This window comes from Nycticebus coucang, chromosome 1, assembly GCF_027406575.1.
Source record: "Nycticebus coucang isolate mNycCou1 chromosome 1, mNycCou1.pri, whole genome shotgun sequence".
Taxonomy (NCBI): domain Eukaryota; kingdom Metazoa; phylum Chordata; class Mammalia; order Primates; family Lorisidae; genus Nycticebus; species Nycticebus coucang.
This window is the reverse complement of record NC_069780.1, coordinates 124,783,144-124,927,322: the sequence shown is the minus strand read 5'-3', so window position 1 is coordinate 124,927,322 and position 144,179 is coordinate 124,783,144. Positions and strand designations below refer to the sequence as shown.

General features: G+C 38.1%; 1 protein-coding gene and 1 non-coding gene across 3 annotated transcripts; both read right to left on the bottom strand.

Annotated features, from left to right (window-relative positions):
• Positions 1-31,561: 31,561 nt before the first annotated feature.
• Positions 31,562-110,261, bottom strand: HAPLN1 (hyaluronan and proteoglycan link protein 1). Of its 2 annotated transcripts, none has more exons than XM_053587090.1 (5): positions 109,848-110,261; positions 62,107-62,232; positions 43,315-43,686; positions 35,371-35,673; positions 31,562-33,410 (listed from the first exon to the last, which is right to left on the bottom strand). In XM_053587090.1, the coding sequence occupies exons 2-5, from the start codon at positions 62,204-62,206 to the stop codon at positions 33,121-33,123; spliced, it is 1,065 nt and encodes a 354-aa protein (XP_053443065.1). In that variant the 5' UTR covers positions 62,207-62,232; positions 109,848-110,261; the 3' UTR covers positions 31,562-33,120. The 2 variants fall into 2 exon arrangements, with proteins under 2 accessions (XP_053443065.1, XP_053443074.1); XM_053587099.1 differs by lacking the exon at positions 109,848-110,261 and adding an exon at positions 62,835-62,961.
• On the bottom strand, positions 73,093-73,199 carry LOC128592200 (U6 spliceosomal RNA). Its single transcript, XR_008381800.1, has one exon. It is a non-coding gene; the product is annotated as a U6 spliceosomal RNA (small nuclear RNA).
• Positions 110,262-144,179: the final 33,918 nt, after the last annotated feature.

Sequence of the window (144,179 nt, the reverse complement as noted above, 5' to 3'; positions counted from 1 at the left end):
CCTGAGGAATGGGGCGCCCTCCGGTGTTTTCTCCGGAGTTGGTGCAACCCGGGCAGAGCCCAGCTGACCGCCGCAGGTTCCTTCTCTGACTAAGAGGTTGCGATGCGGCTGTGACACCACTAGATGTCGCACGTGGGGAACGTTCTTCACAGTCCCGCGGCTTCTGCAAGAAGAGGCGGTGACACGCTCTAGTCCCTCTTCTGGTGGAGCGACCACCAAGGTCACACCAGTGGTTTGTCCACTTAGCAAGAGCCCAAAAAGGTTACACGTCTTCTCCGCTGATAATTGTTTGAAAAGATCCACATTCAATTCAGTCAATGCAGGAAAAGGGGGGAGATGAAATAATGTTATTGAGGCAAAAGATGTAGAATCTCTACCAGGGATTTTCTTTTTTTTTTCTTTCTTTTTTTTTTTATTGCTAGGGATTCATTGAGGGTACAATAAGCCAGGTTACACTGATTGCATTTGTTAGGTAAAGTCCCTCTTGCAATCATGTCTTGCCCCCAGAAGGTGTGGCACACACCAAGGCCCCACCCCCGCCCTCCTTCCTTCTCTCTGCTTTTCCTTCCCCCCCATGACCTTAATTGTCATTAATTGTCCTCATATCAAAATTGAGTACATAGGATTCATGCTTCTCCATTCTTGTGATGTTTTACTACCAGGGATTTTCTATATGATTTTGATGACTGGTTCCCATCCTGATCTGACAGTGACAATCTGTGACCGTGTTTTTAGATAATATTCAACAAAAAATTACTCCCAGCTACTACATACAAGGTACCACACTAGGACCCAGGAAAGTAGTGGCAAACAAAACAATAGTTCTTGTCATCAGAGAGGGATTAGTGGAGGTAAACAAAGAAATCTGGTCTTTGCAAAGTCAGAAACACAAGGACGAGTAGAGAGTGTTCCTGTAGCTAAAGATATTTACCTTAAGGAACTGGCCTTTTAAAATTATGTCTATCTTGTATCAGCAGGTGAGAGTTTTTCTTTTAATATTGTTTTTGGAAAAACAAAAGTTGGGGGCTCTACTTTGGTGTTCTGCTATAGTTTCTGGAAAATGTTCTGGTCTTTAAAGTCGCATGGTCTGAAAACCCCTGTGTCTAACATCCCTAAATGTCTGTGCACAGAGCCCAAGATGCCCCCGGTAGAGACTATCCTCATGACAGCCACTTCTCCCCACTGCTGCTGGAGAAGCCATCCAAGAAAGCAGAAACAAAAGACACCCTCCAGATAAATAGAAGCTGAAAATAAATAGAATCATAAATTAGGTAATAAATAGCACTAAATCTTTTCCTAGGGAAACAATTTTACTAAAGTACTCATTTTTGCCAGAAGATTATTGATATATACTAAGTTTGGGTAGCTAAGATTGCTTTACAACTTACGCTTTTTTTTTTTTTTTTTTGTAGAGACAGAGTCTCACGGTACCCTCGGGTAGAGTGCCGTGGCGTCACACGGCTCACAGCAACCTCTAACTCTTGGGCTTACGCGATTCTCCTGCCTCAGCCTCCCGAGCAGCTGGGACTACAGGTGCCCGCCACAACACCCGGCTATTTTTCTGTTGCAGTTTGGCCAGGGCTAGGGTTTGAACCCACCACCCTCGGCATATGGGGCCGGCACCCTACTCACTGAGCCACAGGCGCCGCCCACAACAACTTACACTTTTATCTAGTGCATAGAGTCCCATGTGGAATTTAACTTATCCATGATTCTTTAGGAAAATGGTCTGGAATAGAGGCGCAGAAAAGGAGAATTCTCCACCTAAAATAACTGACCACACCAAGTTAACATGAGATTCTCTCTTCATATTTTATTCCATTCAGCTCCAATCATTCAAAAACCTTTTGCAAAAGGATGTTGTTTAATGTCAGCGAGAACCCCCAAAATGATAAAATGATATGTACATGTGCAGAACTAAATATGCCCAAATTAGTGTATGTATGATAGCAAGAGCCCTCAAATAGAGAGCTTGCTGCTTTTACTGGGAACAAATGCCAAAGAAGTCAAAAATACAGACAAGTAAGGGGCAATGTAAGGGGAAATGGGGCAAAGGGGAAAGGCGCTGGGCTGTCCAGGGTTGCTACTCCAGATAAGCTGTACTTCATGCTAATCACCCCTTTGGTACCTAAACGTGAGAAGAACTAGATGGGGGAAAGTCCTCCCCTTGACTAGAGGATTCTGAAGGAGGCAGGGCTGGCAAGGCGGTGGTGCATGGATTCCTTGGATACCACGTGCAGCGCGATGTACCCAGACAGGTGACCACAACTACAGAGCGGTTTCTCTAAGACCAGAGATACATGTGACCAACAAAAACAGCCCTTCAGGGAAGGCTTGCCAGGAGTGTCCAGAGGATGGCCTTTAGCTGTCATCCCCGTGGGAAAGTGGACTATGCCGCAGGTGTTGCTAACTTGCCTAATGCCCTTCCTGGGCCAGCCCACTTCCAACGAGTGACTGTCATGTAACACCACAGTCATTTCATCACATTTCAGCTATCCAAACTCCAGAAATCCCCCAGAGATCAGCTGAGGCTGTGCTATAATTTGAAAGCTTTTGTCTCCCCCAGATTTATAGGTCAAAACTTAATTCTCAACATAATAGTATTAAGGGTTGGGAGGTGATTAGGTCCTGAGGGATCCACCATCACAAATAGCACCCTCGTGAAAGAGGCCAAGCACAGCTTGTTTGACCTTTTTCCATGTGAGGGCAAGAGAGGGAGGTGCCATCTATGAAGCAGTGAGCACTCATTAAGCATCAAATCTGCTGGCTCCTTGAACTTGGACTTCACAGCCTCCAGAATTATAAGCAACACGTTTCTGTTGTTTATAAATTACCCAGTTAAGATATTTTGCTATAACAGCCCAAATGGACAAATGCAGGTTATGTATAAACCCTACATCACATCTCAACTTCCCCTCTGCTAATCCTGCCTGTCATCGTTGTCATTCCCTAGTCAACATTCTGCATGCTAACCTCAGCCCTGGAGTCAGCCTCTTGGAGAACTTAACCTGCATCAGGATGCATGGAAACACAGATACTTATGAGTAACATTCAAGAAGTTTCCCTTCTCCACTTGGAGCAACACTGGGTGTTCCCAAGAGTGAGAAAATATTAATAATCGACTTGACTTACTACATTCAGTACTCACCTGTAGTCCCAGCTGCATGTGAGGTTGAGGCAGTAAGATCACTGCAGCCTAGGGGTTTGAGACCAACCTGGGCAACACAGAAACACCCCCCCATCTCTAAAACAACCAGCCACGCAACAAAAGAATAGCAATGATACTTTTTAACTGGTGTGACTGGAGGAAAAAATACTGGTTACAAGTGGAAATGAAATAGCATTAGTACCATAAAACAATGGATTAAAAAATCCAGTATATATTTTATTATCAGATAATATATATTTTTTTACTACATTATAATTCCAGATACATTTCAGTACAGTATAAAATATATTTTTATGAGATTATAATTTCAGGTAACTGGGTTAACTCTAAGTTCTTTTTGAAATCCAGTTTAAACACCTTTGGTCCTATTATTTTGTCTGTAACTTTCTCAAAAAAAGTCAATCTCTTCTTCTGTTCATAGAGCACTTGATACTAGTGTCATTCAAAGGGGATGGGAGATGGACAGATGAGTCATGGGAAAGAGCCATCTGCCCTGGGAGCAGGCAACAGCAGTGTATATTGCCTGTGAAGAAATGAAAAACAATAATGAAATTGACTAAAAAGGCAGCCTGCTTTTGATGATCACCATGTATTTGCAATTCTAATCTATGTCAGTAACAAAATGCTCCTTCCTCTCATGAGAAGTCTTTCCCCTTCCCACCTCCATCCCACCTTCTTATACCATGACTCCATTTACACCCCAATTATGGCACCAATCGCCTTATGTTATACTATATACTCCCAGACTACGAGTTCTTCAGGTCAAACTTAAGTATGGCTGACCTTTGCCTCCTCCTCTTCATCTCTGCCTAATCTCTGTTATAGCTCCTGACCCACAGTAGGCACCAAAAATACTTAGTTGAAAAATAAAGAATATTAATTCCATTCTTCATCTACATGTGGGAGTAGCAGGTTAGCACAGAAATATGAATCATAACGTCTTCCAAACTTAAAGTTCTGCCAATGTTCCAAATCAACATCATTATGATCCTCTCAAACTCAATTCTCTTTTAGTTCTCCACACAGTTTTTAAATCAAAACTCTGCTTTTTCCTAATAGGGTTCAGGACACATCATCCTAAAATTTGACTGTAGAAGACCAAAATATGCCACCCCACGTATGCCCCTTTAGTATAAGGATATTTTGAGCTGGTTATTTTGAGAACCTGCTGACGCAGTAGCTCTGAAAAGTTATACTTTTGTAAGAGAAATTCGTGTTTCTAAAGGAAATTTCCATTTCTAAGACCATCTCTTGCACCAGGAAGGAAAGATGACTGAGTCATCAGAGACTTTTAATCAATGAAGAAGGCATCAACTTACATCTGCTCAACAAATCTGTCCTGAAGTACCTGGTGCAAGGAGGAAGTGGGGGGAGCATCAGTCTGTGCTCAGCCTGCCAAAGGGGCCAGGGCAGAGGATGCCTCCGACAGAGAAAGGAGCTTTCTAGAGCAGTTAAGGTGAGTGAGGACCAGAGCAGCGAGAGACTGGGAAGAAAATGATAGGGGAGTAATGAGATTTTAAGAAGTATTGCTCAAATGAAGGATCTGAGTTACTTTGAAATTTCTTTTGGTTGCTGTACAATGTTTTCTTTGTCTACCATAGTGTTAGTAAAAAAATCACTTTATACTCCAGACTCCGTGTCTCATGTTATATAGCTGAACAGTTTAAAGTTTGCAATTGCCTTCCATGCCAGTGAGCGTCCATGGAAGGCATCCAATCGCCTTTGCGTTCATCAAAGTTAACACTTTTCTTAATGTCCATTTTTTCATCTGCAAACTCATGGCACTGTCTCACAGAATGGCTGTGAGGAAGGGTTACATGAAATCATTTATGTACAAAGCCCTGCACTCAACCTTTGGCACAACGGGAGTACTAAATAAATGATAATGTGTCATTATGTTCATGTTGCTTGATGGTGAAAATCAAGCACAATCCTTGGAAGTCTCAAGGAAAAAAATTGTGTCCTGACAAACTAGATGGGACCAAAAACAAACCAAATTACAGTGACTAGCATCAAAGCATTCTACCCCTTTGTCATCTGCAGACACAGCATATTTTTATTTCTAACTGCTAACATGTCCAATTCCCCCTAAATAATAGTTTCCTATGTTTAGCTTTTCCTGTAAGTTTAACATCTTCCTTCATTTCATTTGCTTAAGCTCCCTATCTCCCCGCCCCGTATTCCATCTTGTGTACTTGCTTCTATTCAATCTTCCTTCTATGAAAAGGATTTAAAGATTGCAAACCTCCTCCAGGCCGATGCCTCTTTTCCCCCTGTGCCTTACCCTACACCGTAGACATTTCTCTATAGAACAACTTGCTCATAAAGATCTCAGCTCTCTCACTTCCAGCGTGAAAAGGGCAGAGCCCCTTAATCAGCTGAACTTTTCTGTTTCATAAGGAAATGATAACAGTAACAACGAAACCACACTACCTCAACAGCGAGTTACAATTATAAACCAGACACAACTTAGAATAAAATTCAGATCAATAGGCAAAACACTGGGACAAAAATGCTCTGAGCCACAGCGGTCCAAGGGGACACCATCTCTTTCCTCTTACTTTCTCTTAAAGCCTGTTCTTTGCTTGTTATGTTGCAGGGTTCTGTCCTCTTACTATTTCAGAGGTACAATGTTTTAAATCTATGGCTGAGGTTAGTGTGTGTGTGTGTGTGTGTTCATGTGCACAAGCAGACATGTTTTCTGGTGGAAGATCCTATTTATCAGTAAAATCCCCAAGGCCCCTCCCAAGTTCAGCACCCTTTGTGGGACTCCCATGCTTCACCTGCACTCTCAATTCCATTGACGACTGTTTTCTTTCTGCATCTCTCGTTGCACTGATGTTATGTTTACACACTGACAGTCCTATATAAGCATTTTTTACTTCAAAGCAAAAATATTTCTTCTTTCTTCACCACTGTCCGTGAGCATGACCTTGCAGCAGAAGACTTGCATCATAGGCATCACAAGGCAAATGGGGGTTTCAAACACTGCAGGTGTGGACGATGCAGGAGAGAGGTTGGCAGGAGTTTACAATGTGATAGAAAGGTGGATGTGTTCAAAACCAGCAGCTACAATAGCAGCCATGAAGAGGCAAACCTGGGAAAAGCCATCGGAACCATAGATGAGCTGGTTCTGCACCTGTCTGGGAAAGTTAGGATAAACCTTTTGAAATAAGTGACCTTCTAATGTGTCCTGAGATGCCTTGGGAATATTTTAGAGGACAGGTGGGGAAGAGCATTCTTGGCAGAACTAGGAACAATAATTAGTTTGGGACAAATGTCTATGTAGAAGGGTAAGCTGCAGTCAAGACGATGATGCCAGTCGAAGGACTTGGGATTTCACATCAAGTCATATATGTGTCTGTATGGGTGTGTGCACACCCGTGTACACATCCTGACATATAGGCCTATCCAGAGAAAATGTGCTTCAGGTAGACATCTCCTCAGTCGCCAAGAAGTTTCAAGGTTGTGTGAGAGGGGATGGCCGATATTGGGCAGAAACAGACCTTTCGGAGGAGTCCAGCATCTGAGAATTAGAAATGCAGGTCCGGGTGTAAGTTAGAGATGATGGATTTTCCTTGAGACCTAAGAAAGGACTTGAATCTGTCAGCGGGGAGAAAAGCCAAGCTTGTTAATACATCATTCAGTTGTATGAACATTTTAAAGGCATTGTGAATATAGATCCTTAAGCACCTCTTAGTTATTATTTAAACTGGGCTCTTTCTGACAATTTTATCAGGGAGATTCCTGGGTTTTGCATAGAACATACCTGGATTAGGTCATGGAATTACATTCCTAATGTGACCCTATTATTTACAGGTAAAGGTTCAAATGCAAAATGACTATTTTGAAAAGGTAACTCACATAATTCCTTTGCATGTTAACAAATAACATGGTAGTAGACACTATTCTGAGCACGTCTTTCGTGCCTTGGCAAACAGGACTATATGTTATTTTCCCTGATAAACACAGAACTATGGCAGAGGGTATAGGCCAAAAAACGTTAAGATTAAACATTGTGAAGTTGTTTGTACATTACAGCACTCCGTGAAAGAGCCAGATGTGTGTCCTGTGCCTAGGGCTTCTTAGAGGCAGTTTAGCTGTCAAATAAAGTTACTAAATAGGCTTTTAATTTACTGGATATCTCAGAACCCGTGGATAATGTTGCAGGTATCTGAAAATCGGCTAATGGAACAAGCTAAATTTGGCTGTCACTGATAAAGGGGCCGTATTCGAACCATTGCTTTAGTTTGTAGAAGTAAAGCAATTTTAAGGAGGTGCTGAGAAAATAAAATCGAGTCACATTTAGTGGGAAGAGTAAGTAGGAGAAGATTTTTCTTCTGAAAATGGGTTTTGCGTAGGCCCTTTTTCCATGATGAAGATAAAACCTTTCTTTAGAAGCTGCTGTTTTATTGGGTATGTTTTCTTTCTCTTTTTCCCCACCAAGTAATATCTATGAGTTATGTTTCAGGATGACACAATTCTTGTTTCTTCCATCATTACCTTGGAGATTTTTGTGGAAGCCTGTGGCTGATGCAGAGGCTTAAATCAAAAAACCTCGGAGTCTTGCCAGCTGGAGCACAAGGGATCATGTTTTACAGGATATCACAGACTTATTAGAAATGGAGGCTTCTTTAAGGAGGGGTGTGATGTGCACATAATTTAAAGGGCTCTGTTTGGGTTATGTTTAGGATCTGAAATAAATCCAAGCTTCTAAAATATTGAAAAAACAAGAAACAGAGGATTGTCAGGGGTCATCTACCTGGACGTTGCTTTCCTCCTACCAAAGTCTACAGTAGTCTGCAGAAATTGTGACCAGTAGAGTCCCAGGGAGAAAAACCTTCCAGGAATCCCCAGGAGCTGCATTTGCAGGTGAGAATCAGCAGAGTGAACCTCTTAGAGTCTGAACTTTGCAGGGCTCCAGAAATTCTAGCTATGAACTTCTCCCAGAAAGGCTGAATTGTGTGAATAATGCCCAAAAGATATTTCTTGCTTGTTGATACATAGGGCCTAACACAGGGTGTGACACATTCGGTGCAGGCCAGTGTGGGATGCAGAAGAGGAGACGCAGGTTACATAGGCTTTAAAGTCCCAGCGGAGGAAAACCCGAGCAGAGCCCTCTCCAAGTCTGTCTCCTTGAGAACAGGGATATTTTCAATGTCCAAGTATGGAGGATTTCAATAGATTTAGGTAGATCAATGTATATGCTGCTTGAATTGAAGTAATTATCATTGCCACTTGCAGTAGAATTTCTATTAAAGAGGAAAATGCCTCTATTTAGGGAAATAATTTGTGAAATGGCTTGGGGTTAAAGATGAGAGCTTGGAGACACTTGACCAGAGAAATGGCATAGTGGTTGTGCATTAGGAATAAACAGGGATTTGGAGGGAAGAGAATCAAAAGCAGAGAGGCAAAGGCCTGGTTGTACTACACAGATGGCAATGATGGCTCAGAACAGGATTCCTAAGGTTCATTGTTAAGTTTTGTTGCCATACTTTGAATGTCCTTCTAACTTGTAAAGACTGTCGACTCGGTCTTTTGTGTACCCCAAGAATTTGTGTAATTGCTAAGATGACACTTTCTTAGGCCTTAGCAGCCATATGCAAAACAACAAAAGATAACCATTATGTGAATGTGCTCTGTGTGGTGGCTCATGCTTATAATCCTAGTACGCTGAGAGACTTGAGATGGGAGGATTGTTTAAGGCCAGGAGTTCAAGACCAGCCTGAGAGAGAGCAAGACCCCCAATCTCTACCCCAAACCAAAAAATTAGCAGGGTAAAGTGGAGGATGCCTGGAGTCCCAGCTACTCTGGAGGCTGAGACAAGATGATCACTTGAGCCCATGAGTTTGAGATTGCAGTAAGCTGAAGGACGCCACTGCCCTCTTCTCAGGGCAACAGAGTGAGCCTCTGGTCTCCAACAAACAAACGAAAAAGCTATGTAAGCCTTCTGATATCTGGTCTTTATCTCTGTAAGTACAGTTTTATGATTTTAAAATGTTAATCAGAATGTTGTGCAAATATGTATATTTATCTTTGATATCTAGGCCCTTTGTAGGATTAAAGAATGATATTTAGAAATTTTTTGCAACTGTGCTTTTTATTTTCATTTTTGCTAATCTACTTGAAATCCTGTCTGGACTACGTAAAAGATAATTTTATGTGGTGATAGTTTAAAGTATCTTGATCCTATCTTGTATACAGAAGGTTATGATTGCTACTTAACAGAGAATTTATTAGTCCAATTCCCCATCTTATCATAACCACTTAGTTTGAACACTGGTGCTCCACTTGGATTTCTTAATCTTTACACATCCCTGACATAGACTTCGTTAGTTAAAAACATTTCATCCATGAATTTCATCAGTTAGCAATTTAATTCTCTACAAAGGTTTTTCTTGTTTAAATAGGGAATCACAACTTATGCTTTTATCTAGGGATTACTCATCTGGAAATATAGTTATTTTAAATTGTGGATAAACCTAATCATGTAAAATTATAGGATATTATACATTTCAAAATTATACCCCTAAGAAAATTTTATATGAGCAAAACTATTGTCCTGTATGTTAGAAGAATCTTACTGGCTTGTTCAGAAATGTTTTTCTCCTAAAGATAAAGACTCTGTCAGTGTTTCTTTAAAAGGCCCAGTCAGGCAGTTGCCATGTAGCATCCAAAAAGCCTAAACACTTTTTACATAAAGATGATGTAAGTCTAATAAATAAAAATTACCCAAATAGTCACATTTTAAAAAGCAATTACATCAAGGAGACTATGTCTCCAGAAAACATCATCTTGTTAAATACCATTTTTTAAATTCTCTCTTCTTGAATTTCCTGAGTATGTCTTGTTTTATTACCCCTCGTCTTACGCCTTCAGTATTTCACTCTCTAGCAGCAGACCTGTGTTACCATGAGGTTGTTGTCAATACCAAGGTTTTAGATTTAAGTTTATAATTTCAGGAAACATCCCTACTCTCAACACTTTTAAAGAAAATATATATGTGAGAAAAATGAAATACCTCTTCAGTGTTCATAGGGAAATGATTTACCTAAATGAGTTTATTTCTTTAAGGTGGTTATCATTCTATGAAGCTGACTGTGGCATTGTATAGTTTTAGATTTTCTTTGGAGAGACTATATAGAATGAAAAGAGAACTGTTAAAATGTGGAGTTTTATATTGTCATGGGTAATGTGCTTCTTGAAAATCTTAAGAATCTATTTGACCTATAAAAGGAATTATGAAGGTAAATTAACCCTGTGGATGTTTCAAAAATCCTCATTTGTGTTTCTGATGGGCCGTGATGGCACAGACATTCCCCTTTGATGCTGCTGCAGTGATGGTGTGGAATTCCTCCCAGGACAGATGGCAATATAGGGCCAGCCACTTCTGAGGGCTCAGTGGGGCTGTGAAGGAAAAACAATCATAAACCAGGCTTTTTAAATTTTGGCTTATGGCATGGTCAGAGGATCATGATTAAAATGATTTTTTATCTTTGATAACCACAGGGCTTCCAATAGCTAAAATAAGACTGGGGGGTTGCTGCTGATTAGAGAGATTGAATTCACAGCTTCACTGAGTCACTTCTGTGGCAGAGAAGGAGCAAAACAGCGAGGACTGGAAAGGAGCCTTCACATCAGCTTGGATGGTGCTGAATGTCCCAAACCTGATTTTCATGGGCTTCCTCTGCCAGCTGCAGCAAGCACTGGCGTTTTTGACTGATAAAGCTGGCCTTGCTTACCTACAATAACCTTGTCTGAGATGGTTATACTGCAATAGGGGTGCTGACATTTTCCACAGCCTACCCTATTATTTCCAAATGATGGAGTGCAGGAAACTCTACTCCCAAATAGGGCACTTTGGCATATCTAGTCTTTTAAGCTGAAGGAAACAGAAAACTACTGATGCAGAAATGTCTCCTGGACCTTCTCCTACAGCAACTACACCATTGTAGTTGGTATAGATCGCCCCCTCTCTCCTGACAGGTGTCCTGCATTATTCCCCAAGGGAAGGAATGTTACCCGCACAGGCCAAGAAGAACCTGGACCAACAGGTCTTGCTAGGCTCCCTTCTCTAGGTCATACTGTTTTTTGTTTAATCATACTTCTGTATGAATTCCCATTCTTTATCAAAGCTATGCCTACATAGACAGTTTTCCCTAGGTCTTTGAGTATTTGTTTTTGAAGCCTTCTGTGTCATATAAAACTTTGAATGAATTTGTTATATGCTTCCCTTGTTAATCTGTCTTTTATTATAGGAATTTCAGCCACAGACCTTGCAACTGTGAGAAAGTTATTACATTTTCTCCCTTACACAAGTCTACAAGTAGGGTCATGGCCCAGAAAGACCCAGGGGACAAACGCAAAATGTGACCTGAGAGGAAAATGGTGATAAAAAAGATTTGCAAGATTTTGACAATTTATATTATCAAGAAAACAAGGGGGAGATATTCATTAGGATGGTTCATTAGGATGGTTATTATTTATAAAAAAAAACCAACAGAAAACAAAAGTGCAGAAACTGGAATCCTTATGCACTATTTGTTGTGTGACTGGGACATGAATGAACAGCGGCTTTGCCGTGGGTGTAAACTCACTCCTGTAATTATTAAGTCAAGAAACGGACTACACGAGATGAGATGGCATGTAGCGAAGATCTTTATTTAGGGGTTTGATTTTATACCTTTCTAGTCATGTACACACTTAATCTATTATCTATTAGTTTTACCATTACCTCAATTTACCTATCTGAAATCAACTAAAAAGGAAATATCCTGTTACCACATCAACACAATCACTTTTGTAGTAAACATCTTCTTCTAGACACTGACTAATCTCTGGGCAGGTGTGTAAACAAAATCATAAAGAAGAAAGTAAACAAGGGGAACAGAGTTAATGGAAGAATATCTTCAAGCGTTCACTCAGTTTACTCAGTATGAAGGAATGACTGTGTCTTTTCCTCAGGGCAGAGTACCTATAGACCTCTGACAATATGTTCTTAACATACAAGTCAACCCTCTGGCCCATTATCTCTGAGGAAGGGTGGCATGCCCTTTGATCTCAGGCTTCACGGGGTGTATAGCTTCAAAGAAATGGCTTAAGGAATTTACAACTCCAAGAAAACCAACTCTGCATATAGCCCAGGGGGGTCCAGGTCCCTTAAACCACTGGAAGAAAAGCAAGTAATTTTAAACTCACACTGAGTTCACTTTGTGTGCTTGATGTAGGATATGTTTATTTCTAAATATTATCCTACACTGTTGGTAGACATGTAAAATGGTATGGATGCTGTAGAAAACCGTGTGGCAGGTCTTCAAAAAGACTGAAAATAGAATTATCATATTACCTAGAAATTCCCACTTCTTGATATATACCCCAAAGAATTGAAAGCAGAGCCTCAAAATGGTGTTTGTACATGTTTATGGGAGCATTATTCATAATAGCTAAATGTGGAGGCAACCTAAGTGTCCACCAATAGGTGAATGAATAAGGGAAATAGGAGATATCCGTACAGTGGAATGGTATTCAGCCCTAAGAAAGAAGGAAGTTCTGCCGTGTTCTAGAGCTAAATGAACCCGAATGACATTATGCTAAGTGAGATAAGCTAGTGCTGTGGTTTCAGTGTTTGTTCTATCCAAAACTCTAGCACCAGAAGCTTAATCATCAATGCAATAGTGTTGGGGGGTGAGGCCTACATGTTGGGAGGTTTAGGTCATGGAGGCAGAGCCCTTGTGGACTAATGGCCACAATTAAAGGGTGTTTCGGAGTAGGTGTGCCCTTTCTGTTTTTCTGCTATGTGAGGAATGGCATTCCTCCCTCTGGAGGATGCAAGCTCAAGGTGCCATCTTTAAAGTGGAGACCAGGCCCTCACCAGTCACCAAACCTGCTGGAACCTTAATATTGAACTTCTCAGCCTCCAGTACAGGGTGAAATAAATTTGTATTCCTGAAAAATTATCCCATCTCTGGTATTCTGTTATAGCAGCAAAAGATAGACTAAGACAGCTAGTCAACAAAAAGATAAACACTATATGACTCAATTTATATGAGGTACTTAGAGTCATCAAAATTATAAAGACAGAAAATAGAATAGTGGTTGCCCAGTTCTGGAGGGAGAGGGAAAGGAGAATCATTGCTTGATGGGTATCAATTTTCGGTTTTACGGGATGAAAGAGTTCTGGAGGTAGATGGTGGTGATGGTTTTACAACATTATGAATATATTTAATGCCACTGAACTGTGCATTTAAAATGGTTAATATGGTAATTACCCATAACATGTATTTTGCTACAAAAAAAAAAAAACTAAAGGAAAAAAGGTCTTGTATGTGTGTTTCCATTTATACAGCATCCTCTATAATGCAAAGTTATAGAGAGATTAGTGGTTGTGAGAAGTTGGGGGTAGTGTTGGGGAAAGACTATAAAAGGTTAATAGTTGTGTATCTTGATTGTGGCGATCTTTACACAAATCTACACATAGAACAAAATAATATGGAACTGTGCACACAGGTTGTACTGATGTCAAATTCAAAATTTCACATTGTATTATGCCTTTATGAGGCGTAAACATTGGGAGAAACCAGTGAAGGGATACATGAAGCCTCTCAGTGCTGTGTTTATGGCCTTCTGTAGTTTATGTTTGAAACTTGCTATCCATAATTACTTCAAAATTAAAATTTAAGGAAGAAAAACCAAAAGATGAGTGTGAGAATTATAAAATGGCTCTAAACCAGGCCATGATCTTAAAGGAAGGTGTCTATTCTCCCTGATGTCAGAATGCTGGCTGCTGGAAACTCACATCTGAGCTCCTCATTAGCTGCTGGAAACTCACAACTCAGTTCCTTATTAGGAGTTTATCTCTGCAGGAGGGACTTCTTGGAGCATCCTGCACCGCAGGGCTGGTCAGTTTAGGGACACAAAGACATTGTCACCTTCCCCTTAATTCAGAACAACCCTGACATTCATCCCAGCCCTAGTATCCCTGTGCAATTGGCTGAAGCCTCTGGTGAAAATGCCAGACTTCTCGTTCTGCTCAATTTCACTTCTATTTCTCTCTCATAAATGTTATTCCTATGAGCACAGCTCTATATATTTCCTGCATACAAATCTACACCTTAGAGTTGGTTTCCAAGGGAAATAGACCTAAGACAGTTGGTGCCAGGAGTGATCCACAGAAGCAGACCTTGGAGCTGAATCAATTGCTACTGGCAGCAGTAAGGACCTCTTCACTGCTCAGAGGTAGAATGGATACCTACTGTGCAATTGTAATTGTTAAGATTTTCAATGCTGGTGAATTGTGATGGATTTTGGTGAAGGAAATGTACTGGGGGAGTAAAATATCTTGGGTACTTTAGATTCTGGGAGTATAATAATTATAAGGACTATGGAAAGAGATGGCTGTTGCTAGGGGCCATTGATGAATTAGAAAAGAGAGGAACACTAAGGGTGACTATCACTGATTAAAGGTAGCCTGTGACATTCAGGAGGTATTCCTGCAAGTATATAAAGAAATTTTCACCTTCTGTTACCAGAAGGCAGAAAAAGCTAAGACTTGATTATAAGGGTAAAGCTTCAGAGAAGCGACCCAGCAAGTCTGCATATCAAAGCATAGGCTGCCACAGGGTAATGATGGAGTCTTGAGAGTAGAGTTTGATTGATTGATAAACTTTAAAGCTCTGAGCCTTCTGTGCTTATAGAAGTGGCCTTCTCCCTGTGAGAGCTCAGTGCTTTGACTTTTTCCCCAGATGATACAGAGACCTCTGCCTTGCAAGTTAACAGGCCCCCCACTTAGGATATACCTCCATCTCTGTTACTGGAAATCAGATCAATTGCTAGAGTGTAGTCATAGCATAACCTGACCAGGAAAGGGCTGTGTCTGCTAAAGGAGGAGGGACGGTGTGGTGAAGAAGCTATGGGATTTAGCCAACAGGTATCTGTAGGAGTTGGGTGATAATGAATTGGACTGGATTCTGAGGATGCTGGAGCAGGATGTGCAGCTGGGTTAGAGACAGGTTTTCAATATGACAGCAGCACTCCCCGGTAAGATTCAACACACTAACGAGAACCGGGAAGATAGTACCTACACTCTCTGAAGACAGCTCTTAAAAGCTTTGAAAAAGTAATGGCCACACGAAGTAAAATCGCAATGTTAGAACTGCTAAGGCAAGTGGTGGAAAAGATGGGATCAAAGGCTTGGAGTGGGCGTGCTATGTAGACATACTTTATAAGGGCAGAGTGCTCAAGTGGAAACTCTAGCTAGGAAAGATCTAGGGATAGTGATTTTTACCATATTTCCATTTAATTCATCTATTTAGCTTGTGAAGCTCATAGATAACTTTTGTTAAATAGCAGTACGTTATTATCAACTTAATAAAATAAGTGACAACAGATGTGGCTCATGTTCCAAATATACTTCCTTTACTGGAATAAATCAGCAGAACCCCACACCTCATAAGCACTTACCAAATTAAATTAGCAATCCTTTCTCTCAACTTCTTTTAATAGGAGCTTGCCAGAGTTGTTTGCTTTCTTTTGACAAAGACTGTATGTCTTCATTGCTTTACATCAGGCCTACATTGAATAGTCTGGGTTTGTGTCATATTTCAGTCCACAGAGATGCGGATCGCATCCTCCTAACACAGGGCATCAGTCTAGGACTCATTGGTATTGACGATGAGCCAGAGAGTGATGGATATCCAAGACCCTTTGGTAAGAAATGTACATCGCAGAGGGGGAAAAATGATTATACAAAAGTTCAGAGACTTGCCACTACAATGGAGTTTCAGTGGCCTGGGGGATGGAAAGATAGTATGTCCAAAGCAATGCGTGAGTTCTTAGACCTTGAACTCATTATTAAGAAAATGACACAGTGTCGGGAAGCAACATATCCCACATTTGGGTGCATTACTTCAATTCGTTTAATGAGAAATACATTAAACTGTCAACTTTTAGAGTCCTGGTAGAGAATGAACACATAACTAAGGGGCATATCAGGGTGACCTGAGATGCTGTTTATGAATTGGGTGTTTCTGATTCAGCAAACCACAGAGTTGGATCAAGCCATCATTAAATGAAAGGGGTATGTTGGGAATTGGGCTTAGACAGGTCCTGAAGTCATGAAGAAGTTAGATCAGTAGATGGCTCAGCCAGCTGGTCACACTCCTGCCTAAGCCAATACTTGTGACAAATTTACTAAGGAACAAAATATTTAAATCTATTCGGTAGATGATGTGCCAGCACAGAAATGGACAGCTATTGTGTCACAGTCCCATTCAAGAGTGGCCCTCAAAACAAAGTAGGAAAGTGAGATTTTTCAGTGGGCAAAAATTCAAGCCACATAGCTATCTTGTGTTTCTTTTGCCTGGAAGGTGATATGACCAGAAATATGAACAAACCTTGCTTTATGACAGTGACTACAAATATGTCTTGGTGGTCAGGGGCTATATAGCCCCCTGTTTTCTGGGAAATAGTCATATGGATGAAGTGGTTAATTGAAATCTCACCAAAGTAGACTCATTGCAATGAAGGGTCTTAAGAATCAGGTGAGAAAGATGACCTGTTTTATTTGATGTTTTAACTTCTTTCCTCTGTTACTCTCGTGCAGTGGTTCTCAACCTTCCTAATGCTGTGACCCTTTAATACAGTTCCTCGTGTTGTGGTGACCCCTAACCATAACATTATTTCCATTGCTAGTTCATAACTGTAATTTTGCTGCTGAATCATAATGTAAATATCTGATATGCAGGATGTATTTTCATTGTTACAAAGGGGTCGCGACCCACAGGTTGAGAACCACTGCTCTAGTACCAAATCGATGTCATGGAGACCAGAATGGAGACAGTGCATGGGTTCAGCAACACGGCCTTTCTCTCACTAATCCTGCCTGGTGGATATCTCTGTGAATGTAAATCTGCCAAGAGGGGAGACACGTACTGAACCCTCTTAACAGCCACATACTACTGTGGGGGGCAGGAACCCGTCTGCTTTTAGATGTCCCTGACCCTCCACCCCGCCAATGATATGTGACTATTTAAGAGACCTTAATCTGACAGAACCAGCTAGCCATCTGGTTCCATTATAGAGGGGGAGCAACTTGTGCTCCCTGGAATAGATATTTGGATTGGATCAAGTTTATGTACTCCTCAGACTTGCTCTTCCATACCTATCTCACTGTGTGCTCAATGAAAGACTCTGGGCATCCCTCCCATTGCCTCACTTCAACTCCCGCTTGCTTTCTTACCCTTTTTTGGATGGGGGAAAAGGAAGAAACTCTTTTTCCCACCTTGTCCAAACTAAAATGAAGCCACATGGGATCTGGCTCCTCAGTGGCTTCCCTGGACTGGGTGGTGCTCCGGGAAGCGTGGGGGGTTAATGCCACATATGGTTACGTTTAACCAGTACTATAGAAGAATGGAAAGGAACTGCAGGACGATGAGTACCCTTGTTTGCATGATGCTGGTGGGAGCGTGTTGTTGAAGCTACTTGTTGTTTAGAAGCTTAAATATAGGGAGAAGAGTATACATGTATGTTGAGTAATACAAAGGAAGGGCTATTTTGGCTATGATTGTAATCTTCATCTGTGTTGTAGAGCAGCAAAAGTTTTATAAAAAGTGCATTACCAAGGCTTCCTCACCATGATGTTTTGCTGTATAATTTAGGTTTCCCTGGAGAGATTCAAAAGATGGAAGTATAGGGTAAGTCATTTTTCTTCTTTTCTTTTTCTTTTCTTTCTTTTTTTTTTTTTTTTTTTGAGACAGTGTCTTACCCTATCACCCTCAGTAGAGTGCTATGGCATCACAGCTCACAGCAACCTCCAACTCCTGGGCTTAGGCTAGTCTCTTGCCTCAGCCTCCCAAGCAGCTGAGATTACCCACACCTGCCACAATGCCCGGCTATTTTTTTGTTGCAGTTTGGCTGGGACTGGGTTTGAACCCACCACCTTCGGTATATGGGGCTGGCGCCCTACCCAGTGAGGCACACGTGCCATCCCAGAGTAAATCATTTTTCTAATTTTTTTTTTTTTAAGACAGAATCTCACTCTGTCACCCAGGCTAGGGTGCTGTGGCATCATAGCTCACAGCAGCCTCAAATTCTTGGGCTCAAGCAATCTCCTTGCCCCTGTAGTAGCTAGGACTACAGGTAACCCCCACAACTTAGCTAATTTTAGTAGAAATGAGATCTCGCTTTTGCTCAAGTTAGTCTTGAACTCCCGAGCTCAAGTAATGCACTGCCTCAGCCTCCTGGAGTGCTAGGATTACAGTGTGTAATCCTCTGTGCCAGCCGTTTTTCTGATTCTTTCTTTGACTATTTCTATTGCCAAAGACCATTTGGAGACATCGAAATTTTGCAGTTCTACAGCTTCTAATCACTGATTTTCATGAATACTGAGAGACAGTAGCAGTTGATGACAGTGGTTTTCTGTTTGCTGTATCAGTGTTATAGCAGTGTCCTAATGTCCTTAGCATTTAGCATATAGTAGGAACTTAAAAATGCTTATTGAATTGAGTTATATTGGATTGAATTTATAACTAAAACCAAACCAGATTTGAGCTCTATTCCATAAATATCAGGGTGAGCATCATTTGCAACCAATAACTGTATCCATCTTCCCTTGTTGGTGTTTAGTAAATATGCTTTTGTTGTTGTTTTTATTGAGACAGAGGCTCACTATGTCGCCCTGGGTAGAGTGCTGTGGCATTACAGCTCACAGCAACTTCAAACTGTTGGGTGTAAGTGATTCTCTTGCCTCAGCCTCCCTAGTAGCTGGCCCGGGCTGGGTTTGAACCCACCAGTCCTGGTGCATGTGGCCAGCACCCTAACCACTTAGCTACGGGCACTCAGCCGCTTTTATTGTTTTTTAACTACATGTATACTCTGAAAGTGTAAACCAGGAACTGTGTGCTCCCTCATAATTCCAATACTGGAAAGCTCCCCTCCACCCCACCCACTCCAGCCCTGAGAAGGGTTTTCCCCCTCTCCTGAAAGACACATGTCTCCTTTGTTCCAGACAGGTGAGGCAGGGGGTAGGCAGAGTCTTACAGTACAGACCACGGCGGGTGGGTGAATGCTAGTGGTCTGTCTAGGGCACCGATTCTGGCTGACTCAGCACCACACCGCTCCTGCCACTTACTGTCCTGCTTGAGAGACTTTCTGCTTCTCTGCCATGTACTCTTCTGCCCGGTGGCCGTCCCCTCTCTCTCCTCTCACCCAGCTCATTATTTTTCTAGGTATGGGGAGTGGTGACTCTTTGTTGCAAGCAAGAGTCTGAATCTTTCAGCCTCCTGTTTGCCTGGGGCTGTTGAGTTGCTGAGTATCTTAGATTCACTTTTTAGGCTATAACATGGTGGTGACTTGTATCTGCCCTTGAGCGCTTGGGAGAAAGAGGAAGCCCTCGGGATGTGAGTGGACAAATTCATTTATTGTTTGAAAGGAATGATACAAACTGATATTGTGTATCATCACACCACATTATGAACCTCTATATTGTCTGTTGTTGGTAAGTTGGCAGAAAATACTTTGAGAATTGCTGAAATACGTAGCATTGCTTGGCTCGATCAATTGGAAAACATTTCAGTCAAATGTTTCATACACCTGGATGTTGATCTGCTTCTAAAATTCGTGGCTCTCACAATACATTGGTTCTTTTGGGAAAGGTTACATGCATTTTCACTCATAAAACAACCATTTATTTAGCATGCTAGAGACAACTTGTGGACCTAAAAATTTATCTTATGACCCCAATATCTTTCCATATTTACCAAGACAGACTCACACAAAATCACCCAATAAAACCTCGGTAAGCATCAATAACATTTTCTCTTTATACAAGTTACCTTCCACTGAAGGATACCTGAAGAGGAGAAACTCAATTATTTTGAGATTAAAAAGTTAGATTAGGTAGAAGTCTGCATATTTGCCAGCCATCTGGTTCAGTCACAAACTCTCCAGGGATTCTGAACATATTTGCAACTGAAAGGAATTTGAACTTGAACGACTTTTGAATTGCCACATTAAATGTGTTAACCCAAACTAGGCATAGATACTTAGAAAGACTAATGATTTTTTTTTATTAAATCATAACTGTATACATTAATGCATTTATGAGGTACAATGTGCTGATTTTATATACAATTTGGAATGCTTACATCAAACTGGTTAACTTAGCCTTCACCTCACTTACTTAGGGTGAAGGAGGGAAGAGGAGGGGGAAGGGAGAGGAGGGGAGAGGTTGGCTGGAGGGAGGGTAAACGGTGGGACCACACCTATGGTGCATATTGCAAGGGTACATGTCAAATCTATTAAGTGTAGAGTACAAATGTCTAATGACTAATAAATTTTGAACCTCATGTTATGTATATTTTTTCCTTCAGAGATAACTAAACAGATGCAAATATTTGTTAGCAATTAAATAAAAATGCTTTTCCCCAAGTTAAACCCTACCTGTAAAGCATATTTTAAATTAATTCCAAAAGTGTTCTGCTCTGTGTTTAGCTAGAAAAAAAACAAAATTAAAAAAAAAATCTGTTGTAAAGTTATCTTTCTTATTTACCAGTGTGCAGGGAAACTTTATCAGTGATAAGTTCTTATGTAAATTAAACTCTTATAAAGGAAGCCCAACATATTTTATAGATAAATCTGGAGCCGATATATTACAAACCTAATTTACGTTTGTGAAATTATTTTCATGATCACATCAGACACACCTCTTCAGCTATCAAGCTATAGCTTCATTGAGGGTCTACTGAGAGCCATACAGATGAGGTGTGTGAGGCTGCAGTTGCTGAGGAAGTAGAGACCTATGTAAGGTGTTTGATCTCAAAAAACTTGCAGGGTTTCTATGTTAGAGATGCATGCATCAGAACACAAGTGATTAAATTTTGTATCAGAATGCAGGTTGGCCTTGTCTGGCAAATGCCAATTTTAGATCTATAAAAGTCATTAGTAAGAACCGTCCCATCCTCATTAATGATCAAAACTGTGTTTATCTTTAGGAGGGCTACCATCTATACCAGGGGGCCTCAGACTTTTTAAACAGGGGGCCAGTTCACTGTCCCTCAGTGAAGGGCCGGATTATAGTTTAAAAAAAAAACTATGAACAAATTCCTATGCACACTGCACATATCATATTTTGAAGAAAAAAACAAAACGGGAACAAATACAATCATACTGCCTCATGTGGCCTGCGGGCCGCAGTTTGAGGACCCCTGGCCTCACACTATATTCCAGGATTTTCATTTAAAGATATCTCTAGATATTCAAGCATGCAATGGACAATGTTGAGGCATTGACTCTAAGTTGCAATCCTAGAGGGATGATCTTAGGTCAATGAGGATTTGCTAAGCCTGGGAAAAATATTTTCCATTTAAATGACACTGGTCTTTTAAGGACCTTCAACTAATCTAGCCCATGCAAAAAATTTCCAGATGGACATGTATGACATGAAATTTACAGTATATTTGGTTTTGTAACTCAATATATGTTTGTAGAATATGTACTTGTGAAGAATTTTAGTAGTCTTTTCTGAAAAATACATCATCAGGGACAGAATCATTGTGTCTAGTAGAAATATGAGCACAACGTAGAATGCCTCAAATTTTGACTCTTAAGAACTGTTTGGGTTCAGAGTTGATCACCATATTGAAGAAGGCATATGTTGCACTGGGCAGAGCATGGTATATAGTAAACTGTATACTGTTAAGTAACAGTAGTCATTATAAGCTTCCAGGCTCGGGCTGAGTAAAATGTTGCTATTTAATATACTGTGATTACGAAGGAGACAACAAATAATGAAGGTGATGATGAAAGTGATCATGATGATGATAATAACAATAATTTATAATGAATATAACATTTATTGAACACTTACCAAGTGCCAGGCACTCTTAGAAACACTTATACACCTTAACACATTTGATCGGCAAGTAATCTTAACACAAGCAATAAATGTTGAGATGAGCTAGCTTTTCTCTGAATCTCTGACGCTCATAAAAGGATTTCAGATAAGTAAGAGATTAAAGTTAGCCACACCATTCAGGCATTTCCTGGAAAAGATCAAGCTTGATGGAGTTCCAGAAGTGCAGCTTGTTTCGGACGGAGGGTGCTCTGGTGGGCATGAGGCAGGAGCTTGGTTGTGTTCACCTTGTAGCAGATGGAACAAAGCTTCCCTGAAGCTTCTTTAGTTCTTTCCTACCTGATTTGATTACCACCTTGTAATAAAAAACTCAGACAGTTCTCCAAAATCCTACCTTGGGGATGTAAGGAAATGGGTGTGGCGTTCTGAGTTGATTCAATGAGGAGAGGATAAGTACCGGCAAAGAGCAGCCAGAAGAGTGAGGGAAATGAAGGATCCTGAAAGCTAAGAAAGTTCCTCCACATGGTAAAGAATTACTTTATCCCAAATACTCATGGCACTTTTTGAGAAACATTGAAAATGATTCAGACCCTCACCATGTGACATCCAGGGTGGCTTTCCAGGGGCAGAACAGGAATAGAGAGTGATGTAGTGGGGGAGGGTTTAGGGAATCAAATCTGAATATGGTTCCTCAATTTTTTGGAAATTGTTAGGCTCCAATGAGAATGTATTCATATTGTGGCACAGTTCTTAAATAATTATTATATGATGCATCTGTGCTGTGGAAGACTTTGGAGATAGACAGCATAAAGATAACCAACATGAATACATGTATTGATGCATTTTCTTCCAGGCATATTAATTAATTGATTGCACATCGTTGAGATCATAAAGACAACACGTGTTTTTAATCGCCAGTTTTGTTTACTTCCATGTAAGAGGAAATAACTCATCACTGCATACTTGTACATTTTGGAGTTGTCAAGGCTTGTCTATATACAGAGTTATTAAATATTTACACCTCTTTAAATATTTAAAGGAATAAGCTTTAATTACATTTTCACTGTTTTATTTACCTTTGCCTTCTTTCAAACAAGATTGGGCATCTTTATGATTTGTATTTCATGTCAGAACTGACTGGTGAAGTAATACTGTAGCTCAGAATATGGTATGTCCCTTTCAGACCGTCTGCTGTCCTCCTGTCCCATTCCCCCCATTCTCCCCTGAAGCAAGTCATAGAAACCAGAACTTCTCCTTCCCAAAGCAATCCATAAAACCTAGAAATGTCATTTTCTCCCTCCTCTTATGAAGATCCTCATTCCAGAGGGCTCCTGCTTCATCCCCAGGGGGAGGGAATGCTACACGGAAAGGCCAAGAAGAACCCAGGCCTTGCTGAGCGCCTTCCCCTCCAGTGTATTACCAATAGAACATACCTTTTTGTCGAATCACATTTTTACACTGTTGTTCATTCTTTATCAAACCTAAGCATAAAGACAGTTTTCCCTGGGTCTACGGTTCCCATGCCATGTAAAACTTTGATTAAGTAAGTTTGCTAGCTCTTCTCTTGTTAATCTGTCTTTTCTCATAGGAATGTTGGCCATGATCCTTATGATGGGTGAGAAAGAGTAAGATGTGGCATTTCTGCAGGCCAATTATCACAGAGATACCATTACTCCACCCACTTTTTATCTAGAGCAGCGGTTCTCAACCTGTGGATCGTGACCCACAGGAACTGTATTAAGGGTTTGTAGCATTAGGAAGGTTGAGAACCACTGAAGAGCATTTGGGAGCACTTTCTAGGCACTGTTAGGCTGCATGCTAGCCCACGTGTTTCCAAGTTTCCAAAGTACATCCTGAACGCTGCTCTTCTACCAGACCTTAAAAACTTTGATGTCTGAACTTTTTTCCCAAACCCTAAAAATTAAGTCAGTTCTCATTGCATTTGTCAAACTTCACCAGTTTTCTATATACTTTTGGTGAAAATTAAGTGTTGTTATATTACTGGTGCCTTTCTAACCAATATTTATGCTTTTGATCTGATGAGATAATTTATTATCATCCTTTCCTTTAGAATTTAGACTTACTCTTCCCAGTGGAGAAGGTTAAAAAATAGAACTTTATATATGCTTTTTTTGCAGAAAGTATGTTGGTAGGAAGCCTTCGTGTCTTTAGTCACTTGCCTTTTCTTTGTGTGCTTTAAAGCTGAGTGAAAGCTGCAGAAATACCACGTCTTATTAGTGTAGAAGCAGAGAGGGGTGGATCCTCTTTCTCACCCATCATAAGGATCATGGCCAACATTTCTTGACAAAAGACAGATTAACAGATCCTAGTCCACTGGTGTCAATGCTGGGCTGTGCCTCTCTGCTTTCTGGGAGAGCCACAGAATTAACGAATCTAGAGCATGGCTGAAGGGGTTCTTACACTACCCTTCTTTCTGAAATAGTATGATATTTCAAGCTTGTTTATAAGATCTGACAATTAAGTTCACAAATTTGCCACCATGTGCTTATGTTAGCAGCACTGTATAAATAACTCAGGAAGGCATCATGATCTTGGTATGTCCGTGTCTCACAATGTGTCCATGTTGATGTGTGGTGTAGTCTGGCTGAATGGCTTTCATTATTGTTGCATGTTTTTATGTGCTGTCATAAGAATATCTGAGCTTGAATGAGAGCAAGGAACAAACATTTTTAAATGTCTTGTTAACCTTGGTGAGTGTGGAAATCAGGGACATGTTAGTCCAAGTTTATGGGGATAATACCATGAAGACAAAGGCAATATAAAAATGGATTAAATGTTTTTCTGAGGGGAGAGAAAGTGAAACTGATGAAGAGAGTTCAGGGTGGCTGGTAGTGAGTAGAACTGACAAAAACTTTGCAAAAATTCATTAAAGTGTGTGTCAAAATCATTGGCAGAGTGTGAGAAGCATAGAAAGACCAAGTATATATATCAATAGAGAAACAGGAAAATCTTAACTAAAAATATTAGCCAACACCTATGGCTCTTGCATCACAACCATGTACCATCTCACACAGCACTCTCTTGTGAGGGAGTTTTTAGCCAGTAAACAAGTAACTGTATGGGAACACCCTCCCTAGTCACCTGATCTGGCCCCCAATTACTTTTTTCTTTACTCAAAGATAAAGGAACTATTGAAAGGAGGATGTTTTGATGACATTCAGAACATCAAGGGTAATACAACAACAGCTTTGATGGCCATTCCAAAAAACAAAGAGTTCCAAAATTTCTTTGAAGGGAGGACTAGGCACTGTTGTCACTGATTGGCTTCCCAGCGGGAGTGCTTAGAATATAACTGTAGCAATGAGGTATGTAGCACTTTTTCTAGGATGAGTCCACAAACTTAATTGTCAGACTTTGTATTATTGAATTTCATTGTTTCCATTATTCACCTAGATCAGATTGAATTACAGCAGACTCAAATAGCTATATCATACTCACAGGCTAATTTAACTAACACCTGCTAAGTTAATTAATCAATTCCAGAAAACCCAATATGTATAAAACTATGACATTAAGAAAACTAATAAATGATGTTCCTGATTGCCCTGTGGGTATGAAAATCTAATTTTTATCAAAAATAAGTGTCACATCGTGGCAAATATAATATCGTAAAACAAAATTTAAATGTCTCTTTCCCTCTGGCTACTTGGCTTATGAGTTACAAACAATTTTTATTTTTTAAGTGCTAATCTGAATTTTTCAATATTTTTACTATAAATATATATTAATTTATGATGAGAAAATACTATTAGTATTATGATCCTCTTTGTCATATGAGAAAATTGATGCTTTTTAAATTTGACTTGTAAATATATGCTTAGGTTATACTAATAAAGTGCTTGTTTTGTGCCAGGAAACTTCTCCATGGTTTTACAGGAGGTTAAGGGTGGTACAGTGGTTAAGAAGGCAATTCCTTGAACTTTCTACTTGACTTAAATCTTCACTTAGTTATTTGTAAGAAACGTGTGATCTTGGGCAAGCCATTTAGCCTACCTGAGCTTTCATTTTCTGATTTTAAAAATGAAGATAATAATGCCTATACCACAGGATGTCAAATGAATTACAATAAATTGTATATGTAAAATACATGGCACAATGTGGTATACTGTATTAGCTATTACTAAAATATATTAACTCATTCAAATTTTATAACCTCATAAGCCACACATTAATGATATTATTAATATTAATATTAATATCCCTACTTTTTTTTTGAGACAGATTCTCAAGTTGTCACCCTGGGTAGAGTGCCATGGCGTCACAGCTCACTGCAACCTCAAACTCTTAGGCTTAAGTGATTCTCTTGCCTCAGCCTCCCCAGTAGCTGGGACTATAGGCGCCTGCCAAATGCCTGGCTATTTTTTGGTTGTAGTTGTCATTGTTGTTTGGCAGGCCCAGGCTGGATTCGAACCTGCCAGCTCCAGTGTACATGGCTAGCGTCCTAGTGGCTTGAGCTACAGGCGCCAAGCCATATCCCTACTTTCAGATGGAGAAACCAAAGCTCAAAAAATGTTAAATGATTTACCCAGAATCACTATGGTTCTTTTGATCTGGTATCTGTGCTCTGAATTACTCTATTAAATTGTTTCTTCAGATTACAAACAGCCCAGTAACATTCACACGATGGGTGAATTACCGGTATGTAATAAGGAATGCATGATTTGAGTTTGTGTGATGCCATGAAATAAATATGATTTTGGAAAACAATAGTACTTATCTATTTTAAAATATTCAATTAGAGTTTTAAGAAGTAGATAGTTGTCTCTGGCACTTGGTAAACTAATTTAGTCAAATTATCTATGCTTACTGAGGACAAGGTACAATTCTTTCTCCTCTCTCTCTCTCTCTCTCTTTCTCTTTTTCTCCCCATTCCACCTGTCTAATCCTCTACGTAGCTAGCAATGTGTTGGCTTTTGTCTTTTTGTCTGAGTGCCCATATGTATAATGCAAAGCTTGCATCAGATACAGTCTTTTTCCTGATATATAATTGAAATCTCAGAAGCTACTGACTTCAACGTGGAGTTCAAATTCTCATCCCTAAAATATTTTACAGAATTTTTGCTATAGCCCTTACATTTCAGTGCTTTAGATGGGAAAATGTTTGATATCAGAATAATACATAAATGGTTTAAAATATTTTTAAAGCAGGGTTAATAATACAGAAGACATACGTAAGTTATTTGGTATATATTTGCTAATGTAATGGGAACTATAATAATATTACTAGAAGAGAAGGAGAAAATCAGAGGCATTAAATATCTATGCTTGAAGAATATTCTAAGTTCAATCAAATTCAAACTAATTATACAATTTTTTTTTGCAGTTTTTGGCCGGAACTGGGTTTGAACCCGCCACCTCTGGCATACGGTGCCAGTGCCCTACTCCTTTGAGCCACAGGTGCCACCCTACTAATTATACAGTTTTTTAAAAAATTATTTTAAATTGTGATATACAAATACCAACTTAATCATATGCTCCCTGGAATGGCTTTGATGTCCTTTCAAATAAGTTAAGATCAGTGATTCTCAACCCCAGCCACATATTAGAATCACTAGGGTGGGGTGGGGGTTAAAAATTCTGAAGTCCATCTTGCCTCGTTGACCATAATCTGTTGGGGAGTGGACTCAAGTTTCAGTATTTTTTTATAGCTCTCCAGATGATTTCAGTATACAGACCACTCTGACAGTTTACTGAATATTCATGCACATTGAACTAAAGGCTGGCTTTTGAAAATCCCTCTTTTTATTAGAAGAGCAGAATTCACTTCTCAGTCACTTGAAGCTTGGCTTTCATCACAGGAGCAAACCATCTTCCCATGGAGTAAGGATGTTCAATTTGGCAGAACTCAAGCACAGGAAGAACCACACAGGACATTATTTATCTTTTCTCTGGACTTGCACAATCACTGTATGAGAATATGTTTATTTATTAGAATAATAAGTGAGTGGCTCTGTTTTTAAATTCACATGCAAGATTCTCAGCATCCTCAAAGAAGGACCTTTCATGGTCTTTGCAATCTCAAACTCACTTTTTATCTTTCTCTGCTCTCTGAACGTATATGAGTTTTGGCAGGCAGAAGTTTCATTGACTGAAATCAAAGTGAGAATCATTTTTAACCCCTGCCCATCCCCCAAACTTGAGATATTTCAAGCAGGATGAAGAGCTGGAAGTTGGGCCCCTTCCTTTGAAAGAAAAATGCAGGGATACACTATTCTTAGAACTTACATTTGTTGATAAAACTAATAGCTTTATTGTTGTGTAACAGAGAATCTGAGCTTTCTTTCCACCCTGGGAGTATTTTCTTGAATAAATAGAGCTTAGGCTGTTGTCAGACACCAACTAAATGAAAGAGCCAGCCTTTAATAGCTGAGGAAGGAGACACTGGGAGACCCCTGTAGAAGAGAGACTCACAAAGGTAAACTGAGATGGAAAACGGGTTGATTTCATGAAAGACATGGAATTGCACCCTGGGGTGACTCAAGTTTTCAGAGGATGAGTGGCAATGGAGGTGACAGAACTTGACTGGCCTGAAAGAAATATAGAAAAGAAATGAATAAGTTTTGTTTGCTTCTTAGTGCGGGAGAAACAAAAGTGTGCAGTGAATTTTCTCCCTAAGATTGAGGCCTGTAGCCTGCTGTTAGCTTCCTGAATATACCACTAACTGGAAGCAAAGACTGCAGAGCCATATTAAGACGTGCCTCTAAATAATCCTAAGTGGGGGTGGGGGGTTGGGGGACAAGGAACTGAGACAGGAAAGGAAATACTCTTTTCCTACTCTTTGGTGTCAGTTTTTTTTCTCAATTCCTTGTCTTCTTCATGCTCCCACTAATCCTTCATTTTGTTATTCTCCTTACATATTTGACCATCTTGGACAGTGTCCATAATGTACAAGAATAGTTTTGGTATTAAGCCTTATTATGTGATTAGGGAACTAAGGACATCACATCTGAGTAGTTTACTTGTTTTTATTTAAGTATTATAAAACTCCATTATAAGACCTCACAATATTAGTAGCAAGCAGGTTTTATATGTGAACTGGCTGCAATATATGGAAATTGTTGGCAAAGTGACAATGAGATCTTTCATCTATGTGAGAACTTAAAAGCTAAAAGTAGATCATTTAATTTTATATGATCCTTGGACTTTTTTCTTCTCTAAGCTTACTCACTGTATTCCAAAAAAGTATAGGAAACATGTTGAAGTCTACCATTTCGTCTGAATGGCAATGCCTCACACTCATTTAAGTGTGTTTCCAGTGAAGTCATTGCACCAGCAATAGATATTTTCACCTAAGAATTCATTTCCATATACCAGGAAAATCCAGAATCCATCTAGTTTTCATGGTGAAAATTCAAGGTAGGGATGGAAATATTGGAAAATGTGTTCCTTATTGTTGGGACATAAAGCACTACAAAGAAGGACTTTACTACCAAAATGAAAACTTTTCTTTTAATTCAGTATTCATAATTAAGTTATAAAGCATTTCAAGTATATTAATCTAATCAACAATGTCACAGATTTCTGGGATCATTAACCTGGTGAGCAAAATAAATTATGCTATAAATTGTATACAATGAGAAAAAAAGTCAATAGATTTTGGGACAGGACTATTGCTGATTTGGTGACACCATAGATATACTTTTCTTTTTTCTTTTTTAACTTTGCAAAAAACACTAGAAAATGGGAATTGCTATATGTTTACAAAATGAACTTAAATATATCAGAACAAGGATGGATTAAATGCCTTTTTTTTTTGAAATAATGTATTTACAGAGTTTGACAGAAAGCAAAATAGCTAAGATTTTATAACTCAGAAGACTCAAAAGATACTGCAGTAACACAAAATTGATTTTTAATATTTGTTTACCAGTTCATTATATCTTACAGAAAATGAAAACATTTTTTTGTGTGTGTGATATACATTGGTTCTTCTCAAATTTATACTTGGTATCTATTAAATGCCTTTAACTACTGATTTTCTTTTAATCAGGTGGTTTAATGACTTGTATTTTTCCTATCTTTTACTGTATACCCATTGCTGCTGTGGCAGTAGTGAGCTATCATGATTAACTTCTCAAGAAAACCATGTCATTTATCCATTGATCTACCTTATGCTAAAACTGATAAGTGATTCCCTTTACTCAACTCCTCCTTAGTGGTCAGCTAGTCCATGAGACCACCTATTCTTTGGAGTACTAAAGCCAAGAAACCCAGTATGGCTGCCAGCAACCAAATTGGAATCTCCTTTGAGTCTACTTCTAATTGCCAAAATAATAAGCGACTATAATATTGCATAAAATAACACTTTAACAGGTTCCGGCCCCCTTTTCGTGAGAGAAAGTTTAAATTTACAAATATCATATTTGGCTAAAAATTACTGTGATAAAATATGGCAGCAATCATTCAAAAATGGCATCCAGTGTTAATGGGACCAACTTGTTTTCACTTCTGTTTTTATATGAATTGCTTCTTTTTGTTTCAATTTTAGTGAAATTTGCAGATATACTTTGTGTTAATTATGAACAAAATAATGGAAACAAATTTTCCTAGTTCAGCCGCCCATCTCATCCCTCTGATACTCTTGGAATCCAAGTCTAAAGAGCAACTTCTGAATTGGCCAGTATTGTACCAACGTTCTGCCAGGCTTGTACTAGAATAACCTTTTCTTTTTTTCAGATATTCTCAGTGAGATATATTAGGAAATGAAATAGGAAAATAGACATTTGGCGGGAAAAACAGCAAAATGAGAACATTAAAAAGACTCATTCAAGTAGAAGTCTAAAGGGCATGGAAATTCTGATCCTTTGGGCAAAATTTGAAGATAAAAATTCTGCTCAGCAGTGTTCACTATGTTAAGATTTTTGTTTTTGTTTTATACAAGAATGGCAAGATGGTGTGCAATTGGTATAGATTTTAATTGGCTAACAGTCACTCCAGAGATTTTAATCAGCACCAATTCCTCTGCTAATAAGTATTTAAAAGTTAAGATATGCTACTATACTTAACATTATAAAGGTAGAGTTCTGCAATAGTAACCGAAAATTATATGCCTGCTTCAAAAGAAATTTGTTCTCGCTTATATTTCCAACAAATTTCTTATAGCATAGATAATAATACTTCAAGTATGAACTTTCTCCAGCGAGCTAGCCCCCATATTTCAGGTGTTAGAGTTGTTACTTTGGAGATAGTCCCTTCTTTAAATAATATAATAGTCTTATCCTAGGCCATTCAGGTATCTTTAATTTAGAAGGGTGATTTCTATTTATACCAACAGTGTTTAAGTTTAAACTCGCAATCTCTTTGGATTTATAGTTTTGTACAACTTGCATATCCAACCTAACTTAAAAATGTGCATGCATACATTGTCATCTTTTAATATTAAAGCATCTGAACATTTTCAGGTATTTTTTGATGACAGAAACGATCTACGTTTATTTACATTTTCTCTAGATAGCATATGAATATGGTTATGTTTTCACGGACTTCCACTTGTTCTATACCTTCCACACACATAACTCTACATTTATAGAGTAAATTTATTAGCATTATTACAGAGCTTTAAATGCAACCACAATCAATTCAGGAAACAGATTTATTTACTCATGTTCATGGAAGGAAAATCTACATAAAAACATTCTTGAAAGCATACCAGCTATGTCATACTTGGATTCTTACACTAAATCCCATTTATTAGAACTCATTTGTGAAACAATGGGAAACCCTGAAATGTAATTTGAATACAAATGTTGGTCCCTGTGGGGTCTCAGCAATCATAAAAATATAGGAAAACAGAACTTTATTTAAGATCGGAGCTGCTAATGTGGAAAGTTGTTGTTTGAAGCTGGACTTAACCTTTCTTTTAAAGGCCAGAAGATTTTAGTGTAAACTCTTTGATGACAACTTCAGCATTTCCTTTAAGCCTAATGATGACCAGCAAGGAAAGGGACATTATTGACCACATTGTCTATTTGGGAGAACGTTTAGACCTCCATGGTTGACCTTTCCCCCCAAACACAGGCACCAGTTGGACTTTCTGGTGGATATACAAATAGGAATAATAAGAATTTGGAAAGTTGGGTCTTTGTTCCTTGGCGAGGCAAGTATATAGTTATTCATTGCTTTTATGATGTAATTTTTTCACATAATGTAATAAAAAAGAAATATTAAATAAAGTTATTTTTGTAGGACAATAACATTTTATAGGCTAACATAAATCAAGCTGCTAAATTTTACCATTTATCTGTCCAGCAGTTCATGTATATAACTGCCCTGAGTAGATGCTAAATGCTGCTTAGCAAATGGCCCTTAGAATTTAAATATAACTCAGTAAAGCTACTCAAAAGATAAAACAATCCTTCCTAGATGTATGTAATTTTAATTATAACATGGTAGAAGGTTTTCCTTGGTTAAATATTACCTGCTTAGTCTCATACTTCATATAAATGGAATTATGAAGGAGTTAGAACTGTGCTTGTTACTATGCACTGAAATCCATACGAATTTTTTTGTTTTGTTTTTGGTCAAAAAGGCAGAATTTTAAAGAGTAAAATAGTCTGTTTAGTGCAGGCTTGAGATACGAACTTTTAGAAAAGTATAGATTGTTCCCTTGTGAAACTGAGTTTTGTATAACTTCTCAGTTCATGTAAAGAAGCCTGTATTTCAAATCGTGTGTTGTAACTGGTTCATGGTAGTGCATTTCAAAATTGTACAAATGTGTAAAATTTGTGCTTGTGAGAGCCGCTGCTCTGAGTAGCTTTACTTGCCTTCCCTTAACCCTAGCCGTTCTCAACCTATTGCATGCCCGCTCGTGGAAGGATACTCTGTTGGGAGGATATAGCTTCAACAGTTTAGCTCTAAAGCTTTCTTATGTAAAGCTTCCCTTAAAATTATATTAATTTATAATATATATTGAATGATAGCTTTACAAAAACAAATTAATGAATTGGTCTTTATGAAAATGACTCTTTACAGTAAGTAAAAAAGGGTTATCACAGTTTTGGTAGCTTGCGTGAGTTCATACTGACAACAAAAACCTTTCACATGTTCTTGGTGACTTTAAAGCCGACGCGCTCTAGGGGCCCCCTCAGTTGTATGCTCGGAAGCAGTAGACGCCGTACAGCTTATGCTTTTTATCTGGGAACCCCACGAAGCGCACTGCGGCCTCGGTGAGGCTGCAGCGTCTCCTCGGCCTGGAGATGGGGTAGCGGACACTGCCGTCTGCCAACCAGCCCGCGTCGCAGCGGTCATAGCCCAGAAGTTTCCAGGCAGCAAAGATCTGGCCCACTTTCGCGATCTGAGCACCATCCTTGAGGCAAGCCTGCACCGCTTCGTCGTAGGTCAGTTTGGTGGGGTGGATCAGATAGTAAAAACGCCCTGGGGAGAGAGGGAGACAGGGTCAGAGGGAGAGGGAGGAAGGCCAAAACCAAAGGCTTCCTCCATGCGGGGAACCTGAGCGAGGCTGGGGAGTGTTTGGAGCGCAGCATCGTCTATGAAATGTGCAGCCCCTAGGTCGCTCTCTGCTAAATTAGTTTTTCCCCTGGCCCCTTAATATGTGTTCAGACATGCCCTTTAAAGCTTTAGAAAGAAAAAGGAAGTGACAGATGCAGTTTCTGTTAGTTAATTAGTGACTAAAAGAGCCCTTCTGTGGCCCTAGAGCAGACAGAATTCCATGTTAAAAGCAAGAGCTATTTAAATTCTAACTGTGGCAAGCCTGGACCCCAGCAGCAAGTTTCTGGAGAAGCAAAATTTGAATGTGAAAGGATCAAAAAAACGTTCCTGACAGAAAAGTCCATTAAAAAAAAAAATCAAAAGCCTTCAAGTCCTTTTCATTACAGGTATCAATAAGACATTATTCTCACTCAAAGACAACTGTACGGAGATGCATAAAATACAGGAAGTCACTTGCTGCAAATAACACGCACTCCGCGTGGGAACCTAGTCCGGGTTGCTCACTAGCAAAGATGATGGATTTGGGTTTTCTTTTCACTGTCCGTCTGTCGGAGCCCTGACACCATTTCTTGGTTTTGTAAGAAGATAAGTTAGTCTCAACCATTTACTGAGTGGTGCTATTTACTGAGGTTACTTTAATATGTATTAGACATGAATAAAATACGACTTCCACCAACTGAATATTTTCTCAGTCATTCTAGTTTTAGTTTTAATCAGACTCTCCTCTTATCTGACTGGATTGTGATGTGATGCCTCCTGCCTCTCATTAAACACCTATTATTGATCAGAAATGAATGCTTGCCAGTTCTTTTTAGACTGAAATGGGATTTAGAGAAAGGGTAGAAGCCTTTGGAACATTCACTAGAACGTTAGTTCTATCTTCTATACCAGGGGTCAGCAAACTATAACACACAAGTCAAATTTGGCCTGCTGCCTGTTTTTGTAAATAAAGGTTTACTGGAACACGGCCATGTCCATCTGTTGAGTGCTGTGTGTGGCTGCTTGAGCTACAGCATGGAAAGCTATGTTGAGTAGTTGCAAAAGGTAGAGTATGACCAGCAATGACCAAAATACTTACTATCTAGTCCTTTATATAAGAAGAAAATTTGCTGACCTCTGATCTCTTTCTATTTTCCCCAAAGGATGTTACCAGCAACCTCAAATATAAAAATGATAAGGCCGCAGCTTGCTTCACTGGCATGTGACCTGTGCACTCACAATGGTCCCCACACTTAGAAGGACACCATGTGTGGTTCAATGCTCTGCTATCATTGTCTTACAATTCTTTATATTTTTGCAGTTTTGGCCAGGGCTGGGCTTGAACCCACCACCCCCAGTATACGGGGCCAGCGCCCTACTCTTTGAGCCACAGGCATTGCCCCAATTCTTTATGTTTTTAAACAAGAAGTCCCACATTTTTATTCTGTCCTGGTTGCCACAAATTATGTAGCTCTAATTAATTTTTGTTGTTCCCTTCCCCCTTTGTATGTAGTAATTGAGAGAGGGAGAGTGTGGGTAATGCTGAAACCACCCTTACTTAAACTGAGAGAGCCATATTTCATGGAGGGCAACAGTGGCAGCAGCGTCTTTGGCAATAACAGATAAACCTCATACCGCATGACAGTTTTATCTATGTCATAATAAAAATCAGATGCCATAAAATCTAAGAATACTGGAAATAGCGTTTTCGGTTGAATTTTATGGATATTTAAAAAAATGACATTCAAAGACTTTTCATAGCTTTCTAAACTAGAGCAATACTTCAAGGTTTTTTCATTTTTTTTATCTATTTAAGTAGATAAGATTAAAAGCCAAGTGTAGTTATCCTACGTAGTACAGATTGGTCTCTGGGATAGAAAGGAAAGCAGTACAGTTAGTATCTTACCATTGAAGTTGGACGTAAAACAGAAAACATCGTATCTGCTTTTATCTTTATCCCAAAACCCGTAGTTCCTGACGCCAGGCACTGTGTTCTGGCCCCCACAGGGCTCTCTGGGCTTGGTGATGGGATACTGCACAGAGCCGTCGCTGAGCCAGCCAGCGTTGCACCAGTCCAGCCCGCCCCGCCAGGCATCGTACAGCTGATCGAAGGAGGCTATCACAGCGTCCTGGTCCAGACAGGCCTGTTGGGCCTCATGAAAATTGAGATTGTAGCGCCCCAGTCGTGGAAAGTAAGGGAATACCACACCTGTCCAAAGGAGAAGGCAAGGGCTCACTAATGGTAGGAAAAGTAACAACTCAGAATCAATCCCACCTGGCATGAAAAACAATAGAATATCTCAGATGATGGAGCCGTCTGGTCAACCAGCAACAGTTACTCATGCTCCCTTTCCCTTTAAAACAGCCTCTCCATTCTGAGTAACTCACAATTAGCTATTTGGTTTGATAGCTTCAGTGACTTACCTCTTTTGTCAAGAACTCAACCCAAGCCATGAAATTCTCCTTTCTGAAGAGATCTGTCCCAGTTTCCAAATAGCCCTGAGAACTCACCTTCCACTACCAACCCTAGGAAAGATTACAGCTGAGCCCTTTTCCCCTAGGGGAAAGTCAGTATGCAAGACTAAGGGTTGGTGGAGGACGTGGAAATCGTACTGAATGCTGAGAGTGGTGGGGAACGCAAGGCTTAAAGAAAGGTATTCTTTCAAACTTTGCAATTTATTTAGTAATTTTTTTAAAATTAGTAATCAGTTTTATATAGTCTTTTAAAGAAACCTTTGGAGGTATAAAGGAACATGTTAACCAAAGATTCAAATGTATATGTATACTTCATCCTTTTACATGCTCCTAATAACTTGCAGATAAGTGACTTCCATTTAGGTAGCTTCTTAAGGGTAGGGAAACTCCTTTGAATAGCTGACAAAAACTTAAACACATTTCATATTAATAAGACAATTCTGTACAGGGAGGCATGCCTTTATAAAAAGCATCCTGGCTTTCTTATTTGTTTTAACTCTTAATGTAGCCCTTAATCTTATTCCCCCCCCTTTACATAAAACAGCACTCCTAAAACAGCGGCTTTCATTGAAAAAGTCCATTATCATTTTCAACATCCATATTTGTACACTGCAAACTGAAACTAAGTTTTTTAAAAAAAAATATCAGAAATACAAAGAATGAACTTTCCTAAACTTGTCCCATAAAAGGTAGAATAGCATCTGCAGATTGACTAATTAATGCTCAAGAATTACTGCAATACATCCAAGATTTTTATTGTTTATCTAAGTAGATAAGATTAAAAGCCAAGTGTAGTGTTATCCTACATAATTCTTCAAAACTTTGAAGAACTGAAGAAAAAGCAGAGTAGGCAGCTGCTGATTGACTTATTAATGCTCAAGAATTGAAGTTAAATATTTTAGAAGATAAAAATCCCTTAGCAAATGTAAACAGGGTGACTTGGCATTTGACTTTATCTGGGAAGGTATAATGGCTTTCCCAAAGCGTTTCTTTGACCCAAAGATCCTTGAGTCAAAGAATTATGAGAGGTGATAGAGCTGTCTCTATATTCTGCACAATTTCTTTATAGGGTGAGGATTACCAGATAAGGGAGCAAAGTTGCATTATTTCCTGAACTTTAAGAAGTACCACTGTGTCACAGTATCTCCCCTATGTTATTAAAAGATAATTAATGTAGAATGAATATTCAGAACTTTCCTTGAATGTTTGGTATAGTTAGAAATAATTAGAGTTTTAGCTTGTGGAAGGCAATTAGTGTTTTGCTGACACTAATTGGGTGGGTTACAGCACATGTGCTATTTTATGAGACTGTAGAGCCTGTTCAAGATGATACGCAATTCACTAACTGCATAACCCCAGTACACAGGAAATATTTTCTTTCATAAATTGTCCTAGAAGACTCTCCAAGGAGAAATGTCAATAGTCTTAAATCAAGCCATGTCCACCGAAGGCCTCTATAGGACATGTTTGTCCCTCTAGGGCAGTCCAGCTGGCACTGTCCACAAAAGGCAGAGATCCAAGAAGGCTTCCTGATCTCATTCTGCCTTCTCAGGTTCTTGGCTGAGGGATCTATAAGCTGAATTAGAGCCAAAACAAAGGAGAAAAAGACTCTCTTGGTCGCCACCAACTCCTGTGGTGAAGGGGAGGAAAGCCTGGAGATGGTTCTATCTAAGGAGGGCTTTGCCTGGGCACTGAGCTAGGAATTCAGGGAGTGCTGGGAAATAGCTACCATAATGCTCCCCTCTCTCCTGTCTTTATCCTCTTTTCTCAGCAGCCCTAGGAATGCTGATGAAAGGGAAAATATTCAGTTTACCAATCAAGATTCTTTCAGCAGCTAGATCTTGAGTAAGGATAAATCTCAAAGTTATCTCAAGAGAGAAAGAAGCCACTTTGGTTGACTTCCATTTCCCGCAGGGCTCAAGATGGTAACAGGAGAGAATGTTGGATATTTTAATTGTTAATAATTTTAGAGATCTGGAAAGGCTTTCAGGTTTAAATTCACTGTAGTGTATTTTGGTGGACTCTTACAAGCATTAGGAAAAAATTTTCTTTAGTAATTTGTCCTTGATTAACTGTTGGAATATGATTGATTGAGTTCTAAATCCAGTACATTTTTATTTGACATTTAACAGAATGAAATTATATGGAATTTAACGTAATTTAATTCAGTCATTTCTGAAAGTCAAAGTGAAATCTTACATTAAAATGTTAGTATTTTATAATCATAACTATACATGGTCAATTTACTGTTGTGTTAACTCAAAAGACCTACCAGATTTTAATTAATGTTTGATGGTGGTAGAAAGAACACACTCCAAGTAAATCAAAGTCAACTTCTACACCTTCCTCAAAGTTTTAAAAGTTTCATTGTATTGTACACATTTCAATAATCAGATGTTTTTTATAAGCAGGGACATTTTTGAAACTACATGTTTATTAGTATTTTATTTCTTTCCTTATTAAACTTCTAGCTAGTTAAGATTTCAACATCCAATTGCAGAAGGCTTTTTGGCTCTCTGGAAAAACTTGCAGTTCTCACAGATGAATAATGGAGGAAATGGTTGCTTTCATTCAGTGTTGTAAAAATAAGAAAAGTTAAACTATTATGGGTGGGAAAGAAGGATGTTTGATTATTTTCCAAGGAAGATCTGATTCATTTATCCTTTATACACATATGTCAAAATATAACCAAAGGCTCTTCACTTTTCCCTGAAAGGCTGGTTTGTATTATCACACAGGCAATTAATAAGGACGATACGTCACATAGAAAAGAATAATACTAAATGATGTGAGGACTTTAGTTCATTGAAATATGCTTGAAGGACACATTCTTTAAGATTTATAATTACACAGCCCAATTCATCTAAGTTGTAGGCAAATATCAATTTGTTAAACATATGAAGAATTTTCATATCCTGGGACATGTACATATAAAAGTTAATGTAAGTTTCAATAACTACACAAAGTAAATACTTTTAATGATAAAAAGGGAAAGACCATATAGTAGAAACAATTTAATCTTTCTCAGGGCATCTCCTAATGCCTATCAGTGCTATGTATATCTCTGAAATTGTCTATTTCTGAAAGTTCTTGGACTGTATTTTTATGTATTAGGTCCCATGTTAACCCATGGAAAACTAATAGAGTGGAAGGTTGGAAGCACATTTTTCCCATCATTATTTGAGTATTTATTGATTGCTGAGATGAATTCTGTCCCCCAAACTTTGTACTGAGCTTCTAGTGACACCCTCTTGTTTTATTTGTATAAAGCTTCTTTCTTGTTGGGGGCTATTTCTAGCAATGTGGGCAACTGGCATTGATCAGAGGGCTTTACCTAATTCATGATTTTGTATGAAAATATCATATTTCCATAATTAATTCCAACTCACATGGAAGTCAATCTTTATAAGGATTTATGTATTTTTTTTTTTTTTTATCAACACTATTATGTTCTTTGGTCACAACTAAGAGCCAGGCTCTGTTGTGCTTGGTACTCTAAGGTGCAGGACTGCGTGTGACCTCTTCCTGTAAAGAATCCACAGTGTGACAGAATATATGGTTTGAATTCAAGACAGAATAAAAGCTTACATTATAAAGAGAAACCACATAATTTAAGTTTCATGAAGGAGCATTTTTTTTAATTGGTAGAATTCTTTGGTGAAATAGCATTTATTTGGTATTAAGGACAATGTGCAATTTTATTTGGAAAAGGCAATTCAATCATGACATCTAAAATAATAAGCTCTCCTGGCCTTTCTGATGCATATCAGAAGACTAATGGGGAGCTTGAGTGAAACTAATCTGACTGGTAGGTGGTAGTTGTAAGAAAGTAACTGACATTGGGTGGCACCTGTGGCACTATATGCCAGAGGTGATGGGTTCAAACCCGGCCCTGGCCAAAAACTGCAAAAATAACAAGTAACTGATATTGAAAAAGGTCAGAAACTGGAACAAGAGCTAATCAATGAAAACCACAAGGTGTGTCTTTTACCATAGATTTGAAATTCTTATGTGATGCACCTTGATTGTCTAGGTCAGACTATGTGAAAATTATCCTCAGGTTATCAATCAAATTTTGTTTTTATGGCTTTCATTTTATTCTTGTGGGTATCTTAATTTGTTTTGGCCATTTTATTTTAAAATAAAAATCTTTACCTTATGCTGATATTTAGATAAAATAATACCTTGTCTGAGTTTTTCTTAAATTATTATTCAGTGATATTTGGAGTAAATAAAGCAAGATAAAATATGGCTGTGTTATGACAGTTTTTGAAGGTAGATGTTGGCATATGAGATTCATTATGCTAGTCCTTCTATTTTTTCTGAACGTTTGAAATTAGCTACAATAAAAATTAAAAAAGATTTGATCCCACCCTCTCAGCAAGCTGAGACTGAAACAAGGCAGCTGGAATGCCAATGCTTCCTGAGGTTTTTGCTTCCAGGAATTTCTCTCTCTAATCTATGATGCTCTTTCTCTGGCTTTTTCATGCTCTCTCCCCTTTGAGGAGAGAGGTCCATGAAAGCTCCAAATCACGTGTCTCTTCCTTAAGAGCATTTTCAGTGCCCGTCCCTACTGCATGCACACTCTTATATTTCCAAGTTGCGATGCTTTGTAAATTAGGTACCGAGCAGAGCACTGACTTTGTTCTCAGTACCTGACAGCCCGCATGTAGATCATGATTAGCAGAAGGAAACAAGAAAAGTTTTGCAAACATCAAATATCTACAAAACAAATTGTGAGTAGAGTTATAATAGAATTCTGTATAAGGTACTGTGACCTTGTACAGGTCAGACAGAACATCATGGTAGGAGTGCAGAGAGAATTTAACAGCTACCATGAGCACACTGATTCATGCAGTATGATCAGAGGACAGTTTCTAAGAAATTTCCCCAATAACTTTGGGGCCTTTAAGAGTCTTCTGAAGCCTGAAGATGATAAAGCCTGCTGCCTTTTAAAAGCTCTTTTCTCCCAGCAGGGAATTTTCTCCTTCTTGCAAATCTCCAGACCACAGTGTGTCAGAACATAGGCTTCATCTAATGCCTTGGTATCAAATCCCAGCTCTAGCTCTTAGAAGAGCTGGCTGGCCATGTTATCTTAAAAAAGATGTTTTCCCTAAGCCTCATCTATAAATGGGGATTACTGACAATGAGCAAAATAAGTAGTGCATAGGATTATAGGAATTTGTTTGTACCCACTCATTTTACTGAATTTTGCCTTAAGTCATGAAATTATCTTAGAATCTTTAATGAACTGTAAGATTGTGAAATGAAAAAATTTCTTTGTATCTCATGGACCCAAACAACATCTGTAAAAATATTTATCAATTAAATTGGTTTCTTGGACCACATTTATTGGCTCCTATGCTTATGTGTTATATGGTAGGGAAGTGTTCTCAAAGCATGGAGAATTTGGAGATTTGGGTTGGTGCAGTGCCTAGGAAAAAAAAATTCTTTTCTTATAGTTCTCCTACAGAATGTCTAATTGTGTCTTGGAGAAAGTCTTAGTTTGACCCTAGAATGCATTATCCTCCAACATGGGCTAAGTTTTCTTTCGAACAATGAGAAAACAGGCTTTGTGCTCAAAACCATTACCAAGCAGTGGTATCCAGCTAGAATTTAGAAATATCTTATTTTCATTGTATTTATTTTTATGACTTCCTCAACTTCTGGCAAGTTATACTGGTATCTATTTACTTAAAATTTCATTTTTAAAAAATAAATATAGGGAGACAGTAGATACTAGTTGTAAATTACTTAAGTTTAGAAGCTATTGTGGCATATAATATTGGGGTTTAGAAGAAAAATTAACAATACATAATAATTTAAACTCTTATTTTCTAAATGAGGAAACCAAAGTACCACAAGGATAAGTGACCTGCCCCAGACACAAAACTGATGTGGCCTCTTGGCACTACAGCTCAAGGTAGTAGCCTTTGTAAAGGTTCTCAACTAACACTTGATGACAGACTGTCTTCTCTAAACCAACTACTGCTTCCATCCTGAATAAGGCCAATGTTCATGGATATTAATGTGAATCAATAAGAATGGAAAGTACAAGATTTCCTATAATTAGGAGCCCAGAACTACCACTGTGAGACAAGGAAAGGTCACAGAAGTGCACTTTACAACATTGTGTGATTTATTAGATATAAAATGTAACTAAATTTTCATATGTGTGATGGGATTCTATATGATTTGGAAGGTCAACTATTCAGTGATATGCTAGTGGACAGATATTTTTCCAAGACCACAAATCTCCCCAAGCTTGTAGCAAGAAAACTATAAAACATGTATAGTTTTATGTACATAAGGAAGGAAAGTATTCTGTCAATGCTGCCAAAATTCATCCTTCAGTGTAAAGTAATGCCGAAATTTATGAGAAATAAAGTGTTTTGAGATACACGAGAAACTAAAGGGCAGAGGGGCGGCCAGGATGCAAGGTCACTTTTTACTGTACAGCTTGGCATCCGTGTACCTGTTCATTTTTGAAGCTACTGAATGTTTCACATATTTAAGAATTAAAATCCCTGGGCAGCGCCTGTGGCTCAGTGAGCAGGGCGCCGGCCCCATATACCGAGGGTGGCGGGTTCAAACCCAGCCCTGGCCAAACTGCAACAAAAAAATAGCCGGGCGTTGTGGTGGGCGCCTATAGTCCCAGCTACTCGGGAGGCTGAGGCAGGAGAATCGCCTAAGCCCAGGAGTTGGAGGTTGCTGTGAGCTGTGTGATGCCTCGGCACTCTACCAAGGGCAATAAAGTGAAACTCTGTCTCTACAAAAAAAAAAAAAAAAAAAAAGAATTAAAATCCCACCCTCCTCCAAAAACATTCCTTGACCTTTTGCTATTTATTGTCTGTGCAACTCTGGACTACCAAAAATTTTACTTTCTTATAAGAATATTCAAATAAAACTAGGGATTATTTTTTGCTAAATTAAGATTTTGCAGCCATTTTACAGAATATAATTACACATATATTAGACAGCAGATGTCCCTTACAAAACTTGCCATTATTTTGAAACTAAGATAATTTTAGAAGCATAATAAAAATGTCTACAATCATCTGAAATTCTCAATAATCCTATAAAGGAATTTAAATTTTGAATAGCACAAGGCAGTTTGTGAAAGTTGTTAATTCAGTTCCACTGCACGTTTCTCTTAGTTGCAAATAGCTTCAGTTTGTGCATAAGCATTGTGCACGCACTTCAAGTATGAAAGCTCGAATCACAGGCAGTCTGCAAATACAAAAGCATAGGAAAACGTGCTAGAAATGGACTCTGGTTTCTCACTTCATTACTATGGTAACCGCTAGACATTGCTCCTCGTGAAAGAAAAGATTAATTACTGCTTCTATGTTTAACATGATTTATAGATACTTACCTTGTAAGTCTAATGCTACCACAGCGGTATCATCTTCTAGTCCTTCAATCACCTCACACTTGTATCGCCCATAATCTTCCAGGGTGAGGTCTGTGATGACCAGAGAAGCATCATTGTCACTGCCTCCCTTCAGAAACACTCTACCCTGGTAGCCTCCATAGGTTTTCTTGTGGTATCCCATGGAAACGAAAACATCCACTTCCTTGAGGTAATCCGAAGTGAGCTTGGTCCACTTAATTCGAATTTTGTGGATTCCTGAGCCAAATGCTGTAGGGTCTCGATAAAATTTACATGGCAGTGTAACATTGCCACCTCGGTGTGAGAATACCTTGGATTGTTCTGCTTCCACGAGTAAACGGGGGCCATTTTCTGCTGTTAAAGAAAGAAAAAGAAAAAATAACCATTAGTACGCTTTCAGGAATTTTTTATAAAGTGAAATATGCTGCGTATATGGGACATCTGACAGAGACTGGCTCTGTGAGATTAGCTTCTTGACACAATCTCATTTGACGATAGAAAGGCACTCTAGTAACTAGAAGGCATCTATAAAGTGGCTATGTCTTTTGAACCCAAACAAAATAATGTGTATTATAATCAGTAAGAGATATTCGATCTAAGACTCCACACTCATCTGAAGTGGAGTGCTTTCATAATACACTCACTCACTGTTTCCATTTTTATTCTACATTTCAAATATCAAAAGCACAGAAACAAGACCAAGAGAAGGGAGGGAGTTCCATGCCTATTTCATCAAAGTTAACCAAAAAACTTCAAGGTAAGTTAAGCCCCTGCCAGCTTTCTAATACACAGAGTTTGTATTATATTTATAGGCCAACTACTATACATTGTGCTGTTCTGGCTGCAAAACTCAGAACATCCTCCTAGTCCCGGCTTCCACTCATTACACATCTGTGTTATGCTAGTCTGGAGCGTTTCAAACGACATGTGTTTCATTCGCCCACAAAGTCTAGACACCAGAAACCTTTGTTAGCCAACACTTCTGACAAACTCTGGAAGATTTTGAAATATATTCCCCAGAAGTTGAATGAAAAAGCATATATAAAATTATATTCTGACCAATCACTAAGTGTTTGCTTCTTCATTCCCTTAAATATTCTTCTACTCCCTCTCCATTTGCTTTCTGCAGTGTCTTCTTTTACAGTTATCTTATTGCTTCCACCTTTCCTTTGCTTGCCCTTTGATTTCCCTCCTCCCACCTCCAGGGACTTTATTGCCTTCCAAAGAGCACCTCATTATTCCAAGCCTGCCAAGTCATCAGGGCTGCCGTTTTCTAGATACCAGCTGTTATTCGCCGATCTTGGCTTTCTCCGGGTTTCCCCCTGGTTAGTGTGTTGTGCTTTTGACCTTGATACTATCTTTTGAGGATGTACAAGATTTGAAAATAAGAAAGCTATTGCTCCTGGACACATATACCTTCTTGTCACTATACAGCTTTTAAAAGCTGCTGAAGTTGTCTTTCATGAAGGTCTGCAGCCCTCTTGCTTTAGGCATAATGTATTGAATAATCCTTGGCCGTGAACCATTTAAGATGTACAGATCACCAGGAAAAGTACCCACTCATCTTGAGACAGATCTCAAAACTTAGTTATTTAATGGTACACATAGGATTCTGATTTTATAAATAGAAAGTATCCCCAAAATAGACACCACATTTCTGTTTTTATCATATAGCAATCAGAAATAGTATTTTTAAATGAGTATACCATTGCATTTATAAAGGATCCCCAATCCTCAAAAAAACTGTGAAGTTTAACAAAGCCATTAATGCCCCCACTTTGAACAGTTAATGATTGGACAGGGTAATGGTGTCATTTAATATTTAACTGAAAAAAAATCACCAACTGAGATCATTAAGCATTTTCTTTATATTCCATTCATTATCTTCTTATTTAGGACCATAGACTCTCAAGAGATAAATCTATCCAAATCTATGTATAATTTTCCCCCTACAATACTAATGGCTGCATCTAAATTCTACCTAAATATCTCTCATTTCTTCTCTCAGGGAGGAGGAAAATGTGCTGTTTGCTGTTTGCTGAGGGACATAGGGAGTTTTTCCTACCCAGTATTTATAGTGGGACACTGGGTTTTCTCATGCTTGACACAAATTGAGATATGACACATGGGTACAAGAGGTTTCAGTTTCATCATTTTTTTCATATTATTTAGTTTAAAGTTAATATTAATGACCAAAGGCACTGCGATAGAAGATATTATGGTAGTTAGGAGCAAGGATTTTAATGTGGTACAGACCTTGGTGTAACCTCTCCTCCTCCATTTAGTAGCTCTGTAGCCTTGGGCAAGTTGTTCAACCTCTAAGCCCCAATTTCCTTCTATATGAATTTGGATAGCAATACCTACCATATAAAATTAACCTGTGATACATACAATGCTTAGAACAGTGGCTGACTAATAGTAACCGTGCACTACGAGTTAACCATTCCTACTGCCTAGATTATACATATCTTTCTGTCCAGTATTGACCAAAATCTTAGCGTATACTAAGCTTCCACAGTTTCATTCACTAATAAAAATTTTTGTTTGTTTCTTGAGATAAGGTCTCACTCCGTCATCCTGGTTAGAGAGCAGTGTTGTCATCATAGCTCACAACAAACTCAAAATCCTGGGCTCAAACAAACCTCCTCCCTCAGCTTCCCAAATAGTTGGGACTATAGGTACCTGCCACCACACCCAGATAATTTTTCTATTTTTTTGTAGAGGTGGGGTCTTGCTCTTGCTCAGGCTGGTCTTGAACTCCTGGCCTCAAGTGATCCTCCCACCTCTGCATTCCAGAGTGCTAGGATCACAGATATGAACATGTAAGGTTTTGAACCATGTGGGAGTGAAAAATAGATGCATAAAATGCCCCCTGTGTTGTATAGGAGACTCAGAAATCTGTGCAGTGTATTCATAACTGTTCCAGGATGAATACACGGTCTAAATATTATGTAAGTTTTATGCCATTAGAAGAATTAAAGCAAAGATCAAAACTCTTATATGAGGTACTGAGACTTCTCATCTTTTTCTGTGGTTAACTATAAACATACTTATAGTACTTTAGAAGTGTAGGCTTCTGATTTTGTTTTTGTTTTGTTCCCACTCCAGCAGATGACTTATATGGTATAAGATTGAAAAATGAGCAGATACTCCGAATCCACTGATTTCACAAAAATAACTTTTCCAACAAGCCTTTCATGTAAAATTCTAGCATTCCTATTTCTTATAGCAGGCAGAGGGGATGCTCAGGTGGTAGATGACAGAAGTCCCTGGATGAGATTCAAACAACCTGGGAAAGATGTGTGACACGTTAACCCCTAGCATGGCCCTGAGAATAGTCACTGCTGGCTAGCTTTGAGAAGCTCTCCACTGCAGATTACAGGGCACAGGCACTGCTGGAGGGTGTGGCCACATTGCTGGAGGGAGTGGCCTGCCGCAGAACAGGTGAGATCAGAGAAATCGGCATTCCAGGGAGTCAGAAGCTCTGGCCTCTCTGGCAGGCTCTCCTGTAACTTTACCTAACTCTTACAAGCCCATCTCATGAGAACACTGAGCTTTAGGTTCTTATCCGGCTCTGTGTCACAGGTTGTCATCACAAACATTAGCTAGTAAAAACTCTAAGTTGGGCAGAGGAAAGGAAAGGGACAAAGACAGTAGAAAAGGGAACCACCAGCACTGATTATAAACTTCTGCCCACTCGCCTAGACAGTCTTGAATCTGATCACTGCCTTTAAAATCCTGGATCAGTCTGAAAGTAACCCTTTCCAATCCAGCCTTTCTGCCACCTGCATACTCCACAGCTCTTATTTATTTTGGATGGGAAAGAACTTGGTGGATTACTTGTAATTATTCCACAGTTTGAAAAGAGAAAAGCATAAATACGAAGTCACCTGATGATTTTAGTATCTATTTTAGGTTACATAAAATAATTAAAGTGTTTTTGTTTATTTTTTGTCTGACATAGAATTGGAAAGGATTAATGCTTAAATTAAATCTGTTTGACCAATAGAGTAAATTCATTGCATAGCAATTAAACTGCAAAAGATAAAAATAAACCTTGATCATTTGGCTAAATATTGCTTGTTTTCCTTTTTTGAAAAATATAAAGGAACAAATAAAACGAGGCAGCATTTAAGTGTTCATTTTCCCTTTTCCAGTTTCTGTTAATGTGAAAGTTACACATAGACCCTCAAATATGCTATTGAAGACCTTAATGATTGTGTCCTTCAATGAGGCTGTTTGTTGAAAATATTGGTTAACTAAGGATACTGAAGATGTCCAGTGGTGGACTGAATTTTTTAAGAGTGCAATTTGTAAGCACACAAATTTCCCATTTATGTTACTGAGAGTCAATGTCAGGGACTGCATTTTTTAAGAGTGCGATTTATAAGTACACAAATTTCCCATTTCTATTAGTGAGGGTCAATGTCAGTGACTTGAAAGCCCAGAGCCGTCTCCAGGGGAAACAGCAGGGCCTGGTGAGAACACTAATGGGAACGTGAGGAACCACTGGGGCTCATTATTATTTTACAAAATCTGCTGTGAAATCTGGAGGACATCATTTGGTTTCACCAAATAACTAAAGCAAAGGCATGACCAAATATCTGATCTTTGTAGTTGCTATGAAATTTAGGTGGTATTTTTTAGGACAAAAACAATTGCAGAAAAATAATTTAGAAATATGGTACTACACCATTACCAATTGTTCTCAGTTGTATTAAAAGTGTTGATTTTCTTTTCTTGGTAGTGAATACCCAAAGAAATACAAGTGCCAAGGAAAAGGAGAAGAGGTTAAGAACCAAAGCATTTCTATCTAAACTGAGCCGTGGATTGTGCAAGATGCCCAGTCCTGATGTTGTAGAGATGTAGAGATGAAGCATGCTCCAGATTTTGGGGTTTTCTTTACCAATTGGAAGAAAAAAATTAGGGAGCCTATTTCAGATGGCTAACTAAGATGCTAAGAAGGATATTCAAAATATATCCCTCCAAGAAAAACTCTACCGGCACCATTTTAATGTGGTAAAATATATATTTAAAAACTTGCCATTTTAACTATATTTAAATGCACGATTCAGTGCCATTAATTGCTTTCACCATGTTGTACAATCATTACCACTATTTATTTCTAAAACTTTCTTTTTTTATTTTTTTGAGACAGAGTCTCACTATGTCACCCTTGGTAGAGTGGCATGGTGTCACAGCTCACAGCAACTTGGGCTTAAGCGATTCTCTTGCCTCAGCCTCCCAAGCAGCTGGGATTACAGGTGCCCTCCACAACACCCAGCTATTTTTGTTGTTGTTGTTGCAGTTGTTATTGTTGTTTAGCTGGTCTGGGCTGGGTTCGAACCCACCAGTCTAGGTGTATGTGGCCGATGCCTTAACTACTGTGCTACAGGCTCTGAACCTCTAAAATGTGTTTGTCACCCCAAAGAGAAAGCTCATTTCTCTCTGACATCCTAAACCCGTAGACAGAGCCTCAATTGTCAACTCCATGATGCTGAGTCATTTGGAGAAAAAATACACAAGGTTTTACAAATACTTCCTTATTTCATGACATTTGTTAACACTTTGGTAGACTGGGATGTGTAAGACTAACACTTTGGAAGCTGTTATTTTCCTTAGGGTAGCCAAAGCCTGCAGGAGGATGAGCAGCTAGGATGGATTTGTATCCTTGTCACTGTACTTACCATAGTTCATTTAAAAAAATCACTTTTTTCTTGTTTACAATGTTTCTCCAGCATCAATAAAGTACCCAGCATACTGGGTCTATTACTGAAACACACTAGTGCTACATAGCACCTGTGCTTAGCTATAACAGTAGGTATGGATCCCTGAGCTATAACAGTAGACATGGATCCCTGAGCTATAACAGTAGACATGGATCCCTGAGCTATAACAGTAGACATGGGTCCCTGAGCTATAACAGTAGACATGGGTCCCTGAGGTATAACAGTAGACTTCGGTCCCCGAGCTATAACAGTAGACATGGGTCCCTGAGCTATAATAGTAGACATGGGTCCTTCAGCTATAACAGTAGACCTGAGTCCCTGAGCTATAACAGTAGACTTGGGTCCCTGAGCTATAACAGTAGACATAGGTCCCTGAGCTATAATAGTAGACCTGGGTCCCTAAGCTATAATGGTAAACTTGGGTCCTTGAGCTATAACAGTATACTTGGGTCCCTGAGCTATAATGGTGGACCTGGGTCCTTGAGCTATAATAGTAGACATGGGTCCCTGATCTATAATAGTTGACTTGGGTCCCTGAGCTTTAACAGTAGACCTGGGTCCTTGAACTATAACGGTAGACATGGGTCCCTGAGCTATAATGGTAGACTTGGGTCCCTGAGCTATAACAGTAGACATGGTTCCCTGAGGTATAATGGCAGACATGTTCAGGGGATACCTATAGCTTCATGGAGCCACCTCATGCCCATTTTCAGCAGAGAGGCTCAGCTTAAAAGATTTATACAGCAAAAGTTTATCTTAGATATCCTTGTGGGGGATAGGGGGAAGAATTCCACTGTCCCTGAAAAAAAAATTCTAAAAATATTTTCCTAGATAAACCTATGTCCTCCAAAATAGTGATAGAATGTATTCTAACTTTTCACTATGAAACTTGGATATGACAATAACATGGTACCCATTCGTGATCACCATTATCCAAAATGATACTAAATTTAGGTATGAGGCAGGATCAGTTTTGCTCTATAGGAAGGGAAGAAAATAGATTAAGTGAACACCTAAGAGGGTGCTTCATAGCACATCCCATCAGATCACGCAGATCTCAACAGGAAGAACACGTGCCCTTTGAATAACCATAAAAACACAATTCTAAGCAATTTGGTTTAGCTGCAGGTTTGACAGGAAAGAGCAAGACACAAAGACTATGCAGTGGTTAAAGAGAAGATGGCCTCGGCAGGGGTGGGAAGTGGGCTGGACGGGAGGACTGTGCTCTAGTCACCTGTGAAACCAACAAGCAAGATCACAAATGATGAAAAATAGCACCGATCTCTTTAGATCAAAGAATGATCGTCACTTACCCCATTTCCAGCACTGGGTTTTACCTTTAGAATTCAAAATCGTATCTTAAACAACAGTATCTTTAAGGAAAAGGGAAAATGAGGCAAAACTTGCATGTATTAAATAACATTTAATACATTAAATGTTAAAGATAACATTTTTATTAACAGCAGTAGGTCTACTGAGAAAATATGATCCTTCATTAAACAATATATTACAATCGTGGCTACCAGCTTCTTGTATTATATTTCCAGAGAGATTCTAGAGTAAGTTTTTTTTTTTATTTGTTAGTTAAATCCTATTACTTGTAAATTTATTTTAATACTATTCTTATTTAGTATGTGCATAGGTGATACATTCATGTGATTCAAAAATTTTAAAATATGTAAGTGTACACAGTGAAACTTTCTCCAGGCATTCCTCCATCTCAGCTTCTGACAGGCTATCAGGCTTCTTGGTTTCTTGTGAATCTTTTCAAGTAGTTTATGCTGACTACACAAACCTCTAATTTCTCACAAATGGAAAGAAGCACACATACACTTATGTATCTTCAGGTCAAAATATGAACTACAGATGAAAGCAAGAATGGGGCAGAGAAAAGTTCAAGATGATCTCAAACTCATATCAAGTAGGTGAGGGTGCAGGGCAAGAGTGAGATCATTTTCTATGAACCTGTCAGGAATGCCCTTCTGGAGGTTCAAGATTCTTTGCATGCAAGAATAGCTGGGGAAGCAAACTAATGCTTTCTCTCTGGCAGGTTCAAAGCAATCAGCCTTCTAAAAGGACAGGAAAGGCTGGATGGGGACAGAGAAGATCAGTAGGGATTGTGGATAGGGAAGCACCTGGAAAGTTTCTCATGCAATCTGACTAGACACATCAGAATCATGACCAAACAATGGGTTCTTCTGACTCCAGGTGAGAAGTTTCAGGAACAATTAGATTGATTCTAGTCTAAAGAAAACAAAATAATTATAAATGGTTAAAGGTGAGGGACTTCTTAATTTTTTTCTACATTATATTTTCTGCTCAATGTAATGTGTAAGAACAATGAGAGACAAATATCCAAATTGTATATTCTACTTTAATATTGTCTTTAATATGTATAACTATTTTCATAAAGTGTTTTCATTTTAGATGTGTAATATCTAAAGCTCAGGGATCCATGTCTGCCATTAAAGCTCAGGGACCCATGTCAACAATTATAGTTCAAGGACTTATGTTTACTGCTATAGCTCAGGGACCCATGTCTACCATGATAGCTCAGGGACTCATGTCTACCATTATAGCTCAGTGACCACGTCTATCATTACAGCTCAGGGATCCACATCTACTGTTATAGCTCAGGGATCCACGTCTGTTGTTATAGCTCAGGGACTCAGGTCTACTGTTATAGCTCAGGGACCCAGGTCTACTGTTATAGCTCAGGGACCCAGATCTACTGTTATAGCTCAGGGACCCAGATCTACTGTTATAGCTCAGGGACCCATGCCTGCCATTGCTGTGAGCTATGATGCCAGGGCCCTCTACCCAGGGTGACAGAGTGAGATTCTGTCTCAAATAAATAAATAAATAAATAAATAAATAAATAAATAAATAAATATTTGTCCATGTTCTATAAGATTTATGAATAAAGAGCTAGCATTTAATTCTTATTATTTTAGACTTAGAAAAAAATCACTGGTTATCATAGTTATAGAGAGGTTAAGGAACATGCAAAAAGAAAATGTGTATGTTTTACTATTACTTTGAATGACATTCTTAATATAAACACGTTTTCCAGGATTTTAATTGTAATAAAGGTTTGTTTCAAAGGATACAGAGAAACCAAAGCATTGGCATGAATCGTACTTCTTCCTTTGGCTGTAATTATCCACATACTCCTTAATTATTGGAAATGTGCCTTGATGTGGTACAGCAATAAAGCTCAAATCTACACATCTCCACTCAGACCACTTCCATATTGTGGTGAAGTGTAAGGTCAAGTAATTTGTAATTTTCATAAAGGACACTGTTGGTTTTATAGACTGATAAGGCTAATGTGTTCACTTAGTGTAAAAGACATCAAGATAATACCATCACAGGGTCAATCCTAGAGGCAAAAAGGAAGGAAGAGGGACATTTCACTCTAGCTACATGGGTCAGGTATTAACTCTAGTGCTGAAACAAAACAAAGGGTAAGTCCCCAGTCCAAGAGAGCTCCTTAGGTATGAGAATAAGAGAGAGTGGAAGGGACTGTCCCCATTGCAGGGAACGCATAGCCTATTCTAAAGTGGAAGCAGATGCATGTTTTTACCAATGCTGTCCCATGAGATTACAGGTTAAAAAATAGCAGATTGTTGAATTTTTCAACAGTGGCTGAAAATGCTCATTTTAATGCAAAAAAGAAATCCCACCTCTAAATGCCTGAATCTAATCTAAAGGTTTTTAAAAAATATATGAGAAAAGTTTGCACCCAGTAGTAATCAGGTTGAGATTCTGCAAAGTGAACATGTGGCCTTGCATTGTCCTTTGTCCCACCTATTGGTGCTGAGGGTCTTCAAAATTTAGACGAGGGCCATCTCCTGTTCTTTCTGCACGCCTGCCTCCCAAGTGAACTCATCTAGTCCCCTTGGTATAAGTACCACTTATGTGTTAATGATTCCAAAATGTTTTCATATTGTACTTTTTACTGAGCACAAAACTAGTAGATCTATCTATCTGCAGAATACCACATGAGGAACTTGAGCCCTCCATCCCTCACCCAAGCCTGCTCTCCCAGTCTTCTTCAAATTGGTTTATGCATCCATCATCCATCCTTTGGATCATGCCAAGGATGTTTGAAGTGCCGTTCCCTTTAGTTCCTACATCCAGTCTATCTGTAAGGGCTCGTATTTCTACCTCCATTTTTTATTCAACTTGGTTTATCTCCATCCATGTCCGCTGCTACCATCCGGTCTATGCTGCCATGATTTCTCACCTGAACTACATCAAGACCCTTTTAAGGGACAGCCTTGCTTTTACTCTTGGCCCACCACAAGCCATTTTTCACATGGTCTTTTATAAATGTACGTATTTTGTCACCCCTTGCTAAAGCCCTTTAACCATTTTCAAATGATTTTATAGAAAAATCTGAACCCTGTACTCTGGACAGCACATAGAGCACTGCAGTCTGGCTCCTGCCTACTGGTCTCCAATCTCATCTTAAACCACAGCCTCTCCACCGCTAGGCTGTAGATCCTTCTGCTTCTTTCTGGTTGGGAAACATCTTGCATATTCCCATGTCAGAGAATTTGAGTTTTCTTCACTTTCTACTTGGAATGCCTTGATGACGATTTTTGATGTGACCATCCCCGCTCATTATTCAGGTCTCGGTTTGATCTTTCTACCTAAAGAGCCCTTCCTTTTGTCTCCCTTATAAAGTGGAGTTCATCCCAGTACCCTGGGTGCGCTCTCTCTTTCTCTCATCCTTGATTCTCTTAAAAAACACATTTATTATTTATATGTGTGTTTGTTTTTATTTATTTATTCAATTATATATGTGGGCCACATAATTAATAGTCACAAGGAAAAATGCCTGGAGTTCAAGAATCTTAATTTTGGAGCACACTTTGAATTTAATATATTGTGGGCAGTCTATAAAAAGCTGTTATGCATCTTTTAAAATGAAGTATTCTGTTTACATGGAAACATCTAAACGAAGCATTAACCATCTAATCAGTTTTTTTGTACTTTAAATTAATTAAGGCCCTTTGTTAATGACTATGTGATAAAAGACAAAGCAAAATGCGGATGGAAAAATAATCATATGCAGATTCTTAGAGGTTTTAAAACCTGTCAGCATAATTTATGATACCTTTCAAGAGAAAATAAGAAGCAATTATTCATAACCCACACAATACTGGGGAAGAAAACTGGAAAATTGAAAACTTTAAAAGTTTACAATTTACCTCTCTAGGCTGAAAAAAGCAAAAAGCAGGAACGAAAAGCCTAGTATGAAAGTGTTCCTTATTTTTTTCTAGCAACCTTATTAGGCTAGATGATTACAAAACTATTCTGAACAAATATAGTCGTATAACAACAAAATAAATATATATACTGCATATTGTAATATATAGTACATAAATTACGTATACATATTTTTAACTTACATTTCTTTTCTTTTACATGTTCTTTTTTACCCCTCAGTAACTCTTAGTCAAATAATCAAACATAATTTCCAATGCTTGCCAGGCACAAGCCAAATCAAGCAGGCAAAGCAAATACCATTCATTACAAATAGAATCATCTAGAAGGAGAAATCTCCTCACTTTAAGGGTGTGTTTTCAGAGTTATTTTTAATTTTAAACTTTCAATTACTTTTTACAAACAAAAACAAACATGTTTTTTCCTAAACCCTTCATCTAATCTACGCACGTGACTGTAGTAAATTGCTTCTTGCCCTAACACACCTTGTTAGTTTTGCTCATGATGAATTTATGGCCGCCTTTTAAAAAATCCATAATGTCTATTTCCCTTTTGAATGGACAGTGTTTAACGTATTTTGTTCAACACACTCCATCGCAGTACAATCCTTAAACACTAAAAACATACTACTCAGAGGTTAGACATGCAGAGAATCATCACTGACGAACAATGAAGTCAAGTAACCCACTTGTTTAATTAAACCAAGGTCAAAACAGTACCTTTCTTACCGACTGTTTAATACTCATTCCTGAGGACAGACACATGTAATGCTGTTACATTGTGGCAATACAAAATGCACTAAATATTTTTGAAGTAATTTTATAGAACTATTCGATTACTTATGTTTACAATATCTTCATTTTATAATAAGAATATTCCTGTAACAAAGATTTCATTTTTCTCTAGATATGATTTCTTTGACAACATTTTTTTGTGTGAGAGTTTCACTCTGTCATCCTGAGTAGAGTGCCATGGTGTCATAGCTCACAGCAACCTCAAACTTTTGGACTCAAGTTATCCTGTTGGCTCAGACTCCTGAGTATCTGGGAATACAGGCATCCACCACAATGCCCGGGTAGGTTTTTTTATTTTTAATTTTAGAAACAGGGTCTTGCTCTTGCTCAGGATGGTCTCAAACTCTTGAGCTCAAGCAATCCACTTGCCTCAGCTTCTCAGCATGCTAGGATTACAGGTGTGAGCCACCACGCCTGGCCGGTTTAATAACAACTTCAGAGAACATTTTAATTTCTTAGCATTTTAGTAGATTTTGTATTCCAAAAGATGCTCCTAAATTGGTCATTTTCCACTTGACATTTCAAATAAAGAGCTGAACCAATCACGAAATTTAAATCTATTCTTTCTTGATCTTTGAGAAAATCAGAGAAACAACATTTTTCAAACTACTTCGACATTAAGCCATTAAGCTGTAGGGCAGTGCTTTAGCTGAGTCAACATTGGTTCTTGCATAGTGAAACCAAAGGGACAGGCTTCACTGTGTAATAAGGTTTTCTTAATATGTGAGAGTTTCTAAATAATCATTGGTTTAGCATACAGTTTACAGATTTTAGTACCAAGGATGGAAAAAAGAAAGCCATGGTGATACACTATAAATTTGCTGCTATCAATACTTGAAAAGATTCCTAAATATAGGCTCTTACACCTAAAAATATAACACTGCATTGTTATAATAGACACTTTATAGAATAACAGAATTCAGCAATCTAGATTACCCAGTATTAAGTTTAGAAATAGTCTCAAGATGTACTTAACTTTACTATGTGATAGAAATTTTAATAGGTATGGTACAAAGTTCTAAATAGTAAGCTCCTTTTGTCTGGTTGCTAATTATTCTTTTTTATGTATTTTTCACCTTTATTTACACATATTTTATTATTTCTTTTATGGTTGTTGCCCTGATGATAATATTGGGAAGCTCAATGAAGGGAGAGTCTGTCTTTCCATAAAGAATAACCCAATGTTTTGCACAAAGGAGGCCAATGTTAAAAAAAAAAAAAAATGCCTCAGTCATATTCCCAAAAGGACACAAGGCAAAGAAGACTGGGAAACAGGATAGCAATTATACATCTTAACAGAAGCAAAGATGGCATAAAGACCTATATTTCTGTTATCGTATCGATAGCTCTGTATTCATAGTAATGGCTGTGCCTCTAAGCTTGATGAAGCCAGGGACCATATGTTTTGTTCAAAATTGAATTCCCAATATCTTTACATAAATGCTCAACATATTTGTTGAACGAATGAGTCTTCTAAGAGTATATATGTATATGGGCAGTACATGAGTCTTTTAACTTCTGTTAAAATATATACATGTTTGTTCTTTTCTTTGGTTCTCATTTATTATATTAATATGGTCATAAGTTTCATGAAATGGCAAGCCTGTGTTTAATGCAGTAAGTTCTTATTATCATTTTTGACTTGATGCCCTATAGTAAACTGATTAGAAATCTTAGAATTAGTCATCAGATATTGATGGTGTGCTAATTTCTACAGTCCCATGATGGTCAGGAAGTCTGCTGCATTCTGACTCTGGTGGCTTCTCCTAGACTAGATGCTGCATGGAGGGGGGCGCCCCGCACGTGACCAAACTAAACTCGGTATCCAAACTCACAATTCTCTCACTAGTCTGTTTCTTCTCATTACATAAATTGAAAAAAATTTTCCTGACATTTAGAAAGACTGAACTAGACATTGATTAGGCAAAACAATTGGATTTTGGTTTTGGTTTTATTCAATAAACATGTGTCAATCACCTACTATGTGCCAAGTACTGGTGTAGGTGACTAGGACACCTCAGACAAGGATTCCTGCCTTGGTGGAGCTGTCCATAGTCTAGCAGCAGAAATGGGTGACAAACAATTGCACAAAAATAAGTAGAGATACAGCCAGTATTATAGAGAAAAGAAAAAGAAGGATGAGAGAGATTGGACCGCCAGACGGGAGAAGGATACAGTAGTCAGGATGACTTCATTAAAAAGGTAAGAAATGAGCCTGGATTTGAAGAAGGGGAGAAGATTAGCCAAGCAAACTTCCCCCCACCCCAATCATTCAGGTAGCTGGGACACGCCAAGTCAATGCTCTGGGTCTTGATTCCTCCTTTGTACATTGGGAGTTTGGTCTAGACGACCTATACTAGTATCTGCTTAAGTTCCTAAATTCTGTGAACAATGACTTAGTTTATGCCAACATTATGCAATGAAAATAATCATCTAGTTAATCTTCATTATGCCCACACAAAATACGTGCTGCTAAAGGCCATATGTCACAGCATTTAATGATAGTGGTAATTTGGGAGTATCTCGTTATACTCATTCATTTGTTCACCCTCTTATTCGACAAACATTTATTAAGCACCTTCTATATGCCAGGCAGTACTGTATAGTTGGAGTTACAAAGCTGACAGATATTCTGATAAGGGAGGGACCGATGTTAAAGCTCTGTGAAAAATGAGCTCAGATTTGAAGAAGTGAAGGTGCATCTTTGACGCATGTAGCGAGGAGACAGTGGGGCTGAGTGGGAAGGGTCCGCCTCTCCCAGAGGTTCTGGATACACAATTTTTCTACTTAAAGATGAACTTCTGGTAATTCATTGTTAAAAATAATCTAATTGTTTTATCTTTTGAGAAAGGCAAATACGATCTTTACTTCTTTAATAGAAAGGAATAATTTTCATTTCTGAGATTTCCTCTTAATACTCTTCACAAAAATATAGAGTAGTTTATCTGTGTTCACGCAGTAAGTATATTAAGAGAAAATATTATTTCTGTTTGGAAAGCTTCAGTTTCTACAAGAAAAGTAAAAGTGAATCAATAATGTTTAATATTAGTGGGGAAATTTTAAGTTGTGAAATTAAGGAAGGTGAGGAAGGTAACGGATAAAATATTTACTTCATTAGAACTGTGATGATATCATTCTGAATGATATCATTCTGTTAACAAATGTACTCTGAAAAGCATAAACATTTTATACCAGCATTTATTGTCCCTTTTAAGTTTAAAAGTCAGTTTTCCATAACATAACACACACGATGATAACAACTTTCAGGATAACTATTGGGAGCTTACTGTGTGCCAGCCACTACACGAAGCACTTTTCATGTATTACCTCATGTCATTCTCACAAAACTCTATGAAATAAACAGAATTAGGTCAGATTTTACAGATGAGGCAACTGAGATTTAGCAAGATCAAACTTTCCAAGATCAAAGTTGTATCTTGTATTAGGGAAAAGACCCAAACTTGTCATCTTAAGACTTATGCTTGAACACCAGATGCAGGAAACACCAACTCCATGACCTTGATAAGGCTGAGAGGTTACAGTTCAGTAAAACCAGTTTGCTGTTTACATTATGGGCAAACGGTCATAAAATTTCTCTGCTATCTGTCACGTCTTCTTAAAAGTTGTATTTTAAAATGTGTACTTGTCATCTCTGAGATTGTACTGGCAATTGAGAGTTTATGTCAAGAGTTTCTGGGCTGGATCCAAATACATATTTTATATCTTATTCTTTTGTATGATTTGTTACTTCCTAATGACCTCAAGTTTCAAAGCATTTAAAGTTATTTGGCTAGGTACATCATGACCTGAGGAATATGGCCCCTTAGTTGAAATTATTATAGAGATGATATTAATAGTAGTATCTCTTTCAGCAGAAGTATTTGATAAAATTACTATTCCCTCTGTTGAGGACAGCATATGATATGCAAGTTAATTTCTTTATTGCATATTTTAGTAGACTTTGTGAACAAGTAAAGTTTGCTTTCCAGTGTGACCAAACTTATTCTTCTTAGGAAAGTATCTCAAGAATGGAAGAAAAAGTATCCAATGTACTCAACCGTACTATGAAACTAATTTATAGGTTTCATATGAAAGCTATAATCCAATTATAAATTAAGAATATGGGAAAAGAGGAAAGGGAGGGGAGGGGAGGGGAGAGGATGGATGGAGGGAGGGTAATTGGTGGGACCACACCTACAGTGTATCTTACAAGGGTACAGGTGAAACTTAATAAATGTAGAATATAAATGTCTTAACATAATAACTAATAAAATGCCAGGAAGGCTATGCTAACCAGTTTGATGAAAATATTTCAAATTGTATATAAAACCAGTGTATGGTGCCCCAGGATTGCATTAATGTACACAGATATGATTTAATTAAAAAAATTAACCTTTTTTAATTTAATTAAAGGAAATGAAATAATACACGTGTAATTTTACCTATAGCTATGCCTTTCTCCATGGGAATGTAGGGAAGTTTTCATTTTCATCATTGGGAAAAATGTTGTTTTTTACTAGAAACTTTTTGCACAGGGGTCTACCCTTGCCATGGTCTCTACTGGCCATCTGCCCATTTCCTTTTTACAATCCAGATTAAACATTTATGTGCCTATAGCTATAAAATTTTCCATGCCAAAACTGTGAGGAAGCCTTCAGAAAAATAATTAGGTAATTCTATGTATGAGAGTCAAAAATGTATTATGAAAATGTTGAGCATCTGTGGCAAGGCAGTCAAGGAGAACTTAAGGATGCTGTTCATTATTCTCCCACCATTATTTAGCTCTGAAGAACTTAGCGCACAAAAATAGAAATGTAATAAAAAATGGAAGAGAGATAAGGTTTTTATGCTCATATGAATTTTGATCTATTTTCTATTACTGACAGAGCCTCATATGGTTTATCAATGCAATCCAAGAACTGGAGATTCAGATTCCGAATTTAGTTATCTGACTACAAATTCTCATAAAATTTTGTGAATGGTTCAGCTCCATTAAATTCCTGGGTGACATGTTTGCTAAGTAAAAGTTTTAAATATGAGACAATATATAATATTTCAAGTAATGAAGCAATGAAGGAATCTGCCTCATTAATTCTCTGCTGTGCTAAGTGGTTTATTTGTTCATTAGAATGATGGCAGGGCACGTGGAAGCAGTTTCTTTGAAGGACTGTGGAATTTGAAAACTCAATCTGAAGGGAAAAAATGATTAGAAGAAAAGGAACGAGAACAGATATTTAGAACAATTTTAAAATAAATCCTGGCTAATGGGCATAACATCAGAATTCCACGACCTAAATCATGTTTCAGTATTAAGTTCCACAAGCCAAATATAGGCCTTGTAGTTCTATTACTTGAAAGCTCTTTAGTAACTCTTCAAGGCAAGCCTGCACTTTCTAAGAATATGAATTTACAATTAAAATAGACCATCAAGGTATTTTTTAAAAAAATCAGACACTATATGAAAATAACTTGGCTAATTCTGAAATCTTGGGTCAGATATCTCTTTGTACTAAAATTTCCAGGGGAGATGGAAATGGGAGAGCTACAGCAACAGAAGTTTTGTTTGTTTGTTTGTTTTGATTTTTATTTTGCTAAGATAACTTGAGTCTGACAGGAGTAATTTTTCCAATGTTAGTATAGTTTTAGATCTTTCATACTAATATTTTCATACTCTGGACACAATTTAGACTAAATCGTCTGTACATAATTTATAATATAACTTAGGTATCTCTACTAATAACTTGAAACCACTGTTAAAGTTTATTTTACATTGGATTTTAAACTGCTATTGTTAATGACTGGGCGTTGGCTGAACTGAATTCTGTGTTTAGAAGTTAAAAGATCATTAGAAACTGCTACGTGTAAATATTTTAAGGTTTTTGAGAAATCGGTTTGATTCCACTATATACATTGGGGAACAGCTGAGTCAGCAGCTTGCAGAGGAAAAAAATTATGATTATACAATTTCTTTTCACAGGTCAATGGTGAAAAAAACAAATAAAGCTGTTGGAAGCAAACAAAACCGAAAGAGATGTGTCTAATATAGCTAGACACAGATAAATTAACAATTCTATTTTGGCAGGCATAATACATACAGGAAACTACTTCCAGGCAGATTTATACTATCATTTTGACCTTCATAGATCATACTTCCCAACAGTGATGCAGGTTTCGGAGACTATACTTTTGACCTTGAAGATAAAACTTGGTGTTTTATGTCTTTTAGCAAACTTACAATGCTTCTGGTTCTCCACCTGAGTTTATCTAAAATTAACATCATCATACAGTTAAACTGTTAAGTTCTGTAATTCTTATTTTAATTATTTGGCATAGGAGGGCAAGGAAAGAGGTTGCAGCTCCTTTAGAAATGTCTTTTCTTATTGCATAAGTCTCTTAGCTTTCTTAATGCAGGATGTCCCTCATCAGAAGCTGGGCATGAGGAAATAGCTGCATTGCACTGCAGCCTCCAGTCTCGCTACAGCTCCCAGGCTTGGGATTCAGCTGAGCTGAACAGAAATATGCAGGGACACTGTCCTGGTCTATAGGAACTAATGCTTTGCAGAAAGTGACTATAATAGGGTAAGCTACTTTCTCCCAGACTATAGCTTGTTTGATTTTATTTTATTTACATTGCTTCTCTTAATGATTAAAGAGTTACTCTTACATCCTAACTTTTATTTCCTATTTCTTCCTTCCTCCTTGCTTTTAAATGAACTTTATGCCCTCCATTTTATTTGAAGGTAGCAACTGCACTAAAAAGCTAAAAACAAGCCAATCTATTGTATCAACTCACTGCCGTTGGATGTTCTTAAGCCATTCAACTTTAATCTCTGCCAATTTTTAACTCTACAGTAATGCAATAGCATTCAAAAGCCTGGGAGCTTGTTCACCAATTAGCAGAAAGGGAAAGGAAAAGTCAGTGCAGCAGGACTGAAATGAAGAAACACTAAGCCAGAATCTCTCCTCTAAGTAACTTGAAATTAATTTGACTTTCATAAGAGAACCTGTTTCCTTACCTTGGATGTGAACAACTCCGTCATGATCCAGAGTGTAGTTGTCTGAAAGGTGATCAGCCCAGCAAATAGAAATCAGCACCAGAAGAAGTAGACTCTTCATCTTTATAGCCCAGAGAATCTTCTTCACTGCGAAAGCATCACATACAAAGAGGCTTGTGAGATTTGGAACCCTTTCGAGTGTTGCACTGCACAACTTCTTACCGCCTTATCATCATAGAATGGGTCTGTAAAAATATTTAACCCAATCTGTTCAGAAAGTTACTGTAGCTGTCTTTGAGAGCTGAAGACAGCAGCTTTGCACAATTCCAGTTACTCTCATGTAGCCAGAGTCCAAATAGTGTTTAACTCTATGTTTGCAGAATTGTAAATCCAGAAAGTTAAAACACTGTGGTTATAATTTACAGAGTTATAGAAAGTAACAAAGAGATGTGGCAGGAACATAAATAGACTCTTAAGAAAATTCTTAAGCCTCTGAATTTGGAGTTTAAGTTAGTAAAATAGCAATGTGATCTAGCTACATATGAATATTTACCACTTAGTCTAATTGGAAACTGAACTTAAAACCAGGGCAAATAAAGAATATTTTCATGAAATTTGACATCATCACTCATTTTACATGTAGCTTCCTAAGCAGGTTAGATTTGCTTGTTCTAAATAGAAAAGAGGACAAAAATTAAAAAAAGTGTCCGATTAAGCAGAAGCAGCACATTTGTCACAGATTCACTTACCATCTTTAAATACTGCTCGGGTTTATGGTGAATTGTTGAAAATTAGGAACAAACTATGACCGAGTTGTGCACTTTACCGCTGCAGTCACCCTGATTGATTTTTCATTTCATTTCACCCTAAAATGCTGACGCAGTAACTTGAAGTGCCAGGTAGGGTCTCTGCAGTCAGCAAAGCTACGGCTGCAGGGATGTCCCTGCTGGCCTCATGGGGCAATCAGGCAAATGAAGAGCTGAACCAGGCAGGGAGACGCAGCTCTGGTCCCAAGGGAAAGAGGCAGAACCATCATTGCTTATCCTTTCTAGAAAGACCAACTTGATAAAAGAGAACACCACCTCCCCAACCCCCCCACCCACCATCCGAAAAGTTTGTCACTGGAAGGACCCAAAGTAATTCTGAGTGATACAAACCTTGCAACCTTTGCTGTATTTGCCTGGCACCAATTTCAGGGTAGCTGTTCTGTTCTCACGTGAGTGGAAGCTGAAGCAAATATTAATAAGGACTTTCTTCTCATGCACCCAGCAGCCTTAACAATACTGGCTATTTTTAAAACTGAAATTGCACAGTACTGGCTTCTCACACTAATTTGTTTTTTCTAGGAAAGACCGACTCCCTGGAATACTTATCAAAGAGCTCTGAGTCTGTTCCTGGAGGTCTTTGCAGGCGAGCCTCTGCTCCAGAGAGGAGGTCACCTACTCACCCAAGTTCCCCAGATCTCTTCTGGGACTGAAATATCTTTTCCCTCTAAAAATCTGCATTGCCGTCATGCTGATGGCTTCAGTCTTTTGTATTTGCTATAAACAATTTCTTTTTCTTTATTTTTGTCACAGAAGGAAGATTGTGGATTAGCGAGCAAATTGTGAAACTTGCTTGTCCAGGAAACCAAGAGTCCTACCTTCAAAATTCTACCTGATTCACTCATCTTATTACCAGAAATTCACTTGCTTCTTCCTCTAAGTATCTTTTTTTCATGTGTTCATTTTTTGGTAGTTGATGACCTCTGTCCATGGGATTATAGTTAACAAATATCACCTATTTTCAGCTCAGAATTGTTTCAGGTGAAAAAATATAATAAAGGTGACCTTCTAAACTTTGGAATATAATTGGGATAATTATATATACCAACATAAAACAATAGGCAAACAGCACCGGAGGTCACATAAATTGGAAGGGGAGGTGTGGACATTGTGGAGAGCAGAGTATAAATTCTAACAGTCAAACAAAGGAGAACTTCTTACCCAGAATGACAGCATGAGCAATGGTGGAAAATTTGATAGCTTAATTGTCACATGAGTGTGGTCATCTGTAGTGCCATTCATAGGAGGTTGTGTACACACACACACACATACACACACTGTATCCCACCACTGCCCTCACCTTAATTTTCACTTATTTTTACCTAAAATATGTTACACAAATACATATGTATTTACTTTAATTCCATTCTATAGTATTTAAAACTATCCCAGTAAGGGTTCATTCCATATGCTAAGGCATTAACTGTCCAACAACCCATTTTATTTTTATTTTATTATTATTTTTTTTTTGAGACAGAGTCTCCCTACATCGCCCTCAGTAGAGTGCCGGCGCCTCACAGCTCACAGCAACCTCAGATTCTTGGGCTTAAGCAATTCTCTAGCCTCAGCCTCCCAAGTAGCTAGGACTACAAGGCGCCCGCCACAACACCAAGCTATTTCTGTTGTTGCTATTGTAGTTTTCATTGTTGTTTAGCAGGCCTGGGCCGGGTTTGAACCCGCCATCCCCGGTGTATGTGGCTGGTGCTCTAACCACTGAGATACAGGCGCCGAGCCAACAACAACCCATTTTAGAATGCAAACATCATGAGAGGGTGTGTGCATGGAGGAGGAATAAGTAACAACAATAAGACCAGTTTCTTTTCCTTGGGTGTCTACTATTTGCCACGCACTATGCTAAGCATTTTGCACGCAATGACTCATGCAGTCCTTACAGTGATTCCAGGCAAATATTTCCACTTCACCAGATGCAGATAGTAAACTTGCTGAAGGTCACACATCCAGTCAATGGCAGAGCTTGGATATGCATTCAAGCAAAAGCAATATCTACTTTGAATTATACTTCTTTTTTCAGAAAGGAAAACTTAATTTATTTGTTTTGTTGCCTTTTAAATTCAGACTCCTTAGCTTAAAATCACATTAATCTTAAAACTTTGACTCATGGTATATCTGAACATAAACACTTTTTTTGAGACTTTGCTGTGAGAAGTTAGTCAGATGGCACTTCTTTTACCAGGACCCGCTATACTTCAGCTGTGACAACACTGGCTACCATGAACACACCCGATCTTTGAAAAAGCCAAGGATGTCCCACATCTGCAGTGGTCTGTGACTATAATAGAGGCATGGATCAGCGAGCACTCTGACTACCCCACACTGGCATTAATGCATCCAGACAGGGGAGATCGGAAATCATTTTTGCTACCATGGAAGCACATCAAGGATCTCACCAATAGACACAAATCTAGAAAAGAAAGCTTTAGAGACGTAATATTCAGGTGTCTAAGTAATGAGATGCCACACGCTGGACGGAGGCCCTAGAGGGAAAGGGCTGTGCAGAGGTCTGAGTTTTGGTCCCCCACAGAGGAGGACAACTCAGGCAGAGCAGATAGTCATGAGAGATTCAGTCACATTTAGGTGTGCTATCTGGATATAGTTTTGTTTTTTGATATGAGTGAAATTTAAGAAATCTGTGGGACTTTTATACAACCACCTATCACCATCCCTGAATTAGCAACTCATATCCTGATGGTCTCTTTTCATAGCCTATAGGGGAGGGGTGGGGTAGCCAGGATGCTACAGCCAGTTTGAAGAGGAGTTTAAATTAGAATGTCTAAGTTCATAGTCAAAGACAGATACTAGGAAAGTAGTTTTACAGTCCTGCTTTGGGAATAGCAGAACCACTATTTGGAAGCAAGATACCCCATCCGATGTAAAAGTCTAGTAGTTTGATAAAAATGCAGTTATACTATCTAGTACCAAACTGTCCAGTTGCTATTCCTTAAACACCTACTATGTTAAAATTACTCTACTAGGTAATGAGGAAATAAAACCAAGGGAAAGGCGTGCATGCTGTTTTCTGTGCCTTGAGCGCTGACACTACACACTTCCTGAACCACCATCATACACAAGGTACTGTCTTTGAAGCTTCACTGACTTAATTGTCATTTCTCAGAACAACTCAGTTGAGGTAAGCATGTTGTAAAACACATTTCTCGGTGCTGGAAATGGAATGTTAGAGTGAGTGGTGAGGTGCTCAGCAGGCAACGAGACCCTGGAGATGGCACTCTAAATCCCCATCTCTGCTGCCCCGTGTGTCCCCAAGAACACCATCAGCTCTCTGCTAGCCAGTCTCACAGTTCTGTTAAGGTTTCCCTCAAGCTGAATGCTTCACCCACCTCCCTGGGTTCCATGGGATGCAAAGTCCAAGCTCGGAATGCTCCCCTCGCTGCGTGGTCAGCACCCAGAGCTGTGTCTGCGAGCTGAGAGGGAGAATGCCAGGAAATCTGACCAGGTGGAAACAGTGAAAAGCACTGAAAGAGCTAAGACCAGTGATTTTCAACCATGTGCCACGACACACTGTGTGCCATGACAGGATCTTGGGTGTACTGCAAAAAATTTTAAATGTCATTAATTAAATTATTTTCCAAAGAAGTTCAAAACATAGGAAGTATCTATATCTATATCTATATCTATATACTTTTTTTATTGAGACAGAGTCTGACTTTGTCACCTTGGGTAGAGTACCATGGCATCATAGCTCACAGCAACCTCCAACTTTGAGCTCAAGAGATTCTCTTGTCTCAGCGTCCCTAGTAGCTGGAACTACACGCACCTGCCACGATGCCTGGCTATTTTTTTGTTTGTTTGTATTCTTCATCTAGGTGGAGATTAGAGCTTCTGAGATTTCTCAATTCCTGGAAATAATGCTGTGTCTCTGTTTCTTTTTCCTCTCTCTACCTTTTACATGTGTTTGTTTGTTTTTGATTAAAAATGCTAATTTATAACACTGGAAAAGAATGCGTACAACGTAGTGGTTATTTTCTCAAGATAGCGGGCAGATGGATGGGTATTTTCTTCTTATTTTACAAACTCTTTGTATTACTGCTATGTTTACAAAAATTAAGGCAAAAATGTATGATCAGTTTGGAAAGTTTTCCATCCAAAAATGGTTAACAATTAAAAAAAACAGATTTGTTAATGAAGAGGACTATTGCAGAGGGGAGGATAATTTGCTATGGTTTAGTTTCTGTGATTTCAGGACAACCGCCAATTTACCCAAACAGTCTCAGAAACTTTCCAAGACTGGCTCTGGACTGGGGATGCTGTCAGCAGGTCTGACAATGCAGTCCCCTTAAAGGATCACTATGGGGTCCTTGTTCCTCCCTGCAGCCAACACAGTTGCCTTTATAGCTTCATTATCAAAGGGAAGAAAGTGGGTAGGAATTGAGTACAAAACAGAAAGAAGTTGTAAGGGGATACTAAAAGAGAAAAAATAAAGAAGAAGAAAAAGGCTACTCAAAAATAACAGAAAGGTAGGCTGGGAATGGTGTCTCATACCTGTAATCCTAGCACTTCGGGAAGCAGACGTGGGATTGCTTGAGGCCAGGAGTTCGAGACCAGCCTAAGGAAAGAGAAAGACCTCTAATCTCCTAAAATACAAAATATAGAAAAATCATCTGGGTGTGGTGGTGTGTGCCCATAGTTCCCGATACTTGGAAGTTAGAAGCAGGAGGATTGCTTGAGCCCAGGAGTTTGAGGTTGCTGTGAGCTGTGATTGTGCCACTACACTCTGGCACTGGACAGAGAGCAAGACCCTTTCTCAAAAAAAAAAAAAAAGGAGGCAAAAAGGAAGTACCAAAAGAATAATAAATGGTGAACATTTGGTACACAATCTCTAAGTTTCAAGAAATAAAATGCCTCAACAAAATGAATACTGAACTGTAATTCGCAGACCCAAGAACTTTTCAGCATGGCTTCTCTAAGAACAAGATGTGGCACATGGTTTAGCAGGTGGTTTTCTTGCAGGCGTTTGGCCCATATGGAGGGAGGAGAAACGTCCAGTGGCAGAAGCAGACATGAGCAAGGCATCTGTGGACTTCCAAGTCCTTTGTTTGAACATCATGTACCAACATAGTTGAGTAATGCAAGGACGCATGTTTCAGCTTAACGCTTACCAGGCTTCTCAGCGAAGCAGTTATTGCAGATATTGCTAACAGAGGATCCCAGCACACCTTAGTCACTTATATAGAATCTTAGCTTTAGAGCAAATCATTTTAAAATGACCACTTTATTGAGTATCGCTTAGTTGTGAATGTTTCCACAATTTACTTGTGGTTTCCTTCCTAATTAAAGATCTCAGAAATAACAGTGAACCATGGATTTGTGCCATGGAAATAAAACATGGGAGGTTGAACCTCAGATCCTCCTGAAACCTACATTTTAAAATTTATGAACCACTTCACTTTCTTTTCTTCCCTCATCATTTGAAATCAGCCTGTTTTCATCCTATTTTCTCCCCTTCCTAAATTTTCCATCATCTTTCTACCCCCATCCATCTTATTTGACTTTTACATTTCCATCCTGATTCATCACTGCCAAATCTTTCCCATCCACTTGTAACATCATTTCCTTTCTTTTCTCTACATTTTATCTTTTTTTCTCTTCATTTTATCTTTTCTCTAAATTTTATCTTTTTTTTTTTAATCATTTGATAATTAACATGGTCATAGCAGTATCATGCGAACTGAGGCACATAGTAACAGAACTATTTTTAACTATATGAGGAGATGGGGAGATACGGAATGGGTGTAACATAGGAAAGGCAGGTCCACTGCAGGGGCTCACTCCTGTGATCCCAGCATTTGGGGGGGTGGGGATGAGGTGGAGTTTGAGACCAGCCTGGGGAACATAGTAAAACCCCCATCTCCACAAAAAATTAGCCAGGTATAGTGGCCTGTGACTATAGTCCCAGCTACTCAGGAGGCTGAGGTGGGAGGATCACTTGAGCCCAGGAGTTGAAGGTTGCAGTGAACTATGATCCTGCCACTGCACTGTAGCCTGGGACATGGAGCGAGACTGTGTCTCATAAGAGAAAAAGAATAATGAAGGAGAGAGACTTTAGCTTTGTTCCTTCCACTAGTTGTGTTACCTTGGAATAAGTCAGTCAGTGGCTTCAGGTCATATTTTTTAATCCATCAATTGATATAGTTGATGTCAGATGCCAAAACTTTATGTTAATTGTTGTTGTCATTTGGTTTTTCCTTAATGAGGATGTGAGACCTTCCATTCTGCTTGTACTGCATTTTAAGACTGTCCTCATCATCACATAAATTCATGGATTTTTATTTTATTTTATTTATTTACTTTTTTGAGACAGAGTCGAACTCTGTTGCCCTGGGGTTGAGTTCCATGGCGTTGTCATAGCTCACATCGATCTCAAACTCCTAGGCTCATGTGATCCTCCTGCCTCAGCCTCCCAAGTAGCTGGAACTACCGGTGCCCACCACAACACCTGGCTAGTTTTTCTATTTTTAGTAGAGATGGGGTCTCGCTCTTGCTCAGACTGGAGTCAGACTTCTGAGTTCCAGCAATTCTCCTGCCTTGGGAGAGAGTCCAGAGTGCTAGGGTTATTACAGGTGTCAGCCACCGTGCCTGGCTAAGTTCATAGATGTTTAAGGTATGGTATTAGTAATGCATGTTAAGTAGCCATTCAGTCTGCTTCCTTTGTGGCTGCTGGTCCTATACTAGTTCTCAGCAGCCCTTCATGTCATCTGCTCAAGCTATGCAGTGACCTATTACAACCCATGTTGGACAATCCTTGAGACAGGGGTTTGGCTTCTCCAAAGCCAGCTTTTGGATAGGTTCTGCAGTGGTTTTGTTTGTTTATTGATTTCTCTAAAATAAAGATGAAAAGCACACCTGAATAAAGGTACAGATTGAATTTAGTGCTCATAGTATTCAAGTGTACAGCCTTCTATTGAATATTCTTCTACTCCTGTGGGGAGTGCACGCGCACAGACACATGTATAAGTTCTGGTAAGTGCAGGGACGCTATTTTCTTGTTTCTAAATAACTGAATGAAGGATCACTTGAGCATGGGAGTTTGAGTTTGCTGTGAGTTGTGATGACACCACTGCCACTGCACTTTAGTCAGGGTGACAGAGTGAAGTTCTGTCTCAAAACAAGCAAGCAAACAAATAAACCTCTTATCTTCTCCTGGGTTTATCTCTGGGAAACTTACCATAATTTTTTTCTGCCCTAATATCGTAATTTTACCACAGAGTATTAAAAACTGGACAAGAACCAATATAAATATTACATTATGATTGTATTGAAAAATGCCTCCCTTATAGGCTGCAGAACATTTGTATTCTATTATTACACATAAAGAAAATCAAATCATCAAAAATCAAATCACCTCCCGAACACTTCTCAAAAGATGATCAAATCTGTCACAATACAAATTAGCATGTGGACACTTCCCAGGCAAATTCATACTTTCTTTGTAGTTTAATACACTTAATGCTGCCATGATATGTGGGCATTGTAATAAATACTCTTTAAAGGGTATGCTCTTGTGGCACACTTATACAGGAAAGACATCATTTTATAGATTCACTCATTCTTATTTCTATGACCAAAAGTCTCATCAGCATCATCAACAACAAAACATTTTATAATATTGTGACATAAAATTAGACCTGAAAATATTTTTTCTTAATGTGGAAAATAGAATTGCTCATTTTTATTATCAGGAATACTAAATAATATTTGAACACTTATAAGAAATTTGGCACTAGATTAACATCATAAAGGCAGATATGTTGTATTGCCTAGTGAAATGCAATCTAAATAGGACTTTAACGGAAGCGTATTAAAGAGATCAGAAGGCCCCTTTTAACCAGTAAGGTACAGTTTTCTTCTGAAACCTTCTAAAGCAGTGGTTCTCAACCTGTGGGTCATGACCCAAGGGAACTGTATTAAAGGGCCATGGCATTAGGAAGGTTGAGAACCACTGTTCTAAAGGAATGTTCTGGGAATATTAATAGCTTAAATTGCTATTTGATTGTTTCCTATCAAACATGAATCCAAAAATGGACAAAAGCAAATAATATAAAACTATTTCCATTTTAAAACAGTTTTTTAAATAATTTTAAAAACATGGAAATAACTTTCTCATAAGGTCTCAGGACTTATGAGAAAGGACTGCTTTCAAGGACTGCTTTCAAGTGTAACATACATAAAAACGAGTTTAAAATCTTGCTCACATGCATACAACTAAATGCAAACCTGTTAGTTACAGGTTTTATAATTTAAAACTAAAAATTTTTAAATTACAATTTTTATAAGTAGGGTTTATAGGGGTAGAAAATCAATCATAACATCACTTTCAACTAAATCACTTTGGGGGGTGGGGCAGGGGCTGGGTTTGAACCCACCACCTCCGGTATATGGGGCCGGAGCCCTACTTCTTTCAGCCACAGGTGCTGCCCACTAAATCACTTTTGATAATGTTTCTAATCATGCTAGTAAAACCACCAATATTTTAGATTCCATTCATTTAAAATTTTAGTAATTCTTTTAAAGTTCAAAATTTCAGCAGCTATCAGTTAAACATTACATTAACACCAGATCTAAAAATACAACCACAAATCATCTACAAGACAGCTTTGCCGCCATCACAGATGGGACTGCAACAAGTTTTCTATGTATTTCAGAACCCAAGGCTAACCTCACCACTGCATGTAAAGTAGTTCACAAAGAACAAGAATTCTGCAAATCACATATACAGTAGACCCTCCATAGTTGACCACGTCCCTACATTTAACCTCCTTCAGTTGACCTAATTTTCGTAGACTGGACACGCAACACATGTACCCAATGGAAGTTCCTTAGGTGGACTACCCCACATTGACCATTTTTTAAAAATTAATTAATTAATTAATTAATTAATTTTTTATTGTTAAATCATAGCTGTGTACATTAGTGCAATCAAGGGGCACAATGTGCTGGTTTCATATACCATCTGAAATATTCTCATCAAACTGTTCATCATAGCCTTCATGGCATTTTCTTAGTTATTGTATGTAGACATTTGTATTCTGCCTTTAGTAAGTTTCGCCTGTATCCATTCTAAGATGCACCGTAGGTGTGGCCCCACTCATTATCCTCCCTCCACCCTAACCTCCCCCCTCCCTTCCCCTTTTTGGCCCTTTCCTCATAGTCTTGTGCTATAGTTGGGTTATAGCCTTCATGTGAAAGTTATAATTTAGCTTCATAGTAGGGCTGAGTACATTGGATACTTTTTCTTCCATTCCTGAGATATTTTGCTAAGAAGAATGTTCCATGGGCGGTGCCTGTGGCTCAAGGAGTAGGGCTCCGGTCCCATATGCCGGAGGTGGCGGGTTCAAACCCAGCCCCGGCCAAAAACCACACACACAAAGAAAAAAAAAAAAAAAAAAAAAAGAAGAATGTTCCAGCTCCATCCATGTAAACATGAAAGAGGTAAAGTCTCCATCTTTCTTTAAGGCTGCATAATATTCCATGGTATACATGTACAACAATTTGCTAGTCCATTCGTGGGTCGATGGGCATGTGGGCTTCTTCCATGACTTAACAATTATGTGTTGGGCTGCAATAGACATTCTGGTACAGATGTCTTTGTTATATTGTGACTTTTGGTCTTCTGGGTATAAAACTAGTAAAGGAATAATAGGATTGAATGGCAGGTCTATTTTTAGGTCTCTAAGTATTCTCCAAACATCCTTCCAGAAGGAATGTATTAGTGTGCATTCCCACCAGCAGTGTAGAAGTGTGCCCTTTTCTCCACATCCACGCCAACATCTCTAGTTTTGGGATTTTGTTATGTGGGCTACTCTTACTGGGGTTAGGTGATATCTCAGAGTAGTTTTGATTTGCATTTCTCTGATGATTAAGGATGATGAGCTTTTTTTTCATGTGTTTGTAGATGGTGCGTCTGTCTTCTTTAGAGAAGTTTCTCTTCAAGTCCCTTGCCCACCCTGAGATGGGATCACATGTACTTTTCTTGCTAATACGTTTGAGTTCTCTGTGGATTCTGGTTATTAGACCTTTATCGGAGGTATAACCTGCAAATATTTTTCTCCCATTCTGAGGGCTGTCTGATTGCTTTACTTACTGTGTTCTTGGCTGTGCAGAAGCTTTTTAGTTTTGATCAGGTCCCAGTAGTGTATTTTTTTTTTTTTTTAATATGGAATGCTTCACAAATTTGCGTGTCATCCTTGCGCAGGAGCCATGCTAATCTTCTCTGTATTGTTCCAATTTTAGTATATGTGCTGCCGAAGCGAGCACCCAGTAGTGTATTTTTGATACTGCTTCAATTGCCTGGGGAGTCCTCCTCATAAAACCTAACCCAGGCCAATTCCTTCAAGAGTTTTCCCTGCACAATCACCAGCCAGAGATGCCTGGAGTCCTATCTCCCCATACTCACGGTGCCCAGATGCTAGGAAGCTGTTACTCGGCTGCCATCTTGCTCCGCCTCCCTTCTTAGTAAAGCATCACAAGAATGGAGAAGCATGAATCCTATGTACTCAATCTTGATATGAGGACAATTAATGACAATTAAGTTTATGGGGGGGGGGAAGCAGAAAGAGGGATGGAGGGAGGTGGGTGGGGCCTTAGTGTGTGTCACACTTTATGGGGGCAAGACATGATTGCAAGAGGGACTTTACCTAACAATTGCAATCAGTGTAACTGGCTTATTGTACCCTCAATGAATCCCCAACAATAAAAAAAAAAAAAAAAAAAAAGAGTTTTCCCTGCACTTTCTTCAAGTATTTTTATAGTTTCATGTCTTAAAGTTTAAATATTTTATCCAGTGAGAGTCTGTCTTAATTAATGGTGAAAAGTGTGGGTCCAGTTTCAATCTTCTACAGGTTGCCAGCCAGTTTACCCAGCATCATTTGTTAAATAGGGAATCTTTTCCCCACTGATGTTTTTAATTGGCTTGTCAAAGATCAAATAATGCTAAGTAGCTGGATTCATCTTTTGGTTCTCTATTCTGTTTCAGACATCTACTTCTCTGTTTTTGTGCCAATACCATGTTGTTTCGATCACTATTGATTTATAGTACAGTCTCAGGTTTGGTAGCGTGATTCCTCCTGCTGTGTTTTTATTGCTTAGTAATGTTTTGGCTATTTGAGGTTTTTTCTGATTCCATATAAAACCAAGTATTATTTTTTCAAGATCTTTAAAATATGACAATGGAGCTTTAATAGGAATTGCATTAAAATTACATATTGCTTTGGGTAGTATAGACATTTTAACAATGTTGATTCTTCCCAGCCATGAGCATGGTATGTTTTTCCATTTGTTAACATCTTCAGCTATTTCTTTTCTTAGAGTTTCATAGTTCTCTTTGTAGAGATCTTTCATGCCCTTTGTTAGGTATACTCCTAAAGATTTCATCTTCTTTAGCACTACTGTGAAAGGCGTAGAGTCCTTGACTGTTTTTTCGGCTTGGTTATTGTTAGTATATATAAAGGCTACAGATTTATGGGTGTTGATTTGGTAGCCTGGGACTTTGCTGTATTTCTTGTTCACTTTAAACGTTTTGTAGTAGAATCCCTAGCATTTTCCAGATATACGATCATATCATCTGCGAAGAGTGAAAGTTTGATCTCTTCTGACCCTATATGGATACCCTTGATCACCTTTTCCTCCCTAATTGCAATGGCTAAAACTTCCATTACAATGTTAAAGAGCAATGGAGACAATGGGCAACCTTGCCTGGTTCCTGATCTAAGTGGAAATGATTTCAATTTAACTCCATTCAATATGATATTGGCTGTGGGTTTGCTGTAGATGGCCTCTATTAGTTTAAGAAATGTCCCTTCTATACCAATTTTATTAAGTGTTCTGATCATGAAGGGATGCTGGATATTATCAAAAGCTTTTTCTGCATCAATTGAAAGAATCATATGGTCTTTATTTTTTAGTTTGTTTATGTCCTAAATTACATTTATAGATTTACGTATACTGAACCATCCTTGAGACCCTGGGATAAATCCCACTTGGTCGTGTATAATTTTTTTGATGTGTTGTTGGATTCTGTTTGTTAGGATGTTATTGAGTATTTTAGCATCAATATTCATTAGTGATATTGGTCTATAATTTTCTTTTCTTGTCGGGTCTTTCCCTGGTTTTGGGATCAAGGTGATGTTTGCTTCATAGAATGTGTTGGGTAATATTCCTTCTTTTTCTATATTTTGGAAGAGGTTTAGTAATATAGGTACTAGTTCTTCTTTAAAGGTTTGGTAGAATTCTGACAGAAAGCCATCTGGTCCTGGGCTTTTCTTTTTAGGGAGATTTTGTATAGTTGATGCTATTTCAGAACTTGATATAGGCCTGTTCAACATTTCCACTTCATTCAGGCTAAGTCTTGGTAGGTGGCGTACTTCCAGGTATTGGTTGATTTCTTTCAGATTTTCATATTCTGAAGTAGAATTTGTTGTAGTATTCATTAAGGATTTTTTTGGATTTCTGAGGGGTCTGGTGTTATTTCATCGTTACCATTTCTGATTGATGAAATTAGAGATTTTACTCTGTTTTTCCTGGTTAGGTTGGCCAAAGGTTTATCTATTTTATTGATCTTTTCAAAAAAACCAACTTTTGGATTTTTGTATAATTGTATATACAACTGTTGTATAATTCTTTTGTTTTCAATTTCATTTCATTCCTCTCTGATTTTGGTTATTTCTTTTCTTCTGCTGGGTTTGGGGTTGGAGTGTTCTTCCTTTTCCAGTAGCTTGAGATGTCCCATTGAGTTATTAACTTCCTCTCTTTCCATTTTCTTGAAGAAGGCTTGCAGTGCTATAAATTTCTCTCTTAGGACTGCCTTTGCAGTATTCCAGAGGTTCTGGTAATTCATGCCTAATTCTTGTTTAGTTCCAAAAAATTGGTGATTTCCTTCTTAATCTCGTCTATAACCCATCTATCCTTCAGCATAAGGTTGTTTAGCTTCCATGTTTTTGTATGGGTATGCAGATTCCTGTTGTTATTGAGTTCAACTTTTATTTCATGATGGTCTGAGAAGATGCAAGGAATCATTTCTATTTTTTTAAATTTGCTGAGGTTAGATTTGTGGCCTAGGATGTGGTTGATTTTGGAGTATGTTCTGTGGACTGATGAGAAGAATGTGTATTCAGTTTTGTTGGGTTGAAATGTTCTGTAGATGTCTGTTAAGTCCAGATGTTGAATGGTTAAGTTTAAATCTAACATTTCTTTGCTTAGCTTCTTTTTGGAGGATCTATCCAGCACTGCTAAGGGGGTGTTAAAATCTCCAACTACTATGGAACTGGAGGAAATCAAGTTGCTCATGTCTGTTAGTTTCTCTTATAAAATGAGGGGCATTCTGGTCGGGTGCACAAATATTAATAATTGAAATCTCATCATATTGAGTATTACCTTTAACAAATATGAAGTGTCCATCCTTATCCTTCCTTATTTTGGTTGGTTTAAAGCCTATTGCATCTGCAAATAGGATTGCAGTGCCTGCTTTTTTCTGCTTTCCATTTGCCTGGAGTATAGACGAGCATCCCTTCACCTTGAGTCTATATTTGTCTTTTAATGTAAAATGCGATTCTTGTATGCAGCAGATATCTGCCTTGAGATTTTGTATCCAGTCAGCCAACCTGTGCCTCTTTAGAGCACAGTTTAAATCATTCACATTAATTGAGAGTATTGATAAGCCTTTTGAGAGTCCAGTGGACATTTTTAATCCTTTTGTGACTGTGGAAATTGGAATTTGATCAAAATTTTCTGGGTGGGCTTACTTTTGTGGTGGAAGATTACGCTGGTCTTTATGGAAGATAGGTCTGAGAATATCCTGGAGAGCTGGTTTAGTTATGGCAAATTTCTTCAACATGTGAATGTCATTGAAGTATTTAATTTCTCTGTCATAAATGAAACTCAGTTTAGCTGTATACAGGATGCTGGGTTGAAAGTTATTTTGTTTTAGGAGATTAAAAGTCAATGACCATCCTCTTCTAGCTTGAAAGTTTTCAGCAGAGAGATCTGCAGTTATTCTAATATTCTTACCCTTGTAGGTGATGGTTTTCTTTCATCTGGCTGCTTTCAGAATTTTCTCCTTCATATTAACTTTAGTGAAATTGATTATGATGTGTCTGGGGGATGTCTTATTTGGGTTGAGTCGTGCTGGAGTTCTGAAACTGTCTGCTATCTGAATTTCAGAATCTCTTGGCATGTCTGGAAAGTTCTCCTTCATAATCACATAGAGAAGATACTCTGTGCCTTGTGAAGCCACTTTGTCACTTTCAGGTATCCCTATAAGACGAATATTGATTTTCTTCAAATTACCCCAGAGCTTTCTGAGAGAGTGATCTATTTTTGCCCTCCATTTCTCTTCCTCTCTGAGAGTTTGGGAGCATTCAAAAGCTTTGTCTTCAAAGTCAGAAATCCTTTCTTCTGCTTGCTCCATTCTGTTACTGAGGGATTCTACTGTGTTTCTCAGATCTTTGAGGGCTGCAACTTCTTGTCTCAAATGTGTCAAAATCTTTGGTCATTTGGCCTTTGAATTCATTGAGTTCTTGAGATATCTTTTGGGTTACTGCTTGGAATTCTAATTCAATCTTATTTGCTATCCATATTCTGAATTCGATTTCTGACATCTCAGCTATTTGTGCATGGGATCTTGTGCTGTGTCTGCCCCATTGATCCTTGGGGGAGTTGATCTACTCTGATTATTCATATTGCCAGAGTTTTTCTGTTGATTTTGCCTCATGACTGTTTTTCACCATTGCCTCTGGACGTCCTCAGAGTTGAGGAGGTGTCTCTACAAGATTAGACACCAGTGGGATTACTCTATTGTTGCTGTATCTTTATAGGGAGTGACCCTGTATAGTTCCTCTGTGGCTGCCCCAGCGGGGAGTTTTGGTAGTGGAAGCATCTCCAGAGTGTGACACACCCAAATCCAGCAACAGGGCAGGAAGTGGTGTTCACAGTTCTGGGAGTGCCTGGCGCCCAGTGACTTTGGCACAGAGAGCCCAAGGCTCCAGCAGTCTCTAGCCAGGAGAAGGGCTCTGTGCAGAGGCAGGGAGGGCTCCGGAGGGCAGGCAGCTACCAGAGTCCCTGGCCAGATGAGCCAGCCGGTGTGGAGGCAGGGAGGGTACAGGAGGGAGGACGCAGCATTGACCAGTTTATTACGGTTCTGTGGGTGGTCAACTTACTGAGGTTCTACTGTATTTAAATAACTACCAGAGTCTGAGAAGGTGTAGAAAGATTCTTTTATCTTTGTATATTTCAAAGCCCAGTATATAGTTACTGAAGAGATGGTTGTTACTGAATCAGACTTTGTAATCTAATCAACAATTAATAGATGTCTAAAATGTAAACTTCTCATTATACTTAAAACTCAAGTTTTATTTTCCTTTGTTTGCATAAAGACTATATACTACACTAGAGAATGTAATTTCTTTTGTTTTTAGTCACATCCTTGTATATTTATGTAATTTTTTAAGGAAAAATTTCTAGAAGCAGAATTGATGGGTCAAACATAACAATGTACTGTTAAAATGGCTATTGTATTAATACATGCTGACGCAATTACCTCCACCACTGTGAAGGTACCTTATTTCCACACCTGGCAACAGCATGCATTGTCACTATTCTAATACTGTTCTAATATTGTTCATTGTAATAGGCAAAATGGTTTTATTGCTTGAGTCTGGATTTCTTTGTTTATTATTGAGGTTATTTGATATTATTTTATGTAGTTTGTCAATCATTTATCCTTAGCCTAATTTTTTATTTGAATGTTAATTATTCTTATTTTTAAGAGGTTTTTATATTTTAGGCTGTTAATTGCATTTATTTTAATAATTTCCCGCTTGTTGCTTTTTGACTTTATTTTAACCTAGAAATTATAAATCTAGATTGATACCTGTTTGCAAGACATAAAAGCATAACGTTGCTGAAAATTAAAAAAAAAACAAAATGTTCAAGAAATCCTTTTTAGATAAAAAGGATTAGAAATTTGTCAATTATGACTTCTAGATACAATTAGAGTTCCATAATCACTGATTTTTTGAAGTATCATAATGAAAACAAAATAAATCCTTTTTTTTCCTTTTTTTTTCTGCAGAAATGTCTTTCTCCTCTCCACTCGATATAGTCCTAATCTTTTCTGGGAATCACCTTTAAGATATCTTCCAAGACCCTGAAGTAGATTTAACATTGGTTCACATTAAAACACAATCTTGTCACAATGCTGTTCGCTGGTTTATAAGTAACAAAGTCTGTTCCAGCCCAAAATGCTGTGTCCATACAGTACAAAACAGGCAGCAGATACAATATTTTCCAATTACCCTGGCAAATACTGACAGCTAAGCTCTTTAAATTGAGTTTCAAATTTGGTTTTGTGATACACAATACAGCCCCCAAATTCATCTTTTTTTTTTTTTTATTGTTGGGGATTCATTGAGGGTACAATAAGCCAGGTAAATTCATCTTAATAGGCTTTCAAACTATAGTGATCTTTATTTATTTTTTTTTTGTAGAGACAGAGTCTCACTTTATGGCCCTCGGTAGAGTGCCGTGGCATCACACAGTTCACAGCAACCTCCAACTCCTGGGCTTAAGCGATTCTCTTGCCTCAGCCTCCCGAGTAGCTGGGACTACAGGCACTCGCCACAACGCCCGGCTATCAAACTATAGTGATCTTTAAAGTGGTTTTTTTCAGCTTTTTGAGACAAAATAATTCTCATTTACAACTTCCTCAGCTAAGGAATTTGTTCATTCTGAAAACAAATAAAATCAATTAACCAATTTTCTTTGTAAGGACTGAAGCTTAGTCAGACAGTGAGAACTGACTATCCTAGACCCCCATCCCCAAATCTACATGCTTATTAGCTTTCTTTTATGAAGAACAATGGCATTTAAAACTTTTATGTAAGTATTAGGTTTGCCATCAACTCAAAACTAAATAATCACGTATGATTATAACATACAATGATATGGGCAGTATCATAGTCTCGAAGGTTTTTCAGGGGTCTAATTACTACAAAATTACCAGCCTCACACCCCTCTCACAAATCCACCTTTTCAACCTGGCTCCAAATTCCCACCATTAGCGTTATCAATACAAGCTTCTCCAAGGTTTTTCCATTTTAAACTTGATCATGGTTTTGGGAAGTATTATGGAGATGGTCCAGTCCATGCCAGTGAGAGCCGTTCAAAAGTGGTGGAGCTCCTGGCTGGGCACTAAGAAAGGGAAGTGGAAGGCAGTGACCCCAAACAGCTAAGCTTCTATTTACATAGAAAGCGACAGTAGATCCAGGAACAATTACCAAAAACCCCCAAATTCGCCTCAATGTTTGGCATGTTATAGTTGAGCTCATTTATGTGCTAATGACCTTTGAACTTGGGCTAATTTATGTGCTAATGACCTTTGAACAATCTCTTTCACAGGTGTCCAATGTTTTAGCTTCTCTGCACCACATTGGAAGAAGAGTTGTCCTGAGCAAACACATTAAATACACAAATACTAATGAAGCTGATGAGCAAAAACAAAGGTCTGTGCATAATTTTCATGATATCCACTACTGCAGATAAACAAAATCCTCACATAATCCTCATGTGGCCTGTGGGCCTTAGGTTGGACATGCCTGGCTGAAACCTTGCTAACTTTAGCAGCCATGCAGATACATTTATATTTAGTTAATGAAGTGTAATCCCGAGGATACAGTACCTGGAAAGCAAGGGACATGCTAACCGTGTACAACTTTTCAGAAGGAATTGTTATCTAAAAATTGTGAAAAACATCACATACACAGCCATCCCGCACCTGTCACCTGCAGAGGTTGGTAATAACTGCACACCTGAAAATAAGTTTTAGTGCACACAGTACTGAAAATACTGAGAGAATCCTGAAGACATAAATGTCATGGGGAATGTGATGTGAATGGCTGTTCAGAAATTGACTTCTAAAAATGGCTGCTGTTCCTAGCAAACTGTTCCTGTTTGGAGCATAAAGCCCCCACTGCCTGCTGCTGAGAAGCAAGGAGGAAAGAACAAGAGCAGAGACGAAAGAAGGCGCGGCAGAAGGGAAGGGGAGCGGGGCAAAGAGGAGCAGCGGTGCCCTTCAGAGCCAGGGAACACCGGAGAAGGCAACGGGGGAGGGAGAGAAATGACTGGAAGCTTAGACCACGGCAAACAAGATCCCCAGACAGCTTAAGTGAACAACGTCCAGCAGACCCGAAGACAGGAATCCCTGCCTATCTCAGGCGTTCCTAAATTATGCACCGCGCGGTACGGAGCCATCACTCAAACAGCTATCTACTGAGCAGCCGCGAACCGCCAGGCAAGGACGAGCCTGCCTCGCTTCTCATCCTAAGCAGTCACCCTCAGGGGAGTCCCGGAAACGGTGCAGGCTGGGCACCGGAGGCAGGGCCCGGAGGCACATCACTGCGCAGCTGGAGTAAGAGGAGGACTCTCCAACACGCGGAGAGAACAGGCCCCTGGAGCCGTGCAAAGCTCCAGCCTTGGCAGGAAGCTATCCCAGCTTGGCAAGGGAGAGGCTTCATTTGACGAAGAAGACGATTGCTCAGCTGGGCCTGGAAGACGGATAAGGGATGGAGAAGAAAGGAAGGGAATGTCACCCGCAAAGGAGATGGGCTGTGAGGGAGCCGCCTAGCCGGCTTGTGTGACCCCAGGAGCTCAATGTGACTGCAAAGCAGATTGATCAGAATGGCCAGAGGTGAGGCTGGACGGGCAGTCAGGGCGGGGATTAGGAAGGCCTTGCACGTCAAGCCAGTGTGAACCTTTCCTGAGACCAGCAGGTTTTCTAAACGCCACGACCACTGCCAGTGACTTTCCTTACCTTTACATGTCTCATAAGACGCTAAAACACAACTGTTAGAGCTACTGCAAAGAGGTACCCTCTCAATCATGTCACATATACTCTGATAACTAGAGAAGTTGCACATATACGACATTTTTAAAAGATTTCCAATTTCTGGCAGAAGTAAAATATAAAGATTTCAAAACTAAGGTTTAGTTATTGAACTTGCACTCATTCTTAAGGCCAGATTATCAAAGCCATTGTGATAAATTCAATGATTAGTGTCATCAAGGAACACGTAAAAAATTTAACACATTTTCATTTTGTGTTATAGCAAATGATTGTCAAGCTACAAACTTTAAAGTGATACCAAGAATATTTTATGGGATTCAATAGCAGAATCCAGGTTATTGCCAGCATGTGTAATTATTAGCTCCAGGAGGGTAGAAAATGTGTTCACCACTATGTCCTCTGGCACAAATAGAAGCCCAGGGTGGCTCCGCTAGTTTGTATGGAGCACTGCAGGACAAATAACAGCCCCCAGCATTGTATAGTGCACAACCTGCACAACCATACGTGGTAGCCTTCTAGACATGCACACACACTCAACTTACCTATTGAATAAATCATAACATTTCATACCAATATGAAAAACAATCATATAATAAACTATTAAGAAAGGATCTAAAACTGCTTGACTCAAGGCTGATATTCCAAAAGTATAAACTCCCGAGAGCAGGGACCATATTTTATTAGTCTTTATACTCCTGGTTGTAAGGGTCTTTACAATCCTGAGTTTCCAGCGAGTACTCAACAAATGAATAAAAGAGTTTGGCATCTCTGTAGTTCTAAGTGCAGCCAGATGTGAGGGTGAACTAGAGTTAACTGGAGGTAATTAAAGTGGTTCCCACTGTAACTCAATTGCTGCATCACTTGGGCTGACTGGTATGACCCTTTCTGGCCTGTTGATACCTCAATCTGAACCTGCCACAGGCAAATCTTCCAACTTTTGTTGCTTATTTGAAGAGAATAATCCACTGTGGTAGGAAAGAACCATTTTTGGCCAAAAGGGTATGATCACCTACACTTTCCTGCAAGTGTTTCCACACAAATTCTTGTAGTCCATTTATAGGAGTCCATAAGGCACGTGCGATTACAGTATTTACACAGGCACCTGCTGCTGACTGCTCCTCCTCTACCTCCCTCAACCCCCAGCCCATCAGGTTAACAGAATATTCTCACAATGATAGAAAATAAACACAGTTTGAGCCATCTAAGTCCTAGCGTGAGTGGGACTGGTTTTTCATCAGCATTCCCTATGGCAATTCTCTACCCTGGTATACTTGAGATTGTTTGAAGTTGTACTACTACCAATGACAGAGTCAAAACAAAAATTAGGAATGTAAAATGTAGCCAAAAAAAAAGGAAAGGACAAGACACGAGGCCAACCTATCTCACTTCCCCATACCTGCTAATTTAAAATTTGCTCAAGGATAATGCTCTTTGACCCACTCATTGCATAATTAGCTGACCTCCCTCTTAACAAAGGGTCAGTTATGACAGGTAAAACAAAGACACAGCTGAATAGCTGTTGCTAGTGGTGAAAAGGCAGAAGAGGGAACCAGACCAGTCTGTCAAATATAATCACTTCTAGTGAGACCTTCTGAACCCTGCTCGTCCTTTCTTGCCAGGTTTATAGAAACCTCCTTTGGCTGAGCTAAGAGACAAAGACAGTGAAGTCCGCCGCATACTGCGATTCTTATCCGAGTTGTCAATAGTAATAACAACAATAAAGTTGGAAGGCTCAATGTCCTTGGCCTCCAGATGGTACATTCTAGCAATGAACTGATTCAGAGGCAACCACACCACCTCTTCATTCTGCTAATGCTGACTACAAAGGTACTACACAGGGGCACACGTCCTACCCGCTTCACTGCGTGCCCCCCATCCCACCTCCCTGCCCCATGCAGACACTCAGTAAGTGAATTCAGGAAAGCTCCCTGAAACTGCACTGTGGGGGGCCAAGGGGTGGATGTCCACAGTAAAAGCAGGTGGGTGCCGAGTGACTGGAAACAAAAGAAGGTCATTTAAATTTCCAGGGGTTCAAGAACATGCTAACTTTTACTTGCTCTACATCTGGAAGGGTGTATTGTTTGTTTCTTTCCTGAATTCCAAGGGAAGAATTTTATTCTGTAAAAATGCCATTGCTACAAATAAACAAAAAAAGAAGCTAAAAGGTGAAGCGGACTGAAGTTAAGGTGACAGGTATTTTGGAATTTAGAAAAAATTCTGAAATACAGGCAATGAAACTGGTATAAAAAGAGCACTGGTTGATTACAAAGCAAAAAACAAAAAATCCATGAGAAACAAAGGAGAGAAAATGATCTCATCTGAATCATTAGCGGCAATACTGGTGTAGTCAAAATTGATTTAACAAAATTGCCCAAAATGCAAATATTCTCTCAGTGTGTAGTGACAGCCTAAGGACACATCTGCCCTTCCTCTCATAGAGGAGAATAATGCAGCCCTTGGTTAGAAACCTCTTGACCACAATTTGCATTCTCTCGTGATAGTTTAGGAAGGTCTTTTCAAAACAACCCTCTCAGCAAGAACATAAATTTCTGTTCAGCAGTATGCATAAACAGAATAAATAGCTACTTGCTGGGATCATATTCAAAGCATTCATTCAACAATATTTTAGAGGCAAGTACATAAAATGCAATCCATGTCCTCAAATATCTCTCACCATTATGGGATCTCAATGGATTGCATTTGGTGCCATACTAATGTGATTGGCCACTCAACTTTGTCAGCACAGCATTCACATTGTATTATTTCCAGCATATAGGCTGGAAAAATATCCTCATGATTAGTTAGCAAATTATATCTGTTAGTTTTAATGTTTTGACACATCATGTATATATATATATGAAATATATATGTATATATATGAATGAAATTTTAAAAAGAAAGCATCAGGAGGATTGATTGCTCTTTAATTTTTGCTTTTTTGTTTAAATCCTGGAAATGCATTTATAAAGAACATTCTCAGTTATTGCTCTTCTACTGAAACACCAAAAGGCTGTTTTTCACCCCCTTGGTTTTGGTAAGGTACAAATATTAGATAGGCAAGAATTTCTATGTCACAAAATAGGCCAAGTGGGACAAAGTGACTGATTTCATATCCACCAATTCCTTCTTCTCTCCATCTCTTTCTTCTCTCCCTCTTTAGCACACTGGTATCTGGGGCATTCCAGCTGTTCATGCGTGTGCACTTCATGGATCTCTCCTCCAACCTGCGGTCCTGACCCAAGTGGTAGCTTCCTCATGATTTCCTCCCATCAAACCAATGCTTCTTTTATGTTCAGTCTTCTAATAATTCTTACTTCTCTAATACTGACTTTGATTTAAAGGTTTTTCTTCCACAGTGACTATTAAGGCAATGGGAGAACCATTCTGTGTAAGGAATCACACCAGTGATCACTGACTCACATCACCCACTGGGCTGCCTCCTGCGAGGCACCAGGCTACATGCACCCAGCCCTGTGCAGCAGCAAAGTTCCTGCCAGTCTCTATTTAGTTCTCTCCACAAGTTGGACTTTTCAGTATCCACAATGTATCTGGCATGAGGGCATGAACTCACTGGCACAGTCCAAGAAGTCCTCATTCTCGATTGTAAAATGAAGTTGCTTCAAAATACTGGCATAATTGCCAAACCAAATTCTCTCCAATAATTACATACACATGAAAAGCAAATGGATGTTGACCCCGTTTGTAGGCATTCACGATTTTGGAAAATTTCCTGTACTAGTATTTGCCAAATGCAGATTCGAATCTGTTTTCTTTTCTCCACTTTGGAGAATGGGTATTTGAGGAAAGCTTTTTTGAATGGGAGACATTAATATGGATTGAGGAGAGAGGAGACAATAACACTAGAAAATAATACATTTAGGACAATGGGGACAGAAAAAGAAAACTTCTCTCATCCTCTGCTTATGCACAATGAGAAATAGCCACTAAGAATTCCTCTAAAAACCCATCAACAAAGAACTAGACCGAAGGCCATGATAACTCTCATTTGCCAACAATGCTGTTTTGGCCCATATCTGATGAAGCTGAGCAGTGCCAAGGGGAACTTAAATTCAGTGTTCTGTGTTTAGGTTTAAGTACAATTTTTATTTATTAATTTTTTGTTTTGTTTTGTTTAGCAGGTCCTGGCTTCAACCCACTGCCCCAGGTGCATGAGGCTGGTGCTCTAACCATTGAGCAACAGGCACCCCACCTAAGTATAATTTTTAGTATGGGCACTGTATTTACAGTTAAAAAAAAAATACCACTTAGAATAAACTTGCTTGGATAATTTGCAAAGTCCACTATGGGCATGTAGTCTACCTTAAATCTCCTCAGTCCGCTGGCCAACCAGTCCCAATTATTAAGCTCATATTGGTGGGCGCTTCTGTAATGAATTTGACTGTCTTTTTTTCTGGAAGAGTGAGAGTCAGTGGATTTAGCTAAAACCAGAATTAAACGTTCTGAGCACCAATGTGGTGACTGTTTACATGGCTGCTATGGTAATAAAAGTCACAGTTACGGGCATTTGATTAATGAAGCTTACTAACATCTCCGGCTTACCCTACATGTCCCTGGTGTGTATAGTAGCTAAAAGGACACTTTCAGGGCAATAAAAGGGCTCATAACTGACTATATATTTTCACTGCTCAGGCAAAAAGAGTAAAAGGGAAAAAGGAGTCTCTGGAAGGTTTTGCCCACAAAACCAACTTTAGTACCTTGCCCAGGGCAAGCGTCCCTGGATGGAGGATGGAGAGGACACGGAGGAGTGATGTCAGCACTGAAAGTGAGGCTGAAGTCTGCACGTGTGCAGACTAGGTCAAGTCATGGCCAATTTTCTCAAAAATGGAGAGAGACTTTTAGGTAATACATATCACTGCTTATAATACAGAAATTAGCGTATGTGTGTGCACACACCTATTTATATATAAACGTAAACAAATCAGGTAGTTTGAGCATTATGTGTATACACACACACACACACACACACCCTCAATAAATACACTTGGCTAATTCTAAGCCTAAATAGCTATACTTTCAATTTTTTTTCCCATTGGATTTACATGAAATGTTTCCCTGTTAAAAGCCAGAGTAGGAAATTCTATATGAACAAACAAAAAATAGTAAATTGCTATTCATTCTTTCTAAGCTTCAAAATTAAAGAGCAAATGTTGTTTTACATTTACAGTATTGTTAGTACATGACTCTCTTCAAAGGCTGTTTTTTTTTTTTAAAAGACCACCCAGAAGTTTCAACTAATTGAGGAAGCAATCTTCAGTTTACTTAAATAGAAAGGCTGCATGGGGCACATTCCTGGCATCAGCACTCTGTATAATGTAAAGGACGATCTTAAATTTGAAAATACTCTGGACTTCTCTTTTTTTCCCTTAAAACAACCAAAGCAAAAAATTAAAGAATATCTGATACCTTTGCAGACTAGTTGTTTTATAATCTGGGGTTTGGAAACTCTGAGAAAAAAAAAAAATGAGCCACCCAAGGAGATCATAAAAGCCAAAGTTACAGACATAGAAATAGGTTTTCAGTAGGGTGATGAATTCCTGAGTTTGGGGAAAGTGTAAGATGTTATTCAAAGTGGAGCATTTAAGACAAGGAATTCTCATTAGCTATTTGGTCATTGAAGAAACTTCTGTAAAAGAGGACCAAAAGGTTTTATGAAAAAAATCTTTGAGAAATCCTTTGGAGTCTAGAATAAGTAAGATGTGGACTAATTTTTATTTATAGCCATATTAATGCTATTTTGCAGTTTATCGATGTGGGCTTTATATACTTAAAGAGTCACACATCCTTCTTTCCAAATGAGGTCTTTCCATTTTTGCCTCCTAGATTTTCTCCTCCTTAAGGAAAAGTGTCTGATATAATGAAGACGTTGATAAGGAAATTGAAACTATTTACATAACTATTAGATAGTCAGGCATGTTGTTATGATTATCAGTTGAGTCCTTTAATACTGTCCTGTTTTTTAAAAATAAATCACTTTTGTATTACCACATGTTTTATATGTATGAATGTATTTAGAGGACAAGGAAAATGAAGGAAACCAAACATTTAAAACCATCTAGGACTTCTGCTTCTGATCCAGACGGAGTAAGGAGGCAGGATCTACACGGCTATCTAAAACCAGTAAGATAGAAAATGGACAAAATGCAGGGGAAAAAATAGCACTCAAGATACTGGACATCAGACAAAAAACAGCAACTTCCGATTAACAAGAAACAGGTGAAGAGAGCTATAGAATTGTCCCAGTTTACTTCCTAAAGAAAGTTAGATAATATGAAAAAATTCCTTACAGTGCAGGGAGAAGGAACCTACTCAGAGCTTATTGGTCAACTTGAGTTGAGGAGATGAAGCCAAGAGTTTTGGAAATCCAAGGCTGCTAGATATGAGAAGGGAGAATGATGTAGAGGACAGGAGATTGAGGCACAAGGAGAGAACGTCAGGAATTTAGAGAGTTTTTCCCTAGAATATTCAGTTAAGAACTGGTCAGTACCTGTATGTGGGATTCTATCTAAAACCAAGGAAAGAAACATCCTAAAGGCTACATCTCCACACAGCACTGGCAACAGTACGTGTTTCTAACAAGCAGAAAGAAAAGTCTCGTGAGTCTTGGGGAATTGGTTAAGAATCTCAAGAAGAATCTTTACTCAATGGTAGAGGGGAAGTAATTCTAAACTAAATGTAGCTCTAGTATCAGTTAACAGAGCTTGAAATAATGACCTGAGATAATCAAACTATTTCATAGATTTAACCGTATCTCTGAGCAATGTATAGTAAGATGTATAAAAAAGTCAATGTATACAGCCTTAAATAAGGTAAAATTCAAAATTTGTGGCATCCAATAGAAAGCTACTAGCCATGCAAAGAAGCAGGAAAATACAGGGGAAAAAAAGAGGAAAAAAATTAGTCAATGGACTGACCCCAAAATTATATAGATGATAGAAATAGTAGAGAACATTAAAATGCTATTATATCTACATTCCAAATGTCAAAGATGTTAGAAGAATTATAAAACATGTTAAATAGAGGTGTGAAAAGACATTTACAAAAGACCTGCATAAAATATTTAGAGATGAAAATGACAATGTCTGAGATGAAAAATTTTCTCAGTAAGATTAATGACAGATTAAACAATTCAGAAAAAAAGATTAGTGAAGTTGAAGATGTTGCAATCAAAAATGCCAAAAATAAAAGAGAAAAAAGACTGAAAAATGAAAGTAAAAGGGCATCACTGAACTCTGGGACAACTTACTTGGCCAAATGAATATGTAATTGGAAACTGCAAAGGAGAGCGGGGGAGAGCAGAAAAAAATTTGAAGAAGTATAACTGAAAATTTTCAAATTTGATGAAAACTATAGATTTATAGACCCTAAAAAGCTTGGCAAGTCCTAAGCATCAGAAACATAAAATTTAACCAAGACACATAATTAATTATGAAATTGTTTAAAGTCAGTACTAAAGAAAAAAATCTCAAAGAAAAACGGGTGTTAAAAAATGTTATTGACGGAAGAATAAAAGTAAAGGCAGATTTCTTGTCCGAGACAAAGCAAGCAAGGAGACCATCAAGCAAGATTTTTAAAGCACTGAAAGAAAATAATTGTCAACCTAGAATTCTTTACCCTGCAAAAATATCTGTCAATAACAACAACAACAACAAAAAAGATGAGGGACTCTACCTAACAAATTCAAATACTATGATTGGTTGTTTGTATCCTCGCATTAACCTAAAATTAAAAAAAAAAAAAGAAGGTAAAATGAAGGATTTGTTAGACATACAAAACTCAAATGATTCATCAACAGCCAATACAACAATATATATAAATATGTAAGGAAACCCTTCATGCAGGAGAAAAATGATATTAGAGAGTAAATATACAAACTAAATAAGTAAAGACATTTTTCTTATTATATAAATGTTTTCAAAAGATAATTGACATTTTAGGGCAAAAATGATGCCAATTTATGGTGGGATTTTTTTAAAACACATTTAGAAATAAAAGCATGACAACATTTGTAAAAGACAAGGTCCAAGGATTATAAAAATATTGTAATATCTTTATACTTTACATAAAGTAGTCTCCATCATCTGTGGTCGAGATGTTCTATGTCCCTCAAAGGAAGCCTAAAACCACAAATATTACTCGATCCTGTATGGATTGTGTTTTTCCTAAATGTATATACCTATGATAAAGTTTAATTTATAAATTTCAAAAGTTTAATTTATAAATAAGGCACAGTAATAAATTATTAATAACTAATAATAAAATAGACACAGTATTACAATACACTGTAATAAAAGTTACATGAATGAAGTTCCCTCTCCCAAAATATTTTATTGTACAATGTCACTAATTTTTGCACCATGGCTGACCTGGGATAACTGAAACCAATGAGAGTGAAGTCACAATAATGGTAAGAATTGCTGTAGGGCAATGTCATGTAAAAGTAGATGGTGATAAGCTAAAGTGAATACTATAAACTCTAAAGTAAACTAAAGTATAACTCTAAGTAAAATTATATAAAAAGACTCATAGCTAATAAGTCAACAAAGGACACAGAATGGAATTTTTAAAATACACAAATTATTCCAAAAGTCCATAAATAAAAAAGTGGGAGAGGGAAGGGAATGGAAAAGAGAAGAGGCAAACAAAAAAATTGGCAAGATAGTAGATTCAGACTATATCAATAGTTATATTAAATTGTATCCACTTACCTCCCATTGTATCCTTCTGGGTATATATATATGCATGACATTTTGTTTACCTGCTTATCATTTCATGGAAAATTGGGTTATTTTCACTTTTTAGCTCTAATGAAAAATTCTGCTATGAACATTATGTACAAGTATTTGTCTGAACATACTTTTTTAGAATGTACCTAATAATGGAATTGCTGGATTGTATGGTAAGTGTATGTTGCACTTTTTGAAAAACTGCCAAACTGTTTTCTAAAACATGGCTCTGTTTTACACCCATGAAGCCAGGCGTGAGAGTTCTGATTTGTCCATACCCTCTCTAGCACTGGCTATTGTTTGCCTTTTTCATTACAGCCATACTAGTGGCTATATCATCTTGGGTTTGATTGTATTAACTTAATGGCTAATGACATTAAGCATCTTTTGATGTGTTTGTTGGCCATTCGAATATCTTTTTGGGGGAAATGTCCATTAAATTTTTTTGCCCATTTTTAAATTGGGTTTTTGCTTTTAATTGTTGAGTTGTGAGAGTTCTTTGTATATTCTGGATACCAGACCCTTATTACTAAATGATTTGCCAGTTATGTTCTTCCAATCTGTGGGATGTCCTTTTGTTTTCTTGATACTGTTCTTTGAAGTAGCGATAAAGTGTAATTCATTAATTTTTATTTGGTTGCTTGGCTTTGGGTATCATATCTAGAAAACCATTGCCTAAGCCAGTGTGATGAATATTTACACCAATGTTGTTGTTTAAGAGTTTTATAGTTTTAGCTCTTATACGTAGGTCTTGATCTACTTTGAATGAATTTTTGTGCTTGGGGCGTGGCACCTGAGCACAGTGGTTACAGCGCCAGTCACATACAGCAAGGCTGGCAAGTTTGAACCCAACCTGGGTCAACTAAACAACAATGACAACTGCAACAAAAAAATAGCCGAGCATTGTGGCAGGCCCCCGTAGTCCCAGCTACTTGGGAGTATAAGAGTTTGGGGTTGCTGTGAGCTATGATGCCAGAGCACTCTACCAAGGGCAATATAGTGAGACTCTGTCTCAAAATAATAATACTAATCAATAATAATTTTCATGTTTGGTATGAGGTAGGCTCCAACTTCATTTTACGTATGTGGCTAATTGTTGCAGTATCATTTATTGAAAATAATATGCTTTCCCTTCTTGTAAAAAATATGCTGTTGATTTTAAAGAACATTTTGTATATTCAGGACACTACTTTGCAGCATATGTTGAAAAAATTTTCCTTTTAATTTATAGTGTTTTTTCAGGGATAGAATTTGTGAACATTTATATAACTAAATCTATCAGTAATTTTCTCAATGATTTCTTGTGCCATTATTATTATATAAATATTCAGTTGCAGTTACCACTGGTAGTAGTTTATGAAAACATTAGTATAAATAGCTACTAACTTTTCATTACTATCCCTGGTGCCTTATTTGTAGAAATCCTGGTAGAGTCTCAGAACTACAAACACTATAAGGTAAATATTATCAATACTTCCGTTCTCTAAAGTAGAATGAAACTCAGGATTTAAGTAATTTGCAGAAGGCACAGAACTGATACACAGTAAAAATCTTCATTAGAATTTAAATTCAAGTCTATCCGACTCCATAGTTCAAAATGTAAAATAATTGAAATAAATTTGAACTTCCTCAGCATGAATATAAAAGGTTTCTCCCAAAGTCTCTAACAAGTGCCATATGCTATTCACTTCTATTTAAAGAGAAGCATCTTTTGATTAAGAGGAAATATAATAATCTTATAATTATATCATTAGGATATAATATAATAGTCTTAGAAATATAATACTATTAGAATATGTATTTTAAATTTTAAAAAACTTTTTTTTTTTTTTTTTAGATGGAGTCTCATTTTGTCATCCTTGGTAGAGTCTATGGTGTCACAGCTCACAGCAACCTCAAACTCTTGGGCCTAAGGGATTCTCTTGCCTCAGCTTCCTGAGTAGCTGAGACTACAGGTGTCTGCTGCAACACCCGGCTGTTTTAGAGATGAGGTCTCACTCTTGGTGAGGCTGGTCTCAAACTTGTGAGCTCAGGCATTCCACCCGCCTCCGCCTCCCAGAGTGCTAAGATTACAGGTGTGAGCCACCACACCCGGCCCCTAAGAAACTTTTAAAATAAGTTTTCAATCTTATGTAGTATATTAGGTATGAAAAAATCAAGTTTATTATTGTGCATAAATCATTGACCATGGATGAAAAAAATATGTTAGTTAAAAGTAACTGTGTTATCCAAGTCAGTTAAAAGTAACTGTGTTATTCAAAGTGCATACAAAATGAAAAGGTTTTGAAACTATAAAACATTAAATGTAATGTAGTTTACCATCAATTGCTAATTGAGGTATTTAAAGAAATCAAATTTATTATCGTGTGCAAATGATTGACCAAAGATGGAAAAAAGTGCTAAGTCAGTTAAAACTAACTGTGTCATTCATAGTGCATATAAAATAAAAAGTTTTTGAAACTATAAAACATTAAATGTAATGTAGTTTACTATCAATTGGAGATTGAAGGAGATTTTTTAAAAATAAATCTAAAATTTTTGTTAAAGTTGTATACTGACTACTTTATTAGAGGAACTTAAACGGGATTGCTCACTATAAATTACACCTCTCTGAGTATCCTTAAGGAACAAATGTATAGTTCAGGTAGCAAATTATCAGGCCCCAGGGTGCCTTTGTTTTACTTCCAACAGTAATATTATTGGCTAGGTAGAGAGTTGCTCTGAGTCTGAGACATCTTTAATTAAAGCTTATAAATATTACCCAGAGCACAGATGTAATTACATTAATATCTAAACTTCACAGTAAATACACTGTAAGACATTTTATGTGTGCTTAGATATTTTTTCCAATTCTGTACCTGAGCACAGATGTTGGAAAATCTTTTTACCATCCATTCAAACTTATGTTTCCAGTATTATTCATCTTCCAAGCAAAGTTCAGATTTGCGATTCATTGGAACATTCTGTTACATAAAAGAAATGTATAAACAAGAAGTAACAGATTTCTGATATAATGGGTGTACCTAAAGTTCTCATGAAATTTATAATCGTTTAACATAGTATATTGCACAAGCACTTTATGGTCATCCTGTATTTAATATTAAATTTATCCTGTTCCATAGTTTCTAATAATAGGCTTAATTAACCATCAATTCCAATATTGATTATTATAATAGGAGCAAGAAGCAAACGACACTTCTACTTTAACATTATGAGCAGGGTATGAAAACTCCTCCTTCTGGTAAATTGAAACAAATGTTTTATTTAAAACTATACTTATCTACTACTGCACTCATAGAAACCATCATTTTTTTAAAAGGTGGAAAGCAGGGCATTCCTATTGTTGCCCATGTCTCATCTCTGAAAGATTCCCTTCCCAGCCATCAGTTTTCAGTGACAGTTACTAGTCCACAGTAACATCTAACATCATTCATAATTTATACTATTACTATGCAGGAGTCACTCACTGTCATCTCTCATCCTCAGCACGGATAGTATCATCTGGTGCAGGCCAGGAGAGATGGGGAGAGGGTAAGAAGGTATATTTGCCAAGAATACATAGTATTATAAATTAAGATCACACTTTGCTTTATACCAATTATAGTAAATTGGCATTTTCCTTTAACGTTTAGATCTCCAAGCCATTTTGTTTTACATTTGGCCAGTGAATGTACTACTATTCATAATAACTATCAGACCAAGCAGTTTCAATTCTGCTGTGACCTATCACTGTAAGAATGCAGATACTTTGAATGATGGTATAACACTCTTCTCATTCTGCTCTCTGAAGATTAATTTGAAATAGCAACCATACATAATAAAATAAAGACACAATACAAGAGTGCAGATGATCTATGCCTTCTATGTTCAAAGTAAGGGTTTCAACTTTGCATTGACATTTATTTTCCATTTCTCTGCTGCACTAGCTATTTGTTTAATAAAGGGAGACCTTTGCAGTGACAAGGACATTATCTTATTCATTTCTCTAATTCTGTCACCCCTATTAATCAAGAAGTTTGCTTTCAATTGATGTTAATATAAATGAGAATTTAAAAAAATTATTTTACAGTCTTAGTGTTTCAAGGCTCAAAGCCCATATGTGGGCTTTAAGCTAATATTGGAGAGTCGTAATGTGGTTTGGAAGCTATAAGAAATAAAACCATCTGCAGAGTTTGGAATAACATAATTTTACAGAAAAAAATAACAGTTTTCATTTAGAAATAAATGGCTCGAGTGTGGAAACGGTATTAAACTTATTCCATGTAGCTTCATGAGGCAGAACTGAACTAAGCGCATGGAAGTTGAGGAAGCTGATTTTGCACGTTGTCGGGAGAAACTTGCTGATAAGTCATCTGCAAGTGCAAGAATCGCGCTGTAAATACATGGTGCTTGTTGCCACTGCAGCTGTCGAACTAGAACAACAAACATCTGTCCGTCGTATTACACGGGCATTCTTGTAAATGGTGGGAGGTTGGAACAGACTAGGTCTTTTGAAATCTAGGATTCCAAATTTAACCTTTCTGCTCAGAATTTTGAAGAGTATAATGACGTATAAAACAAACTACTCACAAGGACACTTGAAAACCAGTTCCACAATTGATTAGAATAACCCACAGCAGAGTGTAGGAAGCAATAGCGGTACAAAGCCCATGTTAAGACAGAACCAAGACAGGTGTAATGAATTCCAGCTGGGGTACGAGGCAAGGGAGGAAGTCTTGTATTAATGATAGACTAGTGAAGGACTCCTGCCCCAGAGGAGTGCACGAGCGCGGAACTATAAGAGGAAGAGCGGCAGGAATGTTTGGGAGGAAGAGCCAGACATTCTGAGAGGTTTTATTTATTGGAATCTTCATGATAAACAGGCATTTATCAGGTTACCAAACCTGCATTATTTCAGTGACTTAAACAGAGAGGTGTAACATCGTCAAATACCCTGTACACGTTATCAACTTGTCAATCATTGCGTTTATTTCCTCTTTGTAATTTAAAATTACTTTCCGTGGTGATTAAGATGGATATGAACATCTCAAACTGCTTCTAGAAGTTTATCTAGATAGCAAGAAGACCTGTACAGCATCTGAAAACAGATTGCAGGAAGTAAGTCACCATCACAATTTCCCTCAGTCCAGCACCTCCAGGGAGTGAGGCAAACTGGTGTTCCCCTTGGCTTGACAATTTCGCTCTCTCAGAGAAAGAAGGCCCAGGAGGTAAGAGCTACCTACCCAGAGCGCAGTCAAGCCCATCCACTGATTTTTGGCATTTGCAGAGGTGGAAAGAAGAGCAAATTTTCCAACTAGCTAATTTTGTTACTTGTTGGTCTGCCTGAAGTCTTTTGTTTCCAGAAGCCTTTATATGCTCTCTTTGTTTTCATCTCATCTTCTGAGATGCCAAATCTACTTTTTAAAAAAAAATTATTTGTTTTTTATTGTTGGGGATTCATTGAGGGTACAAGAAACCAGGTTATACTGATTGCATTTGTTAGGTAAAGTCCCTCTTACAATCGTGTCTTGCCCCCAAGAGGTGTATCACACACGGAGACCCCCCCCTCCTTCTCTCTGTCTCTCTGCTCTCTCTTCCCCTCTCCCCCACCATGCACTAGGTTATTAATTGTCCTCTTATCAAAATTGAGTACATAGGGTTCATGCTTCTCCATTCTTGTGATGCTTTACTAAGAATAATGTGTTCCATTTCCATCCAGGTTAATACAAAGGATGTAAGGTCTCCATCTTTTAAATGGTTGAATAGTATTCCATGGTATACATATACCACAGCTTGTTAATCCATTCTTGGGTCGGTGGGCATTTAGGCTGTTTCCACATTTTGGCAATTGTAAATTGAGCTGTGAATAACTGTCTAGTGCAAGTATCCTTATCATAAAAGGATTTTTTTCCTTCTGGGTAAACGCCCAGTAATGGGATTGCGGGATCAAATGGGAGGTCTAGCTTGAGTTCTTTGAGGGTTCTCCAAACTTCTTCCAAAAAGGTTAATTTGTAGTCCCACCAGGAGTGTAAAAGTGTTCCTTTCTCTCCACATCCACACCAGCACCTGCAGTTTGAGATTTTGTGATGTGGGCCATTCTCGCTGGGGTTAGATGGTATGATATGCCAAATCTATATCCCATGTGTCTTTTACCCCTTCCTCTCCAGGAACTTTGATTATCTCTCAGATTTAAGTCTGCTTATTTTTTAAAGACCTATTTAACCATTTACTAATCATTTCCTCAATGTGTCTAAACTTTTCTGAACTCATCTATTGAGATTTTAATTTTAGTCATTTCATTTTTTTCAGTTTTAGAATTCCCATTTGAATAATTGTTTTGCAGTTTCCACTTGTTTGATAAAGCTCTTTCAATGTCTAATTTCTTAAACTCTTCACTTTAGGCTTCAGGCTTCTTAAGAGAAGCTTTGATAAAGCTCTTTCTATATTTAATTTCTTTCTTATTAATCAAGTAAGGTCTATGTCTGATAACTAATATTTAGATCTCTTACAGATCTATTTCTATTCTCTGTTTTATTAACTTTACTTTTTGGTCATTAAATCTTGTCAACTGGGTGATTTTAGATGAGGCTGGAAAGGTAAATTACAGCCAGGTCACTGAGAACCTGGCATATCATATTAAATAATTTGAACCCAATTTTTATAGCAATGGAACAACATGGGAGAGTTTTAAGCAGGGGAAGTTTTTCATATTTCTACAGTAGAAAAATCACTTTAGCTTCAATGTGAGGGAACATTAGGAAGGAATCAGATTGAAGATAAGAGCCCAATAGGTAAAGTTTACAGGAATTCACACAAGAAAGGATGGTGACAAGTAGGATTTATGTTAATGGAAATGGGGAAAGGTGTATATGTTCAAGAGAAATTTATGGGGCAGAATTCATAGGATGAATCCAATGTTTCTGTTTTTGGAACAGGAAGAGGAGAGAAAATGGTGTCATTTACTAAACTAGATAAAACTAGGGGAGATTCGATGTCAGGAGAAAGAAAAAATTCATCATGGACTTGTGGAATTTGAGGTGTTTGTGATACCTACTCGTGGAGGTGGGTTAGATAGTCAGGAGAAGATCAGGGAGCCGTGAGGACATGGTTGAGAGCAGTGTGAGGCACAGGCGGGGCTGGAATAGCACAGGGAAGACAGCAAGAATGAGGGCAGTGTCTTAGGCAGAAGAGACTGAGATGAAGTGAGCACAAAAGTCTGGAAATGTAAGAAAGGGTGATGTCACAAAGCCAAGGCTAGGCCGGGGTGTGGTGACTCATGCCTATAATCCTACCACTCTGGGAGATTGAGGAGAGTGTGTCTCTTGAGATCATGAGTTCGAGACTAGCCTGAGCAAGAGTGGGACTCTCTCTACAAAAAATAGAAAAAATTATCCAGGAATGGTGGTACATGCCTGTAGTCCCAGCTACTAAAGAAGCTGAAGCAGGAAAATCACTTGAGCCTGGGAGTTTGAGGTTACAGTAAGCTATGATGATGCCACTGCACCCTAGCCTCGGCAACAGAGCAAGACTTTGTTGCCAAAACAAAGCAAAAAGAACACAAAAGCAAAGTCAAGGCTAGAGATTGTTGTGTAGGGAATATGGCCACCTGTAGTAAATGGCACTAAAAAAACCCCAAAAAACAAAAAAACCCCAAACCACTGAAAATGAGTCATTGGTGAACCTGTTGAGGAGCATTTCAAGGAGAGAGAAAACATATAATGAGTGGAGACATGGATGGCGTGAAGGGGCAGAGAGTGAACACAGATAGTTCATAAACTATGGCCCTGATGGGAAGGAGAAAGAGTGATAGAATGTACGTGAGATCAGGGAAAGTTTGCATTTTTAAGACAAAAAAGATCTGACCATGAATAAATGCCAATAGGAAGAAATAACCACAGTGAGGACAGTTGAAGCTACAAGAGATAAGACCTACTAAATACAGAATTCCCCAAGAAGAAAGGAGAAAACAGAATTCAGTGTTCAGGTGGCAATGTTTGCCTTAAAATCTTAGAGATAAAAAAAATTTTTTTAAAAATTATTGTACAAGTCATACATCATGATCAAGTAGTTTTCATCCCAGGGATGCAAGGCTGCTTTAATATACTCAAGTCTATGAATGTTATTCTTCATATCAACAGTAGCAAAACCAAAGACTATATGATCCTCTCAATAGATGCAGAAAAAGCATTCAATAAAAACCAGCATCCTTTTCTAATTAGAACACTAAAGAGTATAGGCATAGGTGGCACATTTCTGAAACTGATCGAAGCTATCTATGACAAACCCACAGCTAATATTTTACTGAATGGAGTAAAACTGAAAGCTTTTCCTCTCAGGACTGGAACCAGACAAGGTTGTCCACTGTCACCATTACTATTCAACGTAGTGCTGGAAGTTCTAGCCAATACAATTAGACAAGACAAGGAAATAAAGGGTATCCAAATGGGAGCAGAGGAGGTCAAACTCTCCCTTTTTGCTGATGATATGATCTTATACTTAGAGAACCCTAAAGACTCAACCACAAGACTCTTGGAAGTCATCAAAAAATACAGTAATGTCTCAGGATATAAAATCAATGTCCACAAGTCAGTTGCCTTTCTATACATCAACAACAGCAAAGATGAGAGGTTAATTAAGGACTCAACTCCCTTCACCATAGCCCCAAGGAAAATGAAATACTTAGAAATGTACCTAACAAAAGAGGTGAAGGACCTCTATGAAACCCTAAGAAAGGAAATAGCAGAGGACATTAACAAATGGAAGAACATTCCATGCTCATGGCTGGGAAGAATCAACATTGTTAAAATGTCTATACTTCCCAGAGCAATTTACAGATTCAATGCCATCCCTATGTCCTAGGCTGTTTATCGCAGCCCAATTTACAATTGCTAAAATGTGGAAACAACCTAAATGCCCTTCAACCCAGGAATGGATTGGTAAACTGTGATATATGCATACCATGGAATATTATTCAGCCATAAAAAATGGAGATTTTGCAGCATTTGTACTAACCTGGATGGAGGTGGAACACTTTATTCTTAGTGAAGCATCACAGGAATGGAGAAGTATGAATCCTATGTATTCAATTTTGATATGAGGACAATTAATGACAATTAATGACACCGTGGGACATGGGGGAAGGAAAGAGCAGACACAGAAGGAGGGAGTGGGTGAGGGAAAGGAAAAGAAGAAAAAAAAAGACAAGAAAAGAAAATAGTGACTAATTCTCACATAAATTGGATTTAATTTTGACTAAAGTACATTACTTAAACATTAATTTTTAATTCAACTTGTAAATATGTTGTTTGGGATATTGCATCCTCATTTATAAGTGAAATATGTTTGTAATTTCCCCTTTATAATAATATATTCTCTTCAATTTTAATATCAGGTGTACCCAGATCAAGTAGAATGATTTTGAAGTATTTATTCTTTTTCTATTGTCTATAGGGCATGATCTGTTTTTTGAAATTATCTTTTGCCTTTATTTATAAATATTAGTTGTCTATTTTTTGAGACTTAAAAAAATAATAAAAAAGAAGTAAACTGATGACTCCATACTGAATCTCATAGTCAAAGCATACTATAATAGACATACTCTTTTTTTTAATAGACATACTCTTATTTGACAATGTGAATGTTACTTTCTTTGCTTTATTATTATTATTATTGCTTAATATTTCAATGCAGCAATTCTCTGATTTCTTTTCTGAATGTATTTGTTAGTTCATTCTTTATGAGGTTTTTGTTCCTAGTCCTTATCTTAAACATTGTTATTATTATCAAATTTTAAGCCTCTTTAATTTTGTGAAGGCAAAAAATGAAAACCTAATAAACACATGTATGTAAACACATGCAAATAAACACATGTAAAAATAAAAAAATAAAAACAAATAAAGTAAAAAAATTACTGTTATAACAGAAAGGAAAAAAAGACAGGCTCTGTGGGGGTACAGTCCAGTGGCTAGTTTCAGTGGCAGGACAGTGAGAGGGTTTCTTACAAGTAACTTCCAATTTCTGAGTGAATTAGGGAGGCAGGGACATCTGATGGACTTTTCAGAATTATGGAACTGCCACATAGCATGAAAGATTTAGCAGACATCAAACACCATAAAGTTATACACGTGTCCCATTCTTCAGGGTGACATGAAATTTTTCAAGTAGCTCCCAGAAGATTAGAGCCAGTGGGGAGGAAGCAGGCAGTGAGATTCATCAGGAGAAAGGATATTGTCTGGTGGGTCCTTTTCACACAATAGGGGAAAGCCATTGAGAATGTTGGTGAGCAAGATGGATGCCAAAGAAGGAAGTGGAGATGAAAGGGAATGAACGGGTAGAAGGAATGTAGGAAATCTGAGATGGACATTCAAGTCCATTCCCTGAATTTGAGAACTAGTTTGGAGTTCATCAGGATTATGATGATTTTTTAACTTACACGTAAGTGATTAATTTGCTTGGGACATTCTTAGTGTGTACGCTTTTGGCTGTCCTAACGGTAAGGCACCATCCTTCTTTATATAGATGCAGGGTGTCCATAAAGTTTCTGTGCAACAATTTAAATTAGTTTACTGTTTTCTATTTAAATACTATTTTGAAATTTCACAAAGAAATCTTTGTTTGGTATTTTGTAATGTATAACAAACTGTATAAAATAGCAAACTAATTTAAATTGCACGGGAACTTTATGGAGAGAAAGATGACATGAATCAGGATTGGTTGAAGGATAAAAATGATTTCAATTTTGGAAATGTTACATTCACTAAGTTTATGGGAAATTCAGGTTGAAAAATTAAGTAATCTGAACACACATGTATATGCAACCAAGTTTAGCCATAAAACATAGATTCATACAGTTCTAAATGACATAATTTAGTGATCATCTCAAGAATGATACAATTGGAAAACAAAACCAGAATTTATTTGAATTACATATTTGAAAGGACCTTCTTGATATTTAAGTATGTGGCATTTGGGGGGTAAAATGAAAAATATTAACATTAGAAGAATAGTTTTAACATTGGCCAAATTGTCAATTTGAACACATTAATGGATTAAGTTATGTTGGGTAATATCACCTAGTGTCACAAGGTGGCAGCACAACCACAATTATATAATAACATAATTAACAAAGGAAAAGATCCTTTCCAGATATTTCACAGGTAAAATTTGCACCTGTTGTATGTTACATAGTTTTTCTGAAGTATGGTCCTCTATTGAAAATAATTATTTTTCTTTTATCATCATTGTTGACTTGAAAATGGAAAATGTAAAAAGTTTATTGTCTAATATGAACATAATTTTAAAATATTTTAGATAAAAAAGATCACTAATATACATTTATGACATTCTTAAAATAGTTTTTAATATATAAGGTATATAACATCATAGTTATAAATGCTATATAAGTTTGCATCTTGATTTATAGATAGACAATTGTAAGTATGTATGTGTGTATTCATACAGAGTCTCACCCAGTTACCCAAGCTAGAGTGCCATCCCCTCAGTCTAGGTTACAGCTACCTCAGACTCATGGGTTCAGGTGATCCTCTTGCCTCAGCCTCCCAAATAACTAACTGGGACTACACATGTCCACCACAATCCCCAGCTAATTTTTTCTATTTTTGGAAGGGACAAGGTCTCAGTCTTGCTCAGGCTGGTCTCAATCTCCTGAGCTCAAGCAATCTTCCCTTCTCAGCCTCCCAGAGTGCTAGGATAACAGGGATGAGCCCCTGTACCCAGCCGGACAATTTTATTTAGATTATCTTTTTAACATATTTATTTTACCAATGAAAATAAAATCTGTAACTTAGTTCATTGGCCTTTTGAAGTAGAGTGTTATAAAATTTCACAAAGAAATCTCTGTTTGGTATATTATAGCTTTAGTAACTTCACCTCTGGTGTAGTGTTGCCATATTTAGCCAATAAAAAATACAGAATATCTGGATTTAAAGTTTAAATGAACAAGAATAATTGTATATGTATGCCCTATGCATTCTTGGGACATACATATATTAAAAGTTATTTATTATTTATGGTATTTTATCTAGCAATCCTATTGGGGTGTGAAGGGGGAAATACCCCCCACCAAAAAAAAAAAAAATAAGTTGCTGAGAAAACTAGAGCAATCCAGGATTATGGACTCCAAACCTGACCTAAGATTTAGAAGTCTTCAGAATCATGAAACTAGGAAAAGAATTATAACTGGACTTGAATTAGTCTGCATTCTGTGGCGAACTCATTTATATGTTAAGCTAAACAACATGGGCTATGGTTAATCAAGTACTCTGGTGAATTACCATCTACAGCTATACCACACATTGATTACTGATTTGTAAACAACAAAATGCAACAACATATATTTAAAGTCAGCTTAGTATTCAACAAAATTGAATAAACAACTACAATTCAGACATTTTGGGGTCTTACTCAGGGTTGTCATTATGAAAATCTGTCTTTTAGAGTATCAAGGCTCGGAAATACCATTTTAATTTCATTTAATTCAGGAAACACATCTGGCACCTTCTATAGGCAATGGAACAACTACCATGATGAGATATAAGGGTGGATAAACCATTGCTTTTGCACCACTCAGTGGCCATCTATAGTTGATAAATCAAAAGTCAAAGTCACGTCAATAATGGAAAAATTCATTCTTACCAATTTTTCCCTGGGTTTCAGTTCTTGGTCAACTGTTTTGCCCTTTCATTTTCCCTGAGATGAGCTCTTCCTCATTTCTGGATGATTTGGAACTATTATATAAATGCCAGAGACTTCAAAATCTCTATTTCTAGCCCTGACTTCTCCCTCCTTTATGCTTAAGATAAAATACACTAACTTTCTATGGGTTCTCAGGTGCCCCCTAGGCACTTCTTAAATTATCTCCTCATTTCTCCCAGAAACTTTTATTCTTCTTATATTCTGAATCTTAGTCAACTGGTATCCTCTTCCTATAATCACCCACCCTGGAAATAACCCACACTATCCTAGACTTTTATGCCACATCCAGTCAATGCACCAACACTATTTCAATGGCCTCTAAATTGGTTTCTTGCCTCTACTATTGGCTTTCTTTAAATCTAGAGATTTATCAAATTTAATAATTAGCTTTAGTTACATTATTAATTTTTATACTCTTAACATTTATCATAACACAAATATCATAGGAGTTTGTAAATATAACAATGCAGATGGATAGGAAGAAGACTGATAAGGAAACAAGACCCATCCAGGAGGTGGCCTGGGATTGCAAGGTGTTCAGTCACCTGAAATCCAGGCACTTGGATAGAAGACCTGGAGACTCCTGAAGCCCCATATTCAACCCTGCACTGAGCACTGACAGCAACAAATCATAAGCATTTGTAGAGCACCTACTGAATGTCAGGCAGTCACATCCCCCACCTAGTGAATAATGTCCACTAATGACCCCTCTTCTCTAGGATGCAGAAAAGATCAGAAAGGAAACTAACTCTCTGCATCAGGGTCATCAGTCCTGGAAGTTTAATAAGTGGTGAGCATATCTTTATGTTCTAAGACCATGACAGTATATTACAAAATGACTAAACTAGTAGTGACACAATCCAATGAAGTATAATTTTTCCCCTACTTGTATAAATGAATTGAAACACTGAATAAAATATGACTTTCATTGTGCTGTATGTTAAACATAAAGTAAGAAGGAATTGAAACAAATATCTCTGACTAATGTGACTTTTATAAACCAAGCTTTATTTTCTTTTTTTAAATTCAGTTTTCCAGAATCTACGATCAGCCTCAATGATGAAAATTCTCTGAAACGAACTGTCCTGCACTTAAGTACCTGAGTACACACATTTAAAACACACTAGCTTTGACCTCCATGTCCAACACCATGGCTCATTTCTGGGCTTCCCTGGGCACGTCCTTGTCTTCTTTCAGCTGCATGACTTGGGGGAGTTCTTAGACCAAATAGGCGGATTCTCACTGCTTCCACTCATTTGATCTGGATATTTGGGTGACATAAGAAGCTGGGTATGCTTTATCTGTCCAGACTCCACAACTGAAACAGTGTAATAATGGGCTGAGAGGATGTAGGGTCACGGCAAAGTGAGCAGGAATGTTCCAATATAAGATGGGCTTCAGATGTCCCCAGGGGCAAGGAGAGTGGAGATCTTCTGGCTAAAGCTGGGGACCTGGAAGGACAGGCTGATCAGGTTTAGTTAAAAGCTGCCAGTAGTTGACAATATCCATGGAACTTCAAGGTTCTGGAAACACACCTTAAGGGAAATCCCTCCGTGTTCACACGTGCAGTGGGGGTAACTGAGAAATTGAAGGCTCAGAGGATCTAATCAGGCTTAATTATACCCTTTGGTGGAAGGATGGGAAGGCCCCCTAGATGTTTTAAATTTTTTTTTTACAAAAAACAAAAAAGTTACTTTAAAGAGATAAAAGGATTGGAATATAGATGCATGAGTGAAATTCATTCACACTTAAGTGTAATACATGAGTGAACTTCTTTCCAATTAAGTGTAGTCAAGACATCAATAAACCAGAGAAGGATCGGATCTTCTAGGCGGAGAGCAGGAGTCTCAGTTTATGAACTAGAGAAGCTGGAAAGTTTAGATTCGTGCAAAGGTAGGAGACCAGGAGGTTAGGAAGACAAATTCCACCTCCATGACAAATTTTGCTAGGGATTCATGATGTGCGTTCATCTGTCTCCTCCACTAGCTTGTGAACTCCTTGAGCCAATTACTATGCAGCACCTAGCATAGTGCCTGGCTGGTGCAAACGGTAAGCACTAAATCATTCTTGCTCAATTAGAATTTTAGTTGCAAGCTGGTGGACAGCTGTGTGCAAATGCATTTTCGCTTTTCTTATCCATCTAAGCAGATGTACTAATGGAACCCTACCTCTCCTGGGGCTCTGGAGTGGCAAAGTCGCCTTACCAGGCCGAGCAAAAAACAAAGCTCCTGTCTATTCAGTCAGGCGATGGCAAACAAGAAAAAAGTCATTTGTAAAATGCATGCTCAAAATTCTTATAATTTAAGCCAGAATTTTTTGCTTATTTCTATTACTCGAAGTGTACCTCGAGATGTTCACAGTATAAAGTGAGGGGTCTAGCACACGTTGCTTGGCAGTGATCAATACTTTTTTTCAAATGAACAAAGAAACAATATCAAATAAGGTGATCCCCCCAAATTCAAAATAACAGAGTACAACTGAAAAAATATAGAGTATGGATAAAGACTACACCACAATGTTATTCTTAAAATTTTGCCAAAACTTTAGAAAAATTCAGATCTATTATAAAAATAATTTGAATATTATTTAACATAACTGGATCTGACAGTAATTGGAGATTAATAACCAATCAAGAATCATTGTATTCTCTTTGGCATATTAGGCTGGACAGAAGGGGAAACTTCTGTTGTCTTGACCAGACTGGAGTACTGGCCCTTGAACTTTACATTATTTTTACTCTGGATTTGTGTTTTGTTTTGTTTATAGCTCCCTGGCCTTCTAGCAATACCCTCATCTCAGCTATTACTCCTGGTAACTACAAAACAATGAATAGAGTCTCAAAATAGTCCAGCAACATTTGATGTTTAAAACAAACTCCGGAAACAAATAACAAAAAATGAACCAAACTCTGCCTTTCTCTGAAAAAGATAGCTAAGAGTGCCTAATACCTAACGCCCATAACCCCCTCTTCCTGGTCTTCATCAGTGGGACAAGCCAGGATGTGGGGCTACAATGTAAGCAAGACTCTAGCAGCATCAGAGCATTTCAGAGAGCGAGGCTGGTTCTCTCCTGTAGAGTTTCGTTCCTGTCTGCTGTCATTACATCATCTGAAATCAGTAAGACTTCCTGTAACACAGTTTTCCAGTTCAAGATCAAGCTTCTACTTTGGGGGCTTTGATTTTAGGTAGTTTCTAACTAGTGCTCTCACTAGAATGAGTTTGTGATTTAATGTAAACCACAAGAACGATCAGATGAAATTATCAACATAATGTGTCCCCCCCCACCTCGCCCCATAAATAACGATCTATTGGAAATCTTAAGGAAATCCTTAATCTAAGGATTAACATAATCAGCTCTATTTTGCATGATTGATGGTGTTGATTCCAGCCATCTCCTCTGATCAATACAGGCTATAATTTTGTGGCATTAATGAGAAAGGACTGAATAAGCAGCTCCCCTTTCACTGTGTAGGTTTACTGCCATACAAAAGACCAAAGTCTTCTGAACAGGAAACTCCCATTCCATGATAGTAGATTGAACTTGATTTCTGGATTACACCTCTAGATTTCAGCAAGTAACAGATTCATCATTTTTTTTCAACTGAGGCATTTCACCTTCCTCTCTGAATTTCACCATTTGTTTTGATTAATGCTGATGTGCTGAACATGGTTGCCATTAAGTCACATGCCTTGCATAGAGCCAATTGAAGCAATAATTCATGTGTCTCCTCGAGAAAAGTTTTTTAAAACTCTCAGTGCAATATCAGTGGGTTAATCTTCTGTGATAACCTGATGCTTCTTTCAGAAGGTGGTTTCCATGCATTTGTTCTTGTGTAGGATTTTTTCCTATTATGTCATTTAAAAGAAGGAACATTCTTGCCTCAAAACTCCATACAGAGAACGGTTATAGCTATAGATGAAGTAGTTTTACAAGTTAATTATTCGTGTTTGAAAACAATATCTTATAAAGTTTGCCTCACTACCCCCAAAGCAATTTTTATTACTATCTTTTTCCATTTAATAAAATTTAAATATGAATATGTAATGAAATGTGCTAGTGTTTGTGCGCTTACCTTTTAAGCTATTGTTTACTCAACTAAACTCAGGAACAATAAACTTTATTTTCTATTCTGAGCACCTAACCCAAGGGCGGGCTTCTAGTGTTTTAAAAAACACCATCCAAATCAAAGTTTCAGAATGTCTGGCGAGAAAGCCTTCTTTGATATCTCCACTAGGTGGCACCCAGGGACCGTGCTTTACACATTTAGCCGCCACAGACCCTCCCATTCATAGTATAATAATAAAGAGATGCATTATTAATTTATACCATCTCGTCCTCTCTGCTCCTAATAATTGTTTAACCAGCTGTTTCCTCTAATCCTCCTTAAACACTGTTGATTAAATTCTAAGTATATTCAGGTCTCTACCCCTCCCTACTTCCCCCAACAGCATTTTGTTACCTTTACATGACAGGCTAAGTACATTTAAATGACATAGACTAAGTGCTAAGGTTACTAATAATGGCTACAGGATGTCAGATAATTAATTTCAGCAACAGGAGACTATTATATAAAAGTTATTTTCAAATTTGCCTTGCATTTTGCTGGAATTTTAATTGGCTGAATGTTATTATCTTAAAAATGAAATCTGGAAAATAAAATATGCATGAGGCCAAAAGAAAAAAAGAAAAAGAAAAAAAGTAATTTTGTGAATATAACTTTTGTTCATCTCTACGGCAATGAAGTGCAGGGCTACCTTAAGATTTGAAAGAATTCTTTAACTGCTCTGAAAACACCAACATTCCACACCCGAGATGCTAAAAGGCAGGATTGTTTGGTAGACTGTCTACTCATAAAGTATCTTTCTACGTTCTCCGAAGGTACAGTATTTATCCTGGATGCATTACTTGTTCCCAAAGGAAGAAAAAGGAAGTTAAACCACTAGGGATATAATGAATTGATTCTTCTCTGTGAAAAGTCTCTTCAGTACTTCTAAATTACAGTGTCAGTCATTCCTCTGAGAGACAGGCCCTTACTGAAAAATAAATGGCTCACTTTATAAGAACATCATGTTTCCCCCTTTCTTGTTTCCCACAGAAATTCCAGGCCCACCAGGACACTCCTGTTTGGAATACCAGCCTCTGGGTACATTCCTCCTTAGGACCAGTGGCCTATTGAGATTGTTAGTTTTCTCTCACTCATTTATTAGCTTTAAGCAAAGTTACTTCTTATCTATTTCTCCTATTTTTAACCTGTTTCCAATTAAGTGAAGAGGTCACACACAAAAAATATATACATCTATAAACTCATTCTCTTAGCTGAAACAATTAAATTTTAAGATCAGGTTGTATAAAAGTGACTACAGGTTAAAGCTTAAATGCCCAATAGTTCTTTGGCATATTTTTTATGTCAAAGGAAGTAAAAATGTCTTGCATTTGTATAAATAAATGGAATCAGAGTCAAGAACTGATGTAAGAATTAAGGCATGTTAAAAGTTCCAAAGAGAACTAATATGATATATTTTTGGTAGAACAATATTCCTACTTTAGGATTGCAGTAAAATATTGCAGTCACTGAAATGTGTATGAAATTACTGCAAATTTAGGACACTGAAATAATCAAATAGAAATGGTTACCAAAAATGACATTTGTAACGAATAAATATGACATTCAGTTAGAAATCAATTCACAGGCTTCATTTCTTAAGAACCGTTAGCTTCCAAGAAGCCAGCCAGAATGTTTGATTTTATGACATCACGCTGGAACATGTACAGGAACACTTTCCACCCTCAAACTTCCCAAATGTCCTGACCACTGTGTGTATTTTTCCAGTGATAAATGAAAATACAACAACTTATTTTCAAATTAATAAACCATCTTATTTTGAACACAACAGTCATATTCAATGGAAGAAAGCGACTTCTTCTAAGCTCAAAGAGTTCAGGTTTGCTTATGGTGGTAAACAGTCTCAACCTAGGAATAATTCCTTTAAGTAACTTTTAAAAGTAATTGTAGCTGTGGCTTTGCATTTTCTCAGTGCATTAAAATTATCCATCAACATCACTTTGTATGTGAAATGCATCATAATTCCATAATCTAAAAGTCATAATTATCTATAAAAGTCTGGACCCCAAACGGTAATATTTCAAAGATTATTGATCTAACAGGTATTCCCTATGACTAAAGTAACTTTCTTTTCCCCATAAACCTACATATTCACTAAAACAAAAGTCATAAATCAGGACGGACGCACCCATTTCTCAGCTCTTCCTTCAGCTTATATTATCCTTTTATCATCTCAGGTACCATAAAAATGCTTGTTGAAATACAGATGGAAAAGTCACCACTTGGAAACCATGAATCTACCAGATTTGTAGTAGCATTAGCAAAAGTCAGGATACTATAGTTAATTCTTTCCCCAGTTCTAGACTCAGTCTGTTTGCTGCAGCACAATATTTTATCTCACAATACGAACCTTTTAAAAAAGTTGAGGTGTCATGTCAAATTCAAATGAAAACTAACAAAAATGAAAAAAGAAGAGTTGTTAGACAATATAGACATCAGATATGTCCATATGAAATCTTAAAGGCACCAGGTATGGCCGAAAGAGGGGGGAAAAATTCTGGAAGTTTTACCTTGTCCTGAAATCCAGAAGTTCAGATGCTTTCAAGTCCTGCTTAAGTTGGAAGCTGGAGACCAAGTGAAGCTATGGCTGTTTCTCCTCACCTTAAGTTTGTCTCTGGGCAGCGTGTGTGTGTGTGTGTGTGTGTGTGTGTGTGTGTGTGTGTGTATAGAATGTCTCTCTGTGGCGCTGGATGGCAGAGGTCCTGATCCTGGGAAGGAGGCACTTTCTCACCAAGAGCAGAAGAAAAGCAAAGCGTCACCAGGAAAGTTCTCCTCCCAGATCCCCTAATTACAGCCTAACGTGCACTTCATGCAAACTTCAGGGAGGACGGGAGGGGCACGTCTGTGCCCAGACCTTGTAAAACAGCAGCCTCTGCGATGACTTTACCCTCTGCTCCGATCCCGGAGTGTCCCGCTCTGGGGTTCAGGAAAACCGGCAGCGACCAGCCCCCCCACCTCCCGCACCCTCACCACCCGGGGTCTGCCTGAGGGGTCGGAGGAAGGGTCTGTAGACTGATTCACAGGGCAGTTAGAAGAGGCCAACTCTCCAGGACAGTTCATTTACGCTTGGTTTTGTTAGCCTGAGCTTGAAAGGAAAATCCAAGGCTGGGAGAAGTTCTCCCTTTCCCGCCTTCTCCCCAAAGTAGACCAGGATACCAGATAGACAATTATAACAGCACAGCGAGCTTCCCCAACCGCGGGGTCCTTCCACCCAAACGGCCAAAAGCGTATTTTCTTGTTTATGGGAGTCGGTACAGGTACCGGGTTTAATCCCCGTTAACAAACAACTGCTATTGTATCTCTGGATGACAGAGCTCAAAGAACCTGGATTTATTTATAGAATGAGGAATGCGAGGGGAGTCGGGTTGGGTGGGGTTGGATCATGGATCTATACCCAGAATTAGAACCAGATGGGCCCAGGGCGCGCGGGCCCGCGCTGCCCCCACCCCGCACACACAGGGCCCTAAAATAACCACTGGGGAAGATGCTGGGACACGCGGGAAAACGCCTTCTGAACAAACAGACATTTATTTATAACTCCGGGAAGAGTATATAGGTCTATTGATTCCCGCCTTGAGTAACCAAGGGTTTTGGAGAGGAAATGGCTTCATATTTCAATAACAGAGCCACCTTTGATGGAGCCTAGGAAGGGGGGAAAAAAGAAACACACCGCAGGAAGCAAACGGCTGTGGGAGCAGCCGGGAGGAGGGAGCGGAGCTGGCCCGGGGACCGGGGACAAGCAAACAAGCCCGCGGCCCCTGGCCAGGAGGCGGCGCGACTCAGGGGGCTGGCGAGGCGCAGGGCGCCGGGCGCGGGAGGCCATCTAGGCGCTGGGCGCGGGAGGCCAGTGGGGCGCGGGGCGCCGGGCGCGGGAGGCGTCCGGGACGTGCAGGGGGCTGCAGGCTCCTCGGGACTGTAGCCGCCGCTGGGGCGATGGTGGAGCAGAGGGACCTGGGCAGAGGCCTGGTGGGGGCAGGAGAATGGGGGGTGGAGGGGGCAGAGGAGCTGGAGGGGCCGGGGAGACATGGTGGGATGCAGGTGGGACGGACGCGGGGGCCAGAGATCTGGGGAGGCGCGGGTGGGGCGCGCACTGAGTCGCGCAGCGGCTGCGAGCGGCGCTATTGTCTTAGACATAAAGCCGAAGCCGCAGTGACCGCCTCCTCCTGGACTCCGGAGACGAGCGGGAAGGAGATGCCGGGGAAGGTGGCGGTGGGGCGGGTGCTTCTTCCCGCCTGTCTGATGTGTTTCACGGGTCTTGCCTTCAGGCTCGCCCTCGCCCTTAGGTCTTCGGTAAATTGACACGTCCTTCTTTTATTCCAAAGACAACCCCTCACCAGACGAAGATAATTATACTCGAAATGAAATAATGAAGGATGAATCCTTCAACACGCAGTTCAACACCTTTTCTGGAATTCTAAAACCTGGGCAAGGCACCTCTTTTCATATTTCCCAGTCTCTCCACACACGGACCAGGCAATTTTCTGTCGTTAATTTAGTGGCTATTGAGATAGCTGTTATGTAGGCCCCTGCATTTACTGCCAATAAAAACAAGATGCATCTCTGCTTTTCAACTGTGAAGAGTTTTTATGCTGTTTCTTGTAAATGTTCAGGGTGGTGTGTATTTAAAAGAACATAAAGCAATTAGAGAAACAAATACACAATTTTTGTATCAAAGCGCCATAAAGGTAGTGAGGCTGGAGGTGCGTGGCTATGAAATCGTGTAAAGACAGTTTCCATACTGAGCTTGTGCCCTCAGTGGTCCCCTGGGGAGTAAATGAAGATAAGCTGTCTTTGTTCCCTTATTTTTGTCCTCTAGTCTAGCAGAAGCATTAAGAGAATTTAATGTTTTCTCATCAGAAATTGTTTACCAACAACACAAGACAACCTGTGTTGCAACTTTGTTACATCAAGGTAAACTACACTAGAATCTTGTTCAATTTCAGTTACACCCCCAATCACTGGAATAGACTGAGAAATCATACCAGCTACCTCCCTCTGCTGCTCCTGGCAAGTGCCATCACTCCTTCTCCCCACCATTTCCAACCCCATGTCCCCAGGTAACATACCTAGTCTTTGTTAAAAGATCCCCAGTCTTTTTAATTACAAGTGTTTAACCTGTGAGTGGTGAAACCGTCAGTGGTGCGTGTTTTAAGTATTATTCAGGTTTAATTTAATTGACGTTATATACATTTCCATTCTTTTGGGGGTTCATATGGTTTATTAATTATTTATAATTCACATTGGAATTAGCATTAAGAGTCTTTAAAAAGATTTTCATGTTTAATTAATTAATGTTCAGCTAAATAGTGCTTTATAGAGGTGTACATTACTTCGGTTAGCCATTATAATTTTCCATCAGGGCACAAGCATTATGGTGAAAAACACAAATGTATTTTCACGACTTTAAATATTTTACAAAGGTATATATTGTAGAAATAAATTAAGAGATCCAAATGCCTTTTCAAAGAAAAGCATGCCAAGAAAGTATACTGTATTTGAAGATTCCTCTATTTATTAACATTAGTAATTCATGTGGAAACTCATGTTTCATTGCATATTGAGATTTGTTTTTTGTGTGTGTGGGGGGGTGCTGGTGATGGTGTTTTTTTTAAAATTTGAAGATGGCAGGGAGGTCAGCTTTTTTAAGTTCCAGGAAAAAATCAAAGATTTTCTTCCTTATTAACTTTTCGAATGATTTATGTCTGGAAAAGTGGACACAAATTTAGATCTAATGGTTGTACACACACATACACGTACATTTTGAAAAGATTATGAGTTGGCGCAATACAAAAGCATTTTATCAGAATGAAAAATCTGTCAAATAGTGTTATAAAAGATAACTTTGCATTCCTTCACTAATTGTAAGACAATATGATAATCACGCTAAGCTAGATAAAATGGAATATTCAACCTTCTTTGACCTACTAAAAGAAGTTATTTCAGCTGGTTTTACCTTACACAAATTTGAATTTGTACATAGTATAAATGTAGCAAGAATATTTTCAACATTTAAAATTTCCGATCTAAAAATATCATGAATCTTTAATATTTAATAAATTCCCAAGATGAATGGTATTTCTCCTGGCATATTGCACTCCTAATGATATATACATTTATATTCAAAAGGAAATTATCTGAATTCATCTCCTCTTCAAACTCAGAAAGAGGCTGCTCAATTATCCACTAAATTCCAGAGAATTGCTTCCCTAAGAACTCTTGTTTCCTGGAATTTTTGCCTTGGGCTAATATTACACCTGGTCAAACATCTCCTAGGAAAAAGTGCAGGTATGTGTACTTTGGAGGTGGCGGGGGAAGCCATTTGACCTTTCCTGTCTAAGGGCTCAGAACTTCATTAAAGCACCCCTTGGGATTTGGGGGGCACAACCATGAGAAAGACATCATTTGTAATTAAGTCCTTCCCACTGGCTATATTCCTGTTGAACTCAATGATTAAAATACAAATTCAATATTCTAAGTAGTCACAAAGCATTTGATGAAAGGTTATTTTGCTTTTAATGCACTGGGGGGGTGGGGGGATGACTTTTCAAGGGCCTACTTTTGTGCTCACTTTCAGAAAGTGTCCTGCAGACAGACCCTTCAAAAGGGCAAACTAAATAATTGGGCAATAAATTGTTCAAATGTTAAGAGCAGAGCTGTGTCCAGAAGCCAGTGAGGGCAGATGATTATCATACCAAGTGATAAACATCCTCAGCTCCTGAGAAGTGTGCGCTGCAGGACCCCATGTTTGTCTGTTAAACTGGTTTTGGTTGTACAGCATTATCCCTTCCCTTCCTTGTAACTGATTGTTCCCTGAGTGTATTTCTTTCACCCAGATTGCCCAAACCTTTCTTTTGTTTATCAATAATTTAGTGTATCATTATTCTCTGATTCTGCTCATTTTGCAAAGGGGCCCAGATTCAGTCTCATCTTGGTCATGCTGTCTTGGCTGGCTCCGTTACTAGGCAGTTTCTTCCTCCATCACCATGCCATAATACTGACCAGAGAGCTCCCCTTCTATTTTTATTCACGTTTTCATGTATGTAGTTCTTTATCAGATGCACCATAAACTCTATGGGGCCAGATATTCTGTCCTGGCTTCTCCATTTTCTAGCAAAGTCTTGCTGTTAGTAGCTGATCAAAACACGTTCATTGCTGTTTTGAAGGTGATGATTTTTTTTATATGCAGGAGAGAAAATAAAAACAAATGAGGAAAGTCTGTTATTGAATGAACTAGTTTGGAGCGTTTTGCATCTAATAACCAAAGGCATAAATAATCAATCATCAAAGGTTGATTAATAATGTTATCATTGTTATTGATCTCATAGAATTAAAAGAAACATAATGCATATTTTCTTCCATGCTTGGCTGGTGAGTGATTATATAAACGTTAATCAACAAAGGTAAAATGTTTTACTCTCTTAAGAAACTAAGTTTAAAAAAACAAACAGAAACCAGATTTTGTTTAATGACAAAGCAGGGTCATTGACTTAGAATTATAGCAGCAGTCACTTAAATACTGATTATTTTGCTTGTGTTTATATAGTTTTTTAAATATTTAAACCAATTATAACTATCAGCAAGTGTAGTCCTCATTGCATTTTCTTCTTGCTCTTTTTTTCTTATAACCTTCAGAGAAAGGGTTGTCAAGTCTAATTGGACTGTAGTGATTTATAGATAGACCTTCTTAGGGTAAAATGGGTGAATTAACTAATGCATCAGGGCTGGCACAGAACAGGACTACTCAGGAAAATCTGAAGGGTAGGGCTTCGATTATTTGGAAGTGAAGGAAGATAGTCTAGCACTGCCAGAAAGAAAGACAGGAATATATTGTATTGGAAGCCCATGAAGAAGAATTTTGAAAAGGAGAGATTAGTAAAGTTTCAAGCTTAGTTTGCTAGAAGACTGGAAAGGAATGTTAGCATAAATACTTAGAACAGCACTCCTCTTGGTAAATTTTGATTTAAATGGTTTGGAATAAATATCTGAATATTTTTGACATTTTTACACCTAAGTCTATGCTCAACTTTATAGGTAAAATCTAATTTTCCTAACATCCCCATAAATACAGAATTCTCTCCTACATGCCAGTGTTAAACGGAAACTAGGTAGTTGGTAAAGCTAGGTCCCTATCTCTATTCATCACATGTACATATACTTGTTTTTGCACTGAGGTCATCAGAAAGCTCAGGTGTGGTTTATTTTAAGCATTGATGAGGTAAAAGGAATTTAGAAGGAGCCTTTGAACAGTGCATGCAGAAATAACCTCGCCCACATTTGTCTTGAATACTTCCTTTCCCGGAGTCATCCAGACAATTGATTCTACCGTGAATAGAAAATCTGTGGCTCTTTTCTAACCACAATCTAATTGTGTCAACATATGACTAAATTAAGGCACGAAAGTCTCTATCAGCAACCAAAGAAAAGAGAAAGTATTTCTCCATTTTGCCTAATTACTGCCAGTCTCATTGTTGCATACATAATAATTCCTCGGTAATACTGACCTAAATGTCAATTGGAGAATGCTTGCTGGTGCAAATACCACAAATACCTGCTGTTGTATCTCTTTTGAGTTTAGAAGCAAGTAATTTGGGAACATAAAACATACTGAAATGTTGTAACATTGGAGTGTCTGTCTCTCAGCTCTTTTGTTAGTAACTTTTAAATCTGGGAACTCTGAATTTTTGCCCTGTTGAAGTCCTCTACTCTAAGATCTCTTCTCCCTTCAACCACATTCAAATGGAAATGTAAATTTTTTTTTTTTTTTTTTATTGTTGGGGATTCACTGAAGGTACAATAAGCCAGGTTACACTGATTGCATTTGTTAGGTAAAGTCCCTCTTGCAATCATGTCTTGCCCCCAAAAAGTGTGGCACGCACCAAGGCCCCACCCCCCTCCCACCTTCCCTCTCTCTGCTTTTCCTTCCCCACCCTCCCCATGACCTTAGTAAACCAAGTCTAGTGAGATTAAAAAACTGTCCTAAAGTCACTCTGGTATCCTCATAGGTGTGTGAATTTTCCTAGCCACTGGTTTCTGCGTCTTGGAATACTTTGAATGCAGTTGTAATTAAGATATTTATTTCGACGATACAGTTAGGAATTAATTTTTTCCTGTCTTTGCGTTCATTACCTTATATCTCCCTTATGGAACGTAGTATAGTTAAATTCATCAGTTAGACATATGAGGGTGGACAATTAAGTTCTCAAATCTATCCTAGAAAAAGTGTTACGTACGTCGTTCCTGAATATCCCTCTGGTCACCTTCGAAGTACTCCCCTTGGAAAGCTATGACTGACACCGGCACGTAGACCACCCTTCAAAGCACTCTCTGTAGGATGAGTTCCCAAACTTAATTGTCTGACCTTGTATACTATGGGCACGTTGCTTATTCACGTCTAACTCATTCTTAAATATTCCAAGGCTATCTCCAAACCCACCTCAAGCACAGTGTCTCATACATGTACGGGTAGAGAAAAAAATTATTGAATTGAATTACGTTAAAATCATGCAGTATATATACACGATGTCTATAAAGTTCATGTGCAAATTAAAATAGTTTTACGTTGTAAATGGTATACACAATGTGTGTTTATATGTATAGACGCTCGTTAGCAGGAAGACACTGGGAAGTGATTTTGAGTTAGATTTTCGGTTTTGTCATTTATAATAAATAGCACAATGTTTTGATCTGGGACCCTGCTTGCCTTATTTCACAGCCTTTGGCCCTACTCTCTTCCCTCTTAGTTTCTCTCTTCAGCATCCTAACACTTGCTTTGGAAAGGGTTGTTTTATCCCATTACTCAGAAATTGCCATTTCCTCTCTAGAAGGAAATCTGGAATATTTCTTACACCTTGTCACTTTTTCATTTTAAGTTTTCTGTTCTTATCGGAACCCCACTTATAGGGAGAAGCATCCTGTCGGTCTTACCTCATGCCCCCTTCCCGGGGGCCAGGGTCTATTTCTGCAGGCTTTTATAGACCTATTTCTTTCTTTCTTTCTTTTTTTTTTTAGAGACAGAGTCTTACTTTATCGCCCTGGATAGAGTGCTGTAGTATCACAGCTCACAGCAACCTCCCACTCCTGGGCTTAGGCGATTCTCTTGCCTATCACAGCTCACAGCAACCTCCCACTCCTGGGCTTAGGCGATTCTCTTGCCTCAGCCTCCCAAGTAGCTGGGACTACAGGCACTTGCCACAACGCCCGGCTATTTTTTCATTGCAGTTTGGCCAGGGCCGGGTTCAAATCGCCACCCTCCGTATATGGGGCCAGTGCCCTACTCACTCAGCCACAGGCACTGCCCTCTAGACCTATTTCGTTCTGTCATAGCTTTGAACAGAATATTTTCTTCATCAAAACTTTTTTTGACCAGGCTTTCTGGGAGACCTGAGCTCAAAAACCCAAGTTGTATATTTGGTTTTGTGACCTAGATGTTAGAATCTACACTGCTTTACTATTTTGGTCTGAGAATGGCATTCTTGACTTTTTGAATTAAGTTGTTTGGAGGCAGTAGATTAAGTTGGAGCAAGTTGATTGAATATAGTTGTTCACCAGACTCTGGCACCCCCTAAAATACATTTTTTTATTACCTAAATTACTATGCATGAAACTCTCTTAAATAAATAAGCCTCTGTTGAGTAGAATTTCGTACCTCACATTTATAGTCAGTCACTATGTTTCATTCCTGTATATCTAGACTCATAAATGATAGACAAATATTTGTAGAACAAAAATATATTTGAAGCTTTTGTATCCTGATTTGATTTTTTTTTATGGATTTTCTTATGTCTATTACAGTTAGTGTTATTTAAGTATTTCTCCTTACTTGAATACTATTGTTAGAATAGTGTGCAGAGCGTTTAGAAGCTCCTCAACTGGAGTATCTTATAAAAAACCCCGAATGTGTATATTACCTTACTGAGTTTCCATTTTTAATGCCACCAAATAATTTAAGAAGCTTCTGTGAGATGCTTTCCTGAAGGAACATTTATAGTCCTAACAACCACTTTAAAAACACACCAAAAAAAGCACAAATTTTGGAGCTTTTAATGCATGTTATTTAGTTCAAAATATGTTCTAATTTTTTAGCTTTTATGTAATTCAGCAGAAAGAGAGGGGATAAATAAAAATTTTGAGATGAAGCGATTCAGGGTATTAGGAGTGTAGTCCTGGCCCTTTGATGAAGTCAATCTTTGTTTCTGCTTAGTGAACCATCATGGGAGCTGCTTTACTACTGATGTGTAATCATTAACCTTCTTTTAATCTTTTTTCATGGTGGTATTATTTTCTATTTTGTAATTTTCCTATTAGAGTCATGAATGGTGTAAAGTGATTTTAAGGTTCATGATGTTATTTTCATTTTTATGTGATATTTCTAGGTCATATTGTGATCACCCTCTTAAAAGTTAACTGTGAAAATGATGACTTTCCAACATTGTTTTTTAAAAAATAATTGAGCTTGAAGCATATTTTGTCACATAAACTCTTCAAACTTCTAGCTGTCAAAAAATTCTTTTTTCCCTTAGGGTTTAGAAGAAAAAATAGACAAATAATAAAATATTCGATTTTCAGGCCTATACACTCTCTGAATGGTCATAATATCAAAGTATAGGAAACATAATAGGCCCACAGTGGTGTTTTCTTTCATTACTTAATTTCTAGGAAGGGAATAATTTGACAGGATCCATTGTTGCTTTGACGGGATGACTGTTTTGATTATTGTTGCTGTTGCTTTCATTCCAAATGTAAGCAAATTTTATCCCAAATCATGGATTGGGTGGACACAACTGATTAATCAATGAAATAAATAATAATCATCTCTTCTTAATGTGTTAAATTGTCTAGCTTGTGTTTCCGTATCAAAATATACATCAATTATTATAGGGTTATTTGCTTTATTCTTTGTTATGCATTGGAGACAATGTAAATAATTGGAAAAACATGTATGTTTGTGTATATGTATGTGTGTGTATATATATTTCATATATTGGTAACATCATTCTCTATAGAGGTCTTTATAGTACCGTGTTCAATACTACACATGCCCTTTCAAGGGAAGGTTTATACCTGTGAATCACTGATGCTTTGGAAAGTTACAATGGGGAGTACTTTTAAAATCATAATTGCCTTGCCAAATACATTTTTGATGTTTTTTTTTTTTAACATCATTTAATTCTTTCCTTCTAAGATATGTTTACCAGCACATGGGCAAAAAGCGCTGAAATCCCTTCTGTTTTCATTTATACTTAAAGAGTAGCTTTTGGGAAAAATCATCCACTTGATTTTCCCAAAACTGTCAAGACACTGCAAAACTTTTGCTCATGCTATCTTTTAAATTTCCATCTCTATAAAATTATATTATAAATGGAATTAAGTTGTTATATTAATACAACGTAAGATTACTACCTGCCACATTCTATTTTTAATAATTCAGAGCCTAAGTACATATAAACAAGAATCAGTAAAGTCCCTCAAATAATTTCTCTTTCACTTCCATTTTTTTTCTTATAGTAGTTTTTCATATGAGGAATGATGAACTGTGGGCACTATAATAGATCTGGGAGTAAACGATATCTAAATTTTTCCTTGTATGATCTTTAGCTTTAGTTACCCTGTCATGACTCCCCAAGCATCCTGCACATTTTTACCAAGTATTTTTATAATTTATTTGACATCTGTCTTCCTCGTAGAGCTAGTCTAGGGCAGAAACTAAATCCCTTTAACTCATTACTTTATCTTTAGCACCTGGGGTGTGGTCAAGTCTTCACAAATATTTGGTTAATTTGTTTTTCAAAATAAACTTCTATTGGGTGGCACCTGTGGCTCAAACAAGTAGGGTGCCAGCACCATATACTGGAGGTGGCAGGTTCATACCTGGCCCTGGCCAAAAAACAACAACAACAACAACAATAAAAAAAAAAAATAAAAACCCTGCAAGATAAACTATTTTAAAAGTTAAAGATAAAACAAGCACAAGCTCCATAACTAAAATTGGATTTCATGTTGAGGATGTCTTTAATTGAATCTTTGAATGGCACTGACATTTGAGAGGATGTTTTTATACCCCAATTTACACATTTCTCTTCACAAATATTCTTCCAGATCTGCTCCTAAGAAATGGTATTAAATTTGTTTGAGCTGGGATGATCCTACTTATAAACAGACTGGGAAGCAACGTTAGTGGTATAATTTGAGGGACTATCAGAGACCTGTCTGTTCAAAAATAGCTCCCACCTGGCTGCCACAGCATTTGAAATCCTCATCACTTTTTGTTGTTGTTATTGAAGGTGACTCTCAGAGGCCCATTTTAAACTTATTTATTCTAGTAGTTATAAAAACAAAATGACTTACTATTTCCTTTATGGGGCAGTACTTGTAATTGGAGATTATTACCTATATGAAAGATAACCTTTTATTAGTAAAATGACATAGGAAGTGTTATTATTTGGTAAAATAGGCAGAGATTTTTAACCTAAAAATTTGAGAGAGAAAAAAATCTTAAAACCTCTATAAAGATCTGTAGGTTTCAGGTAAAGATTAGAAGTTACTCCTCTAAGGATAGTAAGGGGGTAAAAGATCAAACAATATCAGCCATTAGAGTTTATATGCAATGTTTAAGACAAAAACATTCCTGAAACATAGAAGAATCCAGGGAACATGGAATTTAATGTACTATTTCCTTATTTTGATTATGGAAAATGGAATGAGTGGGAAGACAGGGCCGGAGTTTGGCGAGCAGTGATGTGAGAGAAATGCAGGGGAGGGAAGGTTGAGCAGCTCAAGCAGCCCAAGGGCCATAGAAGCAGTGAGACATTGTCAGAAGGGCCATCTTGGCTTATGGAATTGCCCTGTGCCAGTTCAAGTAAGCTGGGAAGCAAACTGGAGTGTCCTTGGGGATGGCAAGGATTTTCCCTGTTCCATAATTTCACATAAGGCTGACTTTCTCATTTTGAGCTCAAATGTTCTATTTCCTGCTTTTTCTTTAGTGAAGGTGATAATGTGTTCTGCAGTAGCTAGAGGGCAAAATCAAGAGGGAAGAAAGGAAAGCACCAGGCATGAGTTAGTCCCACAACAAGTATTTAGCCACCTGAATAATTAAGAACTTGAGTCAACTTCTACCTGTTCAGCAAGTTTTAGGTAGACCATAGAGTGTGATCAGCTATGGACACTACGCTCTGTACTAGGTCTCCAGGACTGAAACCTCGACTCCATCATCTGTTTGCGTTCTTAACCAAACTTTTCCTCCACTGAATGAATGAACAAACAAATCAGAGAGTACAGATTGTGACTATTTGAATTCAAATCTGGGCACTTCCCTTTCCTCCTCCCATCCTTAGGCAGGTTATTTTTAACCTCTGTGAATTGAAATTTTATGTGCCGTAAGATGAACATAGTAATTGTTCCTAATGGCGATGTTATGTAAGGGTTAATGAATTAATGGCTGAGGAGAGGATAACCTATACCACGATGACAAACTGCTCAATAAATGTCAGCTGTTATTTCCCGAGGGAACAACCCTCTCCCTGAAGCTTGATCAGCAAGAAACAATCTTGGACTTAAAGATGACCCAGAAATTCTTGAGATGTCTTTGGAGATACCAGTATTGACAACTTCTGGGTGTTAAACTACCGGTAATTACACAGAAGCAAACTCCCTGAGGGTTCCCAAGAGCAGCAGGAGATATCTATCTCACCGGCCAAACATGTTGGAAATGGAAACGTTCGATCTATTGCAAAAGTGGTATTTATTGAGTCTGTTTCCCTCCTAGAAGATTTGAATCATAGGTAGTTTATGTTTTACATGAATTTAATTTATTAGAGAAATACTTTGAACTATAATTGTGGAGAATTTTCAGTGGTACAGGCAATATAATTTACTTAACAGACTAGCTATCCTGGGCAGACTAATTAAGTATCAGCCTTTTAACTTCCTTCTTGTCCATTAGGATAGACCTTTTTTATTTCCTGTCTTTTTTTTTTGTTTAAACTCTGTTGCTATTCCCAGATTTTGCTCTAGAATCCTTTTTACTTTCTTTTTTTCAGCAGTACCCTTTAATGGTTAACCACTGCACCCTGGTTGTGGTCCCATTACCTTTCCTGTTCTCATCAGGGATACTGATGACATCTGTGGAGTCTTCTCTAAAATCAATGGTTACTATTCAGTCCATATTTGTGGTTTTTGATACTCTTGTGCACCAGACATGTTTCTAAAATTATTTATTCTCTGTGCTTTCATGCGTCTATTCTTTCCTTGTTCTCATAAATCTCTAACTGCTAGATCTATGTCTGTGTTGAAGGTTTTCTCCTTTCTGCCATCCCTTTAATGCGAAGGTTCAAGTCTTGGTCCATTGCTCCAGCTCTTTACACAGGCTTCGTAGATGATCTCATTTATTTACCATCAATTGTCCATCTCCCCTAAATCTGTGTCTCCAGATTTCATACTCTTATTTTCAGATGTATATCTGATCATATGGGTCATTATAAAAGTTTTGAGATACACAAAAATCAAAAAAACATAAAATCTGTGCAGAGGGAACAAATGGAGCTCCTTGCAACACCAATAAGCTGAGCAAGTTGAAACTGGCCTGGGTGACTCAAAACAGGGTACTGTTGACTGTGTTTCTTGGAAGTGAAATAATGGACAATCACACAGTTGGTCTCAAAACTTTCCTAGTGACCCATGTATATCCATGAGGGAACATCTCTACCCAAACCAGCCCCACCACAAATACACTCTTCTTTTTTTTCTGACTTGGCTTATGGAATCACTACCTGTCAATTCACCTAAACCAGAGACTATCATCCCCCCATGTCAAACAAAATCCAGTCAAATTTACTTTCTAATGTTTCTCAATTTAAGTGCTTAAGTCCATATTGCTATTGCCTTCATCATGTCTTCATTATTTTAGTAGCTTTGTAAATGCACTAATCATGATGATGGCAGACCCCAAAGTAGCAGCTATTCTGTGCTGGTCAGGGTTCCAAGAGCTTTACATATAATTTTATTTAATCCCCAAGATGACCCCATAAAGTAGGTATCTTATTATCTGCTCTTTACTGATGAGATAATTAAAGCACAGAAAGGTTAAATAACTTGTCAAAGATCACAGAGCTAGGAGCAAACAGAGGAAAGATATAAAACTATGCAGTCAGGCTCCAGAGTCCATCTTCCCTACTCTTATCAGAATAATTGTGTACAGGGAAATTGTTTTCCTGCTTCCGTTGCCAATAGAATAAAGCTTGCTGTCTTTAATACAGCATAAAGTCTGGTCTCTATCTATATATGTAGCTTCACTTGTTATCTTCCATTTCACACTATATTCTAGCCGTGGTCTGCTCATACTATATTCTAGCAAGACACACAATAAAATATAGCCATGATCAATTCTTTATCTTTGCATGTCTGCTATGCAGCGTGGCATTCATTGCCTTTCGTTACTGTGCTGATAAATTTTGTAAATACACAGTTTACAAATGCCCCAGTTTGTTGAAAGCATAATGTGCCAGGAAGAATTCTAAGATGTCCCATCCCCAGATTCCTGGTGTTTGGTGTATGCATGCCTTTTCCCAGCTAGTCAAACAAACACTGATCTAGGTACTACTGTGAAGAGATTTTACAGATGCAATTCTACTCTCAAACCAGTTGACCTGAAAATAAGGACATTGTCTTGTTACACCTGACCTCATCGGATGAGCCCTTTTAAAATCAGAGAGTTTTTTTTTTTTTCAGCTTATCAGTGAAGAATTCAAGAAATACAAAGAATGAAAAAGATTTGATGTGTTATGGTGGCTTGAAGATAGAAGAGGTCCATGGCAAGGAATGATGGGGGGCCTCTAGGAGGTGAACCCAGCCCCAGATGAGAGCCAGCAAGGAAACAGGAACTTCATTCTACAACTGCAAGGGACTGTGTTATGCTAGCAAGAGTGAGCTTTTAAATACAAGAGCATGTCATTCTTTCCAATCAGAATGCATTTGATTTCTTTTCTTTCCCTAATTTCTCTGACTACAACCTCTATTACATTGCTGAGTGAAAGTGATGAGAGTGACATACTTGTTTTCTTCCTGAATTTAGTGGGAAGGACTTTAGATTTTCACCCTTAAGGATAATGTTGGCCTTGGGATTTTTGCAGATAACTCTTTATCAGGGTGAGGAAGTTCCCTTCTATTCCTAGGTTGTTGACTATTCTCTCATGAAAGGATGTTGAAATTTGTTGTGATTTTTCTGAATTGATTGAAATGGTCATGTAGTTTTGTGGTTTAATCTATTGATACATTAATTACATTAATTGATTTTGTGATGTTAAGGTTACCTTTCATTTATGGAATAAATTCCCCTTAGTCATGATATATAATCCCTTTAATATGTCATGGATTTGATTCACTAGTATTTTGCTGAGAATTTTATGTCTACATTGTCCTAAAGTTTCTTTTCTTATGATGTCATTCTGGGTTTTGTATGATGACAATACTGGCCTTGTAGAATGGGTTGAGAAAGTGTATCTCTCCTCTTCCTATTTTTGGAAGAGTTTTTAAAAAAAGTCATTGATTCTTTTTCACATGATTAGTAGTTTGTCATTGGGACCATTCAGGTCTAGAATTTTTTTGTGAACTATTTTTAAATTAGTCATTTAAATGCTTTACTTGTTAGAGGTCAATTTTGATCTTCTGTTTCTTCTTGAATCAATTTCAGTAGTTTGTGGTCTTTCAGAAATATATCCATTTGAACTAAGTTATCCTAATGTTTTGACAGTGTCCCCTTGTAATTCCTTTTTATTTCTATAGGGTTAATAATGATGTTCTGTCTTTCATCTCGATTTTAGTTATTTGATTTTTTTTTTTTTGTCATTCTAACTAAAGGTTTTATCAATGTTGTCGATCTTTTCAAAGAAGGAGCATTTGATTTTCTTTAATGTTTTCTATTCTCTATTTCTGTATTATTTTCTTCTGTTGCTCTTGTTTGGGTCTAGGTTGCAGTTCTTGTTGTAATTTCTTAAGATGAAAAGTTAGGTTATTTATTGGAGATCTGTTTTGTTTTGTTTTTTTTAATGCAGGTGGTTATAGCAATGAATTTCCTTCTAAGCACTGCTTTAGCCGCATTGCATACATTTTTAGTATTTCTTTGTTTTTACTCATCTCTAATAAAATTTCTCCTGGCATTTTTTTTCTGTGACCTATTGGCTATTTAATGCTGTATGGTTAATTTCCACATATTTGTAAATTCCTTAAATTTCATTCTGTTATTGATTTCTAATTTAATTCTATTATGGCTAAAAAATATAATTTAAAAACTTCAATCCTAAAAAATTTATTGAGGATTGTTTCATGGTCCAGTATGTGCCTTGGCCTCAAGGACATCCATGTGCGTTTGAGAACTATGTGTTGCTTAGGGAAGTGTTTTATGGATGTCAGTTAGATTAAGTTACTTACAGTTGTTAAAGTTCTCTTTACTACCTTGTTCATCTTCTGCCAGATGCTCTATGCAATGAAAGTAGTATTTGAAGTGTCCAAATATGATCGTTGAATTATCTATTTATTTCTTTAATTTTGTTAGTTTTGCTACATCTATTTTGGGATGCTTCTTAGATGGCTATATATTTACAATTGCTTTGTGTTCTTAATGGATTGGTTCCTTAACATTATAAAATGTTCTTCTATGACTCTAGTAACAATTTTTGTCTTAAAATCTATTTTTTCAGATCCAGGGGTGAGGAACCTGTGGCCCTGGGGCCTCGTGTGGCCTTCTGGATCCTTGGCCCTGGGGCCTCATGTGGCCTTCTGGATCCTTGGCCCTGGGGCCTCATGTGGCCTTCTGGATCCTTTTGACTTTGAGTTTGGCCCCTTAAGCAAAGCTTGGATTCAGCTAGGAGGCTGTATTTGGGGATCTGGAGGGCCACATTTAGTCCCAAGGCTGCAGGTTCCAGTTCACTTATTGTTACTGTTATTTGTGTATTTAAATGTAATGTACGGGCCAGGCGTGGTGTCTCATGCCTATAATCCTAGCACTCTGGGAGGCTGAGGCAGGAGGATTTCCTGAGCTCAGGAGTTTAAGACCAGCCTGAGTAACATAGTGTGACCCTGTCTCTACTAAAAATAGAAAAACAAAAATTGGCTGGGCTTGGTGGCATGTGCCTGTGAGTCCCATCTACTCTTCCGGAGGCTGAGGCAGGAGGATTACTTGAGCCCAGGAGTTTGAGGTTGCTGTGAGCTGAGCTGACTCCACAGCATTCTAGCTTGGGCAAACAGAGTAAGACTCTGTCTCAAAAAAAATAAAATAAATATAAAGTATGTTTCTAAAGGTGCTTTATCTAGGAGGGCATTTATCTATTCTTCCAATCTCTGCCTTTTGATTAAAGCATTCAATCTACTTGTGTGTAAAGTAATTAGTGATAAAGTCAGATTTATGTTGGCCATTTTATTATTTGCTATGTGTCTCATTTTTGTTCATTGTTCTACTCCTTTATTACTTCCTTGTTTTGTGTTAAATAGCTGTTTTCTAGTATACCATTTTCATTTCCTTGTTGGTTTTCTATGTCCTTTTTATTATTTTCTTAGTGATTTCCCAGATATTCAGAAATTAACATCTTAACTTAGAAAACTTCATTTAGATGGATATCAAATTAATCTTAATACTATAAAACGCTTTCTTGATTTCCTCTCCAATCCTTCTTATTATTATTGTTATGCAAATTTTATCTTTATGCATTACAAGCTTATAAATACATCTAATGTATTGTAAGTGCATCACTTAGCTTCATAATTATTATTTTATGCAGTTATATTTTAAGTCCGATAGGTGAAGAAGAGAGTTAAGGACAGAAATACAATGACTTAGTTTTTGTATTTGCCTATGTAGTTAACCTTACCCGTTCTCTTTACTTTCTCATGTGCCTTTGAGTTGCCATCTGGTATCCTTTCTTTCCAACTTGAATGACTCCCTGTATTATTTATTATAGGACGAGTATGTTAGCGACAGTTCCCTTAGTTTTTATTTAGAGTGTTGCTCTCAGTATTTTCTTATGGTTTGGGTTTGACAATTTCACTATTTTGTTTAGATATTTTTGAGTTTATACTATTAGAGTTTGTTGAGCTCTTTCAATGTTCTGATCAATGTTTATCATCAAATTTGTTTATCTTGTAAAATATGACCATGACGTTTTTGGCCAGTAAGTCTTTCTGTCTCTTTCTTTCTCTCCTTTTTTCTTAGACCTTCATTACAAATATGTTATGCTAGATGATGTCACACAGATCTCTGAGGGTCTATTTACTTTTCTTCCTCTTTTTTTTGTTTGTTTGTCAGACGAAATTAAATGATCTCAATTGACTCATCTTCAAGGTCACAGATTCTTCCTTCTGCCAACTCAGATATAATATTAAGCCCCATTTTAATTTTGGTTATTTTATTATCCAACTCCAGAATTTCTTTTGGGTCCTTTTTAGACTAATTAGACTAATAATTATAGTCTTTTACTTGATAATCCTCATTGATGACACATTGTTTTCAACCTTTCATTCAATTCTTTGGATACAATTTCCTTTGGATTTGTACATGTTTACAACAACTGATCTAAACAAAGCCTTTGTCTATAAGACTAACATCTTATGGACAGGCTATTGACTACTTTTTCTATACATAGCATTAGTCGTACTTTCTTGTTTCTTTGTGTGTCCTGTAATTTTTTGTTGAAAATTATGTGTTATTAAATAACATAATTTGATATCTTGGGAAATCATTTCCCTACATACCTGCAAGGATTTTGGTTGCTGCTAATTTTTGTTGCCGTTCTCACTCTTATTTGTTTGTTTTCTTTGACTTAGTCTCTATTATTTAAAGCCACTGAAGTAATGCCAAGTAAGCTTAATGGTCAGCAAAGTATTATACAGAAATTTTCTTAATTGTCCTTAACCAATACAGTGTCACTATTTGCTATGTGTGTTGGGGTGCACCTTTGACACTTCAGAGGTTTATAACACTGCCTTAGTCTTCACTTCCTTCTTATTCTGATCTCAAGTTTAGTCAGAAGTAAGAGATAGAGGCCTTTCTGTTGTTTTCCTTGGTATGAACTCATCGCTGTTGCACATGGACCTGGAGGTCTAGAGCCCCAGGGGTGTGTTGGAGGTTTTCTGATCCCCCTCTGGATTTCCAGTTCCTCAGATACTCCTTGAAATCTTATTGACTTGCTTTTTTTCTATAATAAGTATCACTACTTCAGGTTGCTGTGCTATTAGCAATTGTAGCTAATTATTTCTGACAAAGACTCTGCAGATAGGAATTTTCCTATTTAAGGGAACTTGGAGTAAATTCAAATAATGACAAGGTGAATGGAGATTTCCAGGGAGCTAGAAGACAAGAAAAAACAGTGGTGCTTCCCTAGAGATGGGGCATTTTGAGATGCTCAAAGCCAACCTGCTTCTTCCAGTTGTGGATAGGTTTGTTGCCATTTTTTATAATTGTCATGATTTTAATGCTGCTGACTTTCATGGATATTGTAAAATTGGAGAGGGAGAGTTGGAAATAGAGCATGCAAAAACACTTCAGAAACTCGCTGTCTTTACCAACATTTGGGCATCTTTCTTTGATACTCCTTAAATTCTTCTAAGCCTTTACTTAATTTCCAGAGTTCTGAAAAAGTAGATTTTGATTATCTTTTCCATGTTTTTATTGCTTTTATGGATAAGTGGATTTTTCAAGGTCCTTATTCTACCATTTCGGAAGCCTTCTGACCAGTATCATGGTGGTCTCCATTTCTCATTACCTTCAGCAGGCATGTTACTCAACAGCTCTGATCCCTAATTTCCTCACCAATGAAATGAAAATAATAACATATGCTTGATAAGATTGTTATAAATATTAAGCGAGAAATTATTAAGCTGTGCTTAGACTATAGTAGGCTGTTTAGAAAAGTTTTATCTCCACTCCCTCCCTTGTACTTCTAGGTTATTTTACACCACGTACAATTTTTAGAGTCTGGCTTAGGCATCAGTAGTGATTATTTATAGTTGTTAAAGTCTACCACTCTACTTAACTTCCAGTCTCTTCTAAAATCTAACCCTAATTTACCTTTCCATTTATAGTCCTCCCCACAGATGGGCATTAATGCTTAGCTTCATCCAATCTGTTTCATTCACATCTCCTCAAACTGCAAATGATACAGGATTTGTGTTCATGTATTTATCTATTTACTTCCTAGATTTGCTGCTGTTCAGCTCATCTTTGCATTCTCACTCATGCTCTGAAGACTATTTTTTATTCCTCCAGCTCAAACTAGCAGAATCAATGAATCAATGCCATTTCTTACTTCAATGAAAGACAGAAATATTTGGTTTCTGCTAGAAAAGTTATTTCTGGGTCCCCCACTCTTTTACTAAGCAGCCTTTAAACTTCTCTGTACTGACACTATACACTCCGAGCTTCTAGTTCCATCTTATTGTTTGTTTGTTTTGTTTTGTTTTGTTGAGACAGAGTCTTACTATGTCACCCTCGGTAGAATGCCCTGGCATCACAGCTCACAGCAACCTCAAAACTTTGGGCTTAAGCGATTCTCTTGCCTCAGCCCCCCAAGTAACTGGGACTACAAGTGCCTCCCACAACACCCGGCTATTTTTTTGTTGTTGCCATTGTTGTTGTTTTTTTTTTTTTAGCTGGTCTGGGTCAGATTCAAACCCGCCAGCCATAGTGTATGTGGCTGGTGCCCTACCCACTGACCTAATGGGCACTGCCTTCCATCTCATTGTTAAACTCTTTCTAACCACTTTGAAGTTCTATCTATTTCTACAGACAAAACTGTTATTACACTCTATTTATTTAATTATTTTTATCTTTTTGTCTCTTTAATTGCTTTATGACCAGTGCTTTAAGAAGGCCTATTTATCAGCATATCAATCAGTACAATGTTACCTTAAGAAGACAATATAAAAATATTTGAGTATAAAAATAAGCAATATTTCAAAGTAGAATTAATAAAAGGAATTTTATGCAGTTTCTCAAAAATTTTTCCCACATCTTCTAAAATAGAAGAACAATATCTTTCAATAATGCCATGAAGAAAACATTAACTTAAAAAAATCTATTAAATACTGCTGTGAAAGATTGGGAAATCAGTGAATATGTATTTTCCCACTCTCTATCAGCCAACTTCACCCTATTTTTGTTAGGCATATTATTATTTTATTGGCTTTTTACTTTCAAGGTTTATAATATATATATAAGGTTGACATAAAATTCGTGTGCAATTTGAAGTTACAACTATTTTAAATTGCACACGGACTTTATGTCCACCCTGTACATATATGTTTTCTTAAACTGGCCTTTTAAACTGAACAGTGAAACAACCACATCCCTTTAAGATGATGAATATATTTTATAGCACCGGCTTTATCACTGCATAGTATCCCACAGATAGTTTTACCATAATTTATATAAACTAGGTCCTGTTATAAGACATGTATGATAGTTTCATTTTTTCCTATTTAAGTCATTATCTGACGATTCTCCTAATAGCTAAGTTTTTATTACCGTATTTTTTTTCCAATTATTCTTCCCTCAATTTATGAAGGAGGAAACCAAAGACAAGTTTTAAAAATCTAGGTTTGGGTAATCATTGGCTATCATGTTGACCAAGCACACAGGAATTTCAATTAACAGAGACTGAACTTAACTGTAGTTCACCCGTAAAATTAAAATGTAATGTCTTTTTTCCCCAGGGTTTTAAAAGTTGCTTTTAGATAACATCTGAAAAAGATATGCTATCAAACAGTGCAGTATATTACTAATTTCATTGTTGAGGCAGTTTTATGAAAACACTCCACCACAGCACAGCTTTTATGCTTTATTACCTTTTGACGTAAATGACTACTTACAAAAACTGAAAACACTATGAAAATGTCAGAACAGTCCTAGGTTGTACACATCCCTGGCTTTATAGACTCTACCAGACCCTGAAGTTTCACAGTATGTTATCATTAGGAATTCTTAACACATATCCTTTTGGAACAATGAATGATAATGACTTTTTCAAATATTTCATTTATTGACTATAGTATTCCAAATGACAAATCTGAAAATGTAGCATGTGGATTATTGTAATCATAATTGCAATACCCTCCCACTGATTGTCATGATGGCGTTTTGTGTACTTAAGAATAGAATTATCAGAGACTCTGCATGTACATTGTAGATATAGATGTTAAAATAATCTGTTAGCTAGTTAGCTAGAACCTTTCATAATATTTCCACATAATATATTGAAGCATGCTACTTATTAAAGTGGGTTAAGGTTGGAGGAATTTATTTTTAAGAATCTACCTGAATATGTGCTTTGGTTAACTGGCAAGCAGTGTGCATTAATAATTTAGAACACTACATTAATACTTGCCTAATTAAACAAGGGCTCTTCACCGAATCTGTTGAGTGGTGTATCTACATACTATGAAAATCTCTGCACCATTAGCTTTTCTCTTCTCTTTAGAAGTATTTAACAGAGAAGCAAATGCTATTGTAAATATGCCAAGGCTTTGCAAGGAATAGAAAGTTAAACAAACATTAAGATCCTACTATGTAGCAGACACTATGGTAGGTGGCATGGACTCTAAGAATCAATATGAAATGATTTCTGTCTTTGATGAGCTTACAGTTTAGAGGGAGAAATAGATAAATAAAGAAGTTGTTTCCAAATAAAAGTTTTATATTAATGTAAGGGAAGAAGTATGCCAAGGATTTTTGGGGAACAGAGTGATGACCCAGTTGGGTAAAGTAAAGTAATACCTGAACTGGATCTTCAAAGCTAAAAGTTAGCAAAGCAGAGGGCAGTTCAGCCAGTTGGTTTGGTCCTGCTGCACTGGTTGCTGAGCATGGTGGTTGCATAGGCCGTGCTCTCCAGTCCAGCTCATGCTGCTCTGACTTGTGCTTTGTACCTTTTAATAATTCAAATGCCATGCGGAGGCACTTTTCTGTAATTTCCTTATTGCGTATTGGTACCGTTTAAAATTTGTTAACTCAAAGACTCTCTTTAATGCAATTCATACAAAGGCACCATACTTTTATTCTTGTTTGTTAGAGGGCGAGTAGTCCTCTTCTTATCATTTTTAACTCACACATTTTCTAAGCATCTAGTAGCCCCTCACTCTTCTTCCTAAAGCTTCCAAGCATCCTGATTATTTTGCCTCTTGAGAAGTGGGTAGGGAGAGCCAGGTATAGCTCTGGGTTGTCTCTCTGCTGTCTAGATGAGAATCAACACATACCAAAAGAAATGTGGATAACTGGCTGGCCACTCCAGGGAGTCTTCCTCCAAAGGGAATGACTGAACTCTGCGTTAGCTTCCAGGGGCTGCACATTCTCCATCACCCTCTTTCCACGTGGTATCTCCCCACTTTTTTTTCCTTCATTCCAACTGATTATTTCTATAGACTCTGACAATGGAAAACTTCTGCTTTTCTGCCATAGACGCTGAATCGCCTTGCCCCGTGCCTCTAGTTCTCAAGCTCTACTTCTGCAGCAGGTGATTCCCATCTAACTGTCTCTGGGGAGAAAGAAGGGATCTCCAGGAACACACATGCAGGAGTTCATTAAGGTCAGAGAATGTTTGTGTACAGGAGGACAAAACAGATAAAATTTAGAAATACCGTATTACCAAATGAACTGGATATCACTTGCAAAACAGTTTTGGGATACCTGGGTTAGTAGCTGGTATATATAATCACTCAGTTTAACTGAATGAAGGCTCAATATATGCGTAAAACACATATCTGAAAAACATTGGTCTTTGTCTAATACTGGTGACAAAGCGTGCTCCTGTGGATAGCTGAAATCAAATAAGCAGCCAGATGAGCCAAATTAGCCACTATCTTAGGAGTCGTTAGGCAACCATTAACCCCATGGATGATGGTTGAGGGTAAACAGGCTAAATTCCTAGTCTATTCCCTGGATGAGACTTGAGGAGGTCCCTAAGTATATTCAAAAGCTTTCAAATTTCTGATTGGGTTTTTCTGAGGAGCTCCAAAGAAAAGGTTGCAAATGGGAATCACGACATTGAGCAGAAGCTGTGTTTGGAGAAGGCTCAATCTGTCAAAGTGCTGCTTTTACTCAGAAGTCAGACTCCAAACTTTGACCCCTGGCCAAGGAAACCAGCAACTGCTTAACCGCCACCAATTGGTAAGTAAAAATCCATCTACCAATTGGTGAGAAATAGCGCTGGGATAGAAATATCTGAACAAACTGGTGGATGAGTTCATTTGATCAACATTTCTGGAAGAGGTATAAATTGAAGCATAAGAATAACCTAAAAAGTTTGATCAAACACTGCTCCTTACTGTAGGCCATTTCAAAATAAATTTTGTTAAGATGGTTTAAAGCCTTTCAGATACTCTGCCACCACCCTGTGCCCCAATTTATGACAATGTGTCATAGGTGTAGGTGGAATACTCTACTAGAGATGTCCAAACTTTTTTCTTTTCAGCCATACTTTTGGAAAATAAGAGTTGTCTTGGGCTACACAGTAAATACACGAACACTCAAGGGAGCTGATGAGCACACAAAATGGCAGTGCATACCTGTGATATCCAGCACCACAGATAAGCAAAAAATGTCCTCACAAAATCAGCATGTGGCCCGCAGGTCTCAGGTTGGACACCCCTGCAAAATTGTTAGATTCTTATTTTCTACCCTGGATTTACAGCATCCATACCTCTAAGAGTGAGATGTAAGGATTTGTTTTTGTAATCACCTAAGTAACTCCTAGGTCCATTACCATTTACAAGTCATTGTGTACCATATACAGCACTGACATGCAAACATATAAAAGTTTGTTTATGCAAAGAAGCTATAGATGGAGGCTTTAAGAAGTAGAAATTCCATGGCATGTATAGATCTTTTTATGGAAGGAATATGGAAATACATTGCTACTTCAGAGTAAAAGTATACATACTCAGCTGATATACTTTTCATGCAGGGTTTTGCTAATTTAAAAAAAGATAAAAATAATAACTGGAGCAAACTGGAGTGACTATTGAGGAGGAAATGGGGGAAAAGTCTGGTATTTGCATAGTATATTATTTATAATTAAAGCCACAAATGTGGATAAGTTAATTGCACTGGGTATAGTGGTATGCTGGTAAACAACTAGCTCTTTGGGAAAAAGTTTTATTTACAGAATTTTCAAACTTTTGCTGATGTGAAACACTTTTATATTAGTTAATTTCAAGCTATACAAGGTTTGACAACTGGCTAGCAGGAATGCTAAAATTTTAATACTTCATTCTTGTGCACCAATATCAACAAGCTCCACTAGTTATATGTAGATACATGCTATTGTTTACACCTATTTTCTCAAAGTTAACTTTGTAATTTATTACATCGAACGGTATGTAGTTTAGTCTCTGAGTTCCAATTAACATTGATATGTCCATGTATTTTTCCTGTTTTGCTGCTCTTTATGAATAATTATAGTTATGTAATAATTATAATTTTGATAGGTTAATATGGCTGGTGTATTTTCATTTAAATTACTTCTCTAGAATTACACTTCCCTTGAAAAGGAGCAAAGAGACCTTATACTAGTAATGGTAAACTAGTAATAACCACAAGATCAAATAAGTTGAAGTAATTTTTAAAAACTTAAACTAAAATGGCATCAATATATTGGAAACCATATGCTTCATTTTTTTTTTTTTTGGTAGAGACAGAGTCTCACTTTATGGGCCTTGGTAGAGTGCCGTGGCCTCACACAGCTCACAGCAACCTCCAACTCCTGGGCTTTAGCGATTCCCTTGCCTCAGCCTCCCGAGTAGCTGGGACTACAGGCGCCCGCCACAACGCCCGGCTATTTTTTGGTTGCAGTTTGGCCGGGGCCAGGTTTGAACCCGCCACCCTCAGTATATGGGGCTGGCGCCTTGCTGACTGAGCCACAGGTGCCGCCCCATATGCTTCATTTTTAAAAAAATTTTCTCTTGTGCAAAATAATTTGGTTCATAGACTTGGAGAATAAGGAGGTAGCTGGCTCAATTGCTGGAAAACTCTAAATAACTGTGCTTGCTATTCACTGAGAAGTGAAAGCTGATTGCTCTGGCAGCCAATAGGTCTGGCAGGGAGATAGTTGTATAATTTTCCTCTGAAAAGAGAAGAAAGGCATAGAAGAAATCTGGGGGGAATTTTTAAATAGTACCCAAAGATACCCACAAGCTACTTTTTAGAGTTGGAAAGCACAGTGTGAGAAAGGCATGTATATTTTGAGAAAGCTCCCATGATAATTCTGATTTAATTACCATGTAGCATCTGTGAGCTACTCCCCTGCCTCTGCCCCTGTCTCTGCCCATCTTGCCTCCCTGTGAAAAGAGCTTTGTTAGGATATAGGCAAAATACTGGATTTGAGTTATGATTAATTTGGTTCTCCTAGAAAAGTCTATTGTTAGAGGAAGTCAGGAATCAGTAATTTAATTTGTTCAAAGTGTCATTAAATTATTCTTCTAGTGAGTAATTCAGCTAAACTATTGTGAGCTAATTGGTGAGGAAGGACATTGAAATGATATTGATTAAAAATGCTAAATATCTGGATTATACATTATTATGGTCTGCATTGCATTTCCACAAAATTCATGTGTTGATGCCCCAATGTGATATATTTAGAGACAGGGGCTTTAAAACATGATTAAGGTTAAATGTAGTTATAAGAAGGGAAACACAAGCTGATAGGGCTGGTGACCTTAGAAAAAGAAGGAGACAGGCCAGCAAGGTGGCTCACACTTGTAATCCTAGGACTTTTGGGAGGTTGAGATGGGTGGATCACTTAAGCTGAGGAGTTTGAGACCAGCCTGAGCAAGAGTGAGACCACATCTCTGCTAAAAATAGAAAAACTAACAGGTCATCAGTAAGGCACTTGTAGTCACAGCTACTCGGGAGGTTGAGGCAAGAGGATCTCTTGAGCCCAAGAGTTTAAGATTGCTGTGAGCTATGATGACATCATGGCATTCTACCTAGGGTGATGGGGTGAGACTCTGTGTCGAAGAAGGAGGAGGAGGAGGAACAGGAGGGGAGGGGAGGGGAGAGGAGAGGAGGCAGGAATCTAACAGTTTTGTGGTGGTGTCTAACCTGAGGCCTGAGGGCCACATGCCAATTTTGTGAGGACATTTTTTGCTTATCTGTGGTGCTGGATATCATAGGTATACATGGCATTTTGTGTGCTCATCAGCTCCTGTGAGTGTTGGTGTATTTACTGTGTAGCCCAGGAAGAAAAGAGAAGAAAAGAAAAGAAGAGGAAGAAGAGGAAGAGATGCCTTCCTCCTCTTCCAATTGCTCCATCCCACATGAGCACAGATTAAAGGCCGTGTAAGGACAGTGATCATCTGTAAACCAGGAAGAAAGCCCTTACCAGAATCCAACCTACTATTGGATTGGATTTCATGTCTTGGATTTCATGTCTTCAAAACAATGAGGAAATAAATATCTGTTGTTTAAGACTCTCTTGCTTGTGGTATTTAGTTATGGTAGTCTGAGCAAACTAGAAGATATGTGGTATAGAAAGATTAATTTTACTACTTCAAAGCATATAAAATAATTAAAATTATAGTTAGTTAATTATTTTTTTGTTTTCAGGCATAATCTCAATTTCTAAGCTAGTATAGACACTCCCCCCCCCCCATTTAGTCCTCACAAGGCTGTTAAATTGGTGCCATATTGTTCTCTCTACATTACAAAATGAGGAGATGAGAACAGAAGAGTCTAAAGAATTTCACTGCCATACACCACAGAACCGGTGACACTTAGATTTGAACCCATCATTCCTACTCGAGTCCAAGTTCTACTCACAGTATTCTAAGAATAATTCATGATGAAATACAGTTATTTTGTGATTCTATAGTTTTATTTCCTAAATGCAAATTCTTTACCTAAACTAATTTTTATTCTCCTCCATACAAGTGACATTTGCCTTATTCTATTTTGTGTTGCTGTAAGAAAATACCTGAGACTGGGTAATTCATACAGATCAGGACTTTATTTTGTATAGTTCTGGAGGCTGGACAAGATCAGGGCACTGGCAAGTTTAGCTCTCTGGTGAGGGCTACTCTCTGTTTTCAAGATGATAACCTTGATGCAGCATTCTCTGAAGGGGAGTGCTATGTCCTCACATGACAAAAGGTGGCAGGACAAAAAAGTGACAAATGTCCCTCTGTCGATTACTTTTGTCTATTTAAGACCTAAACAACTTCTAAAAGGAACAAATTCCTAACACTGTTGCATTGAGGATTAAGTTTCCATTACAGAAATTTTAAGGGACACATTCAGACTATAGCATTCTTCTCCAGGCAATGATACTCAAGCCTTCCTCAAATGTAAAACATATTTATTGCACTCCAATAGTCTCCAAAGTCCTAACTTAAGCCAGTATGTAAATCCAAAGTTTAAAGTCCAGAGTCTCGAGGGAGGAGGCACAATGCCCAAATGGAGCCAGCTTTCCACCCAGGGTCCCATCCTGAAAGAGAGTTAAAGGACAGAAGTTTAGCAAGTAAGCTGATGGTTTAGAGCTGAGCCAAGAGAGAAGAGCACACATCACCCCTGCTGAGGCAAGCTGCAACCCCAAGGAAACAAACAATAGGTACAAAATCCATTGCTAAGCAGTCAAGAGTCCCTTCCCCATGAGAACGGCTTCAGTATACTTTCTACAAACAAGTGAGCAGAGTTCAGATCTCCTCCTATTTTATTCCATGAGACAGACCCTCTAAAAACTGGAACTCCTTCCCCAGAGAGGACCCACTAGTGTGCCATGGCACACTTGCACCAGGCATAAAACTGAACATAGACTCTACCTGAAATTCTGAACTCCCAGCACTCCCCTCCACTCTCACCTCGAGGTCTGGAAGCCTATCCCCCATGGAGTCCAGGCTCTTGGGCATTTTTTTGTAGCAGTGTGGATAGGGCTTGGGCTGTTGCAGGTCTGTGCTGGTTCTGTGGCATGTGTGTGGAGCGAGGGAGTAGTAGGAGAGGAAGAAGCCATGCCCTGGAGTACAGTGCAGCAGCAGCAGCAGCAGGAACAATAAAGCTCACACCACTGGGGATATTTTGGAGAGACACTTCCCTCCTGTCTTAGCAACCAGAGGGAGCTGGACCTCTAATCTGGTGGCAGCCACTGGTGGAACAGATCTGGGACAGAAATGGAGGCTCTGTAAGTAAAAGGTATGCCTTAGGTGGTACCTGCCCAGGCTGGGTGCAGCGGGGACAGAGAATAGAATCTGCACACACGCAGAGGCAATATACTCCCAGGGTGGAGCTGAGTCAGAATTGCTGCTTTTGTGAGCTCAAGATGCAACCAGCCCCCAGGGGAGCATAGCTGAGACAAAAGCAGACATGGCAGCAGCACCAGCCCAGGGAGGGGCAGGAACTGAGAGCTGTTTATGAGCTCTAACCAGGCCCACCCCAACACAGAGTGCAGTGGAGACTGAGATGCCAGTTCCATGAGAATTGGTGCAGCATCAGTGGCACAGGGCAGGGCTGAATCACAGTTTCTGTGAACTCAAACAGTGCCTGGCCTGCAGGGGAATATAGCTTGGACATAAACACAAATTTTGCAAGAATATAAGTGGCAGCAACATTAATCTGGGCCAGGGCTGAAATTTAGTGAAATCCCCAGTTTCCATTAAGCACCTGAGGTTGTCAGGCTTCAGCCCCCCTGCCAGCTGGTGGCAGAGAGCAGCAGCCTGGCAGAGAAGACATAGATCTCCCTGTGACTCGGGCAGGTGCAAACCTCTGGAACATCTGCTTATTAGAGGGAACTGGGTCACAGCCCTGCAGGGTTACCAGTGACTTGGTGTGACAGAGATGCAAGGTGGGGAAGGGGGAATCAACCTTCCCAAACTAATTCATTTGCTGAATTGACCCTTCTGACTCCACGGAGCACCGGAGCGAGTTATACTCGAGCTGCTAGCAGACTCTGCTATCTAGTTGCTGTAGACCTTTTGACGTCTCCCACTTGAGACTGGGTGCTGACTGGGACAAATGATTTGGAACTCTACACTTGAGCCAATAACCTGAAGACCATCCAAGATGGTACCCTGGTTTTGTTGTTGTGGGAAAATTTGATTTTCCTTTTCCAGTTGTTGCCCATGGGGGGGTGGTGTGTCTTAGTGCTGGTATTTCTCCAAGCTGAGGCTTCAACCCAGAATTACTCATTAACTAGGTTTCAACAGAGTCCAGATAAAAACAAGACAGAGCCACTTACCCCCACCACACCAAGAAGGTCCCCAGTGTCTCAGGCGACAGTACTATATGGATCCTTTGCAAAGCTATAGGAGAAAAGCTACAGTCACCAGTCCTAGCTCTTGGGCAAAGGGCTGGTTAATCCCTACTCCAGGAGCCCCCAAACCAACTTCTCCTTATCTGCTCATCTAGTCAAACGGTGAAAAATAATCTTCTGGCAGAATCAGTGGAAAAGCTCTGGCAACATGAATAATCAGAGTAGATCAACTCCCCCAAGGAATGACAAGACAGACATACAAGATGATCCCATTCATAAACAAATGGCTGAGGTGTCAGAAATAAAATTCAGAATTTGGATTGCAAATAAGATTAACAGAATGGAGGTAAAGTTGGAATTAGATATTCAAGGAGAATTTCAAAAATAGTCTCAAGAATTCAATGAATTCAAAGACAAAATAACCAACGCTTTTGACACATTGAAACAAGAATTTGTAGCCCTCAAAGATCTGAGAAATACAGTAGAATCCCTCAGTAACAGAATGGAGCATGCAGAAGAAAGGATTTCAGACATTGAAGACAACACTTTCGAACACTCCCAAAAGCTCAAAGAGGAAGAGAAGTGGAGAGCAAAAACAGTACATTCTCTCAGAGAGCTCTGGGATAATTAGAAGATAATTAGAAACTAATATTCTCCTTATAGGAATTCCTGGAGGCAACGAGGTGGCTTCGAAAGGCCCAGATGCTCTACTCAAAGAGATAATGGAGGAGAATGTCCCAAACATGGCAAGAGATTCTGAAATTCAGATAGCAGACAGTTTCAGAAACTCAGCAACACTCAAACCAAATAAAGCATCTCCCAGACACATTATAAGTAACTTCACCAAAGTTAATATGAAGGAGAAAATTCTGAAAGCAGCCAGACATAAGAAAACCATAGCCTACAAAGAGAAGAATATATAATACTACAGATCTCTCTGCTGAAACCTTTCAAGCTAGAAGAGGGTGGTCATTGACCTTTAACCTCCTAAAACAAAATAACTTTCAACACAAGATCCTGTATCCAGCTAAACTGAGTTTCATTTAGGATGGAGAAATTAAATAATTAATGACATTCACATGTTGAAGAAATTTGCCATAACTAAACCAGCTCTCCAGGATATTCTCAGACATATCCTCCATAAAGACCAGCACCTCTACCACCAAATCCTCTACCACCAAAGTAAACTCATTCAGAAACTTTTAGCCAAATTCCAACTTCCACAATGATGAAAGGATTAAAAATGTCCTCTGGACTTTTGAAAAACTTGATACCCCAAATTCTACCAGGCTTATCAATACTCTCAATTAATTTGAATGGCTTAAATTTCCCTCTAAAGTGGCACAGGTTGGCTGACTGGATACAAAAACTCAGGCCAGCTATCTGCTGCATACAAGAATCTCATCCCACCTTAAAAGATAAATATATACTCAGGGTGAAGGGATGGTCATCCATACTCCAGGCAAATGGCAATCAGAAGAAAGCAAGTGTTGCAATTTTATTTTCAGATACAATAGGCTTTGAACCAACACAAGTAAGGAAAGATAAGGATGGTCACTTCATATTTGTTAAGGGTAACACTCAACATGATGAGATTCAATTATTAACATTTATGCACCCAACCAGAATGCACCTAAATTTATAAGAGAGACTCTTAACAGACATGAGCAACTTGATTTCTCCCAGCACCATAATAGTTGGAGATTTTAACACTCCTTTGGCAGTGTTGGATAGATCCTCCAATAAGAAATTAAGCAAAGAAATTTTAGACTTAAACATAACCTTCGAACACTTGGATTTAACAAACATTGACAGAACATTCTATCCTAACAAAACTGAATACACATTCTTCTCATCAGTCCATGGAACATTCTCCAAAACTGATTACATCTTAGTTCACAAATCTACCCTCAGCAAATTTAAAAGAATAGATATTATTCCTTGCATCTTCTTGGACCATCATGGAATAAAAGTTGAACTCAGTAACACAGGAATCTGCATACACATACAAAAACATGGAAACTAAACAACCTTATGATGAATGATAACTGGGTCATAGAGGAGATTAAGAAGGAAGTTACAAAATTTGGGGATGGAAAATGAAGACATGAATTACCAGAACCTCTGGGATACCTCAAAGGCAGTCCTAAGAGGGAAATTTATAGCATTGCAAGCCTTCCTCAAGAGAACCGAAAGAGAGGAAGTTAACAACTTAATGAGAAATCTCAAGTAATTGGAAAAGGAAGAATATTCTAATCCCAAACCCAGCATAAGAAAAGAAATAACTAAAATTAGAGCAGAATTAAATGAAAACAAAAGGATTATATAACAGACCAATAAATCAAAAAGTTGGTTTCTTGAAAAGGTCAATAAAATAGATAAATCTTTGGCTAAACTAACCAGGAATAAAAGAATAAAATCTCTAATTTCATCAATCAGAAATGGCAAAGACAAAATAACTACAGACTCATCAGCAATTAAAAAAATCCTTAATGAATATTAAAAGAAACTCTATTCATAGAAATACAAAAATATGAAGGAAATAGATCAATACTTGGAAACATGCCACCTTCCTAGACTTTACCAGAATGAAGTAGAAATGTTGAAAAGGCTTATATCAAGTTCTGAAATAGCATCAACTATGCAAAATCTCCCTAAAAAGAAAAGCCCGGGACCAGATGGTTTCACATAAGAATTCTACCAAACCTTTAAAGAGGAACTAGAATCTATATTACTTAATCTTTTCCAAAATATAGAAAAAGAAGGAATACTACCCACACATTCTATAAAGCAAACGTCACCTTGATCACCAAACCAGGAAAAGACAGCACCCCCCCAAAAAAGAAAATTATAGACCAATATCACTAACAAACATTGATGCAAAAAATATTCAATAAGATCCTAGCAAACAGAATCCAGCAACACATAAAACAAATTATACACCATGACTAAGTGGATTTTATCCCAGGGTCTTAAGGCTGGTTCAATATGTGTAAATCTATAAATATAATTCATGACATAAACAAATTAAAAAACAAACACCATATGATTCTCTCTATTGATGCAGAAAAAGCTTTTGATAATATACAGCATCCTTTCATGATCAGAACACTTAAGAAGATTGGTATAGAAGGGACATTTCTTAAACTTATAGTGGCCATCCACAGCAAACCCACAGTCAATATCATATTGAATGGAGTTAAATTGAAATCATTTCCACTAAGAACAGGAACCAGGCAAGGTTCCCCATTGCCTCCAGTGCTTTTTAACATTGTAATGGAAGTCTTAGCCATTGCAATCAGGCAAGAAAAGGTGATCAAGGGTATTCACACATGGTCAGAGGAATCAAACTTTCACTCTTTGCAGACAATATGATTATATATCTGGAAAACACCACACAGGGATTCTACTACAAACCTCTTAGATGTGATCAAGGAATACAGCAGCATCTCAGGTTACAAAACCAACACTCATAAATCGGTAGCCTTTATATATACCAACAAAAGTCAAGCTGAAAAAACAGTCAAGGGCTCTATTTCTTTCACAGTAGTGCCAAAGAAGACGAAATATTTGGAAGTTTACCTAAGAAAAGGATGTGAAAGACCTCTATAAAGACAACTATGAAACTCTAAGAAAAGAAACAGCTGAAGATATTAACAAATGGAAAAACATACCATGCTCATGGCTGGGAAGAATAAACATTGTTAAAATGTCCATACTACCCAAAGCAATGTATAATTTTAATGCAATCTCTATTAAAGCTCCACTGTCATACTTCAAAGATCTTGAAAAAATAATACTTTGTTTTATATGGAATCAGAAAAAACTTTGAATAGCCAAGACATTACTCAGAAATAAAAATGAAGCAGGACAAATCACGCTACTAGACCTCAGAGTATACTATCAGTCAGTATTGATCAAAACAGCATGGTATTGGCACAAAAACAGAGAGGTAGATGTATGAAACAGAATAGAGAACCAAGAGATGAACCCAGCTACTTACTGTTATTTGATCTTCGAAATGCCAATTAAAAATGTTCAATGGGGAAAAGACTCCCTATTTAACAAATGGTGCTGGGTGAACTGGCTGGCAAACAATAGAAGTGTGAAACTGGACCCACATCTTTCACCACTAACTAAATAGACTGTTACTGGATTAAACATTTAAACTTAGGAGATGAAACAATAAAAATACTAGAAGAAAGTGCTGGGAAAACACTTGAAGAAATTGGCCTTGGCGAATATTTTATGAGGAGGACCCCCCGGGCAATTCATTAATTCCAAAAATACATTACTGTGATTTGATCAAACTAAAAATCTTCTGCACAGCCAAGAACACAGTATGTGAAGCCAGCAGACAGCCTTCAGAATGGGAGAAGATATTTTCAGGTTATGTTTCTGACAAAGGTTTAATTACCAGAATCCACAGAGAACTCAAACATATTAGCAAGAAAAGAACAAGTAATCCCACCTCAATGTGGGCAAGGGACTTGAAGAAAAACTTCTCTGAAGGAGACCGGCACACGGCCTAAAGACACATGAAAAAATGCTTGTCATCCTTAATCATCAGAGAAATGCAAATAAAGACATCTTTAAGATATCTTCTAACTCCAGTAAGATTAGCCCACATCA

What these genes read in the sequence shown, in the direction of transcription:
- HAPLN1 (XM_053587090.1), bottom strand. Translation starts at nt 62,206, where the DNA reads ATGAAGAGTCTACTTCTTCTGGTGCTGATTTCTATTTGCTGGGCTGAT. An exon ending in CGGAGTTGTTCACATCCAAG is followed by an intron (nt 43,687 to 62,106) that starts GTAAGGAAACAG and finishes TTTCTTTAACAG; the next exon opens with CAGAAAATGGCCCCCGTTTA. An exon ending in TTTTACGTCCAACTTCAATG is followed by an intron (nt 33,411 to 35,370) that starts GTAAGATACTAA and finishes CTCTCTCCCCAG; the next exon opens with GGCGTTTTTACTATCTGATC.